The sequence below is a fragment of the Dipteris shenzhenensis genome, chromosome 18, assembly GCF_047967505.1.
Source record: "Dipteris shenzhenensis isolate YYH24624 ecotype China chromosome 18, Dip_SZ_1.0, whole genome shotgun sequence".
NCBI lineage: Eukaryota > Viridiplantae > Streptophyta > Polypodiopsida > Gleicheniales > Dipteridaceae > Dipteris > Dipteris shenzhenensis.
In genome coordinates this window covers 52796193-52940371 of record NC_141613.1, presented here as the reverse complement: position 1 = coordinate 52940371, position 144179 = coordinate 52796193, and the positions used below count along the sequence as shown (strand labels likewise).

Sequence of the window (144179 nt, the reverse complement as noted above, 5' to 3'; positions counted from 1 at the left end):
TTGATATGAAAACACACACACGTTGTTCTCTATGTGCAACTTAAACTATAGTAATTGGAACATCACCATGCTACCTACCTACTTAGTTGCTTGATTCACAGAAAGGGATTGCGAACAATAAACCAACCATAACCATTACACTAATATCGACCCAAAGACATGAGACAAGGACACTGATGGTAGGGAACCTCTACAAAGTTTGTTGCTACATACATAGAAAAGACTTTCAACTATGGACCCTAGACTACGAGCACATGCTCTACATTGCACTCTATTGAGAAGGATTCCTAATTGCCTATGTCATCTAGCTTGTGACTCTCATCAAGACATTATCATATTCTGCTCAGGCCTATGTCCCCAAAAGGAAGAAGCTCAAACTTGTCTCCTCTACTTTGTAGAGGTCATGCCACACTTGCAATTCTACAAGCCTTGAAAACTTTGCACCATGTGTAATTCATGCAGAGGTTTGTTGCATAACCAACCACCAATCGTCTTTCAAGGTTTTGCATGGACCAATCTTGTTCAAGCGACCAAGTTAGCCAAGACCTCCACGTGAGTAAGAACGTCCACCAACTAATAAACTCAAGGGATTTTCCACCCCTTCATAACTTGGAATTAATCATGGGCCACTGACAACCCCCATGAGGGATACATGCCAATATAGACTTGTTTTTGGAGTCCCTTGCTCTTGGTTGCTGCTAGTTTCTCAAGAGTGTTTTGTTTTGAGGAGACCTAGGTGGATTGCTTCAAGTGATCTTTAGGAGACACTTAAGGGACTAGGATTAGAAGTTGGAGAGATCTTAACTAGAACAAGATCTTATGTTCTTTTCCATTTAGTGTAAAAGCCTCAAATCTAGCAAATAGTATATTGTATACTACTAGATCGCCTTCTTCCCCACATTGGTTTGGAAAGGAGGAGGTGGCTTGAGAGGGTATGGCCACCATGAAGACATGATCTGGTGATTGTGTCATTAGGCAAAAACAAAATCTTCAAGCATGGATGCTCCATGGTTGAACCTAAGAATCATCAAAAGCTGCATATTGAGCTTATTAGTAGATTTGGATCTCTTTAAAATCCTACTCGAGGGGTAAAGATGTACATGAAGCGGTGCCGTTGGTCTTGTTTTTGCACATCCCATAGCATGTGGCAATCACTATCAATAGTCCTTTAGGCTCTATGGCATAAATTGGCCCATTCTTTATCTTGTAGGTCACCCCAGAAATGATCTTTTTTAAGTACGGAACACTACACGTTATTGAACTTGTTGGGAATGTCGAGTAGCATTAGTAAGGCCTTATCTTGCATTACCTACATCTCAAACCAATTGGTAAGCCAAAGGATATCCAGTGTGCAACATGACTCTCCCTTGATGTACTCCAGTAGAGTTGAACCAGCGTCGACTTTAGTTGTATTTGGGGGGACACTTCTACATGTATTTGAAAGTCAAGTGGGCCTCAATCGAGCTGCAAAAATAGTTTAATCTATATTTCTTAGACAAATCTATTTTTAATAAGGCTTATCATGCAACGGAGCCAAACTAGCCATCCGACACCTTCTCTTCAAGAAGGCTCTTACTGGATGGTTGTATTTGACCTCAAGGGGAAGAGATTTCTCATTAAATCAGCCTAAATTCACCATGTGCTCTATCATGCCAAGCCTATGTCCCCCACCTTTTGAAGGTTTGGCATTTTCACAAGTGTTGAACAATGTTGGAGAGCAAGAGTGGCTAAAATCTGGAGACCACCTTCTTTCTCTTGAAGTTATTATTCTCTCGCTAGGTTATCTAGGCTCTTGAGTATGAAGATTTTGACAAGGTTTCTGAGATTTGCAAAGGTCATTGTCTAGCAAGAAGTACAAAGAAACAAGCACATTAAGTTACCATGAAACTCAAGACCCAACTGTGATGGGCTTAAAGTTAGAAATCACAGATGATGTCCTTCATGATGAAGTACAAAAAGTGTGTATCTTTGTCGACTTAGGGTTCAGGGTTTAGATTATATTTTTTCCATTATTTGATTCAATTTATGACTAGTATCCATTATTGTACTTCTATAGCCTTAATTTTTCCCAAAAATCCATGGAATTATAATAGGGATCTAAAAATTAGGGTTTCAAGATATGAACAAATGCCTCCATTAAAAACCAAAATTTTGCACCAAAGTGTTCCTTTAACTACTTTCAAGTCCCATTCCAAAATTTATGGGTTCTGTGCTATTTCAAATCTAATCTAATCTAATTAAAATTAACCTAATCTATTCCCCGCTCCCTTATTAACCTACGAACAAGTCAAAATCACGTTGAATTTAAGCTTATCAGTTTATGTTCGCAGTGCAACCTAGTGCAGAAGGTAGACCTAGGTCCCACCATTTTGAATTTCCTAGTTTTTGGGTTCAAATTTTAATTTTCACTGGGTGTATAAAATTAGGTGGAGCACTATGGTGCCAAAAAAACACAAAAAAAAACTATCGAATCCAAAATTAGGGGCTTTACATATCAACAAATGCCCCCATAAAGCACCAACATTTGGCACACCAGTGTCCCTCTCCCTGATACCATCCATCCTATGAAATTCCAGAGCCAAGATAGACAAAAAATCAACAAATCTAGAATGGTTCAACCTAGTCCCACTTTTAACAAAAAGCAAGCCAAGGTCACGTGATACTAGATTTCCTAGTTCCCAGCTTTTTTCAATTGAATTTTCACGAAGTGCATGAAATTAGGTGGAGGAGCATTATGTTTTTGAACAAACCCAAGCCAAAATTATCAAATCCAAAATTAGGGTTTTAGATTTAACCCAATATTTGAAGGAATTTGGTATTTTTTTCCATTGATTATGCCCTTAGGATAGTAGATATTGTTTTATAATTCAAGATTTGATTAAGCCTACCAAAAGTACCTTGCAAAAAATTAGGGTTACAGGGGCCTGAAAAATTATAGGGTTGAAGGCTTATTTTATGCCTCAAATTTTACATTTATAGTATACACTCACCTTAGAGATGTTGCAAATAAAACTATGAATGTGTTGTATCCAAAATATCAATACTACTTTCTCACTTCCATAATTATTATATAATTTAATATGAAAGTTTGAAAGAGACACAAATTGAAACATTGATAGAAAGAAATCTAGACAACCTTACCTCTTCTTAACCCAACTAGGCTTGTTGTAGCTCACAAGTAAATGACCAAATTCCTTTAAATACTATCAGAACGACTAACCACAACTATTGACATTTTACCAACATGCCAAACTGATTGACAAGCCACACACGCCTAAAGCTTGTTACCACACAAGCATGTCAACACAATACTATCTTCTCCACACATGACTAAGATGTCTGAACATAACTGTGCCACATAGGCTAGAGAGGAAATTACGACACCAGCAACTGTCATGCTAATCCAAACTCTAGCAACTTTTTATATTGAAGACGAGAACCACCATGAGTAGGGTCAGCCATACCAGTAAGAACCAACTCCCAACACTTTTTAAAGATTATATCCTACTACCAAGAGTCATCACATCCTACTCTCATAGAGTTCCCCTCAAATCATGGAGGCAAAAAGAGAGAGCGTGCCTGAAGGAGAACCGACTAGATAACATGCTACATGCATTGTTGCATGCATGATTGTTAAGTGGCTAGCTCCACTAATCCTTAAGGGAGGGTCCCCCCCACGAGCTTCACCCCATAGCTCATGGAAATGCAAATAAGAGAATGATCTGGTGACAAAATATACCAAATGTCTTGAAACATTTGGTTAAATCTAAAAACCCAAATTTTAAACTTGATAATTTTGTTTTTTGTTTCTTGCACGAGAGTCTTCCTACAGTTGATATCATACATTTAATAAATAGCAAAACAAAAAAGGCCTTCAAATAATGGAATTCAAAACCAAGGAAAAAGTAGGCCCAAGACGCATTGTTTCAGATTTCATTATTTCAGGGAAATTTTTTGTCTCATTCTTTTTTTAGATGCATTACATCAGCTCTAAAATCACTCTAGTGCATGCAAATCACAAAATTTGATTGACTATATCCTTTTAACCCTTATAGTCTTCTTCTCTCCCTAAAACCCTATGGATTGGTTACCTCTTCACCTCTTTCTAATATTAGTCCTCTTGTATTTCTTTACTCATTCACCCTTCATACCTCCTCTCATTCACACTTCACACCTATTTTCAAAGGATCAAAAGCATTGTAAATCCTCTTTTGAGACAAATTAAGGAATCATTTAGCCTCTCCAAAAAGAGTATTTTCAAAAAGATTTTCAAGGCGGCTTTTAAGAGAATGAAGTTGTCCATCAAGACCATGTTCTAATAGCTTCCAAATAAAGGAAATTTGGAAGTATTTTCAAGGCGTTCCAAGGCAATTTTTAAAGCATAATGAAGATGGTGTATGAGATCAAAGAGCTTTTCTTGCACCATGTTTGAATAGCCATTCTCATGTAACAGGGAGAGAATTTGGCATTCACCCATTTTAAGTCTTTAAGGATCAAGGTGAATCTCAAAGAAGAGAGTTTGAATATCAAGGTAATTGCAAGCAAATATTGCAAATTAAGGGTAGATGTAAGCAAATACATAATTGACTATTGAGCATTGAAAATAGCATTAACAATGAATGCCAAAGTTTCAAAGACCATAATATTTGATGGTGACACCTCCCACATGTGGAAATGTGATTTCAAGAACTTCTTGGTTGCCAAGGAGTTATGAAAGCTCATCTTTGGTACTATAGCAGTGCCAAATGAGAAGATTTTAGAAAGGGAAGCATATAATGAGGAAAATTCAAGGCATTTCATATTCTCGTGACAAGCTTAAAAGACACCAACTTTGCATAGGTAATGAACTCAATCTTTGCAAAGAGATTTGGGCAAAATTGACACCAATATATTAGATAAGTCATTAGTAAATAAGCTAAACCTAAATTCAAAATTGGAAAACTAGAGAAGGGCGTAAGGTGAACATGCCACATAATATTTGCCAACCATATGTATGTCAAAGATAAAATCATAGAGATTTGGCTTACCATTGGAAGACAATTTTATGGAGCATATTCTCAAAATTTTAACTCTATCATATGAGAGCACTGAGGTTGTACTTATTGCCAAGAAAATCACCTTAGATGCACTTATTGCACTTTTGGTTTATGAAGAACCTAGAAGAAGTAGACATGATGGAAGCAATGTACTTGGGGCCTAGATGTCTAAGGCAAAGCTCAACTATAAAGGTGAGAAATTTCACCGTATGGGTCAAATCTTGAAAAAGTCATTAGGGGAAATATGGACTAAAAAAGGGCCTCATAAGGGAGAGATTAAGAAGGGTTAACTCCTTAATCTCCAGAGGAAAAGGTAATGGTAAAAGGGAACTTGATTTATCTTTATGAGGCTTGACTTATTTTTGGACATTGAAGATGCCATCTAATGGCCTGCATGTAATATCATTTTTCCACAATCGATCGTGATTCCTAATCTAATGGTTCGCATGCCACGCGTCTTCTAGAATGTTGATCATCTCTCAATTCAATGGCTCCCCATTGACCATGGAGGCACATGTGGTGGTGAGTCTCCATTGTATATCTGGGATGCAATCCAAGGGCTCGTAGATGGCACCTTTTGTGCATCGTTGAATCCACTCTCCCATCCAAGGGCGCACTATTGCACCACTGTGGATGGTTGAATCTGAGTTCCCATCCAAGGGCTCTCCAAAACCTACAAGTCATGTGGTAGCCATCCTCCCTGCGCATACGCGACATATCTTCTTCGACTAGTCTGCCACAATGATAGTTCACCATGCAATTGGATCAAGCACTGATCCAACATCATAGATATGCTCATAACCGCTCTTAATTGTATCCATTAGATCATCCATGATCCAAAGGATGCGATTGAGGAGACAAAAGGGTTGCCAACCATTAGATCAATTATGATCCGACCATCCTCACAAAGCCACAATTTATCCTAAGGTTTAGAATGCCTTTTACATTGGTAATTCTAGTAACTCGGAGTGGGAATCATTCATTTCCTTTTAATGCTTGAGCCTTCTCATTGGCCTAGAGACTCCCCAATTTTAAGCCCCTAATGGACGAGGCCCTTTTGGAGTCCATATTTTGCCTTCTGGAAACCTAATAAGCTATATCAATAAAAAACCACAATCATAACCATCAAAATCCAAAGGTGCCATAATTGCAGAAAAGAAGGGCATATAGCAAATATTGCAATCAAATCCAAAAGGGAATCAACAAAGATTTAGGATTCAAGATGTAACTCTTGCACATTGTACAACTATGACACAACTCGGCATGATAGTATGCACAATCGCTCATAGTGAAGTAAATTTAGGCCCATAATATTTCAATCAAGATGGAGCTCTTGCACATGGTACAAGCTAACTACGACAAACTTGGCATGATAGTATGCACAATCATTGATAGTGAAGTAAATTTATGGCATCAAGGGCTCGGCCACTTCAATTTTCAATCATTGTAGCACAATTCAGTACCTTGAGCAAATGGGGATCATGTGAAGGAAGACCAAACTAGTAGGAAGCTTAAATTAATAAAAATCGGCCTGAAGAGGAGCCTAAAGGAAAAGAGGTATCTACATAGTAGCCAAATGTTCCGCCAAATGTATAGCTTACCAAATGTAGCAAAGGAAACCTTATTTGTTTTAAAGGAAAAAATTGATAATTGGCCATGAGACTAGATCTAAAATTAAAAAGAAGGCAAGGAACAATAGAAGGTAAGAAAACTACAATATTGCAAGCCTAACAAAGTCATAACACCATTACTAAGACATATAAAGCCAAGTCAAACAAAGGTTTAAACTACTTTTAAGGCGGAGGTCAAATTAGTCCACCGACACGAAGTTAGAAAAGGAAGGTAAGTATCCATGGCCCTGCACGTCAAGATGCCTAGTAATAGGATGAGAAGCAACCAAGTGGCCTCTTGCATATTGTGAGGGGTTGTGAGCTAGCTTTGGATCATGTGTGTAGGGTCTTAAGGAATTGAATTCGTAGCATGCCATGGTGGCAACAATTGTAGCTTTGAGCAAAAGCAAAGCACATAACAAGTGTCAATATTGCTCTGAATAGAATTTGATGCTAGCCTACCAATCTCTTTTACTGATTTGTGTGGTCTTTAAATACTGAAATGGCCATTGCTGATGAGATTGCTTTTCAACATAAATACAACACAAGTGCTACCTTGCTTAGCCGGCTCTTTCATGCTCATATTGGTGTATGACTCTTATTATCCTCCAATAATAAGTTGGCGTGTATTGTAAGTCAATCTATGGGCAATCATTGCGTGAGCATGTGTCCTGGTATATGTACATATGCTTAATTATTTACTCCAGCGTTGATGCATTTCCATGCAATCACCCTATAGGGCCTTTTGAGAGCTTCTTTGAAGCCTTCAAACCACTCTAGCGTGGTGCCATGTACCTTCTCTCCTCTGGCGTCAAGCATTTGACATCTCTCATATGCTCTCCTTTTACTTAGAGCTACATTCAACGATATCTAGCACTATACTTGACCTCTCTTATATGCTCTCCTTTTACTTACAGCTACGTTCAATGATATCTAGCACTACATGTTAACTAACAGCCTACGTCAAAGCCCATCCCAACTACCAACTAATTACTAGAGTACAATTCACGTAACAAAGGGAAATCATTCCCATAGATTATCAGAATCCAATAGACTACAATTACGATAGAACTCTTTGTTTAACTAATCCCCTGACGTACAAGTCCATTACTATTTTATAATTGATCCTGATGCAATACTTTGGTTTGTTCTTTAAAAGTATACCCACGATCATTGTTAAGAAGCCAATCAACACAATTGTCTCATAGTACCCAACCCTCCGTTTCCCATGTGATACGAGTCGCGTGGCAATTTCAATCATGGAAACACTAGTTCAATAACTCAATATCCTACCTCCCTCAAAACCATGTGTTTGAACCCCCTCCTTCGTTTCTAAGCTAGTGGAATGTTGGTTATAGCATGTGTTAAGCTAAGCCCCTGATATACAAGTCCGTTACTATTTTATAATTGATCCTGATGCAATGCTTTGGTTTGTTCTTTAAAAGTATACCCACGATCATTGTTAAGAAGCCAATCAACACAATTGTCTCATAGTACCCAACCCTCCGTTTGTGATACAAGTCGTGTGGCAATTTCAATCATGGAAACACAAGTTCAATAACTCAATATCCTATCTCCCTCAAAACCATGTGTTTGAACCCCCTCCTTCGTTTCTAAGCTAGTGGAATGTTGGTTATAGCATGTGTTAAGCCATTCTGCATCGACATGGTTGCAGCACATGTGTAGTATCCATTAGTAATGAAACTTTGCACAATGCTTGCTCTAAGTAATATCTATGTAGTCACAAAGTTTCTTGATGGTCCGACATAGTTTATATGGTGGGGCATGTGCAATGTCATTTCAAACATGCACTCCAACGTTAAAAGTTCACATAAATCACAATTCCATCTAGCCAGCTTAGTGAAACGTTGCAGGTATGAATTCCAAGGTTTGACTAATCTGAAAATGATTCTCCTTGCCAGAAAACAGGTATCTAGCATGTACACCTACCCACTACTAACATTAAAGATTTGAACGCACATATATTGGTATCTTCCATGGACACCAAAGGGGATCAATTGCCAATGACATAATACATGATCAACGTGAATAATTTGAATTAATAATCCAATATTATTGCAGAAAAATAGAATTACATACATCTGATAGATGTTTATTTGCTGATGTGTCATTCAGTATGACCAGTGAGCCCTTTATGAGAGTTAAATCATAAATGTGTTTTCTCGCATGTCAATATGACAGCTTGTTGTGTCTTCTCTCCATGCTTCTCCAACTGAATTTACATATGCTCACAAAAAGAACCCTACCATTAGGTCCCCTTCCGTAAAAACTACGAGTGAGTAAATTGTACTCCAAACATCCGTTTGAAAATTTGAATCTAAAAATGTACAGGGTCTTCTAAACTTTGAACAAGAATCCATTTTCTGTTGGCGATTCAGCATTATTGACCCCGTTCAAATCAAGTAAAAAATCTGTCATTCTATGTTCAAGTGATGTCTCAACACCAGAAATTTGGCTTTTTCTGTCATCGGTCCATTCAAATCTTTTCGTTAGCTCCTTGAAATAGCTAATGCACTCGGGGGGGAAAAGTAGCAATACAAATAAGGCAAAATTTCTCACCAACTTTTTGACTTTGGGTCGTTCAAGGCAATTGTAAATCTCACTTTGCTTCTCCAGCACAGCGTGGAGTGTCTTGAAGCCATAAATATTGAAACCATAATCGATCATCAGGGCTTGGCGAATGATTAAGCAAAATATTACCACAGATATACTGCATTCTAGGACCCATACCTTCCTCGTCTTTGCAAGCTCGAATTCCAGTTTTTCCATCCGCTCGAGAAATGCACTACTTAGTGTCTCTTTCATCACAGGAGGCGCATGTGCCTTGTGTAGTAAAACAATCTTTTCTTCTAGTCTGTCCAATCTCTTTCGCATGTAAGTAGAGCAAGCATCAACATAGAAGGAGGGGTAAGATGTACAAGGAAACTCTTGACTGAAGTAAGAAGAACCATGGCAAAAGGGCTTTCCAATAACTTTTTCTCCCTTCCCTCTCACATGATTTTCTTTACAATTGAAGCTACGCCCTATAAGAGTAAAAAGTGACCACACAGTTGTAAAGAGGGACACTAAAAATGCAGTAATTATTTGTACATAATGCCTTTCACGGAAACTTGTCGCATACCCTGCGATAAAGAGCACAGTAACTTCAATCAGGCAGGCCCACTCAAATGTTTTGAGCAAAGAATCAAGATGACGAGAATGTTGACCCTGCACCCAGATACGACTTAAGCAGAGTGAGGGCACCTTCGGATTGACTGGGTTTCCTCGTGACAGCCTTTGGTCCTTGGCCTCTATCAGCTTCTTTATCAACTGAGGGTATCACATTACTCCAGTACCCCAAACCATTTTCAGGGTGGGCAGTCTTGCCCTGCAACAACCATAATCACAAGCTTCAAACATCTTCATGCATTACAATGTTGTATGCATTACAGTGTTGTATAACTGCAAGACATCAAAATTTTAATACTTCTAATAACTTGAATCAAAAACAACAAAAGCGTGCAACTTCTAAAACACGTCCACTGAAACATGTTTGTCTAACATGCATGTGTCTGTGCTCTGCATGTGCAGCGTTCAAACCTTTAATAAGATTTTCAGAACTATAACTATGCATACTTGACATAAGTACAAATATATTAGAGCTAATGAGATGCTTGATTCCATCATTGTCATGCGAGCATGTGTGCAGCGCACATGCTTGTCACACATGTATGAGTGAATGTGAGTGCACGTACATGCATGCAGCTTAAAATATCTTCACATTGTTGTATATTTAATGAGGGATACAATTCTGGAACTTTGAATCTATCATTATTATGCACGTGCATATGCATATGCATGTTCACATTCACAAGAACATGTTTGTCACAGATGCATGGCCCCGGGGGCGCACACATGTCTGTGTGCGTGAACTCCAGTTTCAAAAAGTCCTGTCTTCTGTTGCAATGTTTTGAAAGCCACATGAACCAGCTTCCTCCCAATTGGAATTATTGCCAAGAAAACCAATGTGGATAATACATTATATAACCTCCAGCACAGAGATGGAAGCATCCAGCTTATCGCATGTCTCTTACCTCCTCGTATACAGGTGTTAACTTCTGAACATGAAAGCTGTGATGCCTGGTGGAGGAGACCATATCCTCCTTATCTGAGCCTGATTCACAAGTTGAAGCATCTACCTCTTTCCCCTTTAGAGAAGTCTCCTTTTGCTGGAACAAAAAGGCTATCAAGTCAGAAACCAAGCTAAGAATTTTCTAAATACTTCTGAAAGGGGGAATACAGAAGATAATGGTGGACAATAGCATTGTATCCATCTTTCTGCCATGACGTGGAACAAATTATATGCAGCCTTTGCAGCTTCCCAAATGCATGAAAGTAGGAACAGAAACACCTTAATAGGCTCTGCTAGTTTTGAAGAGAGAATATTTCCATCACTTGTTGATAACGTGACGATCTGGGTGGCATACTTCAGCTGCCCATCAAATACTGCCTGTGTAGTGTAAAGCAAGAACACGAGCATGTGTTTCTTATTGGGAAACATCAAAAGCAGATCGTTCTTAATCAGTGAACAGTCGTTACAATGATTTGTCAATGGCCCTTTTGCATCCAACAATAGTAAAAAAATATTACAATGATTTGTCAAAGTTAATCAGTAAAAAGTTATTACAAAGATTTGTTAATGGCCCTTTTCTATCCAACAATAGTTCATGAGTGTGCAGCACTACCCTGCCATTGTATTTGATATTTGCATTACTACCTGCTTATTAGGAAATGGCATTTCCCTAAAAAATGCAAACAGACTCATTGAATAGATATGTTTCTTGCCATAAAGGATCTACCTCAGGGAGATAAAAAGTGTCTCCATGGTTAACATTATGTTATTAGAGATTCACCTGCATGATTGCTGGTTCATTCCAAGGTCCCTTATCAGAATAGAGACATCCGCCCGAATCAGCACAGGTACAGACTCCTCCCAGAAAGTCAGGTAGCTGACTGCAGGAGACGATGCAGGCATTGTAGTATCAGACATGACAAAAGGGAGAAAAAAAGTATTCAATGGCAGAAATAAAGTCACCTTGCATCAATAACCCCCAGAAGCTTGCTCTGATATTTATTTCCAAGGACCTAAAATCGTAGGAAATTCTCGTATCAGACAAAGTAAGGCTATTCACAGAAAATGGAGCAATGCAAGCACAGACATATTCTACTTAATTAAAAATTGGCAAGGGAAAATACAACCGTACAAATTCTTAAAACTCTGGCTTACATGGATTTTTGTTGAGGTTTTTGGGTCTAAAAAAGCTTTTATCGAGGTCCACAAGAGCTTGAATCCTGGACCCGCATTCACAATGAACATTTGGTGCATTGTCTGCAGAAAACATGTTCAAATAATATCTCAAATATTTGTAATCAAGTACAGATAAGATGCCACCACCAGTGTACCAGAAAGGGAAGCTTTCATGACAAATCTTAACCACAAAACAGCTAAAGCATGAAGTAAACCTCTAGAATGACATGCTTCTGTGGGATCAAAAGAGGGGAAAAGAAGCTGTTTGAATGTGAATGTATGTCTTGATATTGAAATTGTGCAGAGAACAAGGAGCCATGATATTCATTGCAAGCCAGAAGATAGCCAGTATCTAATGGCACCTTCCTTCCGGCTAAAGATCCACTTTGCTACTGTAAGATCCCTTGAATGGACAATTTCAAAATCATGCAGCAGAGCCTTACCTCTGGATAATTATTAGCATCAATTTTGTGGATCTGCATAACTAGCTCGTGTGCTGTCTTGCTGAAATTCTTCAAACCCTGTACAAATACAACGGGTATAAACACCGAGTACGTTCCAATACAAACGAGCCTGTTATAACTGAATCACAATCCAATGGAAGGAAAGTCAGCTCAATCGCATCACAACTCTGTGATCAAGATAAGGATAAAGCAGTTAACCTCCTCACTGAAATTAACCTGGAAAAAAACTACTTTATGTAGTCTACCTAAATAACGAATAAAACAGGCACTCATCCTCTGTGAATAGAACTGTGAGTGAACCAATGCCCAGGTAACATAAAGTAAAAGGAGCAGATGATGAGAAGCATGCAAAATCCCCTTTAAACCAATTAATATGTGAACTTTGTCAATAAATCTGGAAAAATGAAGTAAGCACAGTAGCAATCAGATGAAGTCAATGCTTCCTCATTCAGCATTCAAATTGAAGTCCATCTATCTGCTTGACTAGAAATTGGAAAGAAAGAACATCAGAGAATCATAGAGGATCAAAGCCATACCAAACCCGCCACATCCAATATCGTAGTTGTGGAGTCTATATGCCGCTTCGCAGCAACAGAACATGCTGGAAATTTCTTAGTAAAGGATTTTTCAAACTCTAGAACATGATATCTCAAGTATCTATCGATGGTTGTGACCTGCATCAGTCTATTTGATTCAACTTTTCCTAGCCGCTCAATGTAAACGGGCCTTCCCTCTTTGTCTACTCCATGGTTACCATGTGGATAAAATTCCTTCACATCATCAAGCTCTTTGAAGTTAAATTCCTGCACACATACCAAAGGTCGGTCACTCAAACAATTGCAGAATACATGCGATAGACCTAAGTACCAAGTCCCAGCAAAGCTGGACTTCCAGGGCAGTCCACATTAACAATACTTGTAGCCTTGAAATAATATTATTTACTGCAATATCTTTCACATCATCTTTGCAACACTGATTTCTTAGCACACCAGGGAGAACGCTGCACTACACAAAAGCCTTTATTGGAGGAAAGGAAATCAAACATGTAAGAACATAAAAAAAATAATCAGGCAGCCTAGACCTGGAAGGAAAGCCTCAAGGTCTGGCATCATTTCTGATGACACAACCCTGAACTGAACCAGCCTCCAAAAGGAAGGATGTGCCCTCCCAGAAAAAGGAGAGGCAAAGGGGAGGGCGAGGAGTACTATGCCTAGCTAAAAATGTGGACAACTTAGAGTAATAGTTACAACCTTGATGTCAAAATTTATTTCTTTAGCATTCAACTGGGCTGGAAAACTTTTGAAACCAATATTAAATTGAATCAACCCACCTCCACGATAGTATCTGCACCAAACTCTTTGCGCCATTGAAGCATATCTGCCCACATCTGTTTTGTTTTGTCCATATCAAACTTCCGTGCTTTAAGAAATCTGGGCAAAAAATAAAAGTGATCAATTTCAAATACTTCAAAGCTTGCCATTGCTGCTGGTTGCAACAATCCAATAGCTCTTCCTGACTTTGCCACCAAATAAGGCTGTGTGTGCGCTGATGCGTTCTTTCAATCTGTAAGGTGGAGTCCTCATCATTTATAAAAAACACACAATACAGCCTTGACTCAACAGAGAAGATATTCATCAGTGGAATGTTCGCCCCACTTTTTCCAAAATCAATTAAGAAATAAAGATTTCATATTGAAAAAAGTCCAACATCACTTCTATAGGCATTTATTAGATTTGCAACGATGGCCATGCCAGCTACAGTTCAATGAAACAAACTTGCTTCATGTTTGATGTATAAAAGCTCAGTAGTATATACTTTAAACAGCACTACAATAATAAAAGGATGGAATTGCTACTAGCATGAGACCAAAATGGTCAAAATCCCCAAAGAGATATTACAGCCTTACCCCTCAAATATCAGGCAAAAACCACAGGAACTCAACCAAGGGATATCAGTTCAACCACCCCAACAGTGAACATGGAATCTTAACTCCCCAAAAAGAGATTGCAGCCTTTCCCCTCAAATATCAGGCAAAAGACAATGGAACTAAACCAAGGGATATCAGTGGCATCTCAACCACCCCAACAGTGAACATGGAATCCTCTTAGGAGAGAACTTTTTGTATAGATTACAAACCTGAAAGTTGTTGACTCAACACTTAATTTTGTTGACTCAAATAGCACTCTCCTCTAATACATACATTGGAGCTTGCACTCAGCTGAAGTACATTCAAATGGATGCTTGAAAACTAAACAATGAACAACTTCTCACCATCTTTCAAAATGGCTAGCGGTTGTGGCAGGAATATGAGAACTCAGATAACCATTGATGGATGGCAAAAATAATTAGCCTTTTCTTTTCATAAAATTCATCATCTTTCGTAGCTCCAAGATCCATCTGAAAGCATGCTTGACCCCAGCTTCTGAGAGCAAACGCTTCATGTTATCCCTTCCACAGTAAACTCCTGTACAAGCCTACCAGCCCTCAAGGCAGTATTTCACAAAGCATATGGGGGGTTTTATTAGGTTGCAAAACCTACCTACTCCCCACACCTCCTCGCATGTAAAGTGGGAGAGCCAATCTTCCAACTTTTTGCCTGTAAGAAGCAGATCAAGCAACCTCTTCAGCACACCCAGCAGATACGTCATTGTGAGGCCTTTCAGATTTATCCAGATTTCTGTCATTAATTATCTCTACGGCTTCAAGAAAGTAGAAGACCTAGGCAGTTCTCCAATCTTTTCTTGTAAATCTCTAATGCGAGTCTTGTTGAAAAGGTCACCTCCCCATCTGTAAGCCCCCATATGAGGAGAGCGTGGGGGAGGCGTACCTAGGGCAGAAAATGCCCAAAGAAGAGAGAGGGGGCTGCCACATTGGGCAGCACCTCACAAGAGGAGTCATGGTGGCTACACCAAATGGAGCTCATGGACGGAAAGTTGGCTATGGTTATTCAGCCTGGATCTGGCCGGGCAGAGGCGGATTTGGAGCAGCAGACATGGCGAGGGATATTAAAAGTGAAGGCACCTATAAGAAGGGTGTCCATGGGCAGGTGAAAGACCTACAGCAAGGTGTGGCAACAGCACATTAGATGGCAAGGAAACAGAGGGGCTGCTGAAACCAGCCTCAAGGCTAACAAAGGGGTGGTAGAACATTAACCAAACAAAAAGCCTTCACAATTAAATACTCATCAAACACTCCACAGACAGAAAGGGGGACCTAAAGTGCTCTGCTCAAACACAAAGAGACAGACTGGCCCCAAAGCCTTGGCGCCCCTTTCGGTATTTCTTTATTAATTGAAGAGTGCCACAAAGAGATTACACCGTGAGTACCAACTCACATGCATTCAGTGCTCTTCCCTCACTCCGAGGCATCAGTATCACAACACATTAGCCCTGCGGGGCTCTGCTATCACAACCATGTGACCATTGGCATCCATACTCAGTGCAAACACCTGCATTTAACCTGAGAGCGCCCTCTAGCAGCCCAAACAAGGCCACACGCTCTCCAGACAATCAAAAGTGTCCACTGACTCACTGGAATACCCAAACAATGGGTGAAAGCATCATTGAACAGCCCACGGAGATCAGACACATGATCATCCTCTGAAAGCATTCATTGTAACTGTTCTGCCAAGCAAGTCTCTTCAAAAACACAGCCCAATGCTCATGGGCAATCACTAGAAAGGCATAAGTGCCCCCTTTTACCAACCAAGAGCTCAACCAAGCTCATTCACGAGCTATTTGCACACCTTCATGGACTTGGTACCTGCCTGTCAAGCTGAAAGGCACTTTCACCCAGCCACTTTGGCAACAGTCCATAATCAAAGGCAAATGGGAGGCTACCGTACAGCCCATACAACCCCAAAGCCAACAACACCTCATAGCCCATGGCTGTCAAGCAGCCTGTATTCTATGCACAGCCCGTATGCAATTGCCCGTACAATTTATACATACCAGCCCGTACAGCCACATTAACTGTCCACATACAGACTGCCCCGTACAGTCCTTACTGCAGCAACAGTACTCCATAGCCCGTACCTTCTGTTCAGCACGCCACTGCCATCCGTACCAATGACCGTACGGCTCCGTACCAGCAGCAATAGCTCTCTGCATTAATTCCGTACTACGGGCATTTAATTCCCTGCACTGTCCATACAGCTGCATTCATTGCCTGCATAGCCCTTCGGTACAATCCGTAAGCTATCAGCCACCTGCACGTGCGATCACCTATGCAAGGTAGCCGTCTCTTGCACGCACATTACCGTACACAGCTTTGGATTAGCTGCAGCCCTCCGCGTGAGGTCGTTCTCCATGCTTGATTCCTCGCGTAACACCTACCTTTTTCCTTTTTGGTGCGCCCGTCACTGTTTTTCTTCCCCAAGCCTCTTCTAAGGCCTTCCTTTCCAAAGAGGGCCTTGCCAAAGTGAGGGATCTAGGAGGATCAAAGCACCACAAGAGAGACATAGGGTAGCAAGCACTCAATCTATTGCAATCTATATGTGATCAACAATACAGGATAGGCTTCTTATATAGAGAGAGCCCTTAGAATAGTCAACACTCGTGGGATCCTCTGATCCACATCTCTCCTTGTGGATGTCCTCGATCCACAACCTCACATCTTGTAGTCCACATCGTAGGGTGGCTACTTTAATACATTCCTATACCATACCTTAGCCTCTAATATGTGCTCATGGCACCATATCTCAACCCATGCCTTGGGTTGCCCCCCCTAGTGGGGCCTCTTTAAAGGCCAACCAATGACCAACTTGAAGCCTAAGGTTTTTGGGCCCCCTGTTTAGCCCTAAACCTTTCAGTTGCCCCCAAGGCACAATTGCCTAGGAGAAACTTGCACACCCACATCCTGTGACATTTGATTACCGGGGTCAAGGCCAGATGTGAGCATCAAACTCATGCCCTCGTGACAGGCTACAGTGGGCAGCACCCTGCCCTTCATAGAGCCAAGGAGCTCGCTGGTCGGCCATCCTAGTCAGCCATAAGGCCCAACACAGAGCCCCAAAATAGGGGGGTGTGGAGGGGGCCAGCCAATCAGCTGGCACACACATCAAAATGGGGGCTGGGCCCCCATTTATAGGCAATTTAAGGGCCTGCCCCAGTCGGCTATGAGCCAGACTGCGTCGCCATAAGGAGGCAGGCCAGTCAGTATATATGAGGGCCCTAGGGGCCTATGAAAGGAGCCCTTTGGCACGGCATTCATTCATTCTCAGGAGCAGCACTTCAGGGAGCAGGAGCAGCAAACCAGCAACCTATGAGCCTACATCCAAAAGGACACAAAGGCTGGAGAGCTGCAGACCTAGCTCGGCAAGGCTGCTGCCCACCTAGGCTGATACACAAGCAGTAAGGTGGAGAGGATCGTTCAGGACAGAAAGTCCACATGAGCTCGAGGTGGAGCACACGGGCTCGAGTCTAGAGATGGATGGCAGATAGTAGAAGCATCTTGTGGTAAGATCAAAGGACCACGCTCTTGTGGGACTTTGGATCTATATCTCTTTTGTATTGTGTCCATAGCTTTGGATGGAAATATACATTATTTTGGTAGCTTCTATATCTGGCTGGATCATTGTCTATTGATGAGTCTGCACATCTATTTGATGCGCATATGTTAAAAGAAGTTTGTGATTCCACACCCCACACACACTGTGTGAGCTCTTGGGCTATTCTATCAGTCTTCCTCTGTGCGTACCCTCTGTTGGTCAATTTCTAACAGGTCTGGCAGTAGGGACATAGTTGGCCTTCTGAGGCCTCATTAATGATTTCCCATGATGTTGACAAGAGGCTGAGTAAAATTTGCTACGCTATTTGCACATGACACTATTTGAAACATCATAGGCAGCATATCTATGTAGCATAAATAGCCCTGGAGGGGCTTCAAGCATACATTGCTTGTGACACACACTGACACCCTCTCAATTGTTGGAATTTTAGGGGTCACTTCTCCACCTATGAGCCCCCAAACGAGGAGGATATGGGGGAGGTGTACCAAGCACGTAAGGTATCTGAGGGAAGCCATGTGGGCCAAGAAATAGGAAGCCACATGGGTTGATTAGAAAGAGAGAGAAAGAGAGAGAGGTAGCGTGACGGATGCCACGTGGGCAGCTAGTACAGATTATGTGCCTACATGGAAGGGCTGCACGGATGCACTAGATGGCCCAGGTAGAGGGCGGACAAACTGGTGGCAACAGGTTCTGGAAGGGCAGTATAAAGGGCTAGTGCAGGGCCTATACATAGGCAGCTAGAATAGGACCCATCAATTAGAGCAGCAGAGATCAGTCGGCAGAGCTAGATGGCCCAGGTAGAGGGTGGACGTACTGGTGGCAACAGGTTCTGGAAGGGCAGTATAAAGGGCTAGTGCAGGGCCTATACATAGGCGGTTGGAATCACAGTACATCAGGGTCAACAGTAAGGTTGACCTGGTCAGGTTACGCCAATCAGTTTGTGGGATCTGGTCAGCAGATTAGGTTGTCGAACTCCACCTTCATGTCATGCTTGACCAAAACACTAACTGAAAGGAGGTTCTTGCAAAACTTTGCAAAATGTATGGGGTGAATGGAATGGTATCAATCCGGACCTCATAGTAGGTAGATGTATAGGCTAGGCTTTCCCCTATCGAACCATCTATCCACATTGTTATGTAGGTGTCAACCCTCTAAGCTCTGGTCATTTGGGGCTCATGAGTGGGGCATTGACCCTATATATCTCCAACAAGATGGTGAGTATCCCCACTGTCAATGTACCATTCGTCCTCCGCAGTAGAAACAAGTGCCACCTCACAGACCTCTGCAAAGAGTAACTCGTCCTTTGCAACATCGTCAACTCTTCCTTTGGATTTGCCCAAGTAGACTCAGACTTCTTTGCAATGTTTGCCTGCTTTCTCTAAGAATCCTTGGCATAGTGCCCAAGCTTCTGACAGTAGAAGCAATTCACTTGTCTTTTGTCTTCTTTTGCCTATTCTGCGAATTGGATTCTCCTGTGGACTTAGAACCCTTAGTGTTGTTCTTTTTGCCCTTCTCTTGGACACCAATGCAACTTCATTGGCCCTTTCAATCAACTTCTGCCTCATCTCTTCTTGAATCAGCAAGCAGCTCACCTCCTCAAAGGTTAGCGGTCTACTCCTCTTACCAAGAGTGAGCACCATGACAAAATTTTGGTAAAAACGAGGAAATTGGTTTGGTAATGTTACCGCTAACTCCTAAGCATCCAGCTTGGTGCCAACTGCAACCAACTGATCTTGTATCCTATCACTAGATCTCTATCACTAAGTCGTAGAGAGAGGAGTTGAGTAGAGAGACGACTTGATGATAAGACCCATCACTGGATCTCCATCACTATGATGTAGAGAGAGGAGTTGAGACTGAAGATTGACCACATGGGTCAGACTCTGGATCTCGTATTGGTCTCAAAGGATCTCCCACACGGTTGTAGCCATCTTAGTAAGTGGTATTACAATACTCACTACCATCATCCCAATGATAACCAGCACTTCTGCATTCTTCTCTTCCCATAAAGTCATCTCTTTGACCTCAGTATCATCATTATCTCCAAAGATCTTCTTCTTTGGTGTAATGGAACCTGAGATTGGAGGCTTCTCCAAGCCAATCACAACCTTCCATAGTTTCTGCGCCACGAGCTGGGTCTTCACCTTGAACTTCCACAATGGATAGTTTGTCCCATCAAGCTTGCTTGCTTCAGTAAAATTCAGACCTGCAAGTGACGCTGCCATTTCTACCAAAACACAAGCAACTGCCTTCCAAACACACTATCCTATACTCCACACAAAGCTCTGGGATAGGAGAGAGAGAGAAAGAGAGAGAGAGAGAGAGGAGCTGTCTCTAAAAAGCATGCTGAATAAGAATGCTATGTCGACACCTAAGGCTCTGATACCATGTAGAAAAGAGAGAGAGAGAGAGAGAGAGAGAGAGAGAGAGGATTTTATTTCAGCAAGACAGAGTGAACTTTGGACAATAAGCTCACTGTCCAGTTCCCTAAGACTGAAAGACTGTAATTGAATGCAGTAGTGGTGAGGGGGAAAGGTCATGGGAGAGGCTGGAGTGGAGGGCCCTTTATAGGGGCTGGAAGAGACCCCAGGGCAGCCGACTGTACCAGATCTGGGCCAACCCAGCCAGTCAACCATCCGTCAGTCGACCAGCCTGCTGCTGGCCCTGCCCTATATAATGCCCTCTAGTAGGGTCACAGTGGGGGCTGCTGTATTGCAGCCTCCAGCAGCCTTGGCTGCGCCAAAACATAGGCTCCATGTTCTCCCAGCCCTGGCACCTGCTCTAAATCTGAACATAATAATACCATACAAAAAATCCACAGGCAGCCCAGAAAAAGGGGGCTCACAGGCAGGTGCTGCCACATGCTTTCGTTTTGCCAAGAAAGGACACAGTAAGCAAAGTATACTATCTGTCAGTCTACTTTCCAACTTCTTTCAAGATCCGATGGCTTCGCTGATGCCATTACCCAGCCTTGGGGGTAATAGCAAGCTGGATGGGAGCAACTACCAATCGTGAAGATCTTAACAAGCCACATGGTGGCTAGGAAGATTTAGAGGTGGCCACAGGCAAAGAGCTGAATCCAAACATTACAACACAAGCCATTCGCTTTACACAACCATTCACGTTTGAGGAAAAGGCCCAATGCTCATGCAAAGAAAGACACGCAAAACCATGATGGGGGCAACAATGCGTAGGACAAGGCCTTTCTTGCTTCAAGCACAGGAAAGGCAAACAAGGGCAAACCTGGACAAGGTAAGTCCAAGGCAGATGGTGACTCTTCAAGAGAGGCAAGGGACTCTTCAAAGAGTGGAAGGAAGAAGATTAGTCAACAGAAGGAGGAGGATGGCCAGCCCCAGAAGGCATAGCAGGGACATCCCCAAAGTCATACTCTGAACCGTGAAAACATTCCACACGCATGCGCATGCACACATGCACACACTTCAGTTTATACCACCACCTTTTGGTTTTACATTCTTGGATGCTTAGCAAGGTATCATCATCAATTAGGGTACATGCCTAGATTCACTAACACAATGAACCTTGAGGGAGAATACCTTTAGCTAGAAATAACCTCTCTAGTCTTGGTGACGCAATCCAGAGGGCATACAAAGACATATCCGGACTCGAACAATTATAAAGCTGACAGTAGGATGGCACACCATGTCATGGCATGTTACTGCCACTTGTTTGCGACCTACTGGTTGTACATTGCCGTGAGCCATGGGGAAAATATTCAAGTACGAGATGCCCTTTGCTCAGTCCAATCTAAATTTATTCTACCCGATGCTACGACTTCTTTCACAAGGATTATAGCCTGTAAAGTAAATTAACAGAACACCACGGTATAGCAATAACTCTTAACCTTATCTGAACATCCGACCTATCTTTTAATAGATTACAACGGTACCTCAGTAGAAGATGGTAGTCGTCATGCTTTGCGGGCAGCAAATTCTCCGAGAGAAGTACTTGACGGAAGGCATCAACGACCCTCTGTTCCTCTTCATCACGAACGTCCTCTATGGACACAGATTGTACACGCTTTCTCCTTCTAGAATTTTTCATAGGAGTTCTGAACTTCTTGGAGCCAATGATGGCTTTGAAAGCCCCCATCCTCGATTTTGACCTTCGTTCATCATCAGTATCTCTTTCAAAGTCTGATTTTCTTTCCCCAAATTCCTGCGCCATAACCTGCTGATTACACATACAGATAATCGCAAGCATCAACAAAGAGTTCCTTGTGCAAGAATGCAGGAAAGAAAAACCTATCTGCAGAACAGAGAGGCATATAACAGGGCTTTCCCGTAATTAATAGAGTTGTCAAACAAAAAATTTGTCTGAAGTATAAATTCCCTCTCTAAAAAGCAAGCCTTTCTACACGAACCAAAAATGACCCAGGGCATTTTCAATTGGGCAGAATTTCAACTGAGTTATGCAGAGCTGACACAAATGGAAGGAAAGTTATGCTAACGAAGAACACCATATGGTGGGGCTAAAACATGAGTGAGAAGTCACACGGGTACTTTCTGCTGGAGCTAAAGACAGTGGCCCTATATGCATAGACGAGATTTCAAGGTAGGGGCACGCAGGTACAAGAGTCCAGTCTTTCCTGTGTTGGAAGGTCGAGCGAGAAAAAAAGGAATCGCCTTCTGAGCTAGTGGTGCATGTTCATGATGAAAAGCGAAAGCTTTTGGCCCTGTCGATGAACAAGCCGATTGTAGAGCGCCTGAGCGAGCAGAAAGGTTATTCCTTCTGGAAGAGTGAGAGAAGATATGGTCCTGTGTCACTGAAAGCTTGCCTTTTCCTTGCTTCCGGAACAGGAGAAGTACTTTGTCTCAAAGAGCAGTCTTGAGAAACATAGTCGGATGCTTTTCCGTTCAACGCCTACAAAACGAGAGCTCAACCTTCCGGCGATTCGACCTTTGTCAAGGATGTAGCGATGCAGTCTGATGCGTCGAGATGCGTCGAATGGGTCGAGTAAATTTTTGCACTCGAGGGGAAAATTGATTGCTTGGGTAAGTGTGAAGAAGAAAAGAAAGGAGGTCTGAATCGGATACAGAAGCTTTGACGGAAATTGACGTTTAGCTAGCTGAAGGTGAGGATTTGTTAAGGACGTATTTTCAATTCAATGGCATGACCGTTGCATATCACCCACCATTTTTTTTAAAACAAGATGAATTACATTCAGCAGACCTGTTGTAGTTTAGGCAAGGGAGTGGTCTCACAATAGATGTAGTTGGTTCCTTGTAGTAAGTGCAAGTTGGAGTCTTTGTTGACCCAAAATGTGGCCGAGTGTGGAGCTAGTTATTGTTGTTGGCACGTCAATAGTTGTTTCATGTTGTGAAATGTTGAAGTTCATTGAATGAAGGACCTCGCTTGCTATAGCAATGTTGAAGTCACCCACAATGTAGGTTGGCAATGCTAAGGCGACTAGGCATAGCAACTTCTCAAGTACTTCAAGAAGTGTGCTTGTGTTGGCTTGAGGGGCCTGTAGACATTCACACTGGCAAGTATGCCGCTGTGTGAAGCATGAAATACTATGAGCAAGCACTCCACACCTCCTTCATAGTAGAATTCCTCTCATGCAAGGGCAGCGTCATTGTGGTAGTATGTGGCCGCCCCCAGGCCTTTGTTCTCGCATGCATGCTGGAATCCTTGGATATTAGTTTCATGTGCCATCAAGATGTGAAGCTCTTTGGAGGCAAAGAAAAGCGGCGGCAAGCATACTTTTGCATGCGTAGATGTCATTTTTGTGTGTGTGGAACAACCTTGTATTGAGAGATTGTAACAACAATGTGTTTGAATACATCTGCTTGAAATCTATTTGCTTTGCTGCCCAGGTGCATGTTGTTGCACACGGTGCAATTTCTTTGAGGACTGTCATATCCACTTTTATGTGTTTATGTTCCAATGGAGAAACTAAGTAGAGGAATGCGGGGTCACGGATGCGAGACAACACTGTGTACACCAGGCCATGTGTCTTAACATGTGAAGGGTCAAAGGCAAGAGAGTCCATTGACAAGCTCTATGCACAATGAATTGTCCTTGCTGCATCTGGCTGTATCGAGAACCGGTACCTGCATATTGTGTTTAGGTGGTTTTTACCTATCTAAAATTCATGTGCTATGTGGAGAATAGGAGTCCAAGGTGATGGAATGTTGTCAGTGTACAAGGATAAGTACGCAGTGTGAGTTTTTTTCCCCCTGTCGGTATTAGTGAGCTGGACCCAAACGACTGGGGCTTCTTGCCCAGGTCTGCATCTGTGAAAACTCCCTCTACATCGTTCATGAGCCCATCAGAAATATCTGGATTGCCAGAGCAAATCTCGACAATGCTGTCGCGCTTCAAACTTAGCTCAATATGCAAGCCTCCTACTACGCTTGTTTGTCCTCAGATGCGTTCGTGTAAAAGAGATGGTGAACTGGTTGCTTTGCAGGGGGCCATCAGTAGTATAGTCGTTTAAGATGCTCGATGTCTTGAGTGGTGTGCTTAACAACGTGTATACGATAAGTTGCTCTAAAAATATAGAGTTTTCTCGGTGCATTGGTCTTGTCAACGCATAGCACATCACGCTGTCAGTCCACACTGAAGGTGCCATCGCGAGTGCTGTAGGTTTGGAAGAGAAAACCCAAGCATCCTTTGTAGGGCTAGCTGACACAAGTCTCCACAAAAGATCACGTCGAGACTGCCGAATGGATGGTCGTGGTTGTGCTTAATCTTGTGCATGTGCATGTCGCATGCTATGAATGTCTTAAGAATCACTAGAGATATCTTGTCAATGACAATGAGTTTGAGGTCATTTATATAAGTGGACAACGCCTGGAGCATCTCCGTTGAAAGGCTTTTGTATGCACTTGATAGTAAAGGCAAATAAAGCATGGAATGTATTGTAGGCTACTTTGCTAATGTAAGCCAGGAACAATGCTTTCGGCAAGTTTGCGTCCAAGGTTTGGTTGTGCAAATAATGTCGCAAAAGAGCCTGCACGAGAAGAAGTAGCATGAACATTTTGCTGGTGCCAACGTTGCTGGACAAGAACAAGCAAATCAATGAGTGTTCCCCCAAGCATTATTTTAAGAGGATGTCCTCGATCAAGAGATTTTGTTCCTTATTCAGCATGTGGTGTGCATGATGGTATACTTGGTTGATATGTGAAGTGATGGATGGAGTGGAGGCATCTTATTTGATGAGACCAATTCTCTTTGAAGGTCGAACTCATTGACGTTTTCTTCTTGAGGGCCACGAGACATGGCCATGGATGAGGTAGGTGAAACATGAAGTCCTGCCCACAGGCAAAAGGTGCTTGCTAAATTTTGACTTGTACTCCTGAATTATTTGTTCTTGTACGTCGTGCATGTCATTCCGATGGGCAACTCATCATCGAGGCTAAGCTCACGATCAATGAAAGGCAAGTAAAGCAAGCAAAGCTCACGACAATGGCTATTGGGATCTCTTGCCTAGCTATAGTTATTAAAACGAATCACTTTTGCATGTTTAAGTTTTTTGGAGGCTTGCCCATGGCTGGAATATCCACTAGTGAATTCAATTGCTAAATGGATCCATTTATTCTAGCTACACCTACCTTTTGAGTAGTAGGATCCAATGTTTAGGCGGGCTATTGTTGATGTAGCAAAATTCTCTAGTGCTACTTGTTAGAGGCAAGGACAGTGACAAGTATACCGCTTGTTGTGCGCTAATGTGTTGTGTTTTCAATATGGCATTTTTGACTTTGCAAACTTGTTTGTTTGCTGGTTGCAAGCATTGATGGAAAGCTTGTTTCATAGCTTCAGTTGTGGCTTCGTCCACCTTAGTCATGTACGAGGTGCAATATGCTGTGGCTCGATGTGTGTTCTAAACAAAGTGAATATCTATATTTGCAGCCCAAAGTTTGGACAGTGTTGGGTTGATATTGTTTGTGTAAATATCTTTTAGGTGTCTCTTGATGAAGAGCATAGGTTGTGTGACATTGTATCATATTGCATTTAAGTACTCTTCTTCTAAAAGTGTTAGCGTGTCTAAGAACATGTCAAAACGTTGGAAGTGCATGCAATCATTTTCCAAGGCATGACAAATCCGGTTGTAGTTGATCTTCAGGGTGTGTCTAGCTCCTTTGTCTTCAATTGGTACTAATATTTTTGTTTCTCTCATTGGTGGCTGGGGGAAGTGAAATCGACAATCTTTATGCCTTTTCTCACATGTACTCCTATGCTTTTGCAGTTGGATGTCCTTCGGCTCACAGGCAAACTTTGAAATGTATGTGGTTATGTGCTTGTTGACAAACTCCTCTATTGCTTTGTTAGGTGCTTCGCCATGGATTGGTGCATTTTCAATCCATAGTAAACCATGGTCATGCTGGCTACCTCAATTTTGGAACGTGGTCACAAGAAGAAATCAATGACCTTGCCTAAGATAGTAGGGTCTCTTTTTAGTAGGCATTTCATAGCTTGGACTTGTGGACACCTTGCAGTTGTGACGGGGTCAAGGTGAATGAGTTCACGAGTGGCGATGCCATCAATGGGAACTGATGATGATCCCATGGATGCAACCAATTTGTGCAAGCTTGCAACAAGGGGTTCCCACATCTTCTCAGCAATAGGTGAACGCATGACCAAAAAGGATGGGGCCCCCAATTGGCACAACATTGCGAATAGGTTTTTTTGCAGTTTGTGCTTGTAGTCAGATGATGTCAGTATGCAAATGAAGTCACAAAAGCCTATGTGCGACTGCAAGAGGCACTCAATGTTCGTGTCTTGGACAGCATCTCTTACAAGGATGGTCTTGCCTTGCAACTTGCCTTTCCTCATGCTAACCCACGTGGATGAGAGAACATGTGCAACTAGTATTTTCGTTGTTTTAAAAAATTGATTCTCTATTGAACGGCTAAACTGTCGGTCCTTAATAAGCTCCCAGTGGGCTATGTATTGGTATGATGTTCATTCGGGCAAGGCATCTTGTCTTGGTTGCCCATAGAAGATTGTGGGGAAAGCAAGCTCTTCGCAACGCTTCTCTTTGAAAATGCTCAATGGGATGAAGCCTTCAAAAGGTGCGACAGATATTGTTTTGTCCTTGAAGTCCCCCACGTTGTTGCACCATGTAGACGAGCACAACATTGGCACATGCAAGTTATCAATTGACCACAATTTTGAAAAGAATGACAGTCTGTTTGCCTCATTCAAAGAGGAGATATTCCAAAAATAAGACCTAAATGTACTCGACAATAGCTCCACGATTGAAATTGCAAAGAACAATCTTTTCACACCCCAGACTACTTAGCAAATCCAAACATAGCGGTCATTCGTACTCCAATTTCAACCGTCAGACTATGTATCAACCCTCAAACACAAGAACGATACTCTTTGCAAACACTACGAGTAATAAACTCTTGCACAGTAGTCGAACCTAAGAGTCAATCACACTCCATTATGAAATTGCAAAACCGAATCAAGGAAACCCAAGTAAATCACAACTATCGACCTTTTGTGTAGGCCTCCCATGCATTAGCTTGGGATGCCTTTTGGAGATCTTACTTAGCACTCTTATTAATCGCATAATTCTTCATAAGCACATATTTTTTGGGTAGAACACCAACATAAGTAATAAAAGTAAGAGAACTCATAGTACTTGTTCCAGTTTGTCATTGGTTAGTTGAGATGGGCAACTCGTTGCACGAGGTTATGCATGCACAACAAACAATCAACCTCTGAACCCCTAAAGCTAAATCAAAATAGGCCACGTAGAGATGAAGGCAATTGCTCATGGTTCATGGTAGAATTTGCATCATCACTATTATCCTCAATGTCCTTGCCCGTAACCCGTTTCAGCATCTCTGCAAAACGATGCCATGAAGTCGGGGGCAAAAGACCGAAGTAGAAGTCATGAACAAAGTCCAAACTGAGAAACATGGAATGAAAGAAAATTTTCATGAAGAAGTCACATGAGTACACTATGCTAGAATGCATTATTATCTATTTCCATCGCCTATGATTTCATTTGTATACTTGACCTCGGCATGCAATGCCTACCTTGGATATTCATTGCATGCAATATCAACCCTCCAGAACAAAATCTGAGCACTACAGGGCCGAATTTTTTTGCAAGCGTCTCTCCTCCACAGCTTCCCCCTTCAAAGAACTACACAACAACATACTAAACAAACAATCTTCGCCTCATAATAGCATAGTGGCGCTATAGAGCCGCATGCAATCTTATAGCAAAATATTCCAATCGTGGGCAGACGGCTTTCTCCATGAGCCATGCAAACTTCTGGTGAAATATTTTGATCGCGAGTAGACGACGTCTTCCATGAGCCATATCTCATGTCATCAACACATATCTGAATTGGAAGGACATGTGGACAAATGATTGAATTTTCCATAAAACAAAGTCAAGAGAAAAAGCCACAAAATAATTATCCCTTTCAAAGACAAATCTCTAGAAAAGCCTTCCCATGGGGCAAGCCATGAATCTGAAAGCTACCTCTAGGCAACCCAATATTTGGCAAATTTTTAAGAGTCTCAAGACAAAGTTGGATGCCATCCATGCAAAAGGGTACATAACACAAGACTATATGCTTGGACATGTGAAATGCAAGGAGAGTTTGTCCAGTACAACCCCGTCCCCCAAGCAATAGTCACGATACGAGTAACCAATTACAAAATCGACGAGTTGCAGGGTTATGCAATAGCCAATAACCTTCCAAGGGGACCCACATTAAAATTGCCAAACATAAATGACCAAGGACATGTTTGCCATGTGTGAACATCACATAGCACAAACAGTCCTCCCAAAAGGAGGGTTTGGTCGCCACCTCATCTAAACCATGCTTCACGCATTTGCTCATTTAAATCCCCACAAGGAATGAACTGACTGAATTGTTGTATCTTAGTCCCATTTTCATATGTGCGTGAGTGTGGTGTAGGTAAGCTTCTTCTTTTTTAATCTCAAAACTTTCTAGGTATGTCTTACAAACTCCTCTTGCACTCAAAATGTTCTTACTATGACATTGGTGGAGAAATAACCTCCTAGCCCTCTTTGATGCTTGGTTTTTCTCATGACAAATAATATAGGAGTTCCGAAGTCTTTGAACCCATATTTAAGAGCACCAATTATGCCACACTGTGAGAGCGATTCATACGTTGAATGCCAAGACAAATGTTGAAAGGGAATCTTGTCAAAAATTAGTTTGGCATACCGATGAGTAGCCTTTTGCATAGTTAGTTGCTTTCCTCTAACCCTCCACTTTGTTTTCTTTTTTCAAGGACTTAGCCAAGCATTTCAAGCTCTCTGTGACAAGGGAAAAATGCATTGGGGCAATGGGAAACACTTTTTCAAATCAATCTCTCAAGGTGCATATGGCCCACAACCTCACCATTTAACATAATGGCAATCGATACATTTTGAAAAAGAGCCCTCACATCAGCACCTCTTCAACATGACATGGTCAATTGCTAAGCATAAATTTGAAAATCTCTCTCTTCAACTATATGAACACATGTTGCTATGGATTTATAGCTCTAGACCTATGTATTGATCCCATAAGGCTTTAGCCAAAATCTTTTATACAATACTCAATGCGGTGGGAGGTCTCCAATCACCAGTCTGAAGCCTATCAAGTCTTTTGGGGATAAACATAACCAACCCTAAGTTAATATTTGATGATAGCTGTCTACATGAAGATGCAAATTCTAGCATACTAATGTATTTTCCGATCAAATACAAGAGATTCTTAAAGAATTTCACAAGATTCCATCTCTAGCTAACTCAAATATTGCATCATGCATTTCTTACTTCAAAAGTGCTTATCTAGTGAGGCACATAAAATTTATGTTATTTCCTAACATCTCCTTGATCCTTTTAACGTTATCAAGCATAACACTAACATTGTTTACAGAAAATACCTTATGAGTAGACTTCTTAGAAGCCTGCCATATAGTAGAGATATCCCATTCCTTATTGGAATTCTCCCAATCAAATAAAACCTCTTCATTTCACTAAGGTAGAGAGAGTATAAGATTGGTAGCATGTACTTTTCTAGGAGTCTTCTTGGATTGCGAGACATGGATTTGAAAAACAATGGAGTATTTCTTTACCCTTAGGCAAAGTCATTTTTCCTTAGGGTCTCCCATGAGTTGTTGATGACATTTGTTATTTCATGTCTAGCTAGGTTAATTTGTTTACTTGTATCTTGATGCTATGCATTACTTGTAAGTGTTTTCATCTTATGCATTGAGTTCATTCTCATAAATTGGATGAAAAGGTGCCATGTGATAAAAATGCTTTGAGTGAAAATAAACATTATTTCGAAACCTATTTCACTTAAAAAATGAATTGGCACAAGTTGTAAAGTGACCACCTCATCACATCTCCTCGAGATTTCTATCTGTATCACTAATTTGATTGTGGTCTTTAGTAGGATCGATTTATGACAAAGAGTTGAAAAAGGTTTCATATGTCATGAGGCTATCCCACGTGGTCACTCTACACAATACATAAGATAGTAGGCTCATTAATGGAAGGGGATGGGTGACTTGTGGGTCATTTACAAACAGTAGGAGTTTTAAAAAAAATTGTCCAATATAATTAAAGTAAACCATACATGTACTAAGTGGACTTTTAAATCCAAATTCAACAATTATAGAAAAAATGTAAAATTTTAAATACAAGGGTATTTTAAATGTGTACATTCTTGCATGCGTTACATGATTTGTTAGAGTGACCATCTCTAGGAGATTAAGAGGAGACTAGTACCTTTTTCAAAATGGATGTTACTCAATTATGATCACATCAATGCTCTAATTTTAGTATTAGGGATATTATAGTTTATGTGTGTACATGCAAGTTCATCCTAAATTTCACATGTTATGATACTAATAGCTTTTTAAATGATGTTAGTTGTTTTATAATTACATTATGTACTGTAATTCTAGGTATAGGGCACATTAAAGTCATCCTCCTTTCATTTACATGATATAGTAAGGATGCTACATAAAACTCACGCTCCTTTCATCTATGTGCATGCAAGTTGGTGGTATGTAATTTATTCAAACATTCTAGCTGGATGCCCACAACTCATGATTCTTCCATGGCTTTTCCATGGAATTTGTATACACTAGTTCAATACATCAACATATGCTCCTTCTACTTATTAACCCACAACTACCTCAGAAGTTCCATCAATGCCCGTATTCTAGTTCTACAAGATACATAAGGTGGCCAAAGCAAGAGCACCTCAAGCTACATAATAAGCAAGATATCATTCCTAAACAAGAGATGATAGCAAAGGCTTGGGCATCAAGGTAGTTGATTAACTAGGTAGCTTGAGATAAGCTCAACAATAATCTCCCACCAACAGAGCCTCAATAAGAAACACATCCTCCAAGCAGCACAAGAGACCCACAATTCTTGACTATAAGCGAGTGCTATGCTAGTAGTAAAGAAATTCAAGAAGCCATGTGGAGATCCATTGACAAGAATGCTTGTAAGATACAAATCTATCTAACTTGTTGGGAGTGAGTGATGAATTCAAATTATTTTGAGCACCTTACAAGCTATATATAGAATAAAGGGACAAGATTAAGCAAATGGGACTCGTTCTTTGGGAGTGTTAATATATGAAAAGCACAATATGGTATCATACATTGGGTGCTCCTTCACGAACCGAAATAGAGCATCAAACTAATGCAGTCTCCTTCATTCCCTCGATATAACCTTGCCTTGATGCTCTTGGAAGAAGACCCGAGCATATGTTTTTTGCTCTCAATGGGTGGAAAGTGACGAAGAGACTTCTCTCATCGATAGGGATTATGATCACATAAGTGCTCTAATTTTAGTAATCGAGATATTATAGTTTATGAGTGTACATGCAAGTTCGTCTTACATTTCACATATTATGAGACCAATAGCTTTGTAAATCAATGTTAGTTGTTTATAATTACATTATATACTATAATTTTAGGTATAGGGCACATAAAAGTCATCCTCCTTTCATTTACACGATATAGTCTAATTTCAAGTTTACATGGATGCTACATAAAACTCCTTTCATCTATGTGCATGTAAGTTGGTGGTATGTTAGTTATTTCAAACATTCTAGGTGGATACACACAACTCAACCGATTCTTCCATGGCTTTTCCATGGGTTTGTATACACTAGTTCAATACATCAATGTGTAGTCTCCTTCATTCTAGGTGGATACACTAGTTCAATACATCAATGTGTAGTCTCCTTCATTCTAGGTGGATACACACAACTCAACCGATTCTTCCATGGCTTTTCCATGGGTTTGTATACACTAGTTCAATACATCAATGTGTAGTCTCCTTCATTCCCTCAATATAACCTTGCCTTGATGCTCTTGGAAGAAGACCCAAGCATATGTTTTTTGCTCTCAATGGGTGGAAAGTGACGGCGAGACTTCTCTCATTGATAGGGATTATGATCACATAAGTGCTCTAATTTTAGTAATTGAGATATTATAGTTTATGAGTGTACATGTAAGTTCGTCTTACATTTCACATATTATGAGACCAATAGCTTTGTAAATTAATGTTAGTTGTTTATAATTACATTATATACTATAATTTTAGGTATAGGGCACATATAAGTCATCCTCCTTTCATTTACACGATATAGTCTAATTTCAAGTTTACATGGATGCTACATAAAACTCACACTCCTTTCATCTATGTGCATATAAGTTGGTGGTATGTTAGTTATTTCAAACATTCTAGGTGGATACACACAACTCAACCGATTCTTCCATGGCTTTTCCATGGGTTTGTATACACTAGTTCAATACATCAATGTACGTTCCTTCTACTTATTAACCCATAACTACCTCAAAAGTTCCATCTCAATGCCCATATTCTAGCTCTATTAGACACATAAGGTGACCAAAGCAAGAGCATCTGAAGCTACATAATAAGCAAGATAGCAATCCTTAACAAGAGATGATAGCAAGGCTTGGGAATCAAGGTAGCTTGAGATAAGCTCAGCAATAATCTCCCACCAATAGAGGCTCAAGAAGAAACACATTCTTCAAGCAGCACAAGAGACCCACAATTCTTGCCTATAAGAGGGTGCTATGCTAGTAAAGAAATTCAATAAGCCATGTGGAGATCCATTGACAAAAAAAATTATAAGGTACAAATCTACCTAACTCGTTGGGAGTGAGCGATGAATTCAAATTCTTTTGAACACCTTACAAACTATACGCAGAATGAAGGAACAAGATGAAGCAAATGGGACTCATTCTTTGGGAGTGTTAATATATGAAAAGCACAATATGATATCATACCTTGGGTGCTGCTTTAATAATTGAAATGGTATCGTACCTTGGGTGCTCCTTCACAAACTAAAATAGAGCATTAGACTAGTGCAATCTCCTTCATTCCCTCCATATAAACTTGCCTCGATGCTCTTGAAAGAAGACCCAAGCATAGGTTTTTTGCTCTCAATGGATGGAAAGTGACTATGAGACTTCTCTTATCTATAAGGATTATTACTTAGTGTCGTGTATGTTGCTTTGATGCTTTATGTTAATGTAGTTACAGGGGCTTGGGTCTTATTCTTCATTTAAGTCTCGTCTTAATAACTCCCTAAATTTGAATAGAGGTTTGTTTTTTTATGACATCAAGAATCAAGCCATCCAAAAAGAAAATTAGTGATGGAGCCCTAAAATAAGCATGTGATCCAATTGTTAAATAGTTCATACGAGAATCAATGATCTCATAGTACCTACATGGCTTCTTGAGGGCTGAAAAAATGAAATAGTGAGGCTAGTTTTCCTATTATAAAGCACAAATTAAATGATACCTAAATAGATACATTCATAGAAAAATATGATGCAATAATGATATAGACATACACCAAGTAGTAATAAGGTAGCATAGGTAAGCAATAGCTATGGAAATATTGCCAAGGGGAAAAAAGGAAGGAGAAGAACCTTGAAGTGTGCAATAGGTATGATACCATGTCAAAGTGAATGCATAGCTCAAACACTCTACACACATTGAAGAGGGGAAGAGACTCTAGCCTATTGGCTATGCAAGCATGAACCTTTCTTAGTAAACAAGAGAATGATGATAAAAGATAAAGTAAATCCTAATGTGGGCTGCCCTACATCAAAACGACTATTCACATATTGACTTATGGGGCAAATTTTCCACTAGAAAAGTTTCCCAAGTAATGGTTCATCTATTGTATTTACACCTTTGAGACCATCTAGGGCCCATTAAGATTCAATTGTTGGGTTGAACTAGCCTTATGATGTACAACTCTATGATTCTACTTTGCACTCATTTGAAATCATTAAAACAATAGATCTTAGCTTTGCAATGGTGTCGATCTTTGGTATTCTTCTGAGATGTTGCAATTAATTTCAACATGCCCGTAGATGGAACAAGTGTGACACCATAAACTTGGTGGGGGATTCACTTCTACAAAAATCTTGGACCTAAGGATGAGGCATTCTTTTGCTATATGGTTTGCCCACGCAATGTCAACATTGTATATTTTTCCACCTTGGATGAGTTTGAGGTGGTGATTGAGACATGTGAAGTTGTTTGGTACATGGCCTAAATCATTTCTTCACTCAACTTTGTGGTCATGACTATGACACAATCTTCATTCAACATCCTAAATGTAATGAAAGAATCCCATGTCATGCATTTCAAATTGTTTGTAAAGTTTGGCATTAATCTCCTTGATCAACTTATTGTGTTCCATGCTATAATGAGGTCATCCATATAGAGTGCTATGATTGTGAGAGCATTTGCATTTCTCTTCATATACGTTCCATGGTCTAGTTCACTCCTTGTGAACCCACTATGCTTGAAGTGTCAATCTTGTTCCCAGGTTTTTGGCATTCTGATCTTGAAGTATTGGCATTCCACATTATGTAGTCTAGGTTCCAAGTTTCCAAATGCATTCGCACCAATGATGGCCTTGGAGTTCCTAATTGATACATGTCAACAATAATAATCTCTCTCTCTCTCTCTCTCTCTCTCTCTCTCTCTCTCTCTCTGGCTTATGCCATGGAGGGGGAAAAGGAGGGAAATTATTTTGGATGTTTTCCCCTTGGAAGAGCTCAATTTGGATGTTTTTTCAAAATATCACATCAATATTAGAGAAATGTCACATCAATGGGTAGGGGAAATAGCACCATGAGGTCTAGAGCATGGGGTGCTATTCTCTATTTCCCTGGTGCATTTGCAAGCATAACAAAAATAGCTATTTTCCATGTTTTCCCCCTCCATGAGATAAGTCCCTCTATCTCAAGAGATAAGGATACATATTACACATACGACAACGTGAATGAATATAAGATATTCATCCAAAAGGCCTTCCCAAAAGAAATGAGTATTGTATAATTCCCCATCAAAGGAAGAGGGGAAGACAAGATAGAGGGACATGTTGCGCATGAAGGTGCAGAGAAGATAGGATTGAGCAAATGCAAAGGAAGAGGGAAAGACAAGGTAGGCTCCATGCAAACCACTCTAGGTAAAGAATGCTGATGGGCTTTTTTTGTGCACTGATATCTTTTTGTATAAGAAGAAACATGCCATAGAGATCACATATCGGAACACCTATGCATAGGTAAAAATAGAATTGATAGGCACATGTGCAGCTAGTCAGTTAGGGTAGAAGATGATAGCTAGTGAATAGCATGGCAATGGCCTCCTCTATGTTTTGAGACAATGTTTTGTATTGACTATGCTTTTTTATAAATAAAATTCGTTGGTATGGAGAACCCTGATTGCAGGAAATAATGAAAACCTTGTCGCAGATGAGATGATTGTATAGCCATCAAAGCTTGGATGTGGACCTTGGATCTTGCATCGGCACATGGGACAAATGGTGAACTAAGTGAAGACTGTGTGCTTTCAAAGGAAGAGATAGTGAAGTGAGCCACCACCAAGGCACTGAAGATGAACCGGTACTTTTTAAAAAAAGACTATAGGTAAGGAGTACCTTTCATGAAGAGTGGGCCACAAGGAAAGGGATGGTCCCTATTGATGATGGGAAAAGCACCAATCCACAACTTGATTTTTGCATGGAAAAGCAAGGGATGAGAAGTAAAGCAAGTGAAAAGCACCTACTAGTTGGCCATCTATAAGAAGGGTGGCCGGGCTCAGTTCATGGGCATCTTCTTGCTTGGAAGAGGGCAGTTGATCATGCTCTTTTTTAAGATTCATTTTGAGGAGTGGATAAAGTAAAGGATGAAAATCTCTAAGGCTTAAAGGCCGTAAGGGGAAATCACAAGGCTAAGTAGGTGTTGATGTGGCAGTTCGAGGATCCATTCAAAGCTCTTTGGCATCTAATCAATCTTTGGCAAGCAAGGTCCTATCTGATCCTAGAGGGGTTTCCTTATGAGTCAATGATTCTTAGAAGGTTAATTGCTATATGCTTCAGTGATCTTGTATTCTTGATAGTTATTGATAGTTATTGGTACATGGTATTCTCTTGATGTTTTCTGGTTATGGTGATTTGAGTTTTTGATAGGATTGTGTTTCTTCTCGCCGTATTTGCAAACGTGATTGTGGCTTCAGCTCTATAAAGGCATTTTAGTGTAGCTCTGCCAGTCTCATTAGTGCAATGACTAGTAAATGCACAGGATTTGTGTGGGATAAGCGACTTAAAAAGCCTAGTTCTATAAATATTGAAATGTGTAGCACACATACCTGACAAAAAAGCTCCAAAAATTAAAGGCCAAAATTGGGATTTTTCCCTTTTAAAGTGCAATCTTTACTAAGAGCTTCTATAATGTACTCTTGGATGGTGATTACAACATCTGGAAGCATACCTTTGGGCTCAACAATTCATGAAATCTACAATGGATGCTCAGAAGGGACAAGGTTTCAAGAGCTTGAGCTATAGATGCTTGGCCACTTCCTTGAAGATAATATTAACTCACCACCATCCTTGATCACACCAGGTATGCTTTACTTTTTGATTTTGATAGTGATGATTGGGACTTCCTCATCCACTACTGGTGTGTGAATGACTGGAATGTTAGCTAGAGAATCTATGACCTGGGGTGATTCCTCCTTGTCTCAAAGTTGCTACAAGAAGAACTCTCAAGAATAAGGGACAAGCTTCAATAATTCAACCATAGTATAATTACCTTCATATTGTGAAAGGTCTCCCATCTCCAAACTCAAGGTACTCAGTGGCTCTTATCTTGGTCTGGGACTTGCTTTGATGAAGCTTTTCTTAGCTTAGTTGATTGTAGAACCAAGTGTGAATACAGTGACAAGTCCACTATAGGTTCCTCTCCTTTTGGTTCTTGGCAAGCTTGGCTACCACTTTTTCAACTCCTTCCAGTTTATGTCCTTAGTTTGGGTGGGCCTTTCTCAGGACCCACTGGGCTAGGCCAATAATACATAAATTGACAATCTCTCTTGTTACTTCATCTATCACGTCAGCTGGTATACAAAATTGTCATGCCAAATAAAAGCGTGTTTTTTATCTGGCTCCTACGTGGCCTTGTGAATTGGATGTGCGCAAGATGCACAAATCCACCGACCAAAACTTGAATCAAAGGAAGGGCAAACTTGAATATCCACAATCGATTCGTCGTACTTCCATCCAATCTCCAAAAAATGCAAACGATTGCTACATTTATGCCAGCTTCCTGAATCAGAATCCTGCCATAGATTCATCGCCCTCTCTTTGATCGCTCCTAAGAGCACACTGCAACATGCCGCCATTCCGGAAACTCTTTCAGCATCAACCTTTCATGCTACAGATCGGCTTGGTTTTTTTTGTGGTCTGGATCACTTCCATTTTCCACATCACTTCGTTCTGGATCTTTGTTATTGGTTTCTTCTCATTATACAAGGTAACCAACAGCACTTAGCTATGTGCACAAAAATTGCATGTATAAGCCTCAATCCAACTTCGATCCATTTTGTTTTCAATCTACTAACAGACTAATATAAACACTACATCAAGTAGACTTTGCACGTGAACAGTTCGAGTGGATGCGTTCTGATGCAACGCAAATTCACTATTTTCACTAAAGTCGCTTATTACGATTTACGATGATGCTAACGTACATACAGGAATCACACATATTTTTCTCTTAATTTCTTTTTCTTCTTTCGAACTATTTCTGTGTCGGACAGAAATTATTATTATTTGAATGATGAACTTTGCATTAGACCCACTGGTTTGTTTGTGGTCTAAGCTTATACACCATGGAGCAGCACACAGTTTTTTGTTCCGGTCTCTTCGGCAATTCGGATGGACAATAAAGGGGCATTTCAATGTCATAAACGTGCTTGATAAACTGGATCAGCAAGTTTTTTCACTCTAGCTATGACTCGCATTACTATGAGGTGCGGGAAGGTTTAGGCTTGTTGTGTAATGGCTTGGACGTGGAGCACCTTAAATAAAGACATATCGCAAGAGTTCTACTGACCAGGCCTGTATTAGAATTTTTTTTGGGAGAGTGCCTATATGTGCCAATGCATTGCCATGGCTGGTTCGCATGTGGCTCTTGAGTTGCTCTCCAGTCCTCCGAGACTACACTCTCAATCTCCTCTATCATAATTTGTGATCCTCCCCTCTGAGCAAGTGGGGGCAACTCCATGAAAGGAAACCACTCTCCCACTGTGTTGGCCATTGTCTAAGCAAAACCTCCCAAGGAGAGTTTGGGTCTCTCCCCAATGGTTGTCCGGTCGCCGATTTGATAAGGTGATTGAAGAGGAGGGGCTGATGCCTCCACTCCTCGAACGGCATCGGATGTCTCTAATAAAGTGTCTCTCATAGTGTATCCCAATCCCCAATAATTGCTGTTGCAAATCTCACCTTTGAGCTCCTACCCAAGCGAGTAGCCCTCATCCTAGAAAAAAATCCACCTGGGCTCCCAAGGGCCTCCTAGCTCCTTCCATGGCTCCGTGTTACCGCATGCCTCTGACTAAACTTCATAAGCAATGCTTTGCTCTAGCATTTTGGGTCCACAATGCCTAGCCCGTCCTTTAATGTGGCTATGTAATGATGTCCCAAGCCACCTCTGCCTTAGTCGAGTGGCCATCCTCTCCTAATCAAATGAAATTTCTGATCACTTTGCTGATGCAAGTTCTGATGAACCACATAGGAGCAATTAAAGCAGGCAACCACTACTGTACTTGCCAAGGATAGCTTGGCCGAGCTCCCCAATGCAAGAGCTTCCTCCGAATGCTCAGAAGTAGTGGTGCCAACTGCTGCTCCGATGTGATGTCCATCCCTACATGACATCCTCGGTATCACACTGCAATCCCTCTAGGCACCCAAGTAAAATTTCCATGTAGTCTCTAGTTTGGGTGTGGTTTGTGACTGACCCAGATCCCGTATGACTTGTGCCAATTGATAACACCTCCCGAAGCAGGGCACTACACCTCCATGGCTCAAAGAAATGCCCTGAAGTTGTCTGGCATGCAAGTAAAATCTCTATGCATTCTCTAGACCGGGTATATTGTGTCACTAACCCAAATCCCGTAGTCTCTAGTTTGGGTGTGGTCTATCACTTGCCCAAATCCCGTAGGACTTGTGCCAATTGATAAAACCTCTCGAACCGAGGCACAACACCTCCATGGCTGAAGCAAATGCCTTGAAGTTGTCTAGCCTTCTATCAAGATATACTACCGTATCATCTACAAACTTTGCATCAAGAAGCTCCTCCAAAGCCGCATTGGGCATCTTGATGCCACGAACACCTGTGCCTCTGTCTCTCAATAAATTGCACATAACCTTTGCAATAATTAGAAAAAGAAGAGGGGCCAAGGGACATCCTATCTCATTGATATGGCTATATGAAATCTATCCCCTCGGGCTCCGCTAACTAAAAGTTGGCTATGTGCTGAGGAGTAGAGTGGTGACCCCCCTGCTATCCATTGTATCGAAAAGCCCATCCTATCTAGAGTCCCTTGAATTATCCGAGAAAGTAGTACCTAGAACAATGCTAGTCATCTCTCCTTTGTCACATGCCCACTCATCCACATAGAACTGGTCTAGAGTTTAGAACTGATAGGAATCCACCTGTTTGTCCCACCTAGAGAAGAGAGGGATTCTTGTGAGTGGCCAAACTCAGCTAGATGCCAATGGTTGTATCCTATCGCATGGAAAATGGGCTCTTCCCAAGCTGCGTGCTCCTCTCCTCTAAGGATATTTACTTTTTCTTCTCCCTTTTTCATCTAGAGTCTCCAGCATATGAAGTCACCTCTAATATACCAATGATCAGCAACGGGAAGAGTTTGATGAATGATGGTCCAAAAATCTGTCCTATGTGCTACCTTGTTAGGGGTATAAATGGAACAAAATCCTATAGCAACCTCAGCAACCAACACTATAACCCATAGGATGCCCTAATTTGTATGACATGTGTCCAAGGCTCTACAAAACAGATGCAAACTCCTCCTTATTCTACTCCCTCTTCTATTGTGGGCACTTGGAAGGTCCTGCTAGGTCCCTGAAGAATCCTCCCACCCCTGGCTTTGCAAGAATATGAAAGATGATGTTCTTGCAAGAATAAGAAATCAAGGTCTCCACCCACAAGAACTCTGTGAAGCTTCTCTCTGATGATGTTCCTCCCCTAGTGGAAATGAGCACCGCCTAGTCCTCAAACATTCCAAGAGATAGTCCTAATGGATGGGGATCATGGGCCACCTCATGCACCCACTGTCTGTAACCTTAAGTAACCCCAGTATAAGCCTTTGCCTGCCTAGGGTCCTATGGTGGGGTGGAAAAATGGACGGAGCTATTGCAAGAGAAGGCCTCTCCCTCTCCATTTGACCTACCATCATCTGTCACAAGAGAAAGGCAAAGGCCCCATGAGTTGTGCTCTAGCCAACTTAACACTTGAATGTCTTGTGATAGTCCAAAGATGAGATGTTTAGGGAAGTGTTGCAAATCAATGGTGGATCCAGCCTTGGATTCTAATCCACGTGCTCATTTGTAGGGTCCTCAACAGAGGATAGCTGATGAGGATGTCCACAGTGCATCAGGTAGACTTGGGCTGACAATGATGATCATCCAATCAATTGCATATCCAAGAAATGCGGGCCATATTAGAATCTAGAGGCATGTATAAATGTATGATGTTAGGTAGATTTCCTATGTGGCAAGCAGGTTGGCCACATAGTAGGACAGCTGCCGAAGATCTCTCCTAGATGCTCCTCTAGAGCAAATGTGAGTAGAACTGTAGTGTTTCAAAGATTTCTGTTTTTGTTGAGCCCAAGTTGCTTTTGAGAAAGTTGCCTGTGAACATAATTCATCATTCTCATTGGAAGGTTCTTATGTGACTTCCACAGTGTTTGGCATGGTTGTTCTGATAGGTTCTTCTATAGCTGCCATGACGCTTGATGCCAAATTTCTCACTAAAGATGGTTCTTGTGTAGCTTTCAAAGTATTTTGCATTCTTGTCGTGGCAAGTTCTTGTGTTACTCTCTCTTTTTTAGAGACGGGTCCTTGTGTAACTATCGTTTGCCTTGAAGATGACGTAGTGAATTCAACGGCGTATTGATAGACTGGTGGTCGAGTAGGTTCTTGTGTTATTGTCTCTCTTTTTTAGATAGGTTCTTGTGTAAGTACTCAATAGTCTTTGTGTGTGATCCTCTTGTATTGGTGTTTCTTCCTTTTCCTTACGAGTAGGCTCTTATGGTTCTGCTCTCCCATCTTTGCTTGTATGATGACTTGCATTTTAAAATGAATTGCATCATTAAACGATGATGAAAAAGAATGATGAATTGCAACATCTTATTTTCATTTTAAATGAATTACATTATAACATGATGATAAAAAAGAACAATGAAGATTACCCTAAGATCGCAATGATTTTTCATGATCTGTAGGCTTGAAATGACGATTGCCTCTCATTTGTGGATGATGATGATTTTAGAGGCTTTGGCTACCATTCTTTCTTTTGCTCTTTATTGACCACATTGTCATTGTTGCTTGAAGATAACAGAGGTGATCTTGTTACACCTAGTACCTTGGGTACCCAATTATAAGTGTTTCCAAGGTAATATCCCTTGGCCTCTAGTAGTCTTGTTCCCCCAATGATATTCTTCCTTCCTTATTGGATGGTGTCATTTTGTTCTTCGATGTCGAGGTTGGTTGTTTTCCATGATGGGGGGGCTTTGATGTTGAGGTTTCATTGGAATTCAAATATATGATTCACCTTCAAAGTACCCTCGGGCAAGTAGTAGATCCTTTCGGACCCACAATTGTTTGGTTGCTCTTGTTCTTTGTCATCTTTGCGGGTGAGACTCTTGTAGAGGTTGAGAGGTGGAAGTAAATGTTGATGTCGATGCTTGAATGTTGGTACATATGGTTGCATCTTGGTAGGTTGATTCATCACCAAACAACCCTTTGTGTCTTGGATCTAGCTTTTACAAAGAATTGCGACTTTGGTTAAGGTACTTGTAGGAGTTACAAAAAATGTGCAAGGCACAACGTGATTGTCCATGGAAACATTCAACATTAAGACCCAACAACCTTAATTGAGGTACGTCCTTGGATTGAATTTGAGTATCACAGACTTGGAAGGAGTACTTGGCTCAGATGTTTTAATGTTTTCTATGAGATGAGTTTGCTACTTGTTCGATCATTTGCAAAGGTTTGTATTCGACATGTTGCACCTGTTGATGTCAGCTCGATCCAAAGTTGAGATGGAGTAATATCCATCTCCTTAGTATTAATGGCATTATCAATTACAGGTTTAATTTGATGCTAGTAGTGCTCTTATGGTGTAAAAGGTGTAATGGTGGTACATTATCAAGGTGTATAAATTGAGCTCCTTTATACTTGGCAGGTCTATTACAGCCAGTGTGTATGTATCCAATTTTTTGATTCTTCTAATCCTAGTAAAGGCACACACCAAGAGTCTTTAGGAGTCTTCATGTTGTTCGCTTCCTTATAAGCGTTGAATACATTTATCGATGTTGACCTATTGGTGGTGTCAAATTCAGCTCTGCAAATAGATTTTTTGACATAGGTTGTGGAGATCCATCCTCATGACTTGCTCATCCTTATGTTAATATATTCTATTTGAGCTCCAGTTGTACACCAATCCTATAGTGTGCATGAAAGGTCTACCCAATATGATGTCATAGCCATCCAGTTGGTTGGGGAAGTCAAATACAACAAACCACACTCGGTAGGTCAAATTTTAATCTCTCTTAAACTTCCTATCGATTGGGTTGTTGCTTTATCAGCTAATTTTGACTACGAGGTTTGTGCTATCCATCTTAGGTCATCCCCACTTGGCCTAGCACTGCTTAGTACTATGCTTACACAAGCTCCACCATCCAAGATTGCAATCACACTCTTACCTTGATAGGAGATGGGGAGTATTGCGTTTGTTAAAGCATTGGCCCAATTTGTTGATGGGTATCTTGTGAAAGTGTTGGGGGTCATTTGGGGGTTCAACTATCTTAGGAGCAGAGGACTCAAGAGCTACTATTTGCACATTCATCTAATCCAAGAGGTTTTTATAGAGTGGGATTACCCTATAATGGTGTCGCAATGGGCATCTTGATCTCAATGGATAGATATGCAGCTAGTCCAGCTACATCTCGGGGTTGTGTGATTAATTCAACCCGCCAACCAATTGTGTCTCTTCAAAACCATAAAAGGACATATTGTCCTCTTCTCTTGCTTGGTGTCATGCATGGTCCTCCTCAAATATCTTATGCCTTAGGAATGAACGTCCTGCCGATGAACTTTGTGATAGTTCCTCATCCACTCGTTCGATTATGGAAGAGGTTTCACGGGCTCTATTGAAGGTCTGGTAGTCAGGATGGATGGTTTCTAGCCCCTTGATGGCCTTAAGCCATTGCTCAAAATTTTCTTGGTAATCACGCACTAGCTAGTGTGCCCCAGTGAGGTAGTGTTTCTCAATGACAAGGTCTGGGTATTCACCTTGACCTTTAGGGGTCATAGGTTTCCTATGAGTCAATCCTTCCCAAGTGTCATCCCATCCATTTTATGCTTGATTAAATTGGTTATTGGGTGACGGAGTATGACTAGAAGAGGATGAGGTGGAAAAGGTGGTTGTGTCCTCATCCTGATCTTGGATAATCACCTTGTTAGAACCTTTTGCCACCTTAACTGCACCCTTTTTTGTTTACGTCTCTAGGCTGGGATGTACTGGCCTTATCTCTTTTGGTGTGCTTATAAAGTTCCTTCCTGAGTGCCTTAGCTTGGGCCCTTGTAATTACATTTCAGGATACCAAGGACACTTGGCCTCTTTCAAAACTGAGAAGATTAAGAGTTGCATTCGTAGGTGCAGTAGCTAGCGTTGTTGGTCCCCGCATTGAGCAATCCTTATAGAGGTGGTCAACTCCACACTCAGTGCACAACGGTGCTTGTGTGTTTGAAGGGGTTGTGGCTGGTGCCGAATGGGGTGTCCCTGTAGGGACAATCTTTCAAGGGATGAGGTCCTTAACATTTAAAGCATGAGACCACCGGAGTAACTGGTCCATTGTATGGACACTCATTAGTCTTATGAGGACCTTGACATGTATACCATTAGATTGATGGTCTCCTTGTGAAGTTTTTCATATCCCTCACATTTTGAGAGACAGAATCCATTTGGTAGATGGCAATATATTAGACATCTTGCATAACATAATGACTTACATAGTTGGACTGACTCATAGTATTATTAAATTGAGAATGAGTATTCCCACTAAGGGCATGATCTAGTTCTTCCCAATTACTAGGTATTTCCTTCACTAAGACTTTGTTCATAGGAGTGATTCACAGTGGAGGTGGTTGAGGTCCCAGTATAGGAGGAATAAGTCCGTGCTATTGTGCATGATATCCACCAAGAAGAAGTATGTTGTTTGGATGCTATCCTAGCTTTGTCCACTTGGGTGGCCATTTCTTGGAGTTACTCGAGGGTGGTAGTCTAGCAAAGAGTCTCCTAGATCTTTCTTTGACTTGTTGTAGATAGAGCTGTCATGACCCACTCCTTCATGAGAATTGTGGTTGGGTCATAGGGTAGCTAAGCTATAAAGAAATTGACTCTTGTAGCCAATTGTGCCATAGCCTTCGTTGATCCCATCTTGAGTGGGTTGCACAATGAGTTGCTTGCCCAAATATTCTCAATAAATATTCCTTGACTTATTCCAAGTGGTGGTGTTTGGCCATAAATTGGTTGTATCTATATATACCCAACCATAGAGCCATTAACACGCCCTTTACCACTAAATATCATTGTTGATTTTTTAATGGTTGTTTTTAACCTCTGCCTAAACTTGATCTTCTGGTATTGAAATGCCTTTCCATTAGGTCAGTCTCTTCTCTTTAGGAACTTTGAACTTTACTTGGAAACACTTGCTCATTGGTGCCATCCAACTGGAGAATGCTAGTATAACATCCAAATGAGATACCTCTTCTTGGTGCATGCCATCTATAATACACTGACATCCTTTATGAGCTCTCTCAACTCAAGAAAGAGATCGATCAGGTACACACCTTAAGAGAACTAAGACATGTGAATCTTCTTGTATTGCTAGCTCCTCTTTATCCTCAACCACCCCACTCGACACATTGAATGTGGTTGCTACAACCACCTACCACTCAAAGTCCCTCCCATATGTGCAGCAACTCCCTTAGTGTATATGCTCACCACCGCTATTTGTTTATGTTGTTGCTCAAAACCCTTTACTCCTATGTTTGTCAATACAGTCAATGCTCCTCATCATCATCTATCTAACAATCGGCCTATCATGTACTTTACCTAGGGGGAATATAAGAATTTCAAAGAAATACATCTAGTACCCAAGGGTATGGCCCCTTGTAGAAATTGATTTGGAAGCCAATACCATATATTGTTCAACATTGCGAGCTTAGACTATTGGCCCCATCCCTTTAGGTACACTAAGTCCAACAAATCCTTCTTTCAATTTTATGGATTCTAGCATGGACCCACTTGACTTTGTTATCTTTCTTGAACCATCATCATTGAAGGGCTTAAAATTTTGAACATTTTTTATTTTTCTCTTGGCAATCTGCCTTAACTACAAACATTTATGTTCAATTTAGTGATTCTTCTAAACTTATTTCTTTTCATTTCCTCACATTGGTAACTTAAACACACTAATTCCAACCGCAACCCTTTCTCATTGTGACTATATAGATTCCCCTTGCTCTCTCATACCTCATCACAAGCTCTTCACCTCTCTCTTAAGTCTCTTTTTCTATTCTATGACTCACTAACCCCCATTTCTCTCAGCCCACCTTATGTTATCTCTGCCCCCATCACAAAACCCTCACCACAATCTCCTCACCACTCTCAATTTCTCTTATCCCACCTTATGTTATCTCATGTGTACATTTTTACAATCACTAACATTCTATATTTGAAATTGTTGAGTAGGATGAGGAGGCCGAGAGAGCTCCATACCATCATGCATTTCAGCCAATGCAACCATGCCACATAGATTCATGCAAGATTATAAGGATATTAGACACATCTAGAGATCTCTCTTAGAGTAGGACAAGAGAGAATATGTTGCCCAAATCAAGTACCATGCTTGCATGGAATAGTAACCACCACCACACATCTAGAGAGACAAGAGAGAAGATTTATAGGATGTCCATTTTGAACCTGGTGGGGTGGCTACTATTCCATGCAATCATGGTACTTGGTTTGGGCATGGTACCTTTCTTAACATGAAGATGAGGGGATGATGACATGATGGGATGCAATTTTTAGAGGTATGACTGAGCAAATACATGTCATCTCAAGAGTGTCAGGAGGGATCACCTTGTATGATGGTGCATCTCTATCGAAGCTATAGTGCTTGCTTCCAATCCTCAATTGCATGTGACATATGGGGGTAGTTAGATACTAGTGACATATGGGGGTAGTAAAATACTAGTGTCTCATCTTTATTAAGGTTGTGCATGGCATAAGGTGTGGCCTTTCTAGTGCTAGGTAATAAGATCTTTAAAACCAAGTAACATGCTTGCATGGAATAGTGACCACCACCAGATTCAAAATGGGCATCCTCAAGTATGTTCTCGATCACATGGGGATTGATGCATCTAGTATTTCATGATAGAGTTGGCCTCGAATCACTTGATACCATGCACTTTCATGAGAAGGGTGTGCTTTAATTTGGAATTTAAACCTTCAAAAAAAGGCCTAATGAAAAGAAGGGTTGTGGCACCACTTTGGGTTGAAATATTGTTGCATCAAGAAAGTCATAAGAGATGGCATGTTTATTGCTTGTTGATTCTCATGATTCGATTCTAGACCTATATTCAACAAACAATTGTTTCTTCCTTATGCAAATCACTACTTCAAAATTAAACTCTTGAAATAATACCAACCATCTTTAGACCTTCCCAGACGACTTGATAGACTTGCTCAAAAGGTATTTCAAAGCTGAATGGTTATATCATGATATATGTATTGGCACCACTAAATTATGTCTATTTTTTTGAAGAGCAAATCTCATGGTTAGACCTTCCCCTTTAATAATAAATACTTAGTCTTAATGGAGTTGAGCTATCTATTGGAAAAAGAGGAGGATTTTCAATGATCCATCATCCTTCAAGTGAAAATCATTGCCTCATTGCCTGCATTTATGTGTACATGGAATATCTTGTTCAAGTCTAGGTTTACCAAGATGGTAGCACACACTAGAGCCCTCTTAAAGTTTTTCCATCACATCTCCTAGCATGGATCTTCTAGGAGTTGCTTTGAAAGGGGGAGACAAACTTGCATGGTTCTCCCTCAATGCTTTCATCGTGTCTCTACAATTGTAGGTATTTCTAGAACTAGTGCTTGGGGTCTAACTATCTCTATTTCATTATGTTGCACCATGTCTCCCTCAAGTAGATTTGTCCTTTGTTATCCATCAAATGAGCTTCTATAGGGCTTATGTCCTTTGTTATCCATCAAATGAGCTTCTATAGGGCTTATGTCCTAGAGGGGAAAAAGGAGGGAAATAGTGGTGGCTATTTTGGATGTTTTCCCCTTGGAAGAGCCTCATTTGGACATTTTTCGCATGATGCATGACATAATGATCCAAGGGAAAATGAGAGAGGGATACAAGGAAATTTCACATCAATGGTTCTCAAGGGTAGGGGAAATAGCACCATGAGGTCTAGAGCATAGGTGCTATTTCCCTTGGTCCCACTTTGTTTCCCCCCTATTTCCCCTCATGCATTTGCACAGCATTAAAAAAATAGTTATTTCCCCTCTTTTTCTACTCCATGACATAAGGACCTATTGGATGTTTCTTTTAATCGAGCAAGTACGGTTAGGTATATGCCTTTTAGGACCAAATGGTGGTAAATGTGCCAAGAATTTGATAATCATCATGACAAGAGTGTGCATGAAGGGACCATTGTGGATGCAGGATATGGTGTCAAAAAACTCCCCAAAAAATTAAACTTTAGAAAATATTGGCATATCCCTTCTCCTTGCATGCCACGACAAGAGGCCAAAGGCAAGAACAAGAATAAAACGAAGAAGGTAGGCAGATGGGGAGGGGTATTGGTCGACCAGAGGAAGGATTTTTTGCTTTCTTCTAGAGGAGGATTTTCAATGATCCATCATCCTTCAAGTGAAAATCGTTGCCTCATCGCCTACATTTTTGTGTACATGGAATATCTTGTTCAAGTCTAGGTTCACCAAGATGGTAGCACACACTAGAGCCCTCTTAAAGTTTTTCCATCACATCTCCTAGCATGGATCTTCTAGGAGTTGCTTTGAAAGGTTCTCCCTTGATGCTTTCATCTTGTCTCTACAACTGTAGGTATTTCTAGAACTAGTGCTTGGGGTCTAATTATCTCTATTTCATTATGTTGCACCATGTCTCCCTCAAGTAGGTTTGTCCTTTGTTATCCATCAATTGTGCTTCTATAGGGCTTATGTCCTAGAGGGGAAAAAGGAGGGAAATAGTGGTGGCTATTTTGGATGTTTTCCCCTTGGAAGAGCCTAATTTGGACAATTTTCGCATGATGCATGACATAATAATCCAAGGGAAAATGAGAGAGGGGTACAAGGAAATTTCACATCAATGGTTCTCAAGGGTAGGGGAAATAGCACCATGAGGTCTAGAGCATAGGTGCTATTTCCCTTGGTCCCACTCTGTTTCCCCCCTATTTCCCCTCATGCATTTGCACAGCATAAAAAAGATAGTTATTTCCCCTCTTTTTCTACTCCATGACATAAGGACCTATTGGATGTTTCTTTTAATCGAGCAAGTACGGCTAGGTATATGCCTTTTAGGACCAAATGGTGGTAAATGTGCCAAGAATTTGATAATCATCATGACAAGAGTGTGCATGAAGGGACCATTGTGGATGGAGGATATGGTGTCCAAAAACTCCCCAAAAAATTAAACTTTAGAAAAGATTGGCATATCCCTTCTCCTTGCATGCCATGACAAGAGGCCAAAGGCAAGAACAAGTATAAAAAGAAGAAGGTAGGCAGATGGGGAGGGGTATTGGTCGACCAGAGGAAGGATTTTTTACTTTCTTCATTTTTTAAAAGCGAGCAAGCTCAATGCTAGCTTTGTGTGGAATTGACATCTGTATTTGGGTGTTGTATAGAGACTTTTCTATGTGCACCTCTTTTTGTCCTTGGGTTGCATTCTTCATGTAGCTACTTGTCAGTATAGATTCTAATCCGCCATCTTGGGGAAAAGTGATTTTGAGGAGTTTTGGAGCTATTCTTTGGCTTTGAGGCATGGGACTCTTTAAAGATTAGCCAAAGATCCCAAGAATGGGAAGAGTGAGAGGAGGGGCATCTTAGAGCTCATAATCTCTATAAGCAAAGACACATTCCACCATTAGAGGAAGGAGAGTTTGAGGGGTTGAAGGATAAGAACTTATTTTGGGTTGGGCATGAGCTTGTCTTTTAATCACTATAGCTAGGTCATAAAGAAGGATTTGGGGGTCAAGAATTTAAGGATTCATGCTAGAATTGCAAGTGCTAACCTTTAGCTCATTGCTAGAGCCATATGACTCTACAACACCTAATTGTTATCAAATTGTTTAATTGCTCATTGTAGCTTATGTGTTTATAGATGTAGCACAAAGCCCTGGATCATATTCTATTGAGATGCATAGGCTAAATTGTTGAAAGCGATTATCACATGAGCCCAAGCGAAGATGAGATGTTATTCATCAAAGTTGATGGAGGTTTCAACCTCCATTGGAGGTTTAAGTTTTAGAAAAAGTTGTAGCGTTCAAAGTTAAAGAGTTTAGAACAAGGATAGGGTTGAGAGGGTGGAAGGCTGATCTCCTTCATCAATTGACAAGGATAAAAGTTAAGGAGTCTAATCTAGGAGTCTAAGCTATGCAATAGTAGATCGGGAGTGGGAGAGTAGGATTGTGAAATGAGAATAAGGTTTGGAGTTAAGGCAGAGAGTAGATATGAGAAATGGAGAGGAGGAAGAGAGGAGGAGAGAGTGGGAGATTGCAAGAGATGGAGGGAACAAGAACAAGTAGGAAGATTTGCAAGCTAAAGCATGCTATTACACATTGATAGTGTTGAGGGAGCATGGACAATAAAAGTGAGAATACATAATGAATTGAACACACTACCCAAAGAATGTGGGTGCCTTTACACTATGAAGTATTTATACATGAGCTTGACATCATTGCTCTTGCCTTTGCATGTATCAACAAATTTCCTACTCTATGGTTTGCACATATCTAGGATTTTCTCATCTAAGACATTTGCCCAAGGTCAAAAAATGGGTAAATATGCTATGGATTATCGCCTCAAATCTCAACCTTATACATCAAGAAGGGCCCTCTAGTAGGCTACCAATTAGACTCTTCTTGGTGCATAATTTTGGATTCTAATATTCTCATGTTTCTCTTTACTTTTCGGGTTCAAATTTTTGACGTGCTAAGCATGTAGAAATTGTTAGCTACAGATACCCTCGTGAGAGTAACCACCACCATACCAAAATTCAAGGTCAAGGCCATAATAAACATATCTCTATAATTGAAGATGACTAATGTAATGGGTTTGATGAAGATAACGAGCCATGTTTGTGAAGTTCTATAACCAAAACTCACACATGTGATTAGTATAAGCATGTGCACAAATATATAAATGAGAAATAGAAGTGGATACCCATGAAAAAAAGAATGCCTATCATAATGTTGTAATCATCATTATGAAAGAAATCAACCAAAAATACCATCTGTGGTGCAGAACCAATATTTAGCACCTATCTTGCGTAAAGTCATTCACCAATATCTTCAAAGTTATTGGAAAGTTTGAAACAAGAAGCCCTATAAGACAATTTAATGTAGAGAGGGATGTGTGCCATACATATAAATTGCAAAGCTTGATATCACATGGAGAAAGATCACATCCCTAGCCACATTGCATAAGGGACATTGAGACTTACTATAATACTTCTGCAATTATGATAATTTGTGTTAGCCTAAAACAAATCCCTCTTGGAATCAAATTATGTACGTAACTACATGAATCACCACTTGAAACTCACCACCCAACCATAGATCTTTCCAGTTTACCCTCGAGCAATTAGAGGTCTATGGCCTACTAGTATACATGTGTGTCCTAATGTTACATGTGTAGGACATCCCTATCTACTAAAGAAGTAAAGGAGAAATAAATGTGCTCTTGCTGTGATAAGAAGGAACCCCAATGTATGAATCGCTCCTCTTAATAAAAATCCAATTATTTAAAGAAATAGAAATTTCCCTGATTTACTTCACTGAGGATTGAATTTAAAAAATTTGCATAGGAAAAAATGAATGTGGCTAAATAATACATGGGCAAGTTGACATTTTCATTTTCATTCGATGATAGTGAAGTTGGAGAGAGTCGCAGCTCAGACACAAAAGATATTTACATATGCAAAATGCGTGAATGTAAATGGATTATTATCATAATCATGTTTTATACACTTCCATCAACTTATGTATAACACGGTTCTTGAATAAATACATTTGTTACCATGAAGCAAGTGTTAATCGATTGTAAAATGTGTAGTTTTGAACTTGTGCTTAATACAGTTGCAATATTGTTTGTTACTACATCTCTTGAATGAATATCTTATTTTATATCTTGGCGCATTCAAGTTTTTTAACTAAGGTTTGTGTGAAAGGCATAATGCATCGTTTATAAATAGGACAATGGTCAATCGGTTTTTCTTTTCTTGTAATGTTAGGTACGAGTGTAGCATGTAAGTTTGTAGAAGCGCTCAAAACATTTAAACTTCCATCTAAAAAAATGTATCCTTGTCTCAAGTGTCTCTTTGCCAACTTTCCACATGATGTACAAAAGAAATACATCTTTTTTTCAGCTCTTCAATAGACCTTTAGAGCCTTGTTCACTTTTTTCTAAACCATTCTCTCGATACGCGTTCTTGTTCTCTTGCACTATGCCATTAATTCATATACTTCTCTCTACTACATTATTGGTGTTAGTTACCAAGATTGATCGTTCTCTCAATACACATTCTTGTTCTCTTGCAGTATGCCATTAATTCATATAACTTCTCTCTACTACATTATTGGTGCTAGTTACCAAGATTCTTAGATAAACATTGCTTCATGAATCCTTGTTGAATTAGCCATGGAAAGAAATCTTAACACTTGGTTCTTCGATAAGATCTAATCAATAAGATGCCCAAATGTACTTTTGATTGATACCATTGCGTCCATGACTTTGTATACAATAGTTGTAGGACTCACATTTAAGATTTCCCATGGAAATCTAGCCTAGTGAGAGTTTTCAATAGCTGGCTTTTCAGTTTAATGAAAGGAAGTAATTATTCTACATAAAAGACAAAGAAATGATAGGTAAAGATATGTTAGATCACTAAAACAAGAATAGCATGAATAGCAAGAATGAAAAAAAACAAGGCATAGGAATCACAAAATGGAAAGCAATTAAACAAATTGAAGAGCATTCATTACAATCAATTCAAAAACCTACAATATAAAGGAATGTGAGCATAACTCAATCCAACTCCATGTTACAAGCCATGTAGGCATGTTGGACCCTGCAAGGCCTTTTAGCTCTCCACGAGTCCTAACAATACATCCTTTCTATTGTTTCTTTACTTTTACTCTCTTTCCTTGAAACTCGAGTGGACTAATAGGGAATGCTCCAATATAACTCACAACACAAGCTTAAACTTTTTTGGGCCCAACACCACATCACTTGGTAACATGCATTATAAAAGTACATTTTAAAATTTGCTAAAGGGGATAAGACTCCAACCAAAGTATGTTAACTCTCTAATGTCTGCATGGAATGCCAAGTGAGACTTTTCAATGGCTAGGTCTCCAATAGCATTGGGAGAGGGGAGAAATGTCTATAAAGATAGCCGAGTGACCAAAACTAAAGGAGACTACAACAAATTGGAAATAAAAGAAACTTGCAAGAATGAAACGAGTGCATAATGGTAGACAGCTATAATTAACACAAAACTTACAATGTGAAAGAATGTGAACTAAATATATAGCATCCAAGGCCATACCTTAACACCATGTACACATGCTAAACTTTCTCTCTCACTCTTGGTCTCCTTTCGTGGTCATTACAAACCCAACATTTCTCTTTCACTCTATCTTTCCACCTTTTGTGGACCAATAGTATATTTAAAAAAAAACTAAACTCTTGTGCAATCCAAACATCATTTGCATTTTCACATAAACAAGATTGGAGTAATAGATTAAGCATATGAGAAAGTAGTGCCTTGACCATTCCAGCAATGGTTTTCTAACTTCTTAATCGAGGACATATTTAGCTCCTAACACTATGGGTCCATTTTTTTCCCAAATCTCGAAAGATACAAAATAGCATTAGTTGCAAACAGGTACTCTCAACATTGAGTGGATTGATGAAACTTTTAACTCAATGATAAAAAAGAAGACAATCAAATTACTATCGTTGATTGCATATGTTGGGCTTGTGCATTCATCAAGTGAATGTCTAAGTCCATTTTTCTCCATGGAGATCTATAGCCAAGACGTTTACATGTAATAGCCCCACTAGGTTTCAAGACGGAATGAAAACAACACATCATACACAAACAATAGAATGCAATTTATGGTTTAAAACATGCTCCAAGACCTCGATACTCAGGATTCATGCATGCTTTAAGTCAAAAGAATGCAACCAAAGTGAAGACGACCATGCTTTGAACAAAGAAACACCGCTGCAATTTATGAGAATGATCTAATCACAGCATATGTATAAGCAACATGGCATGAAAGATTAGTCATTTACAATACAACTTGGACACTAAGAACAATAGACAAGATAGATCTTTCACAATCACAGAAAATATCTCAATAAAATACACACAGTTTGATTTGGCAAAATGCAAACCTGTGAGCACTCTAATTGAAATAAATCACACAAAGCTTTAATATTGACAGTACACGATTTCGAGATGCTACAAGGTAGTATCACAGCAAGAAAAAGCTAGAGTTGCTTCGTCAACAACAGAAGTATTTTACGATGCTCTCTCCAAAATTCCATCACAGTGCTCTCTTTGATACAAAAATTTATGTATTAACGTCTCTCTTCTGCAAGTCATCAAATCCATTGATCAAGATTACTGGCTGATATACCCCTTAGATATATTATGTTAATATCAGTCCTGCACATCCAATGAATGGGTGTAGATGCAGTTGTGAATACATGAGATGGCTGACGAATCTTCGGGAGTAGCATTAATTACCAAGGCCATTGAGATATGAGGCACAGGATTCAACATGTCTTGTCTAGGTGAGAGCATGGCCTTCCAATGTCCCCACCAGGTTCGAATCCCAGTCGCAGCCCTAATGGGGAAAGGACATAGGCAAAAAGGTTTCACCACCCTGGTTGAATGGTGGCTCCCCTACCAGAGCTGTTAAGAAACGAAGTTAGGTAGCTTAAACAAAAAACAACTACATTTCAGATTTTAATAAAAGTAAAAAGAAATGGTGGCAAGACATTGTTCAAGAGGCACTCATGCTTACATAAACATAATGTCCTCTCAACTCTGATAGGCCATTTGAATTACTATAGAAGTCTATTAAAAATCTATAGTTCCTTCTCTACTAAGAAAATAGCCTATGCAACGTTCCTCTGAAATTTTTGAAGTACTAAGGAAATAGCCTATGAAACGTTCGTCTGTAATTTAACCTGTCCTGCATGCCTTACGAAAAGATCAATGCCAGTCCCCCAAAGTCGTTCAAATATTTCCAGAATCTATTTAGCATATGGAGTACTATTCAGACCTGATTATTGAATGGTCTGGACCTTGTTTATAGCAGGAGCACACAATTAATCCCAAGGAAAATAAACTAGAAACATGGAATTGGAAGCATACGAAGCAGGTTGCAAACATGAAAAGGTAGGTTTCATCTGTTGCTACATTGATGGCCCTGATTAAGACCCCTGTGATACAATATACAGACATGAGAACCAACCTCCACACCAAACATTCTGACCATGTTGGCCTATCGAAAATTTGAAAAATTCTGTTTGAAACTAAGGAGATTGATTTCATTCCCCAACACAATTGAAAATCCCTCCAATGCTGGCTTACTGTTGTCTTTCAATGTGTCTCCTCTAAAGGCCGTAAATCAGTGGAAGGTCATGAACAGCTCAAACCACCCCGTGGGCTCTTAATATCAGCATTGCTAATGAAAGTACAGAAGTGAAAGGCCTTGAATGCAATTTCTGTCGCAGTTCCAAAAAGTACTACACAAATATACACTCTGCCAAATCAACACCTGGAACCTTACCCGAGTTGCCAACTCTGACAAAGATGACAAATAGCACACTTTGCTGCAAGAAACAGATAAGTATCAAATACCTGTCTTGCACTGGTCTCCTCTGACAATATGAAAGACTTCAACAGAAAATGTAAACAACCAACCAACTGAAGACAGCTGTAACAACTTATATCACAGACAGCCTGATGAAAAGATGTGCCATGGTTAACTAGCAATCCACGAACTCAACTTGCCTGAAAGAAATCCTTTGGACGTATTTGACAATGTGTACTGCAGCTTCTTTTTGAGAAACCTCGAAGTTCTGAAATTGAATGTGACACTGGCCTATGACAAGTCAGACCATCTGATTCCTCGGCATCAATAAAGTTGGAGAACCAATTAAGAATCTTCTACTGAAGGGTACATTCATAGTACCATATGTAAGTGGCTCCTTAAAAATACTGCATACAGAACAAAAATCCAGTCCAATCATTTAGTAACGAGCTATGTGAAAAAAAGAATCCTAAAGCACCAATACCATGCTCAAAGCATTTCCTGCAAAAACATGCCAAATTGTTGATCCTCCACGAGCATGAAAGCGATAAATGCATCTTGAGTGCTATCTTGCACAAACAGACAGTTCCTAATACGTGTTATACAATTGCCAGAGCAAAAAAATTGCACAAATTCCTTTGAATCTGAACTTGCCTTTCTTAAATTTCTCCACTAACATGATAAGGCAACTTCTCTCATTCACTTTCATGAATTTGTGACTTCTATGTTTCTTGTGATGCTTGCTAGAAGCATGTCCATATGGATTACATCAATCCTCCATTCCCACCAATTAGGGCTATCTAGACTGACTTGGAAAGAGTGGAATACACCACTAAAGAAACCATGTGGCAAGGCCTGAATCTACTATGCAGCGAAAGGATCACTTAACTCTATCCAATCTCTCAAAAGACGATGCATAAAACACGGAGCCCACGAATTGGAAATTGCAGAAGATATGCCAAAGTAACTCGCTGTATACATCAACACAGTGTGGAAAAAAAATTTTCCGTATGGAGCATATCCCTGGAGAAGTTCTACTAGCAACCCCTGTTTTGATCAAAAGCGCAAGTCTGGGAGACATTTCTGAGGTGCTTTTGTGGCTGGTTGGCCTGTTTCAGGTCTATTTGTGAGTGTGCTGATGGTCACCTCTTTTTTAGTTCTTTGAGACCTCCTACAAGACTGGGTGACAACTTTACCTGGAGTTTCTGGACCTGTAGCACATCGCCTTTGATAGTAGAGCACTTTTTGATATAATTATGAAGCTACAGCAACAGTCCTTTTTCTCGTTACCACTGTTTTCGAATTTTGCACCTGTTTTGAGGACTTTTTGGACCTGCTCAGGCCTATGCTTGCTGGTCGACTCACTTGGAGATTGCCTTTTGGCTTCCGGAGCTGTTATATTTCCCATTAGCTCTGGCACTCCCGATTGTATATTCAACTCCAACAACACTTCTGAAAATTACTTTTTTGACCAGAACAGAGTTGAAAAACAGTCTTCTAATGCTTACCAATGAAGGTTTGACTGAGGGACTCAAGTGTCTGGAGCAATTTTCAGTCACTTTTGGGACTGTTTTTGAGTGTTTTTCTGCCATGCATCACAGATATTCACCATGTATGCACATTTCAGTAGATTGTGTTTTGCTTGAGCCAAGCACTCGCTTGTTTGAAGCAGATTCAATTCTCTTTGGTACTGTTGAAACAGTCCATTTCGTCAGTTCAGAACTGATATATTCAGACTGCATGTACCTAGCCAAGTATTGGATTGTGGAACGGCGTTCTGTTGTTGCTGCAGTATAATTCACAGCACAAGAATTTTTTGGAATGTTTGTGCATTCATCTTTCAAAATCCGGGAGATGCTTTTGGATTTTTGGACCAGGAGGATAAATTGAATGGCACCAGTTATTCCGTGGAGCTTTATGGTAAAGAATCTTTTGGTTGCAAAGAGTCTATGGGATTTTGTTATAGCCATCCAAAACATGCAGCCATTGCTCCTAGTACACCTAGGCAAGGAGGTAGCCTCGTGATAGACAGCAAGCACACGTGAGGCTTGTTGTACCAGTTGCACCTATTCCCCCTACTCAGAATCAAAGGAAATGGGATGCCAAAGATGCCCAAGCTTTGTCTCTCATTGCCTTGTTTGTTCATATCTCATATCAGCTCCTCCAGGATGTCCAAGAAAGCTTAGATATCTTGGAAAATCTGTATTAGGCAAGGGATGACGCCAAGGCCTCTTTCTTGAAAAGAGAGACTTGATAATGCCAATATGTTGAAAGGTGACTCAATGTGAGATCATTTGACAAAGATCTAGGATCTTAGAGAACAACTCCAAAACATTGGTGAAGTTATACTTGATAGTCATCTTATATCTACAACTCTGAATTCTTTGCTAGGGACTTATTACACTTTTCGTGCTTCTCTGAATGTGTTCATGAGGGGTTAGCACAGTTCCAATTACTTTTCGAGAACTTGTGGGGCTGTTGTTGCAAAAAGAACGGGTGAGCTCAATCCAAGACTAATTCAGCCTAGCCATCAAAGAAAAATTCAAAAAATACACATTAGCCAAAGAAAAATGGTAAAAAGCCATTATTGCAAGAAGCCTGGACACCACATCAATGAATGCAAGAAAAGATTGGAGAAAGAAAGGAAAAAGAGGGAAGTTGGAATGTCAATTTCAGACTCAAATGCATCAGATGCAAACAAGGGTAATGCTTCAACAAACCTTGTTAAAAAAGAGCCGCCTTTTTTTGTTTGCAGTTATGATGCCAGGTCTAACGCCAACCTTGAGGCTGCCTAACTCAACGTTAGTGATGCCTCATATGCAGACTCGTACTTTGCTAGTGGTGCTTCTAGACACATTACTTCTAGGAAGAATTGATTTGCAGATTTGCAGCCTACTCCCGTTGGCAAAAGAGTGCTTGTGCCAACAATTCTTCATTTTTTGTGAAAGGAGTTAGGATTTTGCTGTTATTAGTTGATGGGACTGATTTACCGTTCTAGATGTCATGTATGTGCTAGGGATAAAGAAGGATTTACCTTCTGTGTTCTCTTTTGGGAAAAGAGGCTTGACTGACATTTTTAAAGTGGAAGGATTTTATTGACATCATTTGATGGGATTGATTTATGCCTATTAGATGTCTGTATGTGCCAGGGATAAAGAAGACTTCCTTTCCAAATCCTCTTTTGGGAAAAGAGGCTTGGCTCTCAATTTTGAAGATGATAAGTGCATTGTCAGGGATAGAGAAAAAGACTATCAAATAGTCAATACAACCAGGGTTTGTACCAGCCAAACAAACATGGCATCAATCTGTATAATGCATTGTGGCAATAATGAATGCAAAAATGAAAATTGCAGAATATGGCATGCAAGACTTAGCCATGTGAACTATAGCAGTACTTTGGAGAATTATCCTAGACTTGTTTGTGAAAGGTGCGCATTGGGAAAAATGCATGGGACTGCCTTTCCTAGAGGTGGATTTGTTAGAGAGGTAGACTTTCCAGCACAAGGCGCTGCCAGCACTCACTTTGACTTTCCAGTTCACCTCGTTAGTTCAAACTCCAAACCTAAGTTCCAGATGTTTTTTCCCACAGGCAGTCGCAACAGCCGCTTCCTTCTCCTCTTTTCCCAACCCCGTGTTGGGCTGAGAGCCGGAGGGTTAGTCTCAGTCAGGGGACAGTCTTAGAAATGGCAGTCTGGTTCCTTCAAAATCAATCCCCCTCATCATCCTCTCCAATCAACAAAGTTCTCTATGCTACAGTGGCAGCTTTGACGCCTTTTCCGTATGCAAACACACTTCAGCAAGGGGGACTTAATCGGCCCATCATTAGACCTCAAGGACTTGCTTTTTACAGCGGGAGGTGCGTGAGTTAAAACTGCAGTTGGCAGCCGTGACAGCTAGACTTCAGATTCTTGAAGGACTTGGCAAGCATGAATAATAGATAAGGTTATGATAACTTGCAAGGCTTCTCCACCTACCCCCCAACTAGCTCTCCCAGTCAAAGATCTAGTTAGCACCGAAGTGCAGACAATTAAGGAGGAGTAATTGTGGAGTTTGATACAAAGGCAAGTAAAACTAACATTCATGAAGAGATTAAAGAGCATGAATCTAGATGTAGCAATGCACTACAAATCAGAATAGGGGGGCTCCCTGAAGGATGGTACAAAGAGGACTCTTTCAGTGATACTTTAGCACATATCAAAGCAGCAATGCCTAGCATTGAATGGACAGTTGATGATGATGAAGCTGCCAGGGCAACCCATACACAGCACACTAGTGGACATGCTACCATGACACTTAACTCACGAGATTTATGGATCAAGTTTCTCCGACAATCTTACAAATTGAAAGGGGCTAAGGTATTGGTAGCTGAGGAACTCACACGAGCTCAATGAAATAGAAGGCAATAGAATTAGCCAAGGTCAAGGCTGCTAGGAAGGATGGAAGTATACCGTGAGGGCGTAGCTCTCATCAAAAAGTTTGAATCCAAATCAAAAGACGCTTAGTCTTAAACTGATGTATGGCCGATTATGATTTTGTCTTTTAGACCATAAAGTAGGTACTCTAAATAACTTGGAACTGCTTTCTTGTACTCCTTTGGAGGCTATATGCCCTCCCTAAAGAAGGTGCATTAGCTGGATTTTTTGCTGTCCCATGACCTGTTGGTATCCCGTGGACATTAATAGACTCTCTCTCTCTCTCTCTCTCTTCCCCCCCAATATACAATCATCAACTAGGTTAAGTGCATAAGTAGTGAATTTGGCCTGCATACTCCAGTGAAAAATGCTACATGAAGGTCTTTGCGGGGCTTTCTGTATGCATTCTAGTTACTATTTAAAAATCTGCTTTGATTTATCACACTGTCTCTGCATCTTTATTAGGACTCGCAAAGTTTGAGCCCCCCTTCCACATGAAACAACAGTGAGAAAACTTATTCCTATAGTAGGATAAATCTATGAATCCCATATCAATCCTGGGTGCTTTGGTACCCTTAAATTCTTATTTGATTTCAAGCAAAACACAAAGTAGATTTCAAACAGAACACAAAGAAGTTATAAAACAGGGCAGGCCACAAACTCCTTTATTTTCCCGAAGGCTCTTCACATTAGAAAGGATTAAAAATGAGCAAAGTAATGACCTAATAGCTGGTTGTAGGCGTTGGAATTTCAAACGACCTTTCTTCAACAATTGGATGAAGCTCTCCAGCAGCACCTTCATTGGAGAAAGAGTTTCTTGGGGTCAGCCCTGTTGCCCCTGCAATTTGCACAAAGGGATGGTCTAACAATTGACTGGCAGTTGGCCTCATTCCTGGATTGATTTCTAAACACAATTTGATAAAATCCTGAGCATCTTCAGAGAGTGTCTCAGGTACAGGTGGTGCTTCTCCATGTCCAATTTTCCACATTGCACGATTCTGTAACACCAAAATAGCTTCAGTTAAGGTAGTATCAAAACCCAGTTATAAAGTTTTTTTTTAAATATACACAACTGACTGCCAGCAGCAGGCCAGAACACATCATCTTCAGTGCTAGGACAATAACACCTCTTACCTGTCTCTGTCTATAGAAAAATGTTTGTCAGCTTGGATCATTGCAAGATCTTCGACTATGAAAGTTTAATAATATCAGAAGTAAATCTAACTTATTTGACCAGTCACTGCACTACCAATAATATGATAGGATGGTTGTCAGTATGATTGGTGGTACATAGCCGAAGGTACGGAGATATACCGACAAGATTGACATAATGATAGGCAATTTGATGAACACATGGACATAATTGAGAGAGTTTAGATAATTCCAAGGAGGGAAAATGGGAGGGGGGGGGGGGCGGGGTTTGGCGGGTTGCACTCATCAACCATTAAGGAAGGTTTGTTGAATGAAAACCACTCAGCCTTGAGTTGTCCCTCTAAACTGAATGTATTTGGAGTCAATAACAGGTACTCTGCCCTGAGTTGTCCCCCAAAAATGAATGTATTCTCTTTTACTTTGGTTTGATGGTATTGACCATACAGTTCAGAGTAAAGGGGGGGGTGACAAGTGATGGTTTTCCCTTGCCGGTCGCAACTGATTGAGAAGTCACTATCACACGGGAGGTGTTGGATAGTTGGACTTGCTCTTTGCAGTATTGCAGTGGAGGGGGGATCGATCTACTCTTGCGTGTTGGGTCTCACACTCTTTGCTATGAAGGGGGGTGTTGGAGATATCATAGCCAAAGAGTGTGGTATGTGATGTGTTAGTGTGAAGTACTAGGTGATCTAGTACTAGTCTATGTGTGTGTGTCATGTGTGAGTGCCACGTGTCATTATGGGACTTATCCCATATGCACTAGGTGCTAGTGTGTGAGTGAGTAGCCTATATAAGGCTTGTACTTCTCATGATTATGTATAAGATAGCCTTTCATTATGTTTTCATTCATGCATCATTTCCTCACACCCTAACCTTCTCTCCCTCTCTCCCCACCATGTTTCTAACAATGACAACCGGCATGATAATTGTATAGTACTTACACACTTTCCAGAGGGCTATATCATCTTGATGCATATAAAAAACAGGTTGTTACAGAAGTGAATGCAGTAGCTGAATCTGTCAATTCAAACACACATTTATGGCATGAGAGATCGGGACTTCTCAACTACGGAAGTTGGGTGAAAATGCATTCAAAGGGCATGGCGGCAGAGCTTCCACCCATGCATGCACTTACTAAACATGTTTGTGAGGGCTGCTTGTTGGGTAAAATGCATTGTTTCTCATTTCCAAAAGATAGGACTGTTGGTGCATCCAAGAAGTTGCATAGTGATGTGTGTGGGCCGATGTGGACAGTATCACTTAAGGGCTATTTATACTTTGTCACCTCTGTGGGTGACTTCACCAGACATACTTGGTTTTATCCTTTGAAGTCCAAGTGATGTCTCTCTTGTTTCAAGCAATTTCTTTGCCATGGCTGAAAACAAGAGTGGAAACAAGCTCTTGATCTTCCGCACTGACAAGGGTGTTGAGTATATGTCATGTGAATATTTTTTATTTTTTAGTAGGCCTAGGCATAATACATCAGTGCACAATGCCATAAACTCCGTAACAGAATTGAAACTGGCCTTCAAGAAACTAAAGGGCAATAAACCTTAACTCACTTAGCATTCACACAATTTACCGCCACATTGCATCATTTCCAGCCACTTCCATTAATTAAACACCACTTAGAAACAACTTTGAAAACACTGAAAGGGAGGCTCAATAAGGAGACACAAGGCACCCACTAGCCCCAAATTCTTTGGCGCCCCTTTCGGTATTTATTTAATTGTTCAAAAATGGAATCTACTTTACAACAAGGGCCTCACCCTTGTACTGTATGTCTTGCAACTCCACTGTCTGAGCAGCCTCAACCTGCATCCAATTCTAGTGCACACACTAGTTCCCAACTGCCAGGACAAGGCTAAGGCATTTCCCCACTGTTTGTGTCCATTGCAAAGCTCCCCATGCATTCCCCAAGGCATCCTGCTTGCTACACAGGGTTTGGCAATCCCACAAACCAATGTCCAGCCTCTCAAGGCGACATTGCAACAACACAGATCTCAAACTATACAGGTGACCTCAAAGCAAGAAGAAATCCACACAGTACCCCTATGGCTTAGATCTAGGCACACCCTCTGTAACTGAGTGTCTGTCCACAGCCTGACTAGCTAGGATAGAAACTTCGAACATTAAAATGCAACAACAAGCTTCCAAAAATGGTAAACTGGAAATCAAAAGGGGGTCAAAACGATCGTCCTCGCTGTCCTTGTGGAAGAGGGCGAGCTCTACCCTCGCACCTATTCCCTGTCCAGGATCCCAGCGGTGCACAGTGACCCTCAGCCACGAACCAGAGTAGCAAATGAAGAAGGATTCACCTCTCAGGGGGCAGCAGATCCCAGAGCACAGGCTAGCACGAGAAATGAGCAGCTAGGAGGGGAAGAGAGAACAGGCTAGAATGAGAGAGACAACAGGCGGATCACGAGAAGCAGAGGACGAGCAATCATCCTTAACCTACCGTGGGAGGTGAGTAATGAATTGTACGACCAACCGTACAACAATAGCAATGCCTCAATTATTGTGTACAAATGATCCACACAGCAAGGAGATCGCCTCAAGTAGTGTGCAATTCATACATACAATCAGGGTGGTTAATTAATGTGCCTTGGGACTTGTGCCAACAATCGCACAACAACAACAATGCCTCGAGAAACGTGCAAGGAGTTCCGTACAGCCCATACGGAAGGCCACCTCGGAATGTGTGACGCGAAAAATTCTGTACATGTTTCTTCCTTCACGTAACTGTCCAAGGTGCCAACAAGGTCTAGGGGTAGAGAGAGAAAAACCAGGCAGAGAGAGAACTCAGAAAGGTCACACTTGCCATTACATGCACTTTTGGGACTGCCACGTGGCTCATTAAAGCTTCTAACCCTCCTAAAATTGACACACTTTGGGTTCCCTTGGGCCCGACCCCTCTAAACCTTGCCTTACCCCTAGCATTTGGGCCTAGTGGGTGCACCGTAGGGGGTTTTCGATGTCCACGGGTTTATTTGCACAGAGCGGAAAAATGGGATCTTGATGGAAAATGACGAGATGCATGCTCAAGGGGAAGTCTTTGCCCAACACGTTTTGGTTGGATGCAATTATGTGTGCCAACTATGTGCTCAATAGAGCAAACACACAAGCATTGGAGACCATCACTCCTTATGAAGCATGGATAGGCCGAAAACCTGTGATTTCACACATGCAGGTGTTTGGGTCCTTGCCATATGCACATGTTCCCTCTCAGCTCGGGCATAAACTCAAAGATAAGGCAATCAAATGCATTTTCATTGGCTATAGCTCACAGAACAAAGGATACAAATTGTATCAAAAGCAAGGTTATTGTTAGCAGAGACGTTGCTGAGAATGCAGCTTTACCTTGGCCGAACTGCAAAAAACAGCCATCAGTACATGCCTCTGATGTGTTTGATTCCTTGCTGCCCCTCTTTCAGTCAAACACAGATTCATATCAGAGTTTGCAGGGTACAAATCCCAAAGCTTCTAGCAGTTCTCAGCCTCCTAAAGATGCCAATGATCATGCTATATTGAACAGGCAGTTGCAGAGAGAGGCTGTCATTAGTTAGCAAAAAACAGTCCCAAGGTAGCTCTTGGAGACTCTTAGGGAAAGCAAGCAACCTAAGCCCTTGGCTGCTCGCACAAGAGGTGGTTGAAATAGATGCATGGCAATTTGCTTGATGTTGCATTGAATCTTGATTGCCATTGCTTGCAATAAAGAAAACTTATGCCATAAGGATGCATTTGATAGTAGGGAATGGATGGATGCCATGAGAGCTGAACTTGATTCCAGTCATGCAAATGGCACATGGAGTTGTGTGACTTACCAGTAGCAGATAGCAAGCCAGTGTGCCATAGGCACTAAGTGGGTTTGTAAGTTGAAGCGAAAAGCTGATGGCAACTTAGACCGCTACAAAGCACGCCTTGTCGCGAAAGTTTATGCTCAGCAACATGGCATTGACTTTGAGGAGACTTTTGCTCCCAATTCATGCATCAAGACCATCCGATGTGTCATAGCCATTTGCCATGACAGATATGGACTTGGCATCCAGTTTGCTAGTATTAAGGGGGCCATAATGATGAGCCAATCCAACTACATAGATAGCTCTTACAACGCTTCCAATTTGAGGACTGAAAGCCGGTTTCTACACCATTAGAGCATGGCTTCCTTTTCTCCTTTGAGGATGGGAGTGACCCATTTGATGCTACCCTTTACCAGCGGGCTATGGGCTGCCTTGTCTATTTATGTCACACACCAGGCTCAATCTGCACTATGTGCAATGTCTTAGTTAAAGCAGGTTCATGCACAAGCCTCGTACATAGCATTGGCAAGCAGTGAAATGTGTCTTCCAATACTTAAAAGGCATGAAGCATTTGGGACTGTTATATGATGATAAGTCTTCACTGGTTATGCATGTATTCATGAACAATGACTGGGCTAGTTGTTATGATACCCACGTATCTCACAGTGGCAATTGTTTCATGCTTGGCTGTTTATGCATTTCTTGGTTCAGCAAGAAGCAGCCCACAGTTACTACTTCAAGTTGTGTAGCTGAGTACAGGGCAGCCTTCACAGCTATTGTCAACACTCCGCAAGTTACTTGTAGATCTTGATGTTAGCCAGGCATCTTTTACCATGATCTACAATTTGACAGCCAGAGTGCTTTGACCATTGAGATACACTATAGTATGCCATGTGTAGCTCTAAGACTCAATCTTAGTCAAGGGTTTGGGATTTCCTACAAAAACCCACATTTCCTTTCTACTTCAAGAGTTTACAATCGATTTCAGCTTTATCAAGCATAAACCAACATTTAAATTTTAAAGATAGCATATCCATGAGAATCCACAAATCCATGAGAAATCCACATCATGCATTACAATGCCTTATAAGCCTCCACCTACACTGTCATAACAGTCTAGGACTGTTTTGACTCAGCCCACTCATGTGTCATACACAAATCAAGCTCCTTTTTTGCAAACTGTATATAACGTCGACTCTAAGAAATCCCATGTGTTAGTAGAGCTGAGCTCACAATCACTCTTTTCCAGATTTTCATCCTCAAACACAACTAAATCATTAAGCAAGTATTAAAGGGAGACAAAGGACAAGTACGCCAACCCTCATTTTGTTATTAGACAAATATATTGTGGTTAAAAATAGTCACTTAGGAAAGCATGCTCAGTTTGCAAGCACACAACAATTCTTTAGAGAACACAATAATGCACACGAGGAACTCTCTTTATAAACTCTAGTGTAAAAGGGAATTATGGCCCAAAAAAAAAGAGCAAACAAACAAACAAAATACTGAATTTTAACAGCCCTGTATTCAAAAAAGAGTTACTTAACATCATTTCTCCATTCCGCCTCATTTAAAAAAAGCTCAAACCACTAATAAGACTAAACATACCCATTCCATATCACCAAATGGAGGGCGCCTTGTTGCCATTTCAAGCACTGTGCAACCCAAGCTCCATATATCTGCTGGAAAGCTATACGACTTTCTTGGGTCAACCACCTAGTCATGCAATAAAAACAAATAAAAAACATCCATTAACAAGAGTGTAACGCAACAACAGACTTTACTTCCACTAACAAACAAAAAATCAATGTCATGTAACATAGAAAGACTAAGCAATTTTGCTACTTCTTTGTTTACAAGATTTGCAATACTCCATGTGTACTCTCTCTCTCTCTCTCTCTCTCTCTCTCTCACATGATACTGCTATACGCAGATGACATAGTCCTCATATCATCCTCAGCAGAGGGACTGCAGAAACATCCGAAGGCACTAGAGGTGTTCTGCAGAGAGAGAGAAAGAAAGAAAGAAAGATGTATTAACGTCCGCGGAAGGCCTCACGGGCCTATGGGACAAGGTACAAAGTACACCAAAAAGGATGATCTCATACAAGTCTCATTGGGCTGTTTCTGTTTCTATATTCCTAATCCACCCATTAGGGCAATCCGGTTGGTTTTTTGCACCCAGCTTCGGTGTAGCGGCTAAGCTTGGGAAGACCAAGGTTATGATCTTCAACACCTCACCCTCACGAGTAGTGCTCATCGACATAGTTTCACTTATCGAGGTGAGCCAGTGGAGATAGTGCAGTCATACACGTATTTAGGAGCAGTGTTCACATGACCAATCTTCACGATGACCCATGTAGCTAGACCACGACTCACACGAGGACAGGGTGCTCTGGCCCGACTAAATAGGCAGTGCTTCCAAGCGCACTTCCAGAATCCCCCGACAAAGGGCTGGCTTTTCGACACCCTGGTGAGACCGACTGTCATGTAAGCAGCTGAGTTGAGTTGAGAGCACGATCGGAGTGAAGCTGGGATGCCCCCTTTCACTGACTCTCTTCGGGCTCTATATTGACGAGATCACGTCCTTTATTGACCACCTAGGAGGTGAGGGATCACTGCTGCCTGATTTGATGATACAGATACTACTTTATGTGGATGACATAGTCTTCATATCATCTTCAACAGAGGGACTGTGTGTAGAGACACTTGGAGGCCTAGAGCGGTTTTTCTTTTTTTTCCACAGAAAGGAACCTTCTATTAATGCTTGAAAGATTTCATACAAGACAACAGCCCTAAAGGTGCTGAGTATGAAAAAAACCAGAAAAGGCTGAAAGAAAAGTAGGCATGTTCCAAAGAAGCCTAGCCCACTGCCTAGGGGATCTCTAGAATTGGGCTAACAGCGAAGTGGGGGGACTATACAGCCAGCGAATCCCTCGCAGAGGGAAGATGTAGAAAACACTTGCAAACGGGCACGCCTCTCAACAGTCACCCTGGAGCCAGGAGTCCCGCGCTCCCAGGTGGACCGTAGAGTGTAAATGATATCCTGCCAGATGGCAACCAAGGTAGCCGAGGGTGGAACCGGGTGCTCTCCCATCACAAGACTGCAGTGAGCCACCCAAATGTTCCAAGCCGTGATGCTGGCTACCACCTCCCAAAACACTGTCCTCCCTAGGAGAAGGAGGAGCTAGGGTGTCAGGGGGACTGCCTCGTGGAGTGCAATCCTCTGAATGCTCTGACCCTGTATCCGGTAGGCTGGGGAGGTCTCATCAATCTGAAATGTGTGTCCTCCCTCTGTCAACCAAGCCACCATTCCCCAAGTGTAATCTCTGTGTATACTCCGCAGGCGTGTCATGATCCTGAGGACTCTCATACAGATCCTCATTGCGCTACGACAGCTCCATAGGCAGTGCGGGATAGTCTCCAAGACACCATCTGAGCAGCAGTGGCACTGCCCCTCCACTCGCATCTTCTCTAACCACGGGCCGATGGGCAAGCCTCTGTGGGCTGCAAGCCAGAAGAAGTATGAAATTTTCCTCGGCCGTAAGCTGAACCACAACCACCTCCAAAACCTAGAGCGAACATCCCGAGGCACTCTCTGGGTCACCCAGTGTCTTTCCCTCGAGGGAGTCCACCTCAACGAGTCCATCTGAAGTCTCCTGCCAATCCATGTGGTATAGGAAAAGAAAGGCACCTCATCTATCATCATCTAAGCTAGGCCGCCCCTGGAGGGCCAGAACCACTCCCTCGGGTCCCACTGGACCTCCCTCAAGGGTCTACCCTCCCATAGCCAGAGGTGCCATCGAGAGGCATCCTGCTCTAAGAGACTGGGATCAATGTGCCACTCCTTCCCCAAGCGTCCTACCACTTTGATCATCTGCCAGTGTATCCATCAAGGTTCCCATCAATCCGAGGGTCACTCCCAGTGAGGGGCTGAAGCAGGCCTCTAGGTCCTACACGGAAGAAGCCGAGGTGCATCCTGCTGCGCTGCATCAAAATCCTCAAGGGAACACCAGTACGGGAAAACTGCCCCAACCATCTGCTGTCTCTCCAAATGTGAAGTCCTTCCCACCAGGACTCAGAAATGGCTAAGTCGATCTCGCCCATCCGCTGCCTTGTCCCTCTCAGATGCGCAAGGGTGTCAAGCCTCGCCTCTGCCTCCATAGGTAGTCTGCTCCAGCAACCAAAAGATCCTGCTGGACCACTGTCCCACTGTGCCCAGCCAATGTGAGTCCGCTGCCCAAGCATACGTCCCTCCTGATCTCTGACCTCTGGGTGCCACATAAGGGGCTAGCGCTCAAACTCGTCTCTGCATCTGGGCGGAGCACGGATGAGGCCCCCTCCTAGTCTCTGCCAAACCCTGTGAAGGCTCCTCATCAGGGGGGAGTCCTTCCCCGTAAGGGGGGCCTCTGAGAAGATCCATCTATGTGAAGGCTGCCACTGTCCCCCAGTGCGTGGGGTGTTCCTCAGAAGCCCTCTCTGTAAGAGGGGCTCAACACCTCGGGTGAGGAAAGGAACCACCAACTTTTTTATATACCTTTGTAAGACTAGAATAAGTCCAATCATACAAATTTAGATTTTTTGTTGTTCTAAAGATAAAAATTTACACAGAAAATAAATGAGAAAATAAAAGAGAATATGAAAGAGAAGAAAAAAGATGTAAACAAAAACTTTTATGAAAAACAAAAGGAAGACATACTTAACAAGCAAAGCAACACTTATGTCGTCATCAGTGCCCAAGCATAAGGGCCCTGCTCAACATGTCTGGATCAATGATAACCAAGCCTCCGAGTGCCTGTGGCATGAACACCGTCTGCCAAGCTACTCGGGCCCTCATGTTCCTCGTGCCGTCTGAACCTGCCCAGAGGAAGTTCTGTACCAACCGTCGGAGCTGCCCAATGCATCCTCTGTGAAAGCACCATTGGGAGGCAATATACCAAGCAGTGGCAAGAAGGACCTCGTTTGCCACTAAGGTGCGACCTACGAGGGAATCCGAGGTATCTCGTTGTCTGGCCCCGCGGTATCCATCTGAAACCAAAGTCACTCCCCCAATCACGGATCTCCTATGTCTCCTCAAAGCCCGTGAAGAAGCCTATGGATTTCGCCCAGTTGATCCGTGCCCCCGAGGCCTCAGAATAGATAGCCAAGGCGCCTCTGACTCTCTCTAGACTCGCTGTGGTGCCCTCAACATACAAGGCCGTGTCATCTGCAAACTCTGAGTCAAGGAGCTCCTCCTCCTGTCTGATTGGGAGCCTCAACCCTATGAGACCCGCCACATGTGATCTCAAGTAGTAGCCCAGAGCCCCCGCTAGAAACAAGAAGAGGAAGCGAGCTAGTGGGCAGCCCTGGCGGCCCGAGCGCGAGAGAGGAAAGGCCACGCCTGTGTGTCCTCCGATAATCATCTGACTAGAGCTCCCTGCGTATAGCACTAAAACTCCTCTGACCCATTCGTCTGAGAAACCCAATCTCCTCATAGTGCCCTCGAGGAAAGACCACTCCACCCTGTCGTAGGCCTTCTCGAAGTCCAAGAGAAGGATGGCCAGTGGCTGTGACTCCTCCCTGAACCAATCCACCAAACGTGAAGATGTTGTCCAGGATGCTGCAATCCTCGACAAACCCAGTCTGTGTGTCATGGATGATGTCGGTAAGATAGGTTGTAACAGCAAACTCTTGACCTTGGCGAGGATCTTGTATGCAGTATCAAGCAAAGTGATTGGCCTCCACTGTCAGATATTTGACCTATCTCCCCCTTTCGGGATCAAACAAATCCACCCCCTGCGCAAGGACTGAGGGAGAGGGCCTGTGTTGAAAATCTCATGGCAAGCTAAACGGAAAGGGGTGGAGATAATCTCCCAGAGGTTCCGGAAGAAGGCCGGAGTCAAGCCATCTCCCCCAGGCATTTCTGGGTCGGGAGAGCCTTGAGGGCTTCCCAAAGCTCCTCGTCTGTGAAAGGCTCCTCAAGTCTGCTGCATAGGTCCCGCCAGACTACTGTCGGAACGTGACCCAACCTAGCTCTCGGGCAAAAGACCGGCTGGGGTCATCCTCTCTGTCTGAAAGAGCTGGCTATAAAAACCGGTGGTCATGTCAAGAATCTCCTGCGGGTCAGTGTGCATGATGCCCTGCGAGTCTCGGAAACACTATAGCTGTGTGCTGGTCGATCAGGCCCTATGGTATGAAAGAACTGCTTCGTCATCCTATCCCCTTGTTGTACCCATCGGGCTCGAGAGGAATGATAGGAGAACTCAGCCCGCCATAGCTCCGTATCCTGAAGCTTGAGACGAGCGCTCTCCAATCTATCACTAAGCCACTAAGACACTGGGTCCTGCTCCCTGAGCCTCTCGATGGAGGCGAGGTCTCTCCTCCTGAAGGGTTCTCCTCCGCCTGAGGGCATGAGCCTACAGCTCCACACTGCTCCTCTAAATCGCATCAGCAACCCATGCAACCCAGCCCTCACTCGGTGACATCTTTGAGTGCTCCCAGATCTCTGCCATAACCTGTTGGATCTCCTCATCCTGCAAGAGGTCCTCTAGGATGCGGACCCCCTTTTGGGGGAGACCTCGGCGGGGCTGATCCAAGTGAAGTACCACTAGAGAGTGGTCGGACATCGTGGTACCTGTCAGAATCCCGATAGCGCCGCCTCTGTGTAATGCCCAGTCCCGAACATAGAAGCGATCTAATCTCTCCAGCAATCCATCGTGTCTCCTCTGTCCAAAGGAGAAGAGAAGGCTGCCAAGAGTCCTGCTGAACTCTGGCTCTCTCCATGAGTCTCTGCCACTAATCATGAAAATGAACTGCTCCTAGGTACTATGCTCCGTTGCTGGCATCTCAGAGAACGAGGCACCGCCCTGCTTGTCTTCCCCAAACTCCAGGTTGTTGAAGTCCCCTCCAACAATCCAGGAGTCAACATCGGGAAGACACTCTGACAGCCTCCTCCAAAAGGCCGGGCGATGCTGTCTACATGCTTGGGCATACACGTTCAGGATTCCAATCCTGGACTCTCCCGTTCGAACTCCCATCCAAACTACCCATCCCGGAATGAGCTCGCCCTGATCATAGACCTTTGGAGCCAAGGTCTGTGAGATTGAGATGCAGACCCCTCCGCTCTGTCCTACTGCGGGAGACCACTCCTCTAGACCTCTCCCTAGAAGGTGATGGCGTCGTCTGATGTCTGCTGCTGAAAACATGTGCTTCTAAATCATAAGAATGTCCACTGCTCGCCCTACCACTGCCCTTTCCAACTCCTACTGCCGGAGCATCAGGTACTGCGGCTAGCTACGAACACAATCGTGGAGCCCGTGTACGTTCCAACTCACTATGGTCCAGCTCAAGGCTCTCCTGTGGGTGGGTGCTTGTCCTAGAAAGACTGACTTGTGTGATTTTGCCGAGGGTTTGGAGGGCAAGTAGTCAGTGTCTGTGCGGCATCGTACTAGGATGGATACTCGCTCAATACCGATCTTTCGTGCCCACTTCATCATGAAAGAGACGTCCACCCCGAACAAATCCCCACACATCTGGAGGGGCCAGAAGTGTGCATGGTCCACCTTTGCCTCCATCGGCAATTTGATAACTCCTGTCGCTAAACCACACACTGGCTCCTCGCGCGTGAAGCTCAGCTGAAAGTTCACCTTTGCGCCATGGGCATACCAAAGATCTAGTCCCTGTGGTCCCATCCACTCATCCATCATGAGCATAAGCTGATTACCCAAAATAGCATCAAACACCTCTGGGGACCACTTCTCCAACCCTGTGGAGGCAAGCGGAAATCTCCAAATGAGGTGTGTCTGAGATCCCACTGCACTGATCAAACTCCCCTTGCCGGGCTGAAGGACCATGAGCGTGATCTCCAATGGTAGAGGGTATGAGTCCGGAATCTCCAAATAGTTCCAGGGTCCTAACCTCCAGAAGTCCCGCGGTAAGGGACACTCAAGCTAGAGGTTAGGAGCTGTTGGCTGGGAGGATGAGCCTCGTCTCTCAGGATCCCTCTCTGAGCAGACCTGTTGCTGCGATGAGGAGGCAAAAGGGGGCGTCGCCGTTCCCTTGCCTGATGGTAGTGGTGTCAAAGCCGAAGAAGCTACTACTGAAGCGGAGAGGGGAGTGGCGAGAGAGGCAGAGGTCGGGATGCGGGGGACACAGGGCGGGGGGCTAGTGGTGAGAGTGACCATCGAAGGGGGAGCTGAGGGGGGGGGAGGGGGAAGTGAAGAGGAGGGGGAGGGGTTGGGGGGAGGGGGAGGAGGAGGGAAAAGGACGATCTCAAGCTTCCCCTGCTGATCAGGCTTGTTGGGGCTCTGGATCGGCTCCTCCACGGCCCTTGTCGGGCTAGCGATTGCGGCTTCTGCCATCGTCGCATCTAGAGCTCTTGAGGCTCTCTGTTGCTGCAAGGGTGGATGCGGAGGCTGGACTTCCAAAGCTGGAGGATTGGCTGGATGGGCAGAGGCTCCCGCTTCTTGGGGGGCTCCTACTGTTCCTCTTTTGAGGCCTCTCGGTCAACCCTGTCGCTCTCCCTGCAGTTGGCCCTCTGTCTGCGGTGTTTGCGGGCCTGCTTGCTTGTTTTCTTTTTCTTTTTAACCTGTGTCCAGTTCCCTTCTGAGGGGGTAACCCATGGGGTTTGAGACTCCTGCTGCTCCTGCCTGAGAGGGCGCGGAACTCGGGTCTGCTGACTCTACCTACTCTGTGGAGGGGGGGGAGGAGGCGCGCGAGGGAGGCCACGGGGGCAATCTCTGGCGAGGTGACCCATTTGTCTGCATCGAAGATGCTGGCTTAGTAACCCAGATATCCCCACCCTCTAGCGAAGCGTGCCCCCTTTCAGGGTCTCGAAAAGGATCAACTCAGGGAGGGACTCCGGGCTCTCCACCACCAATCTAATCCTGGGGACTCCATCATCTGCTAGAACGGAGGCGGTCGTCTCTGGCGGGGACTCTAGCACCATGCCAAATGCTCGGCCAATGGAAGGGAGCAAGCGATAGTGCAGCCTTACACATACTGGGGAAGGTCTTCACATGTTCAGTTTTGAAGATGGTCCATGTAGCCAAGGCAAGACTCACATGAGGTCAAGGAGCTTTGGTCCGACTAGAGAGGCAATGCTTTCAGACGCACTTTCAAGATCCACCAACGAAGGGCTGTCTTTTCGACACCCTAGTGAGGCCGACTGCCATGTATGCAACACCTTTTTGGGAAAGTGATCACTCTTGGCGACAGACTGGAGGAGAAAGAGGCTACAGGTGATTATGGGGTCTAGGATGCTTTGGAGTAAGCCCTTAATCCCCCATCAGATAGTACAGGCAGAGTTCGCAATGACATCTCACACCACTCCAAATTGAAGCCATCTTCCAAACAGTGACATTCCTCCACAAAGTTCGGGCCTTACCCAACTCAAGTCTGCCAAGGCTGGCACTAGAGTCATCCAGATGGGTAGTAGAAAGTGGGATCGACACAGCATGGTATGCACCCGTATTCACATGGTTTGCCAATCAAGGTAGTAGATAGACCGGCTTCTCCCCTTTTAGTACAGCATGGATGCACCGCCCAATTTGATCCTACGATATGAGATTAACCATATCATACGGTTAGACCTCCACGAGCTCTATAAGTCTTAGACTTGTGAGGGGGGGGGGGGGGGGGGGGGGACCACGAGTTCCTGTTGGAAAGGTCACCTCCCCACTTGTAAGCCCCCATATGAGGAGAGCATGGGGGAGGGAGACCGAGGGCATCTGCCCAGAGAAAAGAGTGAAAAGAAGGGGCTGCCGCATGGACAGCATGATGGCTGTCATGTGGGCAGCACATATGAAGACATACCTGGCAATGGAAGGGCTTCTTGGAGGGCACATCTGGCAGAAGGAGATCAAGAGGCTGTCCACATGCGGAGAGGACCTGATTGCGCAGGAGATACAGGGCTGCCACATGGCAGGGTGCTGCAGCAGGAAAGGCGCCTCCCATGGTATCAGAGCCCAAGTAGGAGGCTCACAAGTGTGGGAGCCTGAAGGCAGGGACCTTGTTGAAGGACGGCCCTGATTCATAAGCTCTTGAGAATCGACTTCCACGACGACTGGAGGGCACTGCCCTTGCGAGGAGGACGGTGACTTAGGTTTCGTCATGTGCATACAGAGCTCTGGTCTACAGAAGGTTGAGTTTGTTTGATTTTGCTATGTAGTTTAGCAACAGAGATGTTGATTTCAGAAGCCTCTTCATCAGCCCCTCGTCTCCCTTCCTTCTCCCCCGGATTTCTTTCTTTCACCATCCCTAACTTTGGAGGTTCTGGGAAACTGGATGGGACAAATTACCCTATCTAGAAGGTGAAGATCTGGAGTCATTTAGTGGCTCGAAAACTGTGGAAACTGACAACAAGAGCAGAGGCGAAGCCGAAGGATATGGTGGACGACAAGGGGGAGATACTCATACCAATAGATGGAGAGGAGCTCGAAGCTTGGGAAGACAGAGATGCCCGCGCCCTGGCATTGATCATAGGGACTACGGCCATCCTCACATCTAGATGACCGTCACGTCAGTAGAGGCGTGGGCCATTCTAAAGGATCTATACAAGACAGATAACACATCGCGGATCTTGCTTCTTCAGCATCAGCTCTACAACTTAAAAATGGGGGAAGGAGATTCGGTACATGCCCACTTGACAAAGGTCAAGGTGGTGAGGGATCAACTAGCATCGGTTGGTCAGAAGGTGGACTTGTGCTAGTTGGCCTTGATGGTACTGACGAGGCTACCTCAGAGTTTCAAAAGCTTTGTTACGACTGTGATAGCAGGACAGAGAACCAAACCTCCGGCTTTTAAGGAGTTGGTTCCATTACTGCTCTAGGAAGAAGCTAGGGAGAAGCTCTACAACAACAACAAAGATGACAAGGCGTTGCTCGCAAAGGATTGCGCTGGCAAAGGATTACACAAGCCTAACAGTAGCAAGTCCAAGAAGGATGCTGGCAAAGGATTACGTTGGCAAAGGGAAGGGCAAGCCTAACAGTAGCAAGTCCAAGAAGGATGACTCTGATGACGAGGACACTTCCAACAAGCGGAAGCAGAAGAAGAATTGCTTCTATTGCGACACGCCAGGACGTTTTTGGTGACATCTCCATGTGTTACTGAGGTCAGATACGCGGACCTAGAAACCACAGTGAAGATGTGACATTGAGATGTGGGTCGACAACAAGTCAGGTTGTGAAGGTGAAGGACAGACAGCATGGACTACTTGGAATCTTCCAGGTGTGTGGCTGTTGATACTGACACGAGGATGGAATCCATGGAGTGCCCTAAGGTTTCATGTTCAGAAGGGGGGAGTACAGGATTGCACAGGATTTTGATATGTGCCTTAATAAGGTACATTGTTTGCTTTCAAAGCAAGCACACGGGCAATATGACGGTCTAGTATGTACTTGATGTTCTTAAATTAAGCCTTTATAGCATGTTGTGGAGAGAATCTGCAAAGGCAGAAGGGGAAGTGTGGGTGCTTCTTCAAATCTCGCATACAGATTGCTGGAAGGTGATGGACAAGGTGTACTAAAGCTAGAAGAGTACTTGCTTGAGAGCTTAGTGAGAGTTCATGGTCCAGGTTATATGGAGATATTCTTGGGATTTCATTTCTCGAGATGGTTCTTTTGTTGCAGAGCTTGCCAAAGGAAGGACGAGTTGAAACAGACCCTCAGAGCATGGTGCTTGGAAGACTCCAGGTTGTTAACTTATTATGAGAGGGACAACTGGAAGATCGTGGCATTTGGATTGCTCGAGTTCGAAGGCGGGAACGTGCCTGAAGGTGGTGGTGCCAGGAGGTGCTACCAGAGATGGACCTGTGTACAAGGATGGTGTGCGAAAGCGGAACTGGACCTGGTGGAGCAGAAGCCACTGGATGAAAAGCCAGTAAAAGATTTCGAAATCGAAATGTTCCAGAGGACTACGACCAGGGAGTTACTGGAGCATCGTCATTGACGTGTTGGCATCGGACCGAGATGGCATTGGGCTGAGGTGTTGGAAAGGTCACCTCCCCATCTGTAAGCCCCCATATGAGGAGAGCATGGTGGAGGGAGACCTAGGGCATCTGCCCAAAGAAAAGAGTGAAAAGAAGGGGCTGCCACATAGAGAGCATGATGGCTATCATGTGGGCAGCACATACCTAGCCATGGAAGGGCTTCTTGGAGGGCAGATCTAGCAGAAGGAGATCTAGAGGCTGTCCACATGCAGAGAGTGTTAGAAATGACCCAACCGAGGGTACGCACAGCGGAAGAATGATAGAATTGCCCAGGAGCTCACACAGTGTGGTGTGGGGTGTTTCTCCTATCTACTAGCTATCTCTAGACTCAAGCCCGCGTGCTCCACCTCGAGCGTCTGTAGACTTTCTGTCCAGAATGGTTCTCTCTACCTTACTACCTGTAATCAGCCTAGGTAAGCAGCACTTACTGGCTCACTCTGCAGCCCTCTTTAGGTCTCTTCACCTCCTGGGAAAAGGCCCAAGGAAGCCCTGTCTGCTGCTCCTTTCTGCTGTAAATCTGCTGCTCCAGAGAATGAATAATGAGGGCCTGGAGGCCCTCCTTTTAAAGGCCCCCAGCGGGCTGGCAAAAACCGACCAGCCTGCCCATTCTGGCCGACCAGTCTGTGGCTGGTCCAGCCCTATAAGGGCTCTCAAACCAAGGAGGAGATAGCCGACATCAGAACAGCATGAATCAGTGAGAAGAGATGGCACGGAATAATGGAGCCAGGACATAGTTACGCTGAAATGCATTTCAGGAAAGGCCCCAACTAAAAACGGCATTTCAGGGCTGAAACGTTTCAGACCCCTGAAATGGCTGGCTGAAACGGGCTGTTTCAAGTAACAGCCCCCTCCCTCTATTTCGCGATTTTTGCCGGCAGGTTTTTTCTTTGTCTGGGTTTTCGTTTTGGCCTCCACATGCAATTTTTCAGCCTCGCACTCTTGGACTTTTGAGGGTTTTCTAGCACTCCTTGAGCCCCATTCACTCCCTAGGAGTCCTTTCTCTCCTGCAAGCTGCTTCAGCCCCCCTTCATCATCCACTCCCCTTCAGTCCCCCTTCATCATCCACTCCCCTCCATCTAAACCCCCCCTGATGACGAGGTGTTTCCCCATTTCAGCCCTCCCAGAAATCCCAAAACGTTTCCGTTTCCATTTCCCCAAACTATGATGTGTCCTTGGCAGCCAGGGACACAAACACGACACACGATGCAGAGGTTGACCAGAGCACACACAATGGAGGTCCAGCCCATCCAAGCTCTACGCAAAGGGGACCATCCGAGCCGAGACGTTACTCTTGATATGGCCCATTGGATACAGAAATCACAGAGACCGCGTCCCCCGCCACCACAGCAGGAGGCCACTCGACAGACACACATATGAGATACTTTCGCAGCCTACAAGAAAGCCACATGGCACCAAGCTATGTATTTTGAGTGCTTTGAGCACTCGCAGTTTTTTAGCACTGGTTGTGACTTTTCATCTTTCACAGCATAGCACTTAGAAAGGGCCTTGGCGATCCCTTTGCTTCAGCCCACAGTCGCTTGTATGAGTTACCTTTGGATTGTACTTTGTCTCGTAGGCTTGCAAGGCCTCCCAAAGACGGTAATACATCTTTCTTTTCTTTCTTTTCTCTCTCGCAGGATTTCTGAATTTTGAGTCCTAGTTCTTGAGTTTCTTAGTATAGCACTCAATGCATCAGCCCATGGTGGCTTGTATGAGATACAGTTTGGATTGTGCCTTGTCTCATAGGCCTATGAGACCTCCCGGAGACATTAATCTCTCTCTCTCTCTCTCTCTCTCTCTCTCTCTCTCATATAGCCTCTCCGTTACCAAAGGCCTGTTGGAATAGGACTGGTCAGCTCCCCACTTGTGAGCCCCCATACGAGGAGTGCATCGGGGGTGGACCATAGAGTAGTAACAGGCATGGGGCTGCCAAATGGGCAGCACATGAGCTGTCATGTGGGCAGCAGAGAGAAAGAACAGGTACCTGGCAAAGGAGATCCACCACAGAGGGCAGATCTAGTTACAGATGCTGTCCACACATGAAGAGGATAGAAATGCACAGGTCAGCTAGCTTTGGAGGACCCTAGGGGTTTGAAAATGAGTAGGATTATGGGCTGCCTGGGCCAGTCGCAGCCAGCCATGTGGCCAGGCAGGGGCAGCCAAAGGTCTACAAATGAGCCCCAGAAGGGGGATTTATAGGCAGCAGCATGGAGTCGGCTGGTTGGCCTGTTTGGGGAGGTGAAGGTGCCCTACAAAGGGATGCAGAGCTAGCTCAAGGAGGTGCCCACCTAGGCGGAGTTTCCAGACAGCAAGGTGGAAGAGATTCTTTGGACAGAGAATCTACATAAGCTCAATGGATTGCTTCTACATTGTCTTTGAGCACAGTCTATTTGATAGCTTCCCACACATGATGAAGCTATATTCCATAGAGAGCTCAAGTTCAAGGGCGGGTTCGTGACTGAAGGTGGTGGTGCCATCAGGTGTTGCCAAATATGGACCTGTTTATCAGACTGGTGTGCGAAAGCAGAACCGGACATGGCAGAGCAGGAGCCACTGGTTGAAAAGCCAGGAGAAGACCTATGACAACAAAATATTCCAAAAAGCTACGATACGGGAGCTACTGGAGCATCTTCATCGACGGATTGGGATCGGCCCAATGTGGGTCGGTGAGAGGGTGTGTTGGGACTGGTCACCTCCCCACTTGTGAGCCCCCATACAAGGAATGCATCGTGGTGGTGGACCATAGAGACTAGTAATAGGCATGGGGCTGCGACATGGGCAGCACACAAGCTGTCATGAGGGCAGCAGAGAGAAAGGACAGGTACCTGGCAGAGGAGATCCACCATGGAGGGAAGATCTAGTTCCAGATGCTTTCCATACATTGAGAGGACAGAAATGCACCAGTCAGCTAGCTTTGGAGGACCCTAGGGGCTTGGAAATAGGCAGGCCTGCCTGGGCCAGTGGCAGCCAGCCACGTGGCCAGGCAGGGGCAGCCAAAGGTCTGCAAATGAGGGGGATCTATATGCAGCAGCATGGAGTCGGCTGGTTGGCCTGTTTGAGTTGGCCAGAAGCACACTGTTGGGGCGGTCCATTTGGCTGGGCACCAGTGCAGCCACTCCTCCGCCCGCCTCTGCTCCTCCCTCCGCTTCTGTCCCTTCACTTCCTCCAGGCTCCCACCACCTCCATCTGGATACCACCTCCAGGCTCCCACCACCTCCACCTTTGCTCTGCTCCAGCTCCAGCTCCCCGCTTCACCTCTGCTCCATGCTGCGCAGCAGCAGCCTTCGCTTGTTCTCTCCAACCCCGAGTTGTGCTGAACCCCCAGTCCAACCCTGGGGTTCAGCTTTAACTAGGGGGCGCAGTCAGATATCATGGCCAAAGTGGAGCAGACAAGCTTCTCAAAATCTCCTGCAACCTCAACGAGGGGTACTACGAGAGCGGCATCACAGGAGAGTACAATAGTGTGCGTTCCTCACATGATCAAAGACAGAACACTGAGAGGAGGGGATAGTCTATGTAGATGTGTAAATTGCCAACTAATAGCCTAGCCACAATTGTTGCCCTCTAAATTCACCAGTGATGGTTGTCCACAAAGAAGCTTATGTAGCAGAGGTGATCCTGCCCAGCAAGCAGAAACAATTTGGCTGAGATAAGCCCGGTAAAAGCTGAAATCTATCCTGATGTTCTCTGGGATTTTTGGAACAAGGTGCTTATTGAGTTCCTGATCAGGTAAAAGGGCCTGCCATATGATGAAGCTTCATGGAAAATCTCTCTCTAAAGCACATAATCTGCTTAAAAATAAAGAGGGTTTTAAGTTAAAAACTAGAAAAAAGTACAAATACCGCAGAGCCTGCATTTCCAACATAGTAATTTTACCATGTACAAATTACATAACCAGAGACAGTAACAACTATTCTTATCTGCTGAAATGCTGTGATACAGCAGTAAGTTCAGCAAAGCTAGAAAAACATGACACCATGTGGTGCCACTTATTGATCTGGCCCAGCAACACAATCATGTAGTCAATTTTGGACTCAATCCCAATGCTTCAAACCCAGTTCTGATAAAGCTTTCCACAAACATTGAGCAAGAAACAAATGCAGCTTTAAGCTGAGTCATCGACTAACCTCTGGAGCCATCCAATATGCACTTCCCTTGCAAGATTTCAACTCATCAAATTTTGAGATCTGTACACATACTACAGAGAATTCAGATCCCACTCAAACCAATACAGGACCAAGTTTGACCTACAACATGATCCTCTTGCTACTATGTTGGAGCATAGAAAAGACCAAAACTACGGACCTGTTTTGCTAGTCCAAAGTCTGCAAGTTTGACCCTTCCATTTACATCCACCAATATATTTGCGCATTTGATATCCCTGTACATCAAGCCAGGAATTGCAGAGGAGCTTCAAGGCCACAAAATCTAGGCTTTCAAGATCATAAAGCTTGCTAAGAAAAATCAGACACAACTCTCCAACTTGAAAAAACAAAAAACATAAGCAAACAAACAAGCTTCAAAAATCACCTGTGGACGATTTTGTGATCGTGAAGATATCTTAAACCACTCAATATCTGTCTAGTATATATCCGAATTTGAGAGTCAAATAAAGCGTACTTCTGGTAGAGAGAAGCCAGAGAGCCTTTGGTAACAAGTTCAAGAAAAATATACAGCTTATCGTGTTCCTGTAAAATTGTACAGACAAGGCAGTAAGTTTTGCAACCCTATCATCACATGAAAACCCCTGTACAAACTTGTAAAAAAATAAGGTATCAGACTCCAATGCCTATCCAAAAGTTTATAAGCACATCAACTCCAATGTACGAAGCAACATGGAGTTCGGATTGCCTATTGAATTTTGAGCCATACCATAGTACATCGCCTGACACACAGTACTCCTATATCTGACTTAAACTCAAAAACTATGGTTCTGTTTCGGACTAGTGCCCATCCCATGATTATTAGAATGGTTACCTTTCTGCAAAGACACTAGAAGGTAAGACTCAATTATATTTGTAATATTTATCTTTCAAAGGTTTCCTGGCAGGTGTATAATGACAAATCTGTTCTCTCTCTCTCTCGCATTTTGTTTTTACACCTTTAAGAAGGATATATCCAGTAAGGAAGCTTATCCGAACGTCCTCAGTATACAGCTGTTGAAGTTCAATGATCCACACTCTGGACATGCAGATCTAGATGCTCAACACAAGAAGCCCCCAAATGAGAGGCCAAAGTGTAATAGGATAGGTGACGAGCTAAGCCATCTATAGCTGAGACTTGGACATGGCAGAATGAGCATGCAATGCATGAATTTCTCAGGCGTTGGGAGTCCCATCAAAGATCCTGACTATGTATCATTACATGATGTTTATTTGGCAGGCACATGTTGAATGATGACATGGCAGACAGATCTGCAGATGACATGGCTGACATGTCACAGTCAACTAATGACATGGCGCAGTCCAGTGCTGACACAATCAGCCTGTTTGCTGACATAGCAGCAATCTGCTGCTGCTGTGGCACAGTCAAATACCACGTGGCAGTCAGACTGTTTACAGGTCAGGTCACCCCTAAACCAGTTGAGAGATTTCCAGCCCCATGAAGGACTATAAAAGGGAGAGAGTTGCAATCTCCTCTCCTTCAAACACTTCTGTGTTCAATCACTCATGTGATAAGGCACTAGTACATCGCCTCTCCATCCATTGGAAGGAGATTTAGAGGCTACTAGAATTCAGTAGAAGAGCATGGCTACTTGTCAAGCTGTTGGAGCAAAACGTCCAGCCTAACTGAGCAGCTACCACGCACAGCAAACTCTGAATTGAAAGTTTCCCTTCAACTCATGCTGCACAATATGTCAAATCCTACTTTTTTGCATACTCAGTACAGTTAGACACTCAATTAGGATAATCATAAATTGTTCCAACTTACCTTCTCAGTGCCCAGATATCGAACAATGTTCTCATGCTGATAGATACTCAGCAGCGCAATCTCCTGCAATAGTCACAAAAGGGCAAGGGCAATACTCTTATAAGATGCAACTAAAAGTGATCTTCCCCAAAATGGAAACCACACATATAATCTAAATAGAAGTAGTAGTGCATATTACATGGCATACTTTTCACTTTCTCTGAACTTTCACTGCTGCAGATCCTGAGCAGTGCTTACTTTCAAAAGTCAACACAAACAATCTTGCCACCACGCCTCAAATAAAAGCCAGAGACAAGCAGTGTTGTTCAATAGCACACACAGCTGTTCATATTATTATATATTTACATATACCTTTGTAAGACTAGAATATATCCAATCATACAAATTTAGATTTTTTGTTGTTCTAAAGTCCAAAAATCTACATAGAAAATAAAAAGACAACAAAAGAGAAGAAAAAAGAAGTAGCAAAACTTTTTTGAAAAACAAAAGGAAGACATACTTAGCAAGCAAAGCATTATGTCATCATCAGTGCCCAAGCATAAGCAGCTATACTTATCAAATAAAAATTAAAATATTTAGTAGTGCCTTAATTTAATATTTAGTGCTTATGATTACATAAAAATAGTATTGATTTTTTTTTTATATTCATTAATTTCACTCTCTCAAACTAAAGCCTTTAAAAGGCTTCTCTTATGTAGCCTTAAAATGGGCCTGGCCAGTGGATTGATTAAGCTTGTATCCTGAGATGCAATTAAATTAATTAGCAGCTCTACTGTATTGATCAGATTGAAGGTATTTACATTCAAGGATCCTAAACATACCCACAGCCAAAATTTTGAAATATAACAACTACAGCATAGAACAGAGCGGAGTTTCTTCATTACTTTTATTGTATTATACCCCTTTTTGAGAAGTAATAGAATAATTACTAAATTCAGAGATAAATGCACTCTTACTTGTGCAAAGAGAAGAGAACCTATAGAATTGCGAAGTAATCACTCCATATTTATATACCTAGATGAATCCAGGAACATTCCCAAACTCATCCTCTAAAAACACAACATAGTGCAGTTTCAATCTCACGAGAATCACTCATAAGATTGAAAACCATAAACTCCATCACGCATAGCAGGGACTAGCTACTATGACATCCCCACTGACATCATCAGCGCCCAACAGTGGGTGTAGACCATAGTATAAAAGTATGCTCTCACACATACAAATCCAGATTCCACACCCCCACACATACTTGAGCATCCATTTATACAAAGTCTTCGTACTGAGTTTCTGTCGGCACTCCGGAGGTGAAGGGCAAACTCAGCCATAACGAAGGCTAGCACTCCATATTTAGCCAAATCTGAGGTGTTTGACTAAGAATCACGCTTTTCAAACAAAGCTTTCAACTGAAAGCAGTGTTGATTTCTTAAATGAAGATCTTGACAAGGGAAGTGTTCTAAAGTATATAGAAGTTTAGAAAGAACCTTGGCATTATATCTTTCAAAAACCTTTACAGAAAATTTACCCAAAAACATTAGTCGATCCAAGCACTATAACCTTCTCTTATAATCTCTATGCTCCGAATTCTCGAGTTGGAGGAGTAAGAAGAATCACAAGAAACATCATGCACCGATCAACAAAGATGGAATGTTTCGAATAGGGAATCACAAGAAACACGATCAACCGTCTAGAAGTAGATGCAGCTGTTGGAAATAGGAGGATAGAATCTCACATACCTCTCTTCGACCTGCAGCTCCAAGTACACTCATAACCACTGGATAGATGATCACACTGATACGATGAATCCTAACTAGAACAGCACACAGAACTCAGAGTATATTCTTCCACAGAGTGTCGGGTAGACAAGCTCAAGATGAGCACTAAATAGCCAGCAAGGATGCTGTCCAAAACTGCTGAGTATCTTCAGTGATCTCCTCCCTTAGATGCACGCTACCTGTGTGTAGAGGCTTCAGTTCAGTGGATGGAGAATGGAGGAACGAGGGGGACTTTATATAGGCCCTGTCTAGGGCACCAAAAACCGACCAGCAGGGGGTCAGCCCCCTGCCTGCATACCTGACCTAGAGGGCGCCCAAAACCAACCTGTTTGGTCAGCTATATGAGCCGACTTAGGGCCGACCAGGCTGACTTGGCCTGGCCTATAAATAGGCCCTTATGCAGGGCTCTTGGGGTGCTACTGGCAGGCTACATTGTTTTCCTGCATGCCCTCTTCAGAGGCCATGCTGCTGCTGCCCCAGATGGTGCCACAAAAACACGCGACATGCTTGCTTGATGCAGCCTCAGATCCAAGGCGGGTATGTCTTCTGGGTATCCCTTCCCAGCCCCCTATTATCTCCTGCCCCCTTGTCCCCTCGAATGGGGGGCTCACAGGTGAAGACAGTGATATTCTAACAGCAACAATCCCAATATCATCATTAGGGGAATGGGCAGAAGTAATAGGAATCCTTTTGGCTTCCACACTTGAGTTGGATTACGACTATAAGGAGAAACGTTCTTAGTCTTTGGATGAGTTCTCCAAACCATAGGATTCTTTTGCCTAGACTTTTTACTCTTGGATGGCCAACTTCCCTTATAAATTAAACCATCTAGGGAAGATAACACACATCCAAATAAGAAACTTATACCTAGATGAATCCAGGAACATTCCCAAACTCATCCTCTAAAAACACAACATAGTGCAGTTTCAATCTCACGATAGTCGCTCATAGAAAGAAACTTAGCCAAACTTGAGAAAGCATCAACAAACTAAATAACAAAGGAGAATAAGAGCATAATAAAAGGGTAAAAATCTTTGAAGAAGTTAAAACAAAGCAAACAAAAGGAAAAAGAGACTCAGCAAGCATACTCACTCAACAACAATTAATGCTTACACAGGGAACATATACCCTTTATAAGACTACCATATACCTAGATGAATCTAGGAACATTTCCAAACTCATCCTCTAAAAACACAACATAGTGCAGTTTCAATCTCACAATAGTCGCGGATAAGATTGAAAACCATAAACTCCATCACGCATAGCAGGGACTAGCTACTATGACACCCCCACTGACATCATCAACGCCCAACAGTGGGTGTAGACCATAGTATAAAAATGTGCTCTCACACATACAAATCAACACACCCACACATACTTGAGCATCCATTTATACAAAGTCTTCGTGCTGGGTTTCTGTCAGCACCCCGAAGGTGAAGGGCAGACTTAGCCATGACGAAGGCTAGCACTAAACGAGAAGGCTAATCAAAAAGTAGTCCTAAATATCTTCATTCAAGCTACAACTGCTTGTGAGGTCTAAACGATTTCATTTTATAAGACTAGCATATATCCAATCTTATAAATTAAAATTTTTTATAGAACAAATAAAAAAACAAGGAAAGAGGGAGTCTGTATGCGATTTTAGACGAAATTATGAGTAAATAAGAGAAATAAAGAATGACTTATTAAGCAAAGCTAAGCTTGTGTTCTCATCAATATCCAAGCATAAGCTGCGATAAACTAGCATACTTATACGAAAATAAATGACAAGTTGATGCAAACACAAGGAACAAATTATTCTCATTATTTTTTAATTAGTTAGCTTTTTAAAAGAATCTCGATGACAAAAGGCAAATGACAATCAAGATAAGAGTCAATTCTCATTATCTAAAAGTTAAAACTGGTCAATGGAGAAAGAAATACTACTTGAGAAGAGAGGATCTACAAAGAGCATTGTAAAGGATGAAACAAACTCTAGTGTTTATTTCAAATTTAAAATGATTATATATAATTTAATTAGTGATAGGAAAATATACTACACACACACACACACACAAAGTTTTTTTGGGTGAAATCCATTTGTCATTATATTGCAAAAAACAGTCCCAAAGAAGGGACAACCAGTTACAAGCATGAGAAGACATCATTATAAAACAAGTAAGGCAAGATATTCTAGATCCCATGCATGTAGACAATCATAAAATGATTGCCATAGTGATGCCCGAAAGAACTGATATTTAGCAAGAGGGGTCACCAAAGACCCGATGCTTGCGGTCCTTCCATAAGGTTCATAGTGCCCAATAACAAACCCAACAAAAATGAAGATCATATCTCCGCCTAACTAGATGAAAACTGAACAACCAGAAGTGCTTGCCAAAGTAAGCACAGTGGAAACGAGCTTGAAGCGGTTGTTGTAACAAAAGTAAGAAATCACGAGACTCTGGACAAGGCTGGAATAGTTGGGGCATAGACTCCCGCAAGGACAAACATCGTCCACAAGTGGTAGGAGCAATATGGCAACAAGCCTTCCAACTTGCTGGCATCTGTTGAGATTCCCATGCATGGTAAACCATATAGCAATGTAGGTGAAATGGCATCCCAATATTGTAGGAAAAACTCTATAGTCAAACCATGGCAACCTGGACTCTTCCATTTCCCACATGCTCTGATGGCATCTTTCAATTCTCTCTCCTGAAAAGGGACCTCAAGCTGCATAGCTTGTTGTTTGAGGAAGAATTGGACTAACATGTTGAAGAAGCTCCTGTCTAGCTGTTGGAATGGTCACCTCCCCATCTGTAAGACCCCATATGAGGAGAGCGTGGGGGAGGGAGACCTAGGGCAGGATGTGCCCAAGAGAAAAGAAAGAGAGGGGGCTGCCACATGGGCAGCACCTCACATCAAAGAGACCAGCATGGCTGCAACGGACAGAACCTGTGGAAGGAGCAGAAGGCCGGGACAGCAAGTCCTGGATCTAACCTGGCAGGAGGTCAATTAGGGGTGGCAGACATGGCGCAGGATTGCATAGACAAAGGCGCCTATGTGGAGGGCATCTGTGTGCAGATGGACAGCCTGCGACAGAGCCTACAGGTGGCGCAACCATGGAAGGGAGCAGCAGCACCTGGGTCGGCCATTGGCTGAGGCTGGTGGGTCTGGTTGGAGCCAGCAAATCAGGCCTGGAGATGGGCTGGCCAGGGGGGGCTGAATCCTTGGAACAAAGGCTGAAATAGGGCCTAGAAAAGACCCTTATATAGGGCCCTGGTTGGGCTGGTAGGGGCAGCCAACCAGGTCGGTTTTTAGGGCAGACAAAAGTCAGCCAAGAAGGGGTCTGCCAGTCGGTTTTTTGCAGCAGGCCTTGGGGCCTATAAAAGGAGAGGCCTGGGCCTCATAAATCATCCAACAGCTCACTAGAAAGAGGAGCACATAGGAGCAGCCTGAAGACATTCCCTTGGGCCTCATCTTGGAGGTGAAGGAGAGTTGAAGGTGAGCTGCAGACTGAGTTCCCTAGAGGCTGGACCTTGGCTGTCTTCTAGGGCAGCAAGGTGTTGTGATCATCATACCTTCTGGAGCAGCCATTCACAAGCAGGTTGGAGCAGTGGAATAGCTATCTTGGGGCCTACATTCAGGAGGACCAAGGGGACCTGTGTGCTGCAGACAAAGCATGGCAGGGGCTGCCCACCTAGGCTGATTCACAGGCAGTAAGGTGGAGAAGAACACACTAGACGGAAAGTCTACAAACGCTCGAGGTGGAGCACGCGGGCTCGAGTCTAGAGATAACTGGCAGATAGGATAAGGACCTTGTGGTAAGATCAGAGGATCACACCATTGGTAGGACTCTGAATCTATCTCTTTTGTATTGTGTCCATAGTTTTGGACGGAAATATATTATTTTGGTGGTTTCTCTATCTGGCTGGTTCATTGTCTATTGATGAGTCTGCACATCTATTTTATGCACATAAGTTAAGAAGTTTGTGATTCCACACCCCACACGCACAGTGTGTGAGCTCTTGGGCATTGCTATCAGTCTTCCGCTGTGGGTACCCTCTGCTGGGTAATTTCTAACACTAGCAGACATAACAGCATGTGATCGTGACTCAGCTGGCCCAAAATGTTTAGCAAAAGGAGTAACACATGCCTTAGCAAGTGACACTCTCGAATTGGTCCACGTACCATCCAAATTTTTTACCCAGCAAATTTTTGCAAGTTGCCACTTATAATGCAAGCCCTTAAAGAATTCCGTCGAGGAGCATCCCTTATCAGTGAAAGCTCTCTACCTAGCCCTATTTTTCCATTTCTCCACCTTCAAGCGGTCATTGCATTTAAGGAAGTGAGTAGCTTGACATAGACAAGCAGCCTCATCTTGCGTAATTCTTGGAAATGGCCGATTTCTGTCAATCCTTGACAAGTGCTTTTCGCTTTGGCCACATCCTCTCTCAGATTATTCATAGAATTCTTGCCATAGTCACAAATGATATGTTGCATCCAGGTCACAAAAGTTATTCATGCATAATCAGAAAATGACATGTGCCCAAAGAGGAGCAATAGCATCCCGCACCATGTTTATATACTGCTCATGCTGCAAATAAATGTTGTTTATCAAGAGAAGCCTTTTATCCGGCAATCTATCCTGCCGTATATGATAAAATGACAGCTGCAACCAAAGAGGAGTATGATATGAATACGAGAAAGCATAATCAGCCCATATATTACAAGTGAAGGCATCATATTCATGCGCATCAAACAAATACCAGCGATCTAATCGGTCTCGATATGCGGACTGCACATTATGCTGAGAAGTATACCCAGGAGGCAAGGGCCGTGTCTCTTTCCAAAGGTCAACAAGATCAAACTGCGAGAGTAGAAGAATCCATTGCGCTCTCTCACAGGCAAGCATACGTGCATGCACAGATGGGTTGTCACCTCGTTCCAGTGCATTCTTGAAGACCCCACAAAGAAAGGCATTTTGCCTCTGAGGATATTGCAACATATCCTACCAAAGCATAGCTTTGTGATGCAAAGCTTGTGGAGCATAAACCGAACAAATTCAAGTCTCTCTCCTTGCATCAGGCTCGCACAATAACCCAACAACCAACCCGGTCATTCGAAGCAACAACTGACTAAAGGGCGTGCGCTTCACAAGAAAAGCTACACCCAAAAAGGAGTGATCTCCCGCACAAGAAATATCATATCCCACAAATTAGCCTATTTGGCCTGCATAACCGTGCTGGTTATGCTCCTGTAAGGCCACTATATCATGCTGCAATCTCATGACATAAGCCCAGACAGTCCTCCATTTCCCTAGATCATATAAACACTGTACATTATATGTCAAACATGCAGCATATTTAAAAATTTACAAGTATGTATATGAACCTTCACCTCCAAAAATAAAAATCAAGACTACATTTCTACCTCAAGACAAAGTTGCACGAAACGTTTCCATGCAGGAAACATAGTGGTTCTGAAACGTTTTTGAATGCCATTTCAATTAATAGGAAACGGCAGGGATAGGCTGAGTAACGTACATTCAATTAAACAAAACATGCACTGATATTTTTGCCCCCCAAAAAAAAAAAACATGCACTGATATAAGTCAGATGTGTATGCAAGATGAGTATGCATGCAAGGTCACCAAGCAATTGTAGAAAGCACCATCCATCCTGTTGTTGATGGATTGAGAGGGTGATCCGTTACACATGCAATTACTGCAGAGCACCAACCAATCAATGGTCAAGCAATTGCATTCTTGGAGGGCATGGAATAGATGATCCTTGAAGATGCGATTCCTATAGTTCAGTGACGAATCCATTGTCACCCATGCAGATTGCGATTCCTATAGTTCAGTGACGAATCCATTGTCACCCATGCAGATCGTCTATTCAAAGTAGGAAACATCTAAAAAACTTAGGAAACCCCATTTCTAACACTCATCCTCTAAACATAGTGCAACTTCAATCTCATGATAGTCACTCACAAGGTTGAAAACCATAAACTCCGTCATGCATAGCAGGGACTAGCTACTATGACATCCCCACTGACGTCATCAGCGCCCAACAGTGGGTGTAGACCATAGTATAAAAATATGCTCTCACACATACAAATCCACACACCCACACATACTTGAGCATCCATTTATACAAAATCTTCGTACTGAGTTTCCGTTGGCACTCCGGAGGTGAAGGGCAGACTCAGCCATGACGAAGGCTAGCACTAAAGGAGAAGGCTAATCAAAAGGTAGTCCAAAATCTCTTCAATCAAGCTACAACTGCTTGTGAAGTCTAAACGTTTTCATTTTAGTCTCTCCCCAACGAGCATTTAAATCTAAATCTAGCTGATAGGGCAACGCACCATTTAAGATAGAAAGGCAACAAAGGCAGTGTATTGACAAGAGATGATGGGAGGCTCTTGCATCAATGAAGCTCTGCTCTACGATGATGACCAATGTAACACAAGTATCATGGTGGTTGCGAAGCAAAGGCTTCAGAAGTGACACGAGAGCAACTAAGCCTAGGATCTAAAGCATGATCCTAACACCAAGCAATAGGAGAGCAGCTTCATCTTCTGGAAACAAAGTACAACTGGCAGTAGCTGCAGCCCAAGTAATACACATACCAGAGTTTCCAGTTGGGGTGTGCCCATTGGAGGATGCACCTGTCCAAGTGTGAAGGGGAAGTGGCCTTGGGTATTACCATTGTTGGCACGAGAAACCTTAGCCTTTCCCTTGTCTTGAACAACAGAAACTAGCTTATTGATTTTATTCTTAATCCCACAAGTCCCAACAGCATCCCTGTTGAGTAAAGAAGCAGGCATAGCTTCCGAAGGCACCTTATGTAAAGCTAGAGGGCATTGCAAAGCCATATGATCAAATTTCTTGCATTCCAAACAAGCTCCTGCAAAAAGACCCATTTGAGCTTGTTAAATGCACTGCACATTGCCACATTATTCACAGCAATTGAATACAATTCTAGCATGGGGACATCCATGTCCCACAAGATGCAAAACCTATTTGAGTCCCACTCTACCTAGGTGGACACACCACTTTGCCCAAAGAGGCTGCAATTTTCGGCAATAGTTTTTGCAGACAGTGAGGGAAATCCACCACCCCAACCCATACCGGGCAGCGATGCCTAATCGATGAAGGGACATCCCGTGGAGCCCAAGATAAAACGTGAACTATTTGCTGCCCATAATAAAGAGAGGAATGTTCGAGAAGCATTTGCTTGTGCCGTTCACCTGTCATTATCACCTCAAAGAACCCCGGGCTGCATAATGAAAATTTTTTGCAACAAAACATCCACCCACAGTGCGTGTCAACTCGTTGCCCACATCTGCAGCAACTGGCATGCGACACGGGAAAAATATAATCACAGCATTCTTAGCATATATCCTGGATCAACTATATTATCCACCTCAACGGTTATACCAACAACCGAGGGAGCTGGATCTTTCCAATCATTTCGGGTGTCTTCAAACCCCTCATGCATAACTTATAAACTAGCTGTGCCTCATAGAGGCATTAAGAGGGTCATCCTGACACATAGCCTGCTTCATCTTCTCGTTTTAAGCCAATCTCTCTTTTGAGCCAATCTCTCTTTGTTGTAAATGGTGTCGTACTGATATGCAGCCATCTTACACAACAAGAAGGCCCCCAAAACTGAGCTTTATATCTCATAGCAAGGTATATAAACAAGAAGGCAGAAAAGGCCCACAGAAGAAGGGCAAAACCCAGTAATAAATAGTAAAAAAAGGCCTTGCAAGGGCAGCACAGAAGGGCTAAAACATGCAGTGAATAGAAAGAGCAAAAGGGCCCAGGAACACAAAAGAAAAGAAAAGTAAGGACAGGGGGATAGAGACGATTTTAGGGCAGCAAGGAAGAGGGTGTATGAACAGGATAAAAACGGAGAAGCGAGCAGGGAGCACCGTCGGTGTATTTAACAGAGAAAACAGGTCCAAGAAGCAGAGAATACACCCTCAGGAACACATGCACACAACCCACGCGAGGGCACGTGAAACTGATGGGAATTAGGGCGACAGATGTAGGAGAAAGAGATGATGCAGATATGCCCATGATACAATAAGCAGTTCCCAGAGAGTGAACATGCAAATAGATCAGAAAATGGCATTATAAGGCACGTAAGCAGGAGATTCTACCTGACAAGCACACAGACAATCATAAAACGATTGTCATAGTGACATCCGGAAGAATTGAAACTTAGAGGTGGGAAGACTCTATAATTCCTTTCTCTCCACAAAGTCCAGAATCCCCAATAACGAACCCATGTAACGAATGATCAAAACCATGTCATTGTGGATAGATTACAGATAGCCAGAAATGCTTGCCAAAGCAAGCAGTTGCTCCCCCCCCCCACACACACACATGCATATACATATCAAAACTAAACTAAACTAAACAGGTACCTAAGAGGAGATGACCTCCAAAAATAGAATAAACCTAAGTGGGTGTTGTACCTTAGCATATCTTCCACACTAGATGTCGTGGTCTCATTTGGTGATTGCAAGGACATCGGTTTATCTACATGTTGTATTGGCTGCGCTGTGCTATAGACAAGTGTAGTCTGGTTTCCAACAAGACCATCATGTCCTCCTTGTATGAGACTCACCTATAGCAGGTGAATTATTCAAACAGCATAGCAAAAAGCAGTGCCGAGGTTCCTTAGAATGCCACAATAGACATACCTTCAAAACCTTGTTTCTCTACCTAAAGCAAGAATTGGATCTCAAGCATAAGGTGGAAAGTTTATTGTTACATACCCCACTATTTAAGAAACTTCAAACACTCCTGCAGTTTATGTTCTGTGAGATGACTCATTTGACTTCTAAAATTGGTAAGGGTGCCACGATCTGCAATAAAACTTCACCATCTAAAAACACACTTCATGCCTAGCTGCATACAGTTCTGAACACTTGCAAGAATCACATCGTATCTCATATCCGCACTGCACTCAAACTCACTACTACACTAAACCTCGGCATGATAAGGCCACAAGCTCTATGTAGCCACAGCAAATTCTAAGGATTTCTTGCTTTCATTTTATACAAAGATGTGTCCTTAAGCTTCTCTTGCTACAAATCTTATTCTACTTTCATTATGAGAAATTCATTTGGTTGCATGGCTGTGCCTCTAAACAAATATACCTGTTCAAGTTGTAGAATGGATTGTTGAGCTTTGCTGCCTTGGTCCGAAAGAGAAACTTCCTTTACGGCAAAGTATACTCCATCCCTGCCACAAGAAGATAGTTCTCAGAACTCGCAGCACAACGTGCATGAACTCCATCAAAAGCATACATCATACAAGTGCATTCTCTCCTGACAACACAAAACAGTGTGCTGCTTTTCGAAATGCCCACAAATAAGACATCAAATGCATGTGTGGAATGATGCTTCTTCAAATTCTCCTAAAGCAAGGAAAAAAAGGAACCATCTACACTTTGCAGTTATGTTACCACGATAATGCTGATGGCTTATTGGTCATGAAGAGAATTACCATACAGCACACTCCCATTTCAGGTATTCGTTGTTAGAAAAAAGAATCAATCTTTGTCAATGCCATTTGAATACCCATGTCAACACTTGTATGTCACAGACATGATAGTGGCATATCAAGTCCACCCAATGAGACGTCAGCTTTATTTGCAACAGCAGTACAGGAATCAACAGCCAAACCTAATTTTTTCTTATTTGCTTTGGCCAAATGGGTGGATTAGGTTGGAATTTCGTATGCAGGTAGCTCCAACCAGCTCCTTATTGCAGGACACATAAGAGCGCCCTTTCCCTCGTACACTCTGTGAGACATGGCTGTCCACAAGCTCCCTTTGTATTCATGTATGCAGCAAAAACCTTGGGTTACTTCCTCCATGCATAGGACGCAGGATCGGTGGGGAAGCATCTTCCAATCAAGATAAGGAGCTCTTCGCCTCAAAGCTTGCAATGGAGTGGCTGTCTTCCTGATTGATCCACAGATATCTTGGGGAGGGTGGGACTGGTTGGATATATACTGCTTGGCTTCTGAAAACGAATCACGGGACGCTCTTCCGTGCGGACGAGAGACTTTAGCTTTCAAAGAATGCTCTTACGTGGGGAGACTAAAGGTTTCAGAAGGGAGAGAACCTGAAATGCCTTGGCCACCAAGTTGAGATTGCGAGAGTTGCCGGGGAACCCAGGAGAGTGGTTCTGGCCTATCACAGTTGTCACTAGCATCCCTCAGCCCATGGTGTGCAGACCAGATCAGCGAGCGGATCTGAGCGGGAACAACAGCAAAATCGTGCCTCCCTACAATCGGGCAGTCACACAGTGGGAGGTCTTTAGAACACCCACGTGAGCCCGCAGCAGCAGCCTTATATAGGCATAGGGCCAGCTCCAAAAACCCCCACAGACTGGTCCGCCAGTCTGTAGCAGCACAGCCAGTTGAAGGGGCGAATCGGCCAGTTGCGAAGGGCCTCCAAGCCCTTTAAAAGGAGACTTTCCTCCCCTTCTTTCTCCATCAGCTCCAGCAGCCTCATCAGCCCCTGCAGCAACCCTCAGCGCCACCTCAGTAGGCCCTACAGCTCCCCAAGCCTCCTCTTATCTCATCCTCCTATGAGCACAGTTCCCAAGGTTCCCCACAGTTAGTCACAGTCCAAATGCAGTCAACATAGGTAGCTCTCGCAACAGCAGTTCCAGTTTGTAGTAGCTTCAGGTTGCAGCAGCTTCCAGTTCATTTCTTTCAGCCTGAGTTAGGGCTGACCCCCCAGCCCTGCTCAAGGCTTCAATAGTTAAGATGTGTTGGAAAGGTCACCTCCCCATCTGTAAGCCCCCAAATGAGGAGAGCATGGGGGAGGGAGACCTAGGGCAAGGTATGCCCAGAAAAAAGGGGACAGCCACTGTACGGATCAGTACGGGCTGCTGCAGGGCAGTGTATAGAAGGTGTGCAGGGTGCGCCAGGGTCCGGACAAGGGCTGGCAGATGGCGGGGTAAGCAGTCCAAAGGGGCTGGGCCCTGCATGGAACAAAGGGCCAGCAAAGGGCCCTAAATAGGGCTGGATAGGCAGCCAACCAGCCAACCAACTGGTCGGTTGGTTAGGGCTGCTACAGACCAGCCAATCGGCCCAATTAGGGCTGGCTGGTCGGTTGGTTCTGGAGGGCCTTGTGCCCTATATAAGGAGGGCCTTTGTGCCCTCATAACTCATTCTCTGGAGCAGCCAACCACCAGCAGATTGAAGCAGCAGGAGGACCTTCCTTGGGCCTACATCCAGGAGGTGAAGGAGGCATATAGAAGCTGCAGACAAAGCTGAGAAAGGGCTGCTTACCTAGGCTGATCTACAGGCAGTAAGGTAGAGAGAACCATTCTGGATAGAGTCTACAGACGCTCGAGGTGGAGCATGCGGGCTCGAGTCTAGAGATAGCCAGCAAATAGGAGAAGTGCCTTGTGGTAAGATCAGAGGACCACACCATTGGTGGGACTCTGGATCTATCTCTTTTGTATTGTCTTCAAGGGCTGAGTGTGCAACCCTTAAGAAAGATGTGTGTGCCCACCTAGCTTGCATATAATTGTGCCAAGATCTAGAGTGTGAGAGATTAGAAGGGTGTATTAATTGCTGAGGGCTAGCTGATCACATATCAAAGCCATTGTAACGAAAGACTGGTTTTGACAAGGAGCTGGACTGCTTTCATGTATGACAAGCTTTGCATTAGATTTTGTAATGTAATGTGCATTCCTGGGTATCTTGGGAGACATCCTTGAAGCCAGAAATGACTCCTTTGGGCGACGTTGAGTGTTAAGCCAGGCAATCTCCAATTCTCCAGGACCCGATAAAACAGGTACAAGCACCACTGGTGCCTCTCCAAATCTTGTCAAAGAAACCCCGAATCGGAGGCCAAAAACACAACCAAAGAAATGTCAAAAGCCTCAGTGCAGAGGAAAAACAAAATAAAAAAAATTATTTAAAAATGTTTTTTTCTGGTCTGACCAGATCTGGCCGACCAGATTGACCTGGTCGGTCAACTCTGACCAGGTCGGTCAACCTGCAGGTTGACCGACTTTTTCTGCCCCTTCCTATAAAAAGGGGGGGGGGGCTAGGTATTCAAATACAATCTCTTCTCCAGCTCCAGAGGTTTCTGCACACCCTGAGCCACTTCTGCCTCCTGGCTGCCTCCTCTGCTGCCTCAACTTCTTCCTCCTGACTGCCTCCTCTGCTGCCTCAACTTCTGCCTCCTGGCTGCTCCAGATCTGTCCCCTTTCAGCTCCAGATCTGCCCTCTTTTCTGCCCCAGATCTGCCCCTCCTTTCTGCTCAGATCTGTCCTCTTTTCTGCTCCAGATCTGTGGTTGACCGACTTTTTCTGCCCCTTCCTATAAAAAGGGGGGGGGGGCTAGGTATTCAAATACAATCTCTTCTCCAGCTCCAGAGGTTTCTGCACACCCTGAGCCACTTCTGCCTCCTGGCTGCCTCCTCTGCTGCCTCAACTTCTTCCTCCTGACTGCCTCCTCTGCTGCCTCAACTTCTGCCTCCTGGCTGCTCCAGATCTGTCCCCTTTCAGCTCCAGATCTGCCCTCTTTTCTGCCCCAGATCTGCCCCTCCTTTCTGCTCAGATCTGTCCTCTTTTCTGCTCCAGATCTGTCCCCTTTTCAGCTCCAGATCTGCCCTCTTTTCTGCCCCAGATCTGCCCCTCCTTTCTGCTCAGATCTGTCCTCCTTTCTGCTCCAGATCTGTCCCCTTTTCAGCTCCAGATCTGCCCTCCTTTCTGCTTCAGTTCTGCTCATCTTTCTGCATCAGATTACCTCCAACTTCCGCTCCAAATTCCGTTCTTTCTACTCCAAATCTGCAGCAACCCCTTCATCAGTTTGTTGTCTCAGATTTGGTTCAGTTCCAACTTGTGGAGCTAGTGCAGAAGTCCACTACAGTTGTCAGGACTGAAGTTTGTTTCAGAGCTTCTCTTCACTTGTACTAAGTTCCGTTTGTGATATATATATCTTCTTCAGCCATTGATTGTCTTCAGTATTGTTTTATTTGTCTCCAAGTATTTTTCTTTATATGGTATCAGAGCCAGGTGTGCCAATCGACACCTGAGCCTTGATCTGGAAAGCTTGGAAGATAAATCATCACCTGAAGATGTCTTCTCCCTCTTCTCCGAAGCGATCTCAGCCTGACTCAACCTCTATTCAACCATCACCTTCGACATATGTCGAGAGAGAGTCTGCTAGGATTGAAGGTGATGAATACCTCTCCAAACTCTTTAAAGAATTTGCTGAATTCCAGAAATGGAAGGAACTTGAAGCAGGTACCCGTACACCTCGTGCCTCTACCTCTCCACGGTTCTCTCCAATACGTCAACAAGGACCTCTATTCAACTCAGAAGAAGCTGAGCAACATCTCAAGTTCGGTGCCAACGAAGAACAAGTATCCCCTGACGAAAGAGGACAGGCCGGCATGAGAACATTGGATTATTCGACAGTGCCTATTCCACAAGAATCAGTGCAAGGTATGATGCCCTATTCCCTTAGTGCAACTCCTTCTGTTATGCAAGGCATAGGAACAAGTAATCACGAGGACACAGATCCATACATGCATGTGAACACTCGCAGACGAGAAGGAAGAAATGCGTCTGACAATGAGTTTGCTTTCGGTTCACATCCCTCCCTCCCTCCCTTCCCTCTCATCTCTTCCGCTGCCATCTTTCCTCCAGTGGTTTCTCATCCTCCTCCTTCTCCCATGCCACTGGATTCCTATAGTTTATTTCCCTCTATCTCTCCCGCTGCCTCTTTTTCACCTCTCATGTCTTATCCCGCCTCTCATCTTCATCCCTCCCCCTCAGGACCTTTTTCAAATTCCTTTGTTCCTCTGGTGATGCCACCTCTCCCTTCTTCTCACTCTGCTACTATTCCCAATTCTCTTCTGCCTCCACCGGTTGCTTCTCCCTATCATTCTATTTCTTCCCCTCACCTTGTCTCTGCAACAGCCAAACATGCTTTCACTGATATGACTCGTTTTAACGGGTCTAATTATACCACATGGTCCAATCTTATGCGCCATGTGCTTGATTCTCAAGACCTATGGGAACTCGTTCAAGGTACCGAATCGCCACCTGATCCTCATGTTTATCCTCCTCAGGTAGTTCGTTCGTGGCGACATCGTAATGCCACTGCCATTGTTGAAATTATGCAAGGTCTTTTACCTGAATTTCACTCTCAATTACAGCATTTTGATCTTGCCTCTGAGCGATGGGCACATCTCACTGACCGCTATGCAGCTCGAGATCGTACTCGTCGTATCAATCTTGACCATGATCTCCAACAATTCCAGATTCTTGCTGACGATGATCTCAAGGTTAAACTAGCCGATTACCGGCGGTTAGTTGCTGAATTTGCCACAACTGGTCCTCCCAAATCCGAGGATGACCAAGTTACTTTCTTTTTAAATAAACTTCCGCCCAAGTATTTCAGTTTTATGCAACAAATCATTTCTCAACCTTCTCTTCCTACTTTTTATGAGTTTGAATGTCAACTTTTGCGTTATGCTCGTCTTTACTCTCAAGTCCACCAAAAACATAGCATTCCTGCTTCAGAGGGGGCTCTTCTCTCCGGGATTCCAAAAGATCAACCTAGCTCCGGAAAGCCCTCTCCTACTCCTAACCCCTCTAGTAGTAAACCCGCCTGGCACTCCCTTCCCAAAAAGAATAGATTTTGTTAGCATTGCCAGAGAGTTGGGCATATTGACGATGAATGTCGCTCCAAAGCCAAAGGCCTTCTTCCTCAGCCTCCCACCATGACTCCTCAACCACCCCGTTGGACTCCTCAGCTCCCTACCACGACTCCTCAACCACCCCGTTGGACTCCACAGCCCCCTACCACGACTCCTCAGCCACCTCGTTGGCGTCCTAGGGGTGGTCCTCCTCCTCCTCCTTCGAACACTGGTCTCTGGAGACCCCAGGGCCATGTCACTAATCACTTCACTCCTTCTCCTCCCTTTATAACTCCTGAAGGTCTGTCTGACTGGTCCACCGGAGATTCTCTAGACTTCACTTCTCAAGCCTTGATTCATATCACCGAGCTTGACTCCTCCTCTTCCTTATCTGGGTCAGCTTTTCATACTCTTTCATGTGACTCTAAATCTTCTTGGATTGTGGATAGTGGAGCCACTCATCATATGACCCCTCATTCTGATCTCTTCATTTCTCGCCAACCGGCAACAGGGGGAGTTCGTTGTGGCAATAACTCTGTTGCTACTATTCATGGTGTTGGTTCAATAACTTTTGATACTGACAAAGGTCCCAAACTTGCTCAATTAGATCAAGTGTTTTATGTGCCCCAATTAGGGGTCAATCTTCTTTCTGTTCATCAACTTTGCCTCCTTGGTCGCACAGTGCTCTTTACAAAGATGCATGTTGACATCATAGATGAGTCCTCGGGACTCCTTCTAGCTCGAGGTGATGCTCAACCTAATGGTCTGTACTTTATAAATCAATTTCTTGCGACTCCCTCCCCTTGCGGTTCTGAGTTTCATCGGCTTTATGGTAATGCTACCCTAAAAGATCCAACTGACACAGAACGATTATGGCATTATCGTCTGGGACATTTGTCCTATGACTCTTTATATGAAATGTCTCGGGATCATCTAGTTGATGGCCTACCTAAATTATCGCGCGCTAAAGATATTTGTCATCCCTGTCAATTAGGTAAACAAAGCCGCACTCCTTTTCCTTCTCATTCCACTTCTCGAGCCAGTGAGATTTTGCGTCTAATTCATCTCGATATTAGTGGCAAATCTCCTGTTCCTTCCCTCAATGGTTCACATTATTTCTTTTTAATTGTGGATGATTACTCTCGCTATCAATGGGTGTTTTTCATGAAAAAGAAATCCGACACTTTTTCTTTTTTTGCTACTTGGGCTCGCTTGGTTATGAACCAAACAGGCAAGACTATTGGGATTGCTCGTAGTGATAATGGTGGTGAATTCATTTCCCATGAATTCACTCAATTCCTTCAAGAGCATGGTATCCAACGCCATCTTACATCTCCAAATTCGCCTTCCCAAAATGCTCGTGTCGAACGGCGACAACGTACTGTCATGAACATGGCCCGTTCCATGCTTTTTGCAGCCGAGTTGCCTGAACGTCTCTGGCCCGAAGCCGTCAATACTTCTGTCTATATCCTTAATCGCTGTCCTACTCAACCCATCCTGAACATGACGCCTTTTGAGGCCTTTTATGGCTATCGTCCTTCTATTGCTCATCTTCGAATCTTTGGTTGCCGCGCGTACACTCATACTCCCAATGATACTCGCGGTAAACTCGAACCTCGTGCTGAACTTTTTCTTCTAGTTGGCTACTCGGCAGAAGCCAAAGCTTATCGATTATTTGATCCTCGTACAAACAAAGTTTTGGTTCGCCGAGATGTGGTCTTCGATGAAAGAGCAGTGCTTAAAAATTCCTCTATTCTCTCTACTAATGACGTCTCCACTCCAGTTCCTTCCGACAATTCTCCTCCCGAAATTCCTTCCTCTCCTCCCGAAACATCTCTCCCCCCACCCATTGTTTCTCCTCACGACCCACTGCCACGCTGGTATCGTCAAACTATGAAGGATTCCGGGATTATTCCTGTCGAACTTCCTCCTTCTGGTCCGCGCCGCTCTACTCGAATAACTTCTTCTCCTGCCACTGCCTCTTTTTTTACCACGGCCTATATCATACATTCTGAACCTGCCACTTGGCAGGAAGCAGTTAAAAATCCTGCGTGGCATCGTGCTATGGAACAGGAGCTTGAAAGTATTGATCGCAATCAGACCTGGATCTTGGTAAATCGACCCACTCACAAAAAGGTCATCGGAACCAAGTGGATCTTCCGAACAAAACTCAAAGCCGATGGCACCCTGGACAAATACAAAGCCCGCTTAGTAGTGCAAGGATTCCGCCAAAAACATGGTATCGATTATGAGGAAACCTTTGCCCCTACTGCTCGGTTAACTTCCTTTCGTCTTCTTCTTGCCTTAGCTGCTCATCACCACTGGACTATCTATCAAATGGATGTCAAGAGTGCCTTTCGTAATGGCTACCTTGATGAAGAAGTCTATGTGACTCCCCCACCAGGTTTTTCTCCTCCTGGCCATGAAAATAAGGTTTTCCGTCTCCGCAAAGCTCTTTATGGTCTCAAACAAGCACCTCGCTCATGGTTCCACCGAATAGACACCTTCCTCAAAACTAATGGTTTTCATTCTACTCCCTTTGATCCAAATTTATATATCCATCATTCGTCAGAGGGGGTCTGCTTTATTTTACTCTATGTCGATGATCTTTTGCTTTTAGGCTCCACTCCCACTACACTTCAGTACATTAAAACTCAACTCAGCATCACTTTTGAAATGACTGATCTTGGTCGGCTCTCTTATTTTTTAGGCATGGAAGTTGTACAACATTCTGGTGGTATTTTTGTTTCTCAACAGAAATATGCTCTTCAACTCCTTGATCAAATCATTCCTCATGAGCCTAAGCTGGCTGCCACTCCCTTAGATCCCACCGTAAAGCTCTCAAAAGACTTGGAGTCTCCTTCCTTTGATGAACATCTCTATCGCCAGGTTGTTGGCAAACTCCTCTGGCTCCTTCACACTCGTCCTGATCTTGCTTACTCCGTCTCTATTCTCAGTCAATATTTTAATGAACCCAAGCTCACTCATTGGCATGCATGTATTCGTATCTTGCGGTTCATTCGTGGTACTTACTCTTATGGTTTACATTTCAGACCAGGACTAACCCTACAGGGATACACTGATTCTGACTCGGCTGGTGACCCGGACAATCATCGTTCTCATGGCGGCTATATTTTCTCGTTTGGCTCGGCACCTGTTTCTTGGTCTAGCCGTAAACAAGAGACTGTTGCTGGTTCTTCTACTGAGGCTGAATACCGGGCCTTGTATGATTGTACCACAGAGGCCATATATCTCCGACAGTTTTTGGCAGAATTGCACTTTCCTTGTACTGAACCCACGATCCTCTACGTCGACAACAAAAGTGCCATTGCTCTCGCAGGCAATCCCATTTTTTCCAACCGCACCAAACATGTTGGTGTTCACTTTCATTTTACTCGCGAGCAAGTGGAACTAGGTACTATTCGGTTGATCTATGTTCCAGCTGCCGATAATCATGCTGATATTCTTACCAAGCCGGTTAATCGCCCTACTCTTGAGCATCTCTACCCACGGTTGGGGATTGGTTTACCTCCTCCTCTTTAACAGTTTTTTTTTCTCTTTGTGTACTTAAGGAAGTGAACAAATCCCCTGCGAGGGCACTCCTTCAAGTCTTTCTTTTTTGTACCATCATCTGGGCATTTAGTGAAGATGAAAACCTACTCTGTAGGCATCTCCATCTAAATGAAAACCCAAAAAAAAAAAAAAAAAAAACAAAGGCTGTTGAAGATGATAGATCACTCATGGAACACCTCTTTGCTTCTCCTGTCTGCATTGGACATTGAGAGGGGGTGTTAAGCCAGGCAATCTCCAATTCTCCAGGACCCGATAAAACAGGTACAAGCACCACTGGTGCCTCTCCAAATCCTGTCAAAGAAACCCCGAATCGGAGGCCAAAAACACAACCAAAGAAATGTCAAAAGCCTCAGTGCAGAGGAAAAACAAAATAAAAAAAATTATTTAAAAATGTTTTTTTCTGGTCTGACCAGATCTGGCCGACCAGATTGACCTGGTCGGTCAACTCTGACCAGGTCGGTCAACCTGCAGGTTGACCGACTTTTTCTGCCCCTTCCTATAAAAAGAGGGGGGGGGCTAGGTATTCAAATACAATCTCTTCTCCAGCTCCAGAGGTTTCTGCACACCCTGAGCCACTTCTGCCTCCTGGCTGCCTCCTCTGCTGCCTCAACTTCTTCCTCCTGACTGCCTCCTCTGCTGCCTCAACTTCTGCCTCCTGGCTGCTCCAGATCTGTCCCCTTTCAGCTCCAGATCTGCCCTCTTTTCTGCCCCAGATCTGCCCCTCCTTTCTGCTCAGATCTGTCCTCTTTTCTGCTCCAGATCTGTCCCCTTTTCAGCTCCAGATCTGCCCTCTTTTCTGCCCCAGATCTGCCCCTCCTTTCTGCTCAGATCTGTCCTCCTTTCTGCTCCAGATCTGTCCCCTTTTCAGCTCCAGATCTGCCCTCCTTTCTGCTTCAGTTCTGCTCATCTTTCTGCATCAGATTACCTCCAACTTCCGCTCCAAATTCCGTTCTTTCTACTCCAAATCTGCAGCAACCCCTTCATCAGTTTGTTGTCTCAGATTTGGTTCAGTTCCAACTTGTGGAGCTAGTGCAGAAGTCCACTACAGTTGTCAGGACTGAAGTTTGTTTCAGAGCTTCTCTTCACTTGTACTAAGTTCCGTTTGTGATATATATATCTTCTTCAGCCATTGATTGTCTTCAGTATTGTTTTATTTGTCTCCAAGTATTTTTCTTTATATTGAGTATGCAATTGCTATAATTGTTTCTGGATTTTACTTTATGTGAAATTTGTCCCATGCTGCTGTTGCAAGAGCATATTTTTGTTGTTGCAAACACGATGATCTTTCTTAAAATTTGGTTACCTTTTGCTGTTGTTGAACTTGTGGTACTTTGATTCACTAAGCATTATTAGTGTTCTACAGGTTCTAGGCGAAAGACAAAGACAATGGCCATAGCTTTGGACAGAAATATATTATTCTCTATCTGGTAGGTTCATTGTCTATTGATGAGTCTGCACATCTATTCTATGCACATAAGTTGAAGAAGTTTGTGATTCCACATCCCACACCACACTATCAGTCTTCCGCTGTGCGTACCCTCTGTTGGGTCATTTCTAACAGATGTCACATGCACCCCTGCACTTGGGTGCAAAGTGACACACTGGCTACATCGACAGGTGTGTAATAGTTCCCTGATAGGATTTTTTGTCGTATGTTGTGACCCCTTTGTGAGCCCTTGTCCAGGGACAATTAGGCACCAGCTACGTAAGTCAGTCTTTCAGCCTTAGGTCAAGTCAGAATATCAGTCCTTGTTCACTAGTAACCACTGGAGAACCATAGGGTTTAGGGATAGGTTTAGGTCCAGCCTAGGATAGAAGCCCTTCTAGGCCCCCTCAGGGCTGGAACAAGTGAAGAGAATGGCAGGGGAAGGGCTGCCTTTATAGGCTACCCTGCACCCCTCCCTAGGCTACCTTTATGGGGCCTAGGGCTGCCTTTATGGGGCCTAGAGCTGGCATTTATGAGGCCTAGGGCTGGCATTTATGGGGCCTAGGGCTGCCTTTATGGGGCCAAGGGACCAGCCAACCAGCCCCAAAAGCCCTATAAATAGGGAGCCCCCAGAACCTCTTTTCTTATTCAGTTCCCCCCCTCCTTCAGCCTCCTACAGCTCCTCCTCTCTGAACAGCGTGACACTCACCCCCAGTGGCCCTTTGACCAGCCTCAGCCTTTGGCATCAATTCAGCCCTCTCGGAAGGTGTTCACGTAGCGCATCAGACAAGGAGTCAGGACAGTGAACGAAGTAAGGTTTGGAATCTGTTTCAGCAGCTCTTTCCAGTTATCTCTTACAGTTTTACACTGCTCATTCTCAGCTCTATATTTCAGTCATCTCTCAGCTCTCTTATAGGATCTATCACTCCTAGCTTTCACTCCCTCACTCATGCAGTAACCCTGCATTCTGGCACATTCGGCTAGTAAGCATACTGACGTACATTGGGCTAGTAAGCATACTGACCCAACAACGTTTGTGGCTGACCTCAAAGCCCGTTTTCTCCCACCCCAATATATGCTTGACCTGGAGGATGAGTTCTCTCGTCTCTCCTAGAATGGTTTGCCTGTGTTGACATACTGTAACAAGGTCATCATGCTGGCGCAGCAATTGGGTGTGACAGAGCGCGCCAAGATGAAGCAATTCATTGAAGGATTGGACACCGTGTCCACCCATTATACAATTCGGAACTTCAATCCGCCGGATTACAAGCAGGCATTGACTCTCGCACACAATCGGGAGATGATGCTGAATGGGGGAAAGCCCAAGCAGGTCCAAAAAGATTCCAAAGCCCCGCAGCAATCAAACAACATAGCTGGTAAGGATCAAAAGGACAACCAGTTCCAAAAGAAAGACCGCCAGGCTTCTGGTCAAAAGGAGTCCAAGCCCAAGATGACTCCAGATGAGAAGGCTAAAGCGGGCATTACGGGAGGCTATCTATAGCACGACGAGCAGAAGCGGTACCACCAAGAACATCGCTGCTTTCATTGCCACCACATCACTAGGCATGGCAAGAAGGATTGTCCGAAGTGGCTTGCTGAGAAGGCTGCGAAAGCGCCTACTTCGTCCATTGCCAATGTGTTGGCACTTTCAGCCCCGCCTCCATCCTCAACTACGAATGCCGTCTTCCCTGCTTTGAACAATGTTCCCACGGTGGTCTTTCAAGGTAAGCAGGAGGGTGATATCTCAGATCAAAAGAAGGCACTCATTCGAGCGTACGGCACAGATAACGGGCATCAGTTTATTGTCCTATTCGATATGGAGAGTTCAGAAGATGCCATCTCCCATCAGCTTGCCAAGACAGTGGGGTGCACCTTGGTGCCTCACGAGCTTGCAGGCAGTGGACGGGTTCACGCCTCGCTTGCGCACACACATCACGCATAAGGCCATCCATTTCACTTTTTCAATTCAGAAGGCTATGTTTACGCGGGATTTTATTTTGACTCCTTTGATGGGGTGCGACATGATCCTCGAGATTCAGTGGCTCCAAAAGCATGTACCAACGCCTGATTGACGGCACGACACCTTCACTATTGTGGAAGGTTTACCTGAACCCGCCGTGATATGCGGCGATCAAAGCATACCAGGGATTCCGTTAATCTCACATATTCAAGCAGGTCGCGCCACCTCCAAGGATACTATCTGTGCACTTGTCTACGTCCAGTGCCAAATCACTGCAGTTCAAGCCGCTCCTCCAATGGGGCAAGCAATGGTAGATCTACTCCAAGAGATCCAAGACATCATGCTCCGGGATGATCTGCCACCCCAGCTTCCTCCCAGCCGACCGGAAGACCATCGCATTGATCTACTTCCAGACTCGACACCTCCAAGTAAGTTCCCGAATCGACTTTCCAAGTCTATGGAGGGGGAGTTAAAGCAGCAATTGTCTCAATTACTGCGCGCAAGGTTCATCAGACCTTCTTCTTTGCCTTTTGTTGCACCCATTCTATTTGTGGCAAGAAGGATAAGTTTGCACGACTATGTATCGACTACAGAGCACTCAACAAGCTTACAGTAAGCAACAAGTTTCCTATGCCCCGCATCGAGTACATCTTGGAACGACTCAATGGTGCAAAGTTTTTCTCAAAGATTGACCTCAAGAGTGGCTACCACCAAGTCCAGATTTTTGAAGCTGACATCCCAAAGAGTTGCCTCCACAGGGTTGGAGAAGTGGTCCTCGGAGGTGTTCGATGCTATTTTGGGAAATCAAATTACACTCATGATGGACGAGTGGATGGAGCCACAGGGACTAGACCTTTGGTACGCCCATGGCGCCGAGGTGAACTTTCAGTTGAGCTTCACGTGTGAGGAGCCAGTGTGTAGTTTGGCGACAAGAGTTATCAGATTGCCGCTGGAGGCAAAGGCGGAGTAGGCACACTTCTGGCCCCTCCAGAAGTGTGCGGAGATGTTCGGGGTGGAAGCCTCCTTCATGATGAAGTGGGCATGGAAGATCGGTATTAAGCCGGTATCCACCCTAGCATGGCGCCGCACAGACACTGACTACTCACCCTCCAAACCCCCGACAAAATCACACAAGGCAGTCTTTCTGGGACATGCACCCACTCACAGGAGAGCCTTGTTCCCGACTCCCATGTCCTCATGAGCTGAACCATAGTGAGTTGGGACGTACACAGGCTCCACGACCGTATTCGTAGCCAACTGTAGTACCTGATACTCCGGCAAGAGTTGCAGAGGGCAGTCGTAGGGCGGGCAATGGACATCCTTATGATTCAGGAGCACATGTTTTCAGCTGCAAACGTCAGACGACGCCATCACCTTCTCTCAGGAGAGGTCCCCCGCAGTAGGACGGAGCGGAGGGGTCTACATCTCAGTCTCACAGACTTTGGCTCCAGAGGTCTACGATCAAAGCAAGCTCGTTCCAGGACGGGCAGTTTGGATGGGAGTTCGGACGGGCAAATCCAGAGTTGGGATCCTGAATGTGTATGCCCCAACGTGTAGACAGCACCGCCCGGCCTTTTGGAGGAGGCTGTCAAAGTGTCTTCTGAATGTAGACCCTTAGATTCTTGGAGGTGACTTCAACAACCTGGAGTTTGGGGAAGACAAGAAGAGCGGCGCCTCGTTTTCTGAGATGCCAGCAGCAAAGCGTAGCACCTAGGAGCAGTTTATTTTCATGATCAGTGGCGGAGACCCATGGAGAGAGCCAGATTTCAGCAGGACACCTGGCAGCCTTCTCTTCTTTGGACAGAGGAGACACAATGGATTGCTAGGACCGTTTCTATGTTGGGGACTCGGCACAACACAGAGGCGGATCTACCGGGATTCTGGCAAGTACCACAATGTCAAACCAGTCTCCAGTGGTACTTCACTTGGATCAGCCCGGCCGAGGTCGCCCCCAGAAGGGGGTCCGCATTCTAAAGGACATCCTGCAGGACGAGGAGATTCAACAGGTCATCGCAGGGATTTGGGAGCAGTCAGAGATGACACCGTGTGAGGGTTGGGCTGCGTGGGTGGCCGATGCGATTCAGAGGAGCAGAGAGGAGCTGCAAGCTCACGTCCTTAGGCGGAGGAGGACCCTTTAGGAGCCTGAGCGGGCTTTGAGGAGAGATCTCGCCTCCATCGAGAGGCTCAAGGAGCAGGACCCAAGCCTTGCATAAATGAGCACGCCTCTCAATAGTCGCCCTAGAGCCTGGAGTCCCACGCTCCCAGGTGGACCGTAGAGTGTAAATGATATCCTACCAGATGGCAACTAGGGTAGCCGAGGGTGGAACCGAGTGCTCAACCATCACGAGACTGCAGCGAGCCACTCAAATGTTCCAAGCCGTGATGCTGGCTACCACCTCCCAAACACTGTCCTCCCTAGGAGGAGGAGGAGCTAGGCTGTCAGGAGAGACTGCCTCGTGGAGTGCAATCCTCTGGATACTCTGACCCTGTATCTGGTAGGCTGGGGGGATCTCATCAATCTGAAACGCATGTCCTCCCTCTGTCAACCAAGCCACCATCCCCCAGGTATAGTCTTTATGAAGACTCTACATACGTGTCATGATCTTGAGGGCTCTCATCGAGATCCTCGCTGCGCTACGACAGCTCCACAGGCAATGCAGGATAGTCTCCGGGACACCATCGGAGCAACAATGGCACTGCCCCTCCACTCGCATTTGCTCCAACCATGGTCCGACGGGCAAGGCTCCGTGGGCGGCCAGCCAGCCAGAAGAAGTATGAGATCTTCCTTGGCCGCAAGTTGGACCACAACCGCATCCAAAACCTAGAGCGAACATCCCGGGGCACTCTCTGGGTCACCCAATGTCTCTCCCCTGAGGGGTCCACCTCGACGAGTCCATCTGAAGCCTCCTGCCGATCGATGTGGTGTAGGAACAGAAGGGCACCTCATCCACCGGCTCAGCTAGGCCGCCCCTGGAGGGCTAGAACCACTCTCCCGGATCCCACCGGACCTCCCTCTGGGGTCCACCCTCCCACAGCCAAAGGCGCCATCTAGAGGCGTCCTGCTCTGAGATACTGGGAGGGTCAATGTGCCACTCCTTCCCAAAACGTCCTACCACTCTGATCATCTGCTAGTGAACCCAATCAAGACTCCCATCCATCTCGGGGTCTCTCTCAGTGAGTGGCTGAATTAGGCCTCCAGGTCCTACACAAAAGAAGCCGGGGTGCGTGCTACATCCTCAAGGGAACACTAGTACGGGAAAACTGCCCCAACCATCTGCTGTCTCTCCAAACGTGAAGTGCCGCAACCATCTGCTGTCTCTCCAAACGTGAAGTCCTTCCCACCAGGACTCAGGAATGGCTAAGTCAATCTCGTCCATCCGCTGCCCTGCCCCTCGCAGATGCGCCAGGGCGTCAAGCCTCGCCTCTGTCTCCATAGGTATATACCTAGATGAATCCAGGAACATTTCCAAACTCATTCTCTAAAAACACAACATAGTGCAGTTTCAATCTCATGATAGTCACTCACAAGGTTGAAAACCATAAACTCCATCATGCATAGCAGGGACTAGCTACTATGACATCCCCACTGACGTCATCAGCGCCCAACAATGGGTATAGACCATAGTATAAAAACATGCTCTCACACATACAAATCCACACACCCACACATACTTGAGCATCCATTTATACAAAGTCTTCGTACTGAGTTTCTGTCGGCACTTCGGAGGTGAAGGGCAGACTCAGCCATGATGAAGGCTAGCACTAAAGGAGAAGGCTAATCAAAAGGTAGTCCAAAATCTCTTCATTCAAGCTACAACTGCTTGTGAAGTCTAAACATTTTCATTTTAGTCCTCCCAACGAGCATCTAAATCTAAATCTAGCTGATAGGGCAACGCACCATTTAAGATAGAAAGAATTATCACAATACCAGCAGGCCGTAACTTGGACGAAAACTTCACAAGGTGAAATTTGCATGTCCGCTAATACGGCAGAAGCATATACCTAGATGAATCCAGGAACATTTCCAAACTCATCCTCTAAAAACACAACATAGTGCAGTTTCAATCTCATGATAGTCACTCACAAGGTTGAAAACCATAAACTCCATCATAGGTAATCTGCTCCAACGGCCAAAGGGCCCTGTTGGTGGACCACTGTCCCACTGTGCCCAACCAATGTGAGTCTGCTGTTCGAGCATACGTCCCTCCTTGTCTCTGATCTCTGGGTGCCACATAAGGAGCTGGCGCTCAAACTCATCTTTGCATCTGTGCGGAGCACGGATGAGACCCCCTGCCAATCTCTGCCATACCCGCGAGTTTTACACCAACTTCCGTGATCGAGGTACCTATGAAGCAGTGTGGTTGGACGAAGATTTTTCCCAGGAGTTCCCCCAGATATTGGCGGACTACTTGGAAGCAATGAACCTACCGCCAAGTTAAGGAGGAGGGAATGTCACATGCACCCTTGCACTTGGGTGCAAAGTGACACACTGGCTACATTGACAAGTGTGTAATAGTTCCCTAATAGGAGTTTTTGTCGTATGTTGTGACCCCTTTGTGAGCCCTTGTCCAAGGACAGGCACAAGCTATGTAAGTCTGTCTCTCAACCTTAGGTCAACTTAGAAGATCAGTCCTTCTTCACTAGTACCCACTAGAGAACCATAGGGTAGTATTTCCTGTTGAAGATATCATAGTCAAAGAGTGTGGTGATGTGATGTGTTAGTGTGAAGTACTAGCTGATCTAGTAATAGTCTATGTGAGTGCCACGTGTCATCATGGGACTTATCCCACATGCACTAGGTGCTAGTGTGTGAGTGAGTAGCCTACATAAGGCTTGTACTTCACTTGTCTTGTAACACTTGTTGAATGAATGAGAGCCTTTGTCATGTCTTCATTTGAGCATCATTTCCTCACACCCTAACCTTCTCCCTCTCTCTCTCTCCCTTCACCATGTTTCCAACATGGTATCAGAGCCACTTAGCCCTGCCATAGCCATAGCTGTCACGTCATCCTAGACCTAACCCTAATTCGAAACCCAAATCTGCTTCAGCCTTTCTTCCTGCAGCCTGCAGCCGCCTCAATCCTGCTCCATTTCGCCCCGTTTTACCTCCATTTTCTTGCTGTTTTCACCCGATTAGACCCTCTGTTCATTTCCGCCTCTAGCTATTCCATTTTTTTCAGTTCATTCAGCCTCCTCCACAGCCAGCCGCCTCCATTCGAGCTCTCTTGGAGCACTAGGCGGCCAGTTCTCTGCTGGTCGGCGTTTTCTTCAGCACGCTTCTGCACGTAAGGTTCCCTAAGGCCGTTTTGCAGTTCTACATCGCCGAATCTAGGGTTCCTTGGTTGCTGCAGCATAGCCGACCACCTATTCAAGGTTTTGAAGGGATTTCCGAGCGTTTCTAAGCTGCTCCTGCGTAGCCGCCTTCAACAAAGATATCTCGGGGCTGCTTCTTGGCTTCCAGACTCATTGTGGTGGCCTGCTACAGCATTCGGAGCTGTTCTAGAGAGCCGCCTGACACGTTTCGGACCTGCTGTTGCGCTTTGGTACACCTACACACCTGCTGCAGCATCTTGGTGTATTTCAGAGCTGTCTTGCTGAGCTGGAGCATCTGCAGCTTTCGCCTAGCTATCTACATAAGCAGATTTCGGACCTCTAACTGCCACGAAACCCTAAAAGTTGATTTTTGCAATATTTGCTCAGATCTTCAAAATCTTTTAGGGCTTTTATGATTTGAGGGCTCCTAAATGTTGCAAGAACACTCTCCTGCAAGAAAAAAGCCCCAAATTTTCCCAAACCCTAATTTTCTGCTAAACCCTAATTTTCAAATTTTAGGGCATTTCTGTTTTTTGCATCCCTTGAGCTGTATTGAAGTCACCTGCATGTAGACATTTGGGGATTTCTCAAAATTCATGTAATTTCATTACAATCTTGTACATTTATTTGGGCATTTTGCTCCTTTGGGCATAATTGCTCAAATTTGAAGATCTTCTTCGCATTCGGTGCCTCTTCGATCAGCACATTGAGTCATGACATGATCTCCCTTGGTAGCTACTCCTATGGACTTCATCGAGACATCATTCGAGGGCATCCTTGCTTGGTTCTTCACCGACGTACCTCTTTGCATCAGGATGTGCACACTCTTGTGTGGTAACTACTTCGGGATCATGGGTTCTCTGCCCTTGCTATACATAAAATGAATGAAAATATTTCTATGTTTGAGTTAAAGGTTCTCTGCCTTGAGTAGTCCTTCTAAAATGAATGTTTGAAGAGTCAATAAGAGGTCCTCTGCCTTGGGTTGTCCCCCAAAAATGATTGTATTGTGTTTCACTTCGGTTGATGGTATTGACCACCCAGTTCAGAGTAAGGGGGGATGACGAGTGATGGTCTGCCCTTGCCGGTCGCAAGCTAACTGAGAAGTAACTATCACACGGGAGGTGTTGGATAGTTGGACTTGCTCTTTGCAGTATTACGGTGGAGGGGGGATCGGTCTACTCTTGCGTGTTGGGTCTCACACCTCTTTGCTCTGAAGGGGAGTGTTGGAGATATCATAGTCAAAGAGTGTGGTGATGTGATGTGTTAGTGTGAAGTACTAGGTGATCTAGTACTAGTCTATGTGAGTGAGTCTTGTGTGAGATGGGACTTATCCCATATGCACTAGGTGCTAGTGTGTAAGTGAGTAGCCTACATAAGGCTTGTACTTCACTTGTCGTGTAACACTTGATGAATGAATGAGAGCCTTTGTCATGTCTTCATTTGAGCATCATTTCCTCACACCCTAACCTTCTCCCTCTCTCTCTCCCTTCACCATGGTTTGCCCTTGCCAGTCGCAAGCTAACTGAGAAGTCACTATCACACAGGAGGCGTTGGATAGTTGGACTTGCTCTTTGCAGTATTGCGGTGGAGGGGGGATCGGTCTACTCTTGCGTGTTGGGTCTCACACCTCTGCTCTGAAGGGGGGGTGTTGGAGATATCATAGTCAAAGAGTGTGGTGATGTGATGTGTTAGTGTGAAGTACTAGGTGATCTAGTACTAGTCTATGTAAGTGAGTCTTGTGTGAGTGCCACGTGTCATCATGGGACTTATCCCATATGCACTAGGTGCTAGTGTGTGAGTGAGTAGCCTACATAAGGCTTGTACTTCACTTGTCTTGTAACACTTGATGAATGAATGAGAGCCTTTGTCATGTCTTCATTTGAGCATCATTTCCTCACACCCTAACCTTCTCCCTCTCTCTCTCCCTTCACCATGTTTCCAACATTTCCGTCATAGATTTAGGGATAGGTTTAGGTCCAGCCTACGATAGGAGCCCTTTTAGGGCCCCTCAGGGCTGGAACAAGTGAAGAGAATGGCAGGGGAAGGGCTGCCTTTATAGGCTGCCCTGCACCCCTCCCTAGGCTGCCTTTATGGGGCCTAGGGCTTCCTTTATGGGGTCTAGGGCTGGCATTTATGAGGCCTAGGGCTGGCATTTATGGGGCCAAGGGACCAGCCAACCAGCCCCAAAAGCCCTATAAATAGGGGGCCTCTAGGCCCTCTTTTCTCACTCAGTTCCCCCCCTCCTTCAGCCTCCTACAGCTCCTCCTCAGCCCCCTTTGAACAACCTGACACTCACCCCTAGTGGCCCTCTGACCAGCCTCAGCCTTTGGCATCAGTTCAGCCCTCTGGGAAGGTGTTCACGCAGCGCATCAGACGGGGAGTCGGGACAGCAAACAGAGTAAGGTTTGGGGTCTGTTTCAGCAGCTCTTTTCAGTTATCTCTTAGAGTTTTACACAGCTCATTCTCAACTCTATATTTCAGTCATCTCTCAGCTCTCTTATAGGATCTATCACTCCTAGCTTTCATCTCTCACTCACGCAGTAACACTGCATTCCGGTGGACAGCACAAGCCTCTCCTTGCCTTGCAGAAGCGTCCTACATCGCCAGTGTGGACAACATCAAGGTCTCGGTAGTGGTCGGTGTTGCCTCTCAGGTTTTTGGATCTGCTCTACGGGTGCACAGTGAGCTCTTTAGAAGCGCGTTTTCTGTGCTCTCTCGAAGAGTGTTCTTTGTATTTCTCAGTTCTCCAAGTATAAAGCAAATTCTCCACTGATTGGGGCAGGGGGGCCCTCAGTGGGTACGGGGACCCAATCGGTTGTTGACTCTACTCTCTCTCTACCCCTCATCTCCTTTCTCTCTCTATGGTGTACAACGATAATTCCTCGCTAAAGGTTTAAAGAAGGTCTTGCAGTGAATTACACGATCAGATTACCCTTGCATGTTACATAAGAGGGGAGTCACACTACAGCTTAGGCCACCATGGACAAGAAAGAACCTGCCACTGCTCCAACCATCTGGACTCCAGCAAAAACAGTCTCCTACTCTGCCATCACTTCAGACTCCCCCTCCCCCCATGCCTTGACATACCATAGACAATGGAGCAATCTAGCAACTGTTTTAGACCCACAGAAGCAGATCTATTTTTTACAGCAAGAACTCAAAGAGGCAAAGCTTCGAATTGCCTCTTTGGAGAGGAAATCTTTGATATGGATAACAATGGAAAACAGCAGCACCTGCACCACAGCTTGTAACTAAGGTACAAGAAAGGGTTACCCCCCAGCTCAAGTCTATGAAACAGGAAATCACAGCAAGTGGACAACAAAACCAAACAAAATTGGACGTCTACGAGGAGGTAAAAGAACAAGAAACCAGGGCTGCCAATACCGCGGTTATATGCAAGGAGGGTTGCCTGAGGGTTGGTCTGTTGGAGATGGGAGCATGAAAGACAAGATTGATCAATCTCTCCAAGTGGGAATCAAAATGATCAATCTCTCCAAGTGGGAATCAAAAGACATATCTTATGTCCTGCAAAAGGGGGAACAAGCACGGGTAGTTTTCACCAACAAGATGGCAAGGAGCAAGGTTCTCAAACAAACTAGCATGCTGAGAGGCACCATGTAGCAGGGAGAAAGACTAACTCACTCTCTCTCGTACTAACTGCTGACTGAACTGAGAGAATAATGCACTCACAAACACAAGTGGAAGCTGTGAGATGAGTATGAGAATATATAAGGTGTCTTGGAAGATGGAAAGAATAAGTACTGCATTGAAGGGGAACCTTCACTGCAAAAGAATAGAGAAGTATTGTATGGAGGGGTAAATTTCTCACTGTAGATCTGTGACCTGAGGGGCTGCTCTGATTGCTGCTATCCAAGCAAAGAAGCCTGCCTGTAGATGCCTCAGGAGGGAGCTGGACTGCTGCTGCCTGCCTGGCCTGATCCGATCCTGTCGACTGCTGCTGGCTGGAGGTAAATCTGCCTAAAATAGCCTGGAAGGTGGATAAGAAATGAGGCCAAGGGGGCTGCCTTTTATTCTAAGGCGTAGAACTGATCTGACCCAGGCCCTGAACTGAACTGTACCTGACCCAGGCCCTGATCTGTCCCGACCACACTGACCAGGTGTGCTGTAAGAAATCCTAGATTTACTATATTTAGAACTGTGCTAAGGAACAGAAAAGAGACTGAGATAGCAGAGAGCAAAGGAATAATGATATTGCTTGAATGTCTGTAGGGTGGATGTGATTGTGTCATCCATACAATTGGGCCTCTCTTATATAGAGAGTGAAGAGTCACACATGAAAAGGTGTGTACTCCAAAGGGTATGTGCATGAAGAGGTGTGTACCCCTTGTGAAGGGTGTGACCCTTGATGAGAGGGTACATTACAATAGGAATGTCTCTTCATTAGAATGTCTCTTGTGAAGGGTTGTGCCTCATAAGGAAGTGTCCCGTCGAAAGGGCAAGAGTTGTGCCTCTTAGGAAGTGTCCCGTCGAAAGGGCAAGTGTCCCGTCGAAAGGTCATACCCTTCCACAAGTGTCCATTCATTAAACCATCCATAAGTCTACAAAGAGAAAGGAATACGTCACAGATCGTGACATCCCCTCCCACTCAAAAGAAGACCCTGGTGGAGATAATGAACTGATGTAGAAAATATCATGGTAGATGCTGAAAATACTGCTGTAAAAGATCAGGGTACTGCTGTAAGTCTTCATCAGACTGCCAAGTAGCGTCGGAGTCGTCCAGATCTCGCCAAAGAACAAGGAATTCCGTGTCCATACTTTGTTCGAAAAGCTGTCTTGTATTCATCACCTTCTCGTATGCGAATTTGATGATAACCTGAATGAAGATCAATCTTGGAGAATTGTGTTGCATGTAGAAGTTGATCGAAGAGGTCATCAATGCGAGGCAATGGATACTTGTTTTTGATAGTGAGCTTGTTGAGGGCTCGGTAGTCGATGCAGAGGCGCATAGACTTGTTCTTTTTTTCCACAAGTAGTACAGGAGATCCGAAAGGGCTGCGACTGGGCCGAATGTGACCTTTGTCGAGTAGTTCGGTGACCTGTCTTTGGATTTCTTCATTTTGAGTGTAAGAAACCCGATAAGGAGGCTTCGACGGTGGATTACTGCCTGGAATAAGTTCGATTGGGTGATCCACTGGTCGTCGAGGTGGTAACTGCTTTGGCAATTCCTGTGGAAAAAGATCCAGGTAAGGCTGGAAAAAAGGTTGGTTGAGGTATTCAGGAGGATCCTTTGTTGGTGTCTCCTCGACTGCCGTAACCAATAGAAGTGAAGTCTTTGCTTGGCGTTTACGAACCCACTTCTTTACTTGTAGGGCAGAGGCAACTGGAGTTGAAGGAGAATCCCTAGAACCAGTTAGCTCAATAAGTTTTCCCTGGTGGACAAACTGGATAGTATGGCTGCGAAAACTGATTGATGGATCATAGTCGTAGAGCCACTGTTGTCCCAGTATGACGTCGTACCGAGAAAGAGGCATAATGTCGAAGTTCAACTTGTCTGTATAATGTTGGATGCGAAAAGACAAGTTTTTAATCCTGGTGTTGCACAAGAAAGTTGTTCCATTTGCGAGTTCAATCTGATAGTCCATGAGGCTAGGACTGGTGGTCAACCGAAGTTTATCGACCACAGAACTGGCTAGGAAATTATGAGAACAGCAACTGTCGATGAGGATGGTGACCGTTGTTCCACGAATCGATCCTTGAACACAAAGTACTTGAGTAGCCAGGGAAGGTTCGGGGTTGCTGGCAAGGCTCAGGTGGATGGTATTCGCCATTCGAACAGCTTTGCCTTTCTTGTCTTGTGCTGAGGTAGCATCTTCTTTTGGGGAAGTGCTAGGTTCCATATTAGAATTTTGCTTTGGTCGCTTGGGACAATCGAACCATCTATGGTCGCCTGTACAGATGGTACAAAGTCCTTTGGAGCTGGAGTTGTTCTTCTTGTCAGTGGCCACACCTTTATGTTGGGGCTGTCGATAATGACTTTGTGAAGAAGAAGAAACACGATCCTTGGGGGAGTGCTTCTGTTGGAATCCAGCAAATGATTTCTGAGGCTTCTGGGGATCTTGAGACTGTCGCTGACCTTGATTACCGAAGTTTTTGCGAAACTGACCTTGATTACCGAAGTTTTTGCGAAACCTGGTATTATCTTGAGGGCGAGCACCTTTGGCCATAGGAGAGTTCTGTGTGCGATTAGCACTCTGCTTCCCTGTGTTTAGGAAATCTGTAATGCGCTCTGCGTAAGCAATAGCGCCATCTGTGGTGGTGATGTTTGCTTTAAGAACATCAATGCGTAACGAGGGATGTAGGCCTGAAATGAAAGCATGAAGGCGATCATCCTCAGTTAAACCATCAATCTCCAGCACCAATGTGGTGAACTGAGAGATATAGGAAGACAGGGAACCCGTTTGCTCCAACTGTCGGAGTTTTGAACATGCTTGGAAGTCCGCATTGGCAGGTACAAACTGCTTACGGAGCATGTGTTCAAAACGTTCCCATGTTAACACAACTTTTCCGTCCTTTAAGCGTCTTTGCCACCATAGAAATGCTGTATCCTTCAGGAGGGAGGCTGCCAAGGCGATCTTTTTGCCTTCAGTGAGGTCAACAGTGTCAAAATACATGCGCATTTTAGCGAGCCATTGGTCAACAGTTCGGCGATTGCGTTGACCAGTGTAGGCTTCCGGAAGTTTGACGTCAAGTCGTTTAGTCTTGGAAGCTTGAAGTAATCGGTAGAGGGCACGTAGTTCAGTGTTTTCTACCTCTGGTGGGAAAGAGTCCACATCGTCGTCTGGTTGCGTCACGTCATCCTCTGTATGTGCTGGACTTCGAGAATCTTGAAGTTGTTGAACTTTTTGAACCAAGTCAGAGATGCTGTCCTGAAGCTGAGATATTTGAAGTTGCAATAGTGATTCACTTTGGACATTGCCTTCAGGGGCCTTTTTGGGACTTGATTCTTTAATCTCTGGAGAGGCTTCACGCGAGCGGTGCGACATGTCGGAGATCCCTGTGAGAAAAGCGCGAACTTGCGCTCTAGTTTGTACCATTTCTGGAAGAGAATTCGGGCTGCTCCTTGAGGTTGCTCATATTGGAGGGGGCAGGCGAGACAGGATGGAACCACCCGTGAAAATCTGGTAAGGGAGGTCCTGTCGGAGGTAACACTGGAGATTCTGAAAAAGGTGTTACTGCTCGTGATAGAGTCCACGGAACTGAAAAAGGATAAGGAGCTGCTGTCGGAAGAGGAGGATATCCAGGAGAGGGAGTGCCTTCAGGATGTAAATACTGACTGGGAGAAGGTACACCCTGTAGAGGAGGATATCGGGGAGCTGAAGGAGGTGGAGAGTACCCTGGGGATGCCGAAGGTGAAGGGTAGAACTCTCTCCAAAAATGAACAGCAAACTCCTGAGGAATATCGTGTTCCGGATATCTTCGTGTCTCGTGGAACACAACCTGCCGTACAGTTTTGTTTGTTGAAGGAGAGGCTGCGACTTTTCGCTAGGGCTGCCTAATGGGTTAGTTGCCCCAAAAATCAAATGGGGGGTTTAGTTAACCCTAGGTAGCTAGGGTAAACCTAGGGATAGGGGATGGGTTTATTTTTTTCCCTTTTTTACCCCTCTAGGTACCCTTTTGTAGGTACTTGGGGCCTAGGAGGTGTGCCTATTCGAAGGGGTGTGACCCTTGGAATAGGTGCACCTGTTCATGAGGGGATGTGTCCCTATTGTTAAAAGGGGTGTGACCCTGCATAAATAGGTATGTCCCTTTGCCCACGATGGGGTATGTCCCATGACTGAGGAGTCGAGACTCGTCACCAAAAGGTGTGTCCCATGGTGGAAAAGGTGCGTCCCTTGGTTTTGGGACAGCCCAAGCACCTGAAAGGACACGATTTTGGTCATGTCCATTCACATCAACTTGTGATGTGAGGGAGATGGAGAGGCCAGGATGACTTTAGGCCGGGTGGGCGTTAAAAAATTTTACGCTCATCCTCTCCATCTCTTCCATGCACAATGTGCACAGATGTCCTTCTAGCGGCAAAAATGTATCAGATCAACGCTAGAAGGTGGGGGGCATTTCCTACAGGCAGGAGCGAATTTTGCTCTGATACCACTGTAACAAATCCTAGATTTACTATATTTAGAACTGTGCTAAGGAACAGAAAAGAGACTGAGATAGCAGAGAGCAAAGGAATAATGATATTGCTTGAATGTCTGTAGGGTGGATGTGATTGTGTCATCCATACAATTGGGCCTCTCTTATATAGAGAGTGAAGAGTCACACATGAAAAGGTGTGTACTCCAAAGGGTATGTGCATGAAGAGGTGTGTACCCCTTGTGAAGGGTGTGACCCTTGATGAGAGGGTACATTACAATAGGAATGTCTCTTCATTAGAATGTCTCTTGTGAAGGGTTGTGCCTCATAAGGAAGTGTCCCATCGAAAGGGCAAGAGTTGTGCCTCTTAGGAAGTGTCCCGTCGAAAGGGCAAGTGTCCCGTCGAAAGGTCATACCCTTCCACAAGTGTCCATTCATTAAACCATCCATAAGTCTACAAAGAGAAAGGAATACGTCACAGGTCGTGACATGTGCTGCAGTTCACCACCTGCCACGTAGCAGGCTGACCTGGTGCTGATGTGGTGCCTGACATGGTGCTTGACTGTGCGCTGATGCAGCATGTATGGCTGCTGACGTGGCACCCTAGCATACCACGGGTTGTGGATGCCCGTGACGCATCAGGACATGAATCTCAGAGGAGCTCACCCTGACTAAGCTCAAACCAAGAACTGCAAAGAGTGAAGTTGAAGGAAGCTCGGAACGACAGAGATGGGAAAGTGTAAATCAAAGACTTCAAATCTAGACCCAAAGATTCTAAGTCTTAAACTGATGTAAATGCCAGTTGACTATCAGATTGTACGTAGCCTATAATAATTTCAACTCTTTTTGGACCAACATGGAATTGTTGGATGTCAACATGTCCTCATGTCACATGGGTAGATTAGGTAGAGAGTGAGGGCCTTGCTCTCTCTCTCACGCACACATGAGATAATACAGGCAGAGTTCGTCATGACACCACTACAAACTGATGCCATCTTCCAGACACTGACATTCATTCACAGAGTCTGGGACTTGCCCCTGTGGAGACTACCGAGGCTGGCTCTGAAGTCATCCAGACGACTAGCTAAGAGCAGGACGGACACATGGTATGCATGTATATCCACATGGTTTGCCAGACACGGGATTCAGATGGACAGGCTCCCTCCCTTTCAATACAATATGGATGCACCCCCTGAGTCCATTCTACGAGATGAGTTAGACCTCCTCCAGCTCCATACATCTCGGGCTTGTGAGGGAGATCAGGAGCTCCCCACCAAGACCCAATTCTACCGCAACCATTTCTTGAGAGTCTCGGAGGAGGGATTCATCATCAGACCCTAATATCTCGAGGACAGGGGAGTCTCACGCGCATTAAGGATCGCCATTCGGCAAATGCGGGTTTCATCCCATCAGCTGAGGATTGAGACAAGGAGAGCAACACGTATACCACAGAGCAGCGGATCTGCATGCTATGCACACTAGGAGAGATTGAGACAGAGGAGCACTTTCTCTGTGCCAACCCCGCCTACTACGAGATCCGGGGGCAATACCACTGTCTTTATCAGGATGCGAGTGAGTTCGGCCCACTATCGTGATTGAGCCACTTCCATGACCACGTCTACATTGGGCTCTATCTACTTGAGATGCGCCGCCACAGGGAGACCTTGCTACAACAGATCGGGGAGCAGCATAAGGGGACCAAACCACAATATACAGAGGCTGACCAGACACAACGGCATGTCACAGATTTCTATGCATTTGAGTCAACTCCACGACACAGTGGGGTGGAGGAGGAGCTAGCTGATATGCAAGCGGTATGGATTGCTGAGAGAGGATTGCAGAAGCTACCCATGACACGGAGAGCGACCAGAGCACACTTGATTGAGGTCTTACCTATCACAGCTTTCCTCAGAGGAGATCGCCCGAGACGAGGGGTCACTCTGAACATAGCTCGGCGGGTTCAAAGATCGAGGAGACCACACCCTCCTTCACCACCACAGCATGAGACAACCAGACATACGCAGATCCAAGACATCTTCGCCGCTCATAGACGAGCCAACACAATGCTGAGTTTCAGATTCTGAGTTCCAGTTCGAGTTCCAGCTCTTTTCTTCCTACTTCAGATAGCACCTGATATGACATGACATGATATGATATGATATGACATGTTTTGTTTTCGATTTTGCTTAAGCTATTGAGCCCTTTATTTCAGCATAGTAGAGTACTCAGCAAGGGCCTTAGCGCCCTTTGCGCCAGCCCTTTGTGGCTTGTATGAGTTTTTTCCCCTTTTGGTATTTTCCCCACTTTGTCCCATAGGCCCGCGAGGCCTCCTGCGGACGTTAATCTCTCTCCCCCTCTCTCTCTCAGTTAGCATTCACCCTTACACACCCAGCGATTAATACGGCCACCGTTACTTAGAGAGCTATGTAAGCTCCTTCTATGTTACATTGGTATAAAAGCCTCAAAACTTTTCTTTCCTAAGTTTGTGAGAGGAGCAAGGGGGGTAGGAAGTGGAAGTAGGACACCCCAACTGTCTTCTACCTGAAGTAGCCTCTCCATGACTCCACTGGATCCTTCAGCCTCAGTGGGAGATCTGCAAGATCCCACCTGCAGCCATTGTATGATGACGACCCGCTTTGGCAAGGTGCCCATGAGTACAAAGATACCAATCAGTTCAATTGACCATGATGAGGTGGTGTCCACACCCATCGGTGGGCCCAAACTTATAGTATCCATTACACCAACTGATCTGCTAGTCATGATGCAAGCAATGATGCAGATGCAGGCACTACAGACAGAGGATAGATTTGGCTGCTTTGAAGACAGCCTGATAGTCATCTTCTCTAGATAAAAATTTGAGCTTTAGATGGGAGCTGAGGGCTTCAGGAGGAAGGGAGGCCGGCGGAGGGCCAGGAGCGAAGGTGAAATAGGGATTGAGATTAACAAATGGAGCATCATCTTGTATGGCCAATGTTGCTTCTAGGAAATACCAAATAGGTAATTTAACCTAGAAAGAGAATACAAATGGATTAAAAACTAAGAATCGTTAAACAAACAGCTCGAATACAGAGACTTACGCAGTCATTCCCTCGTACACTGTTCCGAAGGAGCCACTGCCCAGCACGTCCAGTTTTTTCCAAGATTCTGAAATCTTTATCATCTCTAAATTGTATTCCACTCTCACATTTGCTGCTGCCCCACGTGCTGCAGGAACTGCGTTCTCTTGAGCAGAAGCTGAACGCTCTTGAGGCAGCAGCCCAGCATCATTCGAAGAACGTGAAGTTTGGTCACCTTCGAGATCTCTTCGAACATGTATATTCCTCTCATAATCCAAAACAATAGACACAGGCTTGACGACCTGTGTCACATTTCTCTGACTCCATTTATGTACTCTCCCTTGAGTAATGGGACTCTCTACTTCTACTTGCTCTGTGGCATGGCTGCCCAAATCAACGTCTTCCTCTGGCGCGAAGCTTTCCAGAAGCTGTTGAGTTGATACCAAAGAGACAGGTAACTTGAAACGCACTGGCGGTGGAGGGAGTAAGGGTTGTCTCCGTGTTTCCATCGTTGAACACTTCAAAATGTCTGCATTGATTCCAGGACGGAACACTTCGTCGGATTTAGAACGCCAAAGTTTCAGTGCGCAATCGGATGTTGGCTCGAGAGTAGAAATGTACGTCTCTCTTTCTCCCGAGAGCCTGCACAGAAACAACTTGTAATTTTGACTGACCTTACAACGGTTGTTACACAAGCACATAGTACTTTGAGAAGTGCAAACCTTTCGCTATTGAATACAGGGTTGTAATCTTGAGCAAGGTTGGCTTGCGAGGAAAGAAGATCTCTGCTCACTGTTCGAGAAGCTTCAAGGTCTCTCGCAAGGGGATTCACATCTGAGGCTTCCCATGAATTGTTCGATTGAATGCTGTGAGCGTTAAAACTTAGCACCCCGCGGGGAGAGTTGTCGGGACTTTGATTAATTTCCCGTCCGCCTTCCTTTTCCGTCAACGACCCGTCGAGCGGCGGAGAATGAGTACATACGGGTTCACCCAGTCGAGATCCTCTGCGTGCTTTCCCATCATTCCAATCTTCCTCCGATATGCCAAAAGCGTCAGCCCCGCCAGAAATGCCCAGGTATTTGTAGAGCTCATCAATTCCCTGGTCCCCAAGGACCCTGAAACTCCTAGAAGCGTCCCTGTCCAGAGCCAAGAGGGACGCAGGCGAATGGGAGGAAGGAGGCGAAGTAGGGGAACTAGTAGACGAATCTGAAGGCTCGAAGTTGATTTTCCTGCCGTTGCGTCTATCCAACCTAGCTTTTCGATGTTTGGAGAGGGAATCCATGGGAGTGAAGCATCAGAGGAGGAAGAGGAGGAGGAGGGGGAGGAGGAAGGGAGGGATGGCACGCGGCAGGCGTCTTGGTTTTCTTCTTCTTCGGCTTGTCGTTGTTGTGCATTTTGCCGTAGACGAAGTCAAAGGTCCCTTTTGTGGAAGCGCAGCAGCCATCGTCCTTTGTCAATTGCCACAGTGGCTTAGTCAAAATCCCATTTGCTCTATTCGACTTACTACTAGGCTAACAGCCATTACCTTTTCAAGGCATTTTTGAAATTTAATCAAGGAGGACCTAAATCTTATTGAGTTGGAATCTCATTGTGTTCTCACAGCTTTGGTGATGCAAACAATTTGAATGCCCCTTAATCTTATTGTGCTCAAATCTTGTTGTGTTCCAGCACGCTCACATTCCAAGTGATCTCTTCCGTCAAAATCCTTGATCTTTTAGAAAATGCACACTTAAGTATTTTGTTACTACGACGACTTTGAAAGCAACTCTTTGCCTGGTATTTTTATTTCCTTTTTAATATATTTCCCATTTTCTCGATTAAAAAAAGGGTCATTTTTTCCTTGTGCCTTTAAAGCTATATAAGGGTTATGCTTAAAACACATTTCTTTTGAGTTTATAACCTCACTAAAATAGGCAATTAATAACTACACATTATGCATAATGCTAGCAACTAATGCTATATATTACTATACAATTATATCCATCTATTTAGTATTTACCCAATATCTAGTCACTGTGTGACATGTCCAATGTCCACTAACACAACACTTCCATGTTTGTAATTTCAGATAACATAGCATGTAATCTATACGTAGCAAGCATTAATGTTTTTAATACTTTTTTTTTTAAAGCTTACCAATCTATTGAAAGGCAAGTTTTTTAATGCATTTCTTTGAGAAGGGTAATTTTTATATTTTTTTGTGTGGAAAGGTAATTAAATTAAATGAAATGGGAAAAGAAAAATATAAGTACAAAGACGCGCTAAGCACTCTATGCGCTATAAGCACCTCAAACCATCTAGGACTGTAGAAACACAAGGCCTCTAGAATAGATTTGCAATTAGATCTTCCTGCAAAGGCACTCCTAAAAAGATCAATGCATCGCGGGTCTTCCATATGTATTGCAAAGAAATTGTGAGAACGAGATCCCGCACACAACTTAGGCTTGGATTGAGATTGCCACAATCACCCAGTAGCACCATCTTCCACCCAAGAGTGATACACAATTGCGCCTTTTGAAGCCATCGTTGATTGCAGTGACCACCAAATCTTCATCACCACCACGTAACTCCATAAGAGATGAAAATGTGATTCCATTTGTCTTTGATAAACAGCTTATAGGTCACTAGTCTCCATAAGAAGAAAATCAGTTTAAACAAGGGTGTTGCTAACCAAGCCTTGGAGATGGGTCTATCCCAAACTGATAAAGTATCCATGGTGGTCCATCGTCTCAATATCTAGATTCATTCATGGCCGTTCAGGAATGAAGTTTCACCAATACAGTTGAGTCCCTGCTTGTCAGTGATGCAACCACGGTTTGACTACTTGGGAGGACTTGTGGGACTCGAGTATGAGGGGTTGGCTCTCCATGGATACCCTTGTGCAACGTCACCAAGGGAAGTGGCCTTTTTGCAAGCTACCTTATCCAGGATCAAACCCATTCGGTTGACCACTGTTGTGGTGGAATGGAGCCATGATCTTAGGGGTTAACAATAAGGGAAAGAGCTCCACAGGTTATCTCTACAGGATTTTTCTCCTCAGTTGGATTCTAGTTTTTTTTTTTTAGAAGGGTAATTTTTTAAAACTAATATGGTTTTGATTTGGCCGTCAATTGTTTTGAATGACCGATATCCTCAAGAAGGGTGTCATAACTTTGAAAAAATAACCCTTTATAAGCAATGTCAACTTTTACACTTGTTTGGCAAGTCCTATATTAAAACCATCACTTGTTTTCCCAAAAGAGCCAGAAGTAAAAAAGTGGCGATCTCAGTATGACCCTCCTTTAATAAAATCATATTTAAGATTGGTGTCATGCAGAGTTGAATATCTTTTTTATTAGTGTTACTGTGTTGTCATTAAACGCATATGTAAGTGATGGAGTGACTCGTCTAATATGCATATGAAGTGCCATATATAGTAGTTCCTTTGGTATGGTACTCCATATGTGATCAAGGTGGTATGTAAGTGATGGAGTGACTCGTCTAATATGCATATGAAGTGCCATATATAGTAGTTCCTTTGGTATGGTACTCCATATGTGATCAAGGTGGCTATTGTGTATCATTGTAGGCTCATTCAAATGTAAATGGTAATTACTTATATTTGAAGCTTCTTTAAATTTGTTGTGTTTTTAGATGAGTCCATGTTAGAATCTCCAAACAATATTTTGTATTTGTTTTATTGCTAAAATTTCCCTAAGAATTGCAAGAAAATGTTGATGTTATTTATTGTTAGCTTGTAGATGTTGATAATTATGTAAGTTTGATTTTTGTTTGCAACATGGGCTTCTGTAATTAATATTCCGTTATGTGCATCTATAGTGGGACTCTTGAAGTATTATAGATTTGTCTAGCAAAATACAAGATACTATAGAGGAGAAATTGGTTACTGCTCTAAATTTTAGAGGCATGAATGTGTCACTGGCTTTAGCTCTAGTTTCTATAAGCAAATCACATTAGATTGGTTTCTTATATGCCAATTCTGTATTTTGTCAAAGACCTTGTAATAAAGATTGAATAATTATGTTAAATGTTTGTGTATTGAAGTTCGTTCTTTTATAATTTGCCATCTTGAGGTAGTGTTCAATTTTACCATTTCATTAGACATCTTTTTCTATGTTAAAGTTTCCCTTTTGTACAAGTTCTAGTAAGTATAAATTGTCAAACTTATACTAGTAAGTATAAATTTTGTACAGGTTCTAGTAAGTATAAATTGTCAAAATTTTTGACACGTGAGATTGCAATGTACGCAAGGCCATGTCAATGTACACCCATAGAGCTATTTATTAATCCTACATTATTTCCTTTTAGGAGCAACACGATGATGGAGCAACAATGTGAGAAGCAGAATGCGTAAAATACACAATACAGAAAGCGCACAATATGGAAGAGACAAAGAGATACCAATATATGTGGTTCACCCAGGTGTGGGCTACGTCCATGGAGAAACAGTCCTACATCTTTCTTATCCAACAAGTGAGAAGATATGAGTTACAAGCACTATATCCACTACTTTCTTGCTATGTGAGCCACACCCTTATCTTACAATTTTGACCACACAACTCATGCACCAATTTTCATGGTCGTCGGCCTCCCTTGGAACCCCCCAACAATGTCCTAGGGGGGGCGTTGCCCCCCCCCCCCCCCCTTCATGGAATGGGTATAAGCATGCCTGGGTCCAAAGCACGGCCAAAAACAATCTCTGAAAAAGGATCAGGCTCCACATACTACAATCTCCCACTTGGAGATGGATCATAGTAACTCCACCATTACTACACTCACTGATGAAATTCATTGGTTGTCCCTCATACTGTTCCTCATTCTTGGAGACCAATTGAAATTGAGCAAGAGCTCAACTTCTCCCTGGTTACCATCTTAGTCAATATATCTACTAGATTTTGGCTATGTGTATCTTTTTCTGCTGCAACTATCTGTCCTCCAAAACAAATCAGTTAAAATGATATCTGAGCTATATATGTTTGGTTCCAGAATGGAAGGCTGAATTTTTTGCAAGATGAATAGCACTCCGGCTATCACCATTCAAGCTGCAATTTTCTTGCTTCTTCCCAAGCTCCTCTACAACCAAATCATCTCTATACTAGCCTCTGTAGGTGCAACATATTCTGCTTCAGTTGTAGAAAGTGCAACAACCTTTTGCAGCTTTGAAATCCAGCTTACTGTTGTTCCACCTGCAATGAAAACAATCGTGCTCCTTCTTCCATCTTTCTCACCTCCCATATTTGAATTAATATATCCTTGTAAAGAAATGTTTGAACCTATAAAGCATAATGCATGAGCAATCGTACCTCTCAAATATCTGAGAATCCACTTTACTGACATCCAATGTTCTTTACCTAGATTATTCATAAATCTAATCACAACTCCCATTGCATGTGCAATATATGGCCTTGTGCATACCATTGCATACATCAGACTACCAATTGTTGATGCATATGAAACCCTTGACATATAGTCAATCTCCTCTTAGGTCTTGGGACACATATCCTTGCATAATTTGAAGTGATTAGCTAAAGATGTAGAAACAGGTTTTTCATTTTGCATTTCAAACCTTTCCAATATCTTTCCAATGTACCTACTTTGAGACAACGTCAACTTGCAATTTTTCCTATCTCTTGTTATTCTCATGCCAAGTATTTGCTTTGCAACACCCAAATCCTTCATTGCAAAAGTATTTTCCAACTTCCTCTTGATCACATTTAGATCCTGCATGTTACAATCTGCAACAATAAGCATGTCATCAACGTACAATAACAAGATCACATATCTGCCATTGTCTAGTTTCTAAGAATAAACACAGTGGTTTGAATGACATCTACTAAATCGTTGGTCTGCCATAAAAACCTGCCAAACTTCAAATACCACAACCTTGGAGCTTGCTTTAAACCATATAGATTTTTCTTCAACCTGCATACCAAATCCTTCTTTCCTTTGACCTCATATCCCTATGGTTGCTGCCTATAGATGCCCATGAAGAAAAGTTGTCTTCACATTTAAATGTTCAAGATGCAAGCCTTATGCAAGCCTTCTATAGCCACAAGACTCATAATAGTTATGATTGAAGTCATTTTACAAGAGATAATATTTCATCAAAGTCTATACCTTTCTTTTGTGCAAACCCCTTTACAACAAGCCTTGCCTTGTACCTCCTTTTTCATCCATCTTCTTCCTTTACCTTGTAAACCCTTTTATTCTGCAATAATGTCTTTCCCATAGGCAAGCGAACCAAATCCCAAGTCTGGTTTTGTAGCAAAGAGTCTTCCGTGCCTCACTCCCACTTCTTTTTGGATTCTACCTACATTGCTTCTTCATACATTTTTGGTTCACCACAATCAACCAACAAAACATAATTGAAAGAAGGAGAAAATCGCCCCGGTGGTCTACTTACTCTGTAGACCTTCTAAGTGCACCTGGAGAAATTTGAGGTTCTTGTTGTTGCTGCACATTCTCATTTTTTGTAACCTTTGGAATTTCATCTCATGTAATTTCATCAAGAGTTGTGTATTGCGTGTCTGCATTTTCTTTCTTCCTTTTTTGCAAGTGATCTTTATACATAATAGTCTCATTGAATACAACATCTCTGCTCCTAATGATTTTGTTACTTTCATAATCCTACAAACAATCATCAAACTTGGATTTTGCCTCAAGCTTTGCTCTCAATTCCTTATCAACACATACAAATGCTTCACAACCAAAAACCTTCAAAAAAGAATAGTTTTAACCTTTTTACCTATCCATGCCTCTTCTGGAATTCCACCATCTAAGGAACTTGAAGGTGACATGTTTATTAATAAGTAAACAGTTGTATTCTATGCTTTAGCCCAAAGTTGTAAGGGTAGCCCTGTGTGTCGTCTCATGCTCCTTGCACACTCCATAATTGTTATGTTTATCCTCTCTGACACTAGATTTTCTTGTGGCGTTCTTGGAGTTGTCTTCTCTTTACAGATTCCTTGTATGAACAGTAACTATTAAACCATTTGTTGTAGTATTTGCCTCCATTATCAGATCTGAGAGCCTTCAACTTCTTTCCTGCCTCATTCTCAACCAAAGCTTTCCATTTCTTAAAAGTTTCAAAGGCATCATATTTTCTTCGAATGTAATTAACCCAAGTTTTTCTAGATGCATCATCAATAAAAGTAACATAATAGTGAGAATCACCAAGAGATGATACATCAGCAGGACCCCATACATATGTATGTAGAAGCTCTAACTTTTCTCTCTTCTTTTCTTCCCCAACTCTGAGAAATCTGACTCTGTTCTGTTTTCATAAACACAGTTCTCACAAAAATCCAAATCAACATGCTTCAAACATGGCAATAGTTTCTTGAGTAAAGAATCTGCATACCCTTCTCACTCATGTCTCCAAGCCTATGATGCCAAAGAGTTGTATCTACTCTTGTAGAAGCTAAAGCAATAGAGGAGTAAGCATTTTCGGGACATAAATGCAATGTACCCATGGGTCCTACCATTGACCCTTTTGTGACCTTCCATAAATTTTATGCAAATGTGGTTGTGCAGCCTTAATCATCCAATTGTCCTGCTGAAATTAATGCCTTACCTCCTTTAGCAACCATTGGTTTCCATTCTACAATTTTATAAACACTTGGACTTTTCTAGCAATCTCTAAATGTTCAATGCTTCATCACCACCTAAATGAACAGCTCCAAAATCACATTGAACATAGTCTTGATAATATTTCCTACGAGGTTTAGCATGAAATGAAGCCCTGAGTCTAACACCCATGCATCAGTGATAGTATCCAATGAAAGAATTGAGGCATCTTGCAACACACTATCTGCTACATTTGCTTCCAACACATTCTCTTGTTGTCCAGTGCCTTCCTTTTTCTTTCGTGGTCAGCTGTCTTTCTTCCCACAATGCCAACACTCTAGATTCCCTTTGGATTTGTATTTGCTTATTCTTAACTTGTCGTGGTGTCCTAGGCTCTCTGTGCTTTTCCGTCGCATTTCTGCGCTAAGGAGAACACCAACAACATCATTAAACTTTAAAGTGTTTGACTCAAAAAGAGACTTACTCACAACCATGACCAAGCTATCCCAACTTTCAGGTAACGAGCAAGAGAGCTCGAATCTCATGCTCAAAGTTTACCCCTACAGACCTTAGTTGGCTTGTATTCGTATTGAACTGATTCAAATGATAAGCTACTATAGGCCCACCTTCTAACATCTTCACATTAAATAGACGCTTCATAAGAAATGCCTTGTTAGAAGCTGATGGTTTTTCATACAATGTATCCAGTGTGCTCATCGATTCCTTTGTTATCTTCTGTTGAACAACGTTGAAAGCCACTGATGCTCCCAAACACAATCGTATCATTCCTAGTGTCTTTCTCTCAAGAACCTCCCAGTCTTTAGATGACATACTTGCGGGCTTCTTTGCGATCTCGCCTAATGGCAAGAAAAATTCACTTTGGTACAGATAATCCTTAATCTGCATCTTCCAATGCTGGTAGTTCTTACCATTGAACTTTTTGAATTTTAACTTATCTTCTTCTATCATTGCTCCCACTCAAACTAGGAACCTCCTTCCTTACGAGTCAATGGACATTGCTCAAATAAACACTCTGATACTAGTTGTTAGGAGCAACGTGATAACGGAGCAATAATGCGAGAAGCTGAATACGAAAAATACACAATACAAAAAGTGCACAGAATGGAAGAGAAAAAGATACACTGATATGCGTGGTTCACCTAGGATGGGCTACGTCCACGGAGAAATAGCTAGTCCTATGTCTTACTTATCTAACAAGTGAGAAGATCTGCGATACAAGCACTATATCCATTGCCTTTCTGCTATGTGAGCCACACCCTTATCTTACAATTTTGACCACACAACTCATAAGCAACCCATGCACCAATTTTCATGTATTTTTGGCTTCGAGGGCACTACCTTGGAACCCCCCAGCGACGTCCTAGTGGAGGCATTGCCCCCCTAACCCCCCTTCATGGCATGGGTATAAGCATGCCTGGGTCCAAAGCATGGCAAAAAATAATCTCTAAAAAAGGATCAGGCTCCACATACAACAGATATGTTTTGTTTGGTCCGACACCACTTGTTAAGGAATTGGTGTGTTTTTTCTTTTGGTTGAATTCTCTTATGTAGTGTATATCATAAAAAATATCCCTTTTTGGCCCTACAAAGGGTCTTAGGGTACTGTTGTTTTTTGGGGTTGGGTTAGTAAAAGGGGGATTTTGTGAGTACCTAGGTTAGCGGAACCACGGTAGTTCCACCATGGTTAGAGGAATGGTTAGGTTAGTTTAGGGTTACATGTTTTATAAAGAGGCTTAGGGTTTCCATAGGAGTGTTTGGTTTTGTTGTGTACTCGAGATTTTTTGCATGTGTTTTGTGAAAGTGTAGAGCATGAAGCCCGCTGTGATGAGAGATGCAACCGCTTGTTGTTGCATGTCTGTTGCTACGGGCATAGGAAATGGCCTTCCATGCAGCCAGAGTTTGTAGTTTATGTTTGAATGCAAGTGTTGTGAAGCTTTGTGGATTGTCCTTTTCTATCGGTAGGTTACGGAAATCGTTGATACATTTTGATGGATGGGTGGACGACGGACGTGATTTACGGGTGGTTCCTGCTTATTGTGTAAGAGAAACGTTTAAATGGAAGGATGCGATTTTCTTGCGATTTATTTGTATTTCCTGGAAGCTTGAGCAAGTCTTCCGGCTGGAAAGTCGAGGAACGAGATATTTGGAGTCCGAAGGCATTAGACTTGTAATATGAATGCCGGTTTTGCGAAGGGCATGAAGTCGGTTGTGGGTGAAGTCGGCTATAGATCTTGGTAGAAGGTGGGACTATTTTGGTACCTGCTATTTGTGTTTTTTAGTCATCTGAGGTCGTCTTTAAAAGGTCGTAGATGCGTACTAGAATGGTATCTGTTAACTGATAAAGCATAGCTGTGTTTGCCTGAGGTGTAAGACTGTGTCCAGTGTTAAGTCTTTAAGTCTGAGTGCTTGAGGGATTACGAGTTTGAAAGCAAAGATTTGGATCGTGATGGGAAGCGCGCGTGAAATGGAGATGTCAGCGAAGGTACTAGCTTTTTATTCCGTCATCCTTATTTTATTATTGAGAATAGAGTTGACTTTGAAGTGACATATTGCACCTCAGGGATTATGATAGCATGTAAAGATTGGATGTTTGACATTCACTCTTCTAAGTTGTCGCAATGTTAAAGGTGGACAACGGATTAAGAGTAGAAGTCGGATCTATTCGTTTGTATAGAACTGCGGCATAATCTATCTTAGGGATTATAAAAGCATGGAAAAATTGCATGTTTGGTGCTCACCTTTTTGAGTTTTGGTAATGTTAAAAGCGGCCGACGGATTAAGATTACAAGGCGGACGGACTGTGTCCTAGTTTTCCCGTCGCTGGCTAAGAACCCCGTCCTCAGAGAAGTGATGGTATGGGTAGCTCTCGCGTTTCAGCCTCCCGAACGGCACCGGTTGAGTTTGTTTTTGGCGACCAGAACAGATCGGCATATGGCCACGCTCTGACAGTGGTTGTTCTTGTTGTTTCTCCCCTTTTATCGGTGCAGCTGCCTGTCAAATCTCATCACTACTGGATATTATCAGGCAGCAGACTTCATATTAATCGACGAGGTCTGACGTTCGATTTCTAAAGGACTTACTGTCATCAAACTGTGTGGGTTCGTTTAAGAAAAGCGTTCGTTGCCAAGGTCTTTTTCAACTACAGCAAGCTAATGCAACCACATAGGTTGCGTTAGGGTTACTGAACCAATTAGAAGTGTCAGCATTGTCAGTTAATGGAACTATTAGGATTACTTTAGCATTTATAAAAAGGGAGACAAGAAGGGTTAGGGTTACTGATGCAGTTAGAGGCGTTAGGGTTATGGGTAATTCAAACTATTATGATTACTTTAAGATTAGTACGGTTTGTGTGATGCTTTTGTAGGATTGTTGTTATAGTGTGATATTCATGGTATGAGGTATTCGATTGTGTGATTCAAGTGTTTAACCTACATGTTCATATTATGTGAAACATTTTACTTCAGAGAACATATATAAAAAATTGGGATGTTTACTTCTAAAGTTGTAATTTTGTAGGCCTTCTGCAGTATCAAGTTACTTTGAAGAGAGCATAATCTCTTAAGATTGCTTTTTGGCAACAACTTTTGTATTTTGAGAAGTATCACTTCAGTAATATAAACTGTATCAGCAGCCCCATTTTGAAAATAAATTAAAGTAGATTATTGGAGCACAACTGCTGTATTGCAACTGAATAGTTTTACAATCACTTTTTTGTTTAAAATTGTAGTACTTAGCATGAATAAATTTAAACATTGATGTATGAAATTCAATCTTTAAAGTCTTATTGACATTTGCAGGCAGAAAATGCAAACATTATTACATTTCTTAACTTTTATTTTAAAAATCGTGCTATAACCTGTGTTTAATTTTTTTTATTATAAGACATGTTTTAGGTTTGTTGTTTAGTATGGCATTCTTTTTTAAATATTTACAGCAGCTAAGTGCTATTGCGCGTGCTAGTATCTTGTTTTTCTGCCTGTAGCTGTTGCTCGGTATAGTGAATGTAAATGTCTACTATCATACTTAGAAGTAATCAAATTAACAAGAAAATATAGCAAATCTATTATTTTTTAATTCAAAAGAGAATTGTATATCTGTAAATATGCCAATAATTGTAATGTTTTCCCAATACTTTGCAAGAAAGAATCATCGAACAAAGGTAGTTTCCAAGCTAAATATGAATTAGTTGTGATTATAATTTTTTTTGAAATATATTTAATTCTAATACAGAGTTTTATACAGCACGCCACTCTAGAAAGGTACTATCAGCTATTACAGATTTGCATATTATTACAGGCTGTAGTGTTTTTGGAAATCGTAAAATAAATTAGTCGTGATTTTCCAAGTTAAATATCAATTAGTTGTAATTATAAAGTTTTTTAAAATACATTTCATCTTAATACATAGTTTCCTATAGCACGCCACTCTAATAGAAAGATACTATCAGCTATTACAGATTTGCATGATATTACAATCTGTAGTTTTTTGAAATTGTACAATAAATTATTAGCCTTAGTAGCCTGTGTACTTGCCCATTGTACTGCTGAGTTTTTGCCTTGCTTAAAAGGATTTGCACATGACATGTAGGAGTTGTACAAAAAGTCGATAATAGTAATGAAAATCGAAGTTGGCTGCAATTGTAAGGATAAAGAAGAAGTTGAAGCGTAAAAAGATGAGAAGATTGTAATGAAACCTTGGTACTATGAAAATTCTCTAGTGATAGGGTTTTCTAAATTTATAAGCACTCACATGCATCGGAATAGTCGAGAGTAATTTGTACACATAAACCCTCTTTCTTTATGTAGATGTTAAAAACAATACGGCATGAATATATATTTGGAAGTTTGTTTAATTAAATGCTTTTATTATGTGTTGAACCATTGATACTAAATGTAATTTATATAGGAGAGGTTAAACGAAGTAATCTAAGTTTGTAATATACAAAATGTTTAGTATCGCAATTACATTAGAAATAAATGTGCAGTTTTTATATTAGACCAAGCTATTAACGTTGTAACATATGTACATTTTTGAGATTCAAGTAGGTACTATACTAAGGACAATGCATTAGCCCCTGTTGAGTCTGATGGGAAATCATCAAATTTTGCTGTGGTGATTGTCTACAAGAGCTTTGTAAAAAGATTGTATACAGCAGTAGATTATAAAGAAGACAAACGTCCCAAGTTAGAATCTCCGCAACAGTAAAGACCTTACCACACTTTAACTATTGAGTGTTTAGATGATTTAAGCATTGTAAGTGAGTGTGCGCCTAATGAGAGGGCTTTACTCATTATTGAAGTAGACCTGACTATTAAGAAAGGTATATTCGAAGGTAGAGTATTAAATAAGTACGACACTTGGGCCTTGCAAAACATTAATTACCCCAAGAGTTTGAAACTAGATTTAACTGATCAAGGAGGAGGTGGGTGTATTACACTTGCTATAGGTGAGGTTTATTATGTCGACTTTGTCAAGATGCTAAATATAGGAGATTGTATCAAGGTTATAAGCTTTTCTGTTTGTAATAGAAATACTTGGAATGATGGGGGGACATCTGATTATACCCTAGTATTTGATCCTTCGACTAGAGTTGAACGTATTGAAACGTTTGTAATCGACCCAATATTTGTTCCAACCACTAGTATTTGGAAATACAAAGAAGATTGTAAAGAGAGAATGAGCAAAGGACAAGATAACATATGCCACTGGCTACAGTTGCAATGATGGTGATTAAGTTCGCAAGCTGCATGCGTCAGATGGATGAACTAAATGTCGATGATGGTAAAAATGCAGAAGATCTCATCACGACAACTTGCAATTACACGTCTTTAGATTGTTGGTAACAATGAATCTCACTTTTGAGCGAGGGAATTTTGACATGATGCTTCTTGCAACAGCTAACTTTTTGGAATAATCGATGGTCAGATTATGTGAAGATTTTGGATAGATTCAAGGTGGTCGGTTTTTGCCATTTCGTTTTGAGAAACGTAGGTGCAAAGAAAAATAGCCAGCCCATTGCACTAAACATGCTTGATCTAACTATTATGGCACTTGTGCGAGTTACTTCAATCTCTGCAAATCGGCCTAAGTGTTTCATCGTCATATTCAGCAAACTGGTTACCGGAGCCAAGTAATTTTTCGTTCGTATACATTAGTTTTAGAAGAAAGTTGTACCTACTCCTACCTAAATTTATTATCCAAGGGAAGTTCATTAAGTGTACTTTTTGAATTTAGAAGTAGATCCGTCTTTAGGTTACATACGATTGTAGTGTTTCAATGAAGGCAACACATTCGTTACTTTAAAGTTAAGCATTTCTTCTTAGCTTTTTATTAAATTCATTGTAATGAGGTATTGCTACTTATTAAGCTAGAAAACATATCATTTTTTTTGAAACTTCCGAAAGAACATCATTGCTTCCACACACTTAATAGACATGCACTTTCATTCTACACATAATTTAGCACATATGCTTCATAATTGTCATTTCACATATAAAGATAAGATTTCTCCTAATCAACATAAATTCTTAACAATATCTAATGAACAAAAATTTTGATAATAATTCAACCATATTAAACAAATGTTTAGTTTCCTTTGATTAGATGAAATTATCTTGATTAATTTGCTACATTAAACAAACACTTTACTTTAGTTACAAGTTTTTTTTATAAAAGTATTGTTACTTCCATTTTTTAGATAAAGCTATTTTTTGTTAATACTTGTTTCTATATTTTTGAACCTGCAACTATTTATCCTCAAAATATTTAATGACTAATGTTTTTAATAATCAAGCAACAATAATATATCTTCATTAAAAACATAAAACTTTCCAACTATAATTATAAAATAACACTTCTACATCTAATCATAAGATCTACATATAACTTACTAACATCAGATCTCCAATACATTGTCTGCTTAACATTCACCTCTTAAGAAATAGTTACATTTGTAATTGCATTTACACTTTCAAAATGAGACTCTCCCTTACCTAATAATCTATTATCATCGTTAATTCTAATTTACGAACTATAATAAAAGATACCTTCACTTAGCTAATAATTTATTGTCATCATCAAATGTAATTTGTAAACTACAATTTTAAAATAATGTCGACAACTCTCAACAAGTTAATTTGTATCTCTTCCGAACATGCTACTCCAACAATCTTTGACTGAATACACACGATATAATTTAATGAACAAGCATTATGAGTACAAACTGCTCTAAAGAAATACAGGTTGACCTAGAGTTTGTACTGAAATTTCAAATCACACCTACAGCATTGAGAAAAGCTGTGTACATGCAATTCAAAGAACTTTCAAGCCAACCTAAATTTCGGATAGTAGAATGGGTCTACTCTTTTTCGATTCTATGCTCTTTCGAAAACTATACCCGAAAATCAAAACCATTGGCCATTATATCGAACAATTGCTAGATAGTAATTTTTCTTATTCTATTGAAGACTTGTTCTTGCAATATGTTTTCTTTTACATGTTTGGCTTTAACTTTGAAATACATCATTCACATCAACAAACCAACATAAATACTTCCAAAATAATTGAGGTTACAGAAAAGCCACCCAAACTACAACTCATACTAATAACCCGAGAAATGCTAATTTTTCCATGCTCAACGGAACCAACACCTACAAAGTATACTTGTTGGACAAAAGATATGAGTCACATTTTAAAAAAATTGATTAACCTAAATAAGTACGAATGTCTATCGTGTGAGCGTTTGTTGTTCAAAAAATAGACAACATTCGTAAAGGAACATCACACACTTGGATAATGTCAAAAAGATAGCAAAATATTCCTTTTGCAAAAAGGACTCAACGTATTTGCAGAGAATGCAAGGTTGCAATAAAACTAAATAGCATCCCAAAGTATTTTGTTCCTGGCCATAGTAATCCTTAATGACATTGAGGAACGATTAGTTGCTCCAAGAATAGCATTCACTCAAATAAGAGAGCTAACACATGGTGGCCAATATGGAATGCATGGAAGCATTGTGAATGTTATGGCTGACAACTAAAGTTCAACGTATTTTGCCAAGATTTATTAATGACGAATCATCAATAATACTTGGAATTAAAAAAAAACTTCAGTACAAAAGTACATACTTAATTGGGAAAGTTAGACCAACTATGCTTATGTGAGCATTGCATACTCTTATTCAAACCCCACTTTATAAATCTAACAATGTGCAAATCAACCAACAATGGACCCAACACTTACAAAATCTTGTTCGCACAACAAAGTATAGAAGATGAAGAAAACTGCCAACAAAACTATATAGATGGCACTGATGAAACTTACACAGATACCCTAATCCATAACATCATTACAGCTGAATAGGTCATTGATTATGAAACTGACATCAACTACGTGGCCCCTTGTAAAGACAATAGACCGTAAGGCTTATTTCAGGATAAGAATAGTGAAGAGTTAAATTTTCCTACACTTTTTTTTGGCTCAAGAAGACATATGCTAAATCCTCGACTAACATATCAGGATATTGCAAAATGGGAATTGACACACAAAACCATTAAGTTTTCACAAAACATACCTAATCTATTTTTCAAATCAATCAAGGTTCATATTAACCAAGTAATGCAATCTATTTGGGTAAGATTGCGCAAAGGCGCTCTATAAAATAAAGTACTATATGCTAAAGATGTTTCAAACGACACGAACATTGAAGCCATCTTAAAATCCAAAATTGGTTATAGAGACTTCGAAAATCTACGTACATCTCCAAATCATAAAGAAAAACTCAGAAAGGATGCATTTGCAATGATGAGACAATTAGGCCCTCCATCTTTATTTATGACATAATCATGTGCCGAGAGAATGTGGGAGCCTTTAACGAAATGCTTATATGACATTTACTTAACTAACATCAATAAAAATGTAACACCACAACACACAAATGCTGAAACAAGAGACTTAATAAGGAACAATCCTACAATCTGCGCATGATATTACACTCACAAAATCCAACAATTCCTCAAACTACTAATGAAGGACGATGAAATTCTTGCAAAAATAGACGATTACTTCTTCGTCACAGAATTCCAAAGTAGAGGAAGCCAACATGAACATGGAATCATATGGATAAAAGACGCACCAACATATGGAATTCACAATGCTGATGCCATCACGTCTTTCATTGATAAGTACATAACGTGCGACAAAAACCTATTGCCCCCAAAAATCAAAGACATACAAACACACAAGCACACATCCACATGCCATAAGAAGAGAACTAACACTTGCAGACTCAATTATCCAAAGCCTCCACTACATGAAACCATGATTCTAACCCCTTTAGACACCAATGATCTCCACGTTAACAAAACAATATATGCAAAAATCACTACACATTTGCATTGTATAGATACCAAAATAAATATCACATTTACCAAATGGATTGATAATATCGGAATAGACATATCAACATATGTGTTAGCAATATGATCACAAATAGGAAAACCAACAATATTCTTGAAAAGACAACCTAAGGATATTTTTACTAACACTTTTAATCCAAAAAAGAGCTTTCTATGGCAATCAAATATGGATATATAATACATCATGGACCCATATTCAGCCACAACATACTGCACATCATATATTACAAAAATGGATGACGCAATAACAAATAGTCTCCAACACAATTTTAAAACTTGCATACAAGACAATAGTTCTGCATATGATAGATTACGAAACGTGGGAAACACTTTCTGCATGCACAACAAATGAGTGCGCAACTAGCGTCTTTCATTCCTCTATCTTTACTATTACATCGAACAACAAGGAGCTTCTACTTAATCAATACAAACAAAGAAGAAAATAGAGCACTCATCCGCAAACGAAAAACGCAATTGCAGCACCTCTTGAGTGATTCAACAAATATCACATGTGACACTATCATCAATAAATACACAAAAAGGAAAGACATGGATGACATTTGTCTTGCAACATTTGCAGTAGAATATAATTATGACAACGGCAACATTAAGAAAAGACGCAATGCAAGGATTATAAGATTCGTCAAGTTCAACATTGTCAAGGACTCGAAAAATTACTATTGAGAACAAGTCCTCCTATACTATCCTTTTAAAGATGACAAAAATCATGAACTGTTTGTACATGGTTCCTGGCAAGAAGCCTATAATTCTGGATATAACGTCATACTACGAAACAAGGCTTTATATACAAAGGAAGTCATCTATGAACACAATATAGAACAAAGAAACACCTTTCAAGCACATAACTATGACACTAAAAACATTAATGAAAGCAACTTAAAACAAGATAATTTCCCTAAATATGACATTGCACCTGATATGCGTACTGTGAAAAAAAAAGAGTAAGTGACAGCTTCATGATTCCAGTTAAAAAACAAATCCTCATGCACAATGATGAGTATTTCAAGATGATTTGCTCCTTAAACAACGAACAAAGACAATTGTTCGACGATATTATGATACGTAAAAGGATTCAACCAACAAGGAAAATCCACTTATTCCTCACTAGTGGGGCTGGCACAGGCAAAACGTACCTTCTTTTGCTTATAGTCCAAGGATTGCTCCGGTCTTATAATCGAACCATTTCAAATGTAGATCATGAGCTACTACATGTACTTATGCTAGCTTACATAGGAAAAGTAGCCTAGAATATAAATGGGCTCACTATACACGACACATTACATTTACCATTGCAAACAAAAAACTTAACCTCTCTCAAGAGAGAAGCTTGACATACTAATCTATCTTTATGAACAACTACAACTTATTGTCTTCAATGAAATCTCATTAGTAGGAAGACAAACTTTAGATTTTTCAGACTTTCGCATGAGAACATTCAAGAGAAATCATACAGAATACTTTGGAAATGTTGACGTCATCTGCTGTGGAGATTTATATCAAGCAAAACCAGTAAGAGATAGCTAGGTATTCAAACCAAAAAAAGACTCATTGCAATCAATGGCAAACATGTACTAGCTCACGAAGCCTCAATGCTATGAGCTCAAACAAATAATGCATCAAAACGAAATTGAGTTCATACATATAATCAACTCTTTTAGAACCTGCACACATACAAATGAGCAAATACAATATATAAACCGATGTCTTCGCGATCCACCTAAAGACCATACTTTTACTCACCTTTATTATACTAACCTTGAAATAAATAAAAACGACGACAAAGTATTCCATCAAGTAATAGGTAAAGAATACAACATAAGAGCAATCGATATATTCAATAATAACAGTCACATCTCATCTAAAATTTTATAAAACCCTAAGGCAACAGAAGGACTACGAACGACTATACAAATCAAAGAAGGAATGCTAGTTGAATTATGTGTAGGCAACATCAACCACCAAGATGGTTTAGTTAATGGCGCAGACGGAGTTTTTATGAACATGTCCTTCTATGACAATAAAGACATCGCGTGGATCCAATTTCAAAACCCAAAAATTAATTATCATGCATACACTTCGAACATTGATCGCAAATGGATACCCATATTCCGAGTTACAAAAGGGATACAAATTGGTCTTTCTAAAACAAGTATCCTTACTCGTCACCAATTCCCGAACCAAGCAGCTGCTGCTAGAACAATCCATAGAGCGTAAGGTCTAACAATGGATAAACCAGCAGACCACCACCGGAAAACACAAAAACATTCTTCCAACTACTTCAACAAAAATGATCAATAATTGCTAGTTCACACAAAACAATTCTCATAGGAGACTTCAATATTGACATGCTGCAATAAACAAAAAAATCACAAACACTACAAAATATTATGGACACTTTTGGTTACATCCTTCAATGCCAACATATCACAACAATATATGGCTCATAGCTAGATCACATATGGACTAACATACCTGACCAAAAAAATAACTGCAGATCTGCATACACATATTGGTTAGACCATTCGATGGTCTACATGCTTGTCAAAAACTAAATGCCTTGAATAACCTTTCCATAAAAAAAACCCAAACAAAAACAAAACAAAACAACCACTAATTCAAAAAAAAACCTAATCTAAAATAAACTAATATGTATATCTTCAACTTACCTTACAGCAACTCAAGCAACATTAAAAAAAAAAAAAAAAACCTTTAACTAACTACCTCAAACAACCTTTCCCTAACTACCTCAAATATATTTTTTAAAAAAAATGAGAAGCCTAAAAATTAAACAACAAAATTAAAAAACATCCACAAACCCTAATCCGTACAACTTCCACTGGCCTTAAACCAACTAGTTCAACACTAAAGTCATATCACAGTAAGGAAGTATGGAAAAAAAACACAATGTAGCTAAAGTTGTAAGACATCAAGTGTGCCATCTTTGAATAACTCTACAATCAATCAAGGCTTTTAGGACAGTGGCACAACATAGAGAGCAATGAGAACCTTCGGCAACATACTTCGCAAACTGTGGGTCCTTATAATACTGGAGGCCTTCCCACAATTCTTCCTGCAATTGATCCCTCTTCTGAACAATATCTTCAGCTCGATATTCTTGAACACTTTCTCCAAACAATCAATTTCATGTACAATGACCTTCGATTTGCTGGGGAACCCATTATGAGACTTCTTCATATTCTACATCACAAAGATGCATTGGCTTTCCATCTCCATTTGTTGGTTCTTTCACCAAACAATATATAAAATTAGCATCAATGCCATCGACACCAATATCATTAAATAGCAAGTGAGTAAAAGTTTATAATCTTATACCATAATATATAAATCGACCATTTATATCTAAAGTACATAATATGCAAACCAAAAAAAAAAAACACATCGTACAACTTAACTTTATAATTCAGACCAATTACTAGTTACTATACATAAGGTTCAAGTCAGATGGTGAATTTGTGTTTTGAAGGGTGGATATACATTCTAGGAGCTCAGTTCGAGTAATATGTCTAGGCTACATATCCTAGTCCCCTAAAAGGGTGTAAAATATACGACTTGCACATCCTTTTCTTCCATATTGATGCAGGCACACTAAGCTTGAGCTTGAAAATTGAATGTGACTACAGCAACTGAAAGAAAGTATGTGTTGAGCTTATACTTGAAGATTTTCTATAATGAAAGCATATAAGAGAAGCTTATGCTTGAAGATTTCGCAACATATAGGAGGATGAAGTTAGAAGCTCAAAATTAGACTTTCAATGTGTGAAATTTTGATAAAGGAGAGAAGCTTAAATTTTAAAAATCCAAATGCCATAGATAAGAACTTAAGGTTGAGAGAATCCCACACACATATAAAATTCTCTCCTCTGAGCTTCTGCTCCACCCCTGACAACAACCCCAACGCTCATAAATTGTAACAAAAAATTCAGAGAAATTCGAACATCCAAAAAGAACCAAAAAAAAAAAAAGAACGTGTGGAAACTTAAGCTTCGTGCATAAGTTCATATTTAGAGAAGCAAAGCTTTGTAACAACTCTAAATTATAATTCATTTTTTTGCAACCACATGAGGCTACAAATCTGTAGCTTCTCTTCCCTTGGTTCATTTCTCTCTTGCACCGTTGCTAGCTTAGCTTATCAAGCTAGCTTCGAACACCTGCAAGACACATATTAAAATGAAAATGAAAACCAAGAGGAAATAGTATCTGCAACATCGGAATGGTGACTACATTTACATTTCTGCCATCAACATGAGAATGTAAGCTCCTAAACTTAAAGAAGCTTCTTCGACTATAGAGCCACATAAGAAAGTTGTGTAACTTAACAAAGT

General features: G+C 42.8%; 2 protein-coding genes across 5 annotated transcripts; both read right to left on the bottom strand.

Moving 5' to 3' along the window:
* Nucleotides 1-8699: 8699 nt before the first annotated feature.
* On the bottom strand, nucleotides 8700-22960 carry LOC147891411 (phosphatidylinositol/phosphatidylcholine transfer protein SFH6-like). 3 transcript variants are annotated; one of them, XM_087389856.1, is made up of 13 exons: nucleotides 22723-22960; nucleotides 21835-22115; nucleotides 13749-13848; nucleotides 12955-13221; nucleotides 12398-12475; nucleotides 11934-12035; nucleotides 11742-11791; nucleotides 11560-11659; nucleotides 11058-11156; nucleotides 10741-10875; nucleotides 9911-10034; nucleotides 9398-9789; nucleotides 8700-9298 (listed from the first exon to the last, which is right to left on the bottom strand). In XM_087389856.1, exons 2-13 carry the CDS (start codon nucleotides 22110-22112, stop codon nucleotides 9005-9007), a joined length of 2019 nt encoding a protein of 672 aa, XP_087245982.1. In that variant the 5' UTR covers nucleotides 22113-22115; nucleotides 22723-22960; the 3' UTR covers nucleotides 8700-9004. The 3 variants fall into 3 exon arrangements, with proteins under 3 accessions (XP_087245982.1, XP_087245983.1, XP_087245981.1); XM_087389857.1 differs by lacking the exon at nucleotides 22723-22960 and having other exon boundaries at nucleotides 8700-9128; nucleotides 9227-9298; nucleotides 21835-22130; XM_087389855.1 differs by lacking the exon at nucleotides 22723-22960 and having other exon boundaries at nucleotides 21835-22130.
* A 31495-nt stretch (nucleotides 22961-54455) lies between these two features.
* On the bottom strand, nucleotides 54456-124204 carry MEKK1 (MAPK/ERK kinase kinase 1). Of its 2 annotated transcripts, XM_087389897.1 has the most exons (11): nucleotides 123535-124204; nucleotides 122834-123454; nucleotides 93872-93956; nucleotides 82947-83009; nucleotides 81546-81703; nucleotides 81321-81396; nucleotides 81143-81202; nucleotides 66660-66767; nucleotides 60859-61097; nucleotides 55888-56094; nucleotides 54456-55706 (listed from the first exon to the last, which is right to left on the bottom strand). In XM_087389897.1, exons 1-10 carry the CDS (start codon nucleotides 124092-124094, stop codon nucleotides 55989-55991), a joined length of 2076 nt encoding a protein of 691 aa, XP_087246023.1. In that variant the 5' UTR covers nucleotides 124095-124204; the 3' UTR covers nucleotides 54456-55706; nucleotides 55888-55988. The 2 variants fall into 2 exon arrangements, with proteins under 2 accessions (XP_087246023.1, XP_087246025.1); XM_087389899.1 differs by lacking the exon at nucleotides 54456-55706 and having other exon boundaries at nucleotides 55911-56094; nucleotides 60822-61097.
* Between the last annotated feature and the right edge of the window lie 19975 nt (nucleotides 124205-144179).

Excerpts from the sequence above, each read along its gene's own strand:
- LOC147891411 (XM_087389855.1), bottom strand. The coding sequence starts at position 22,130 with ATGTGTAATCAGCAGGTTATGGCGCAGGAATTTGGGGAAAGAAAATCA. Across the intron at positions 13,849-21,834 it reads GACTACCATCTTCTACTGAG|ATTTCTTAAAGCACGGAAGT; the intron begins GTACCGTTGTAA and ends TTTTTTGCCCAG. Across the intron at positions 12,036-12,397 it reads ATGCTAATAATTATCCAGAG|ACAATGCACCAAATGTTCAT; the intron begins GTAAGGCTCTGC and ends TGTTTTCTGCAG.
- MEKK1 (XM_087389897.1), bottom strand. The coding sequence starts at position 124,094 with ATGGATTCCCTCTCCAAACATCGAAAAGCTAGGTTGGATAGACGCAAC. Across the intron at positions 93,957-122,833 it reads GTGTACGAGGGAATGACTGC|GGATGGAGTATACTTTGCCG; the intron begins GTAAGTCTCTGT and ends TTCTTGTGGCAG. Across the intron at positions 81,203-81,320 it reads ACTTTGGACTAGCAAAACAG|ATCTCAAAATTTGATGAGTT; the intron begins GTCCGTAGTTTT and ends GTATGTGTACAG.